Consider the following 144179-nt stretch of genomic DNA (forward strand, 5'->3'; position numbering starts at 1 on the left):
CCACGGGCTCTGTTTAAAAGAAAATCAGTAGCCTAGTCTTTGTGAGACAAAAAACACTTTTTAAATGAAAAGAATGTAAGCTAACAAGCAAAGAATGTTTGATTACGTTAAAACCATCCTAGTTTACTAGAAGTAGATGATGCTTCAGTGTGTCGGCCATCTTATGATTGAGGATAGATAGACACAAGATGGCTGCATGCTGACGTGCTTACGGGAAAGGGTGTGGGACTTACCTCAACACTGTTTAACTCCACCTTCCTCTGTATGTACAAGGTACTTGCCATTGCATTTCTATGCTGTATTTTATTGCTGTGTTTTTCAATGTGATAATATAAAACCATTTCATATCAAATGGAGCTAGATCCAACACAATGCACCTCCATCAATGGGTCACATAAAGTATGCCAAATAAACCTCCATAGACCTTACCCTGAGATAGCTGTAAGGTGCCCTCCTTCCAAACCACACAAAGCCCATTGAGAATACTTTACACAGGCTATAGGCATAGGTTTTTCCTCTTTAGCATCAAAGCATGTTATTGATTTGAGTCAAGACCATTGTAAGAACTAGGCCTACAGCTGCAGGTTGCTTCCAGAGCCTGTAACGGCTGTCGTCGGTGAAAGTAGGAGACCAAGGTGCAGCGGAGGATGTGTATTCATATAAAATATTTAATTAATAGAAACACTATAAACAAACACGAAAAAAGAACGACAGCCTACAGTTCTGCTAGGTACAAAAATTAAACAGAAAGCACTAGACAGAAACAATCACCCACAAAAACCCAAAGGAAAAACAGGCTACTTATGTGTGACTCCTAATCAGCAACAACAAACTACAGCTGTGCCTGATTGGAAGCCACACGGCCAAAATCAACGAAACAAACCAACCTAGAAAAAAGAACATAGAACGCCCACCCAATGTAACACCCTGGCCTAACCAAAATAAAGAACAAAAACGCCCCTCTCTATGGCCACGGTGTTACAGTACCCCCCCCCCCCCCCCCCCAAAAGGTGACTCTGAAGGGGAGGGTCCGGGTGGCGGGCGACCCTGGCTGCGCCCGGTTGGCGAGCGACCCTGGCTGCGCCCGGCTAGTGGGCGATTCTGGTTGCACCCGGTTGGCGGGTGACCCTGGCTGCACCCGGCTGGCGGGCGTCCCTGGCTGCGCCCGGCTGGCGGGCGACCCTGGCGGCTCCGGCAGGTCCGGGCTGGCGGGCGACTCCGGCGGCACTGACTCAGGATTCACCAGGCTGGGGAGACATGAAGGAGGCCTGGCCCTGGGCGCAGGCACAGGACTCACCGGGCTGGCGGGCAGCTCTGGCAGCTCCGGACAGGCGGGCGGCTCTGGCGGCTCCGGACAGGCGGGCGGCTCTGGCGGCTCCGGACAGGCGGACGGCTCTGGCGGCTCCGGACAGGCGGGCGGCTCTGACGGCTCAGGACTGGCGGGTGGCTCTGACTGCTCCGGACTGGCGGGCGGCTCTGACGGCTCCGGACTGGCGGGCGGCTCTGACGGCTCCGGACTGGCGCGCGGCTCTGGCGGCTCCGGACTGGAGGGCGGCTCTGATGGCTCTGGCGGCTCCGGACTGGCGGGCGGCTCTGGCGGCTCCGGCCCAGGACTCACCAGGCTGGGGAGACATGAAGGAGGCCTGGCTCTGGGCGCAGGCACTGGACTCACCAGGCTGGGGAGACCCACTGGAGGCCTGGTCCGTGGAGGAGGCACAGGATTGACCAGGATGGGGAGACCCACTGGGCCTGGTCCGTGGAGGAGGCACAGGACTGACCAGGATGGGGAGACCCACTGGAGGCCTGGTCCGTGGAGGAGGCACAGGATAAACCGGGCTGTGGGGGAGCACTGGAGTTCTGGTACGTAGGCTCTTTACCCACACTCCAGGCTGAATGCCCACTTTGTCCCGGCACGGGCGGAGCGCAGGCATTGGGCGAACTGGGCCCTCCCAGCGCCCTGGAGACACAGTGCGCAGAGCCGGTGCAGGATAACCTGGACCGAAAAGGCGCACTGGAGACCAGACGCGCTGAGCTGGCACAATCCATCCTGGCTCGATGCCTGCACTCGCATGGCACTTGCGGGGGGCTGGCCTATAGCGCACTGGGCTATGAACGCGCACTGGAGACACCGTGCGCTTCACAGCATAACACGGTGCCTTACCAGTACCACGCTGCTTCCGGTAAGCACGGGGAGTTGGCTCAGGTCTACCGCCTGACTCCGCCAATCTCCCCGTGTGCCCCCCAAACATTTTTTTGGGGGGCTGCCTCTCGTGTCTGCTGCGCTCCCTTTCCTCATACCAGCGCCTCGTAGCTCTCGCCGCCTCGATCTCCCACTGCGGGCGGCGATAATCCCCAGCTTGAGCCCATGGTCCTTTACCGTCCAGGATTTGCTCCCATGTCCACGATTCTAGATAGCTCCTCTCCTGGTTTTTCTCCTTGCGCTGCTCCTTCCTCCACTGCTTGGTCCGTTTTTTGGTGGGTGATTCTGTAACGGCCGTCGTCGGTGAAAGTAGGAGACCAAGGTGCAGCGGAGGATGTGTATTCATATAAAATATTTAATTAATAGAAACACTATAAACAAACACGAAAAAAGAACGACAGCCTACAGTTCTGCTAGGTACAAAAACTAAACAGAAAGCACTAGACAGAAACAATCACCCACAAAAACCCAAAGGAAAAACAGGCTACTTATGTGTGACTCCCAATCAGCAACAACAAACTACAGCTGTGCCTGATTGGAAGCCACACGGCCAAAATCAACGAAACAAACCAACCTAGAAAAAAGAACAGAACGCCCACACAATGTAACACCCTGGCCTAACCTAAATAAAGAACAAAAACCCCTCTCTATGGCCAGGGCGTTACAGAGCCCCCTGTATTAGGCCTCCCTCAATACGCTTGCAGTATCTAGACTGGCTCGTCTTAAAGGATTTATTGTCCGTTTTTTGTCAATTGTCAGTTAGGACCACTATTGTTTTCACTATATATTTTACCTCTTGGTGATGTCATTCGGAAAACATAATGTTAACTTTCACTGCTATGTTGATGACACACAGCTGTACATTTCGATGAAACATGGTGAAGCCCCAAAATTGCCCTCCCTGGAAGCCTGTGTTTCAGACATAAGGAAGTGGATGGCGACAAATCTTCTAGTTCTAGTTCTAGGTCCCAAGAAACAAAGAGATCTTCTGTTGAATCTGACAATTAATCTTGATGGTTGTACAGTCGTGGCCAAAAGTTTTGAGAATGACACAAATATTAATTTCCACAATGTTTCGACAAATGTTCAGTGTCTTTAGATATTTTTATCAGATGTTACTAGGGAATACTGAAGTATAATTACAAGCATTTCATACGTGTCAAAGGCTTTTATTGACAATTACATGAAGTTGATGCAAAGAGTCAATATTTGCAGTGTTGACCCTTCTTTTTCAAGACCTCTGCAATCGGCCCTGGCATGCTGTCAATTAACTTCTGGGCCACATCCTGACTGATTGTCACGCCCTGACCATAGAGAGCCCTTGGTTCTCTATGGTGTAGTAGGTCAGGGCGTGACTAGGGGGTGTTCTAGTTTAAAAATTCTATGTTGGTGTTTTGTATGGTTCCCAATTAGAGGCAGCTGGTAATCGTTGCCTCTAATTGGGGATCAGATTTAGGAAGCCCTTTCTTCCACCTGCTTTGTGGGATAATATTTTGTGTATGTGCATGTAGCACCACTTACTTCACGTTTCGTTGTTTTTTTGTTTTTTTTTGGTAAGATTTACTTTTAATAAATATGTGGAACTCAACACACGCTGCGCCTTGGTCCGTCCTTTGGCAGCCCATTCTTGCATAATCAATGCTTGGAGTTTGTCAGAATTTGTGGGTTTTTGTTTGACCACCCGCCTCTTGAGGATTGACCACAAGTTCTCAATGGGATTAAGGTCTGGGGAGTTTCCTGGCCATGGACCCAAAATATCAATGTTTTGTTCCCCGAGCCACCTAGTTATCACTTTTGCCTTAAGGCAAGGTGCTCCATCATGCTGGAAAAGGCATGTTCGTCACCAAACTGTTCCTGGATGGTTGGGAGAAGTTGCTCTCGGAGGATGTGTTGGTGCCATTCTTTATTCATGGCTGTGTTCTTACGCAAAATTGTGAGTGAGCCCACTCCCTTGGCTGGGAAGCAACCCCACACATGAATGGTCTCAGGATGCTTTACTGTTGGAATGACACAGGACTGATGGTAGCGCTCACCTTGTCTTCTCCGGACAAGCTTCTTTCCGGATGCCCCAAACAATCGGAAAGGGGATTCATCAGAGAAAATGACTTTACCCCAGTCCTCAGCAGTCCAATCCCTGTACCTTTTGCAAAATATCAGTCTGTCCCTGATGTTTTTCCTGGAGAGAAATGGCTTGTTTGCTGCCCTTCTTGACACCAGGCCATGCTACAAAAATCTTAGCTTCACTGTGCGTGCAGATACACTCACACCTGCCTGCTGCCATTCCTGAGCAAGCTCTGTTCTGGTGGTGCCCCGATCCCGCAGCTGAATCAACTTTAGGAGACGGTCCTGGCCCTTGCTGGACTTTTTTTGGGCGCCCTGAAGCCTTCTTCACAACAATTGAACCGCTCTCCTTGAAGTTCTTGATGATCCGATAAATGGTTGATTTAGGTGCAATCTTACTGGCAGTAATATCCTTGCCTGTGAAGCCCTTTTCGTGCTAAGTAATGATGACGGCACGTGTTTCCTTGCAGGTAACCATGGTTGACAGAGGAAGAACAATGATTCCAAGCACCACCATCCTTTTGAAGCTTCCAGTGTGCCAATAGAACTCAATCAGCATGACAGAGAGATCTCCAGCCTTGTCCTCGTCAACACTCACACCTGTGTTAACGAGACAATCACTGACATGATGTCAGCCGGTCTTTTTGTGGCAGGGCTGAAATGCAGTGGAAATGTTTTTTGGCGATTCAGTTCATTTGCATGGCAAAGAAGGACATTGCAATTAATTGCAATTCATCTGATTACTCTTCATAACATTCTGGAGTATATGCCAATTGCCATCATACAAACTGAGGCAGCAGACTGTGAAAAGGAATATTTGTGTCATTTTCAAAACTTTTGGCCACGACTGTACATGAACCTGGCAAAGATCAAGATATGGCTTCTCATTCACAAGTCTGCCCATAATACAGGTCATTCTAAAGAGTGTTGGGACCTCTCAGTGTTGTGGTGGCCTCTTACTGTATGTTTCTCCATTAAGTATATATGTATATCATACATTATTAAATTACATTATGACAGTCAGACATTTCCTTCTGTTTCAGAACAAATACAGTTTCCATTAGTTGGCTTGTCTTCTTGTTTCAATCTTATGTCTGTCTGTATGTCAGTCCTAATTTTCCACTGCAACATGTGCTGTGTTTTCATGACATATTGATACTGAAACCTACAAACTCATATCCATGCTGGGGTGATGCTGTTTGGGACACTGCTCTGTTTAGATACATGATATCAGTTAAACAGAAGGAGGAATAGAACGGAGATGAACAACAGCCTTAAACTCTAGTGCTGATGACCATGAAAAGGAATCAGCAAACTCTAATCTAGACTTTTAAGGGGCGTGTGAGGTATTGACATAAATAATAATTAACATTATTGACATTGGTCATTTATAAGCCTTTACTTTCTCACTATATTTGAACCTGCATGCACTCTCTGGAGACATAAACTATCATGAATGGCAGCTAAGCCCTCAAAGTTTGTGAAAATATCTAGAGCCCCGACTCCAGGCCGAAGGAGAGCACTGTTTTGGGCCTAATGGTTGATTGATTGACATTCATACAACTTACTTTCAGTTTCATTAAAAAAAAAGGTTTTTAAGTCATCCTCTGCTGGTTGGTTCCATACGGATTTTAGCCTACTGATGCTTGAGCTAGCTATTCAAGCTAATATTTTTTTATTTAAAAAAATAATTTGTGCCTGATGTCTCAAGAGGGAAAGATTGGCAGAGAAAACACATCAGGAATTCAGGGGCCAACGTTAAAATGAATGGTTTTATCCTTCTTATGCTGGGAATAGGCCTTGTAACAACAGTTAATGTAATAACACTGGTTAATGTAATAACTTTTCTATTTTTAATAACGTTCAGATTTTTTATGTAATTAAGCCAGTTAATTTAATAGCTTGCAGGTTAACATAATAATATGTTTAACAGTTAACGTAAAAACTTTTTCCTCTAAATGTAAAAGTTATTTCATTAACCGGTGGTTATGACATTAACCAGTGAGTAACAACTTTTAATAACTTCCATACCAAAATGTATGTTTTTATGTACCACTTCCCTCAATATGATTCACATACCAGCACCCACTTCCAAACACAACACAAACAAACTCATGCACATCATACAGGAATACTCACATATAGAGACACTCAAGGACACATTTAAATATACACACATGCACAGTCATAGACACTAGGGCTGGGAATTGCCAGGGACATCATGATACAATATTATCACAATACTTAGGTGCCAATACAATATGTATTGGGATTATCATGACTATTTATGTATTACGATGCGATACTGTGATTTCTTTTTGCAATTCGATGTTCTAAGCATATTGCTCACCATGTTTGCTGCAGAAGAACGAGAGAGCATGATAAAACGAGTTCTGACAGTCATGGACATTTTCATTTAACTAGGCAAGTCAGTTAAGAACAAATTCTTATTTTCAATGATGGCATAGGAACAGTGGGTTAACTGCATTGTTGAAATAAAGGTGCTGAAGATGAATTGGCTCCCTATGTAAAAAGAAGATGGAGAACAAGCTATAAAGGAAAAATACTGGCGCAGGTACAGCAAACTAGCGCAAAAATAATATAGCAAAATTGTCAAAACAATCCGATCCGATGTATTGTCAAAAATAATAGCCCAATTTTTCCCCATAACTAATAGACACACAAACACACACACTCTCTCTCTCTCTCTCTCTCTCTCTCTCTCTCTCTCTCTCACTCACTCACTCACTCACTCACTCACTCACTCAGGTGTTCATGTAGTCCAGGAGATGTACAGTTGTGAGTGGTATGCGAGACTGGAGCCATAGAGGTAACATGATGGATAAGATTTCCTGGCACTGGATCTGAAAACATTGACAATGTTCACACACCCTTTTCAGTAAGAGTGTCTGCATGCAGCCATCTTGTGTCTGTCTATCTATCCTCAATCATAAGATGGCCGACACATAACACATCATGTAGTTCTAGTATCACACACACACTCTGTATCTTTCTGTTTCTTTCTGTCTCTCTCTCTATTTCTCTCTCGCTCTCTCTTTGAACAGGATTCATAATACTCTCAAACATGATGTTCTCTTGTAATATTCCACCAAACCAAGCTATCAGAGTCAATAACAACATGTTTCAGGCTTCATTCCGGCCAACAGTAAGTGCCTGCCTTTATTCTGCTTCTGATGTCATCACTGAAACTGAAAGAAAATGCTTCATCTTGTAGTTGTTCACCATTTATCATCTGACTTCGGATATAGTTTGTTGGACTGAATCCATTTTAGAATGTGGTTGTGTCTCTTTTCCTTGTAAATTCTGATGTTGGTTCCACCTCCTCCAACGACACTGCTACAAAGGCATGAGGCTTCTCTATCACTAATCATTAATCAAATCAAATATCTCTCTGGGTGTCTGTCTTTGAAACACCAATGTAAACTTTCTCACCAATCCCCTATTGACGTGAATGCATGTCATGATGCAAGTTTAAGTTATTAGTAGATATCTCAAGTTGGGATATGGCCCAAGTCTTTTCAGTGGAAGGTTTTGTATTAGTTTCAGTCATCTACTTCACTGACCTCTGGCTGTCAGTCTGGCTGTCTTCACAGCAGAGAAGCACAGACAAAAGAAGAAAGACAGCAAACTCTTCTAGAATTTTGAGTCAAAGTAATGTGCACCCAGGCACAAAGACACATTTCTCTAAAACAGCACTATCTGGTGATAACATCTTATAACTAATAACTGCACAACTAAACAAATCTATTTTTTTTAACAGTATCTGATATTGGGGTTATAGGTTTGTAAAAAAACTTGAAAAGCAAAAACAGTTATATGAAAAGTATACTGGAAAAAATAGTTTTACCTTTTGCTAACCTGTAATACTTTATTTCTGCTATACAGGTATACCAATCAAAACATGGAAACATGGAAATTGTTGACATCAATGTAAAACTAGTGATACAACTATAATGTTGCCACATTTTAATCCCCTCAAAATATATCCCTGGGTTTTTGTGATACATACTCCATGGTGTCCAGTAATGCTCTGCTCTGTCATTGTATAGTTGGGGGTAGCCTGAGTGCCGGTATGTTTGTGCTATTATGCCAAGGAGTTGGAAAGAGAGCAGAAACAGACTGGCTCTCAGGCTATGTTGGAGGAGGTTATTTTTTATATTTTCTGTTGTTTCTTTTTATATATAAAGAATTCTTGGGTGGAGGATTACAATAATAAATGAGTATGTAGATTTTCAGAAATAAATGGTTGCTAACTTACTAAATGTGTTTTTGTGCTTCATATTGTTAACAAGGAGCATTGAGGAGCTTCAGTCAGCAGCCAAACAGAACATGCACCCTGGTCACATGATGTAGTTCTGAAGAGACTAAATTCACTAGTGTTTGTTATTGTGAATGGACAGACATCAATAAATCAATCACATTTATTTATAAATCACTTTTTACATCAGCAGATGTCACAAAGTGCTATACAGAAAACCCCAAACAGCAAGCAATGCAGTTGTAGAAGCACGGTGGCTAGGAAAAACTCCCTAGAAAGGCAGAAACCTAGGAAGAAACCTAGAGGGGAACCAGGCTCTGAGTGGTGGCCAGTCCTCTTCTGACTCTGCCGGGTAGAGATTATAAGAGTACATGGCCATTAAGGCCAGATTGTTCTTCAAGATGTTCAAACGTTCATAGATGACCAGCAGGGTCAAATAATAATCACAGTGGTTGTAGAGGGTGCAACAGGTCAGTACCTCAGGAGTAAATGTCAGTTGGCTTTTCATAGCTGAGCATTCAGAGGTCGAGACAGCAGGTGCGGTAGAGAGAGAGAGAGAGAGAGTTGAAAACAGCAGGTCCGGGACATGGTAGCACATCCGGTGAACAAGTCAGGGTTCCATAGCCGCAGGCAGAACAGTTGAAACTGGAGCAGCAGCATGACCAGGTGGACTGGGGACAGCCAGGAGTCATCAGGCCAGGTAGTCCAGAGGCATGGTCCTAAGGCTCAGGTCCAACAGGAGGGGAGGGAGAGATGGAAAGAGAATTAGCGGGAGCATACTTAAATTCACACAGGACACCAGATAAGACATGAAAATTACACCATATATAACAAACTGACCCTAGTCACTGACCCTAGTCACCCGGCACATAGACTATTGCAGCATAGATAATGGAGGCTGAGACGAGGGGAGACAATACACCTCTTCAGATACCGTCCCCTTCATTCTCTGGTAGATAGACTATACTGTAGTCCTCACAGCTCATCTAGTTACTTGACCTTTGACCTCTCAGGCCAGTCACCAACAGGGCTTTTAAGGCACAGTTATGGTCATCATCACTGAAATGTATGAAAAAGAACAGACACAACAGAGGGTAATGCGTACGGCCCAGTACATCACTGGGGCCAAGCTTCCTGCCATCCAGCACCTCTATACCAGGCGGTGTCAGAGGAAGGCCCTAAAAATTGTCAAAGACTCCAACCACCCTAGTCATAGACTGTTCTCTCTGCTACGGCACGGCAAGCGGTACCGGAGCGCCAAGTCTAGGTCCAAAAGGCTTCTAAACAGCTTCTACCCCCAAGCCATAAGACTACTGAACATCTAATCAAATGGCTACCCAGACTATTTGCATTGCCCCCTGTAAGGGCTGTTGTCGGAAGAAGACCAAAATGCAGCGGAGTTAGTGTTCAACATATTTAATTATTGCCGTAACACTATTCAAACAAAACAAGGAACTGACAGCCAACACAGTCCTGTCAGGTGAAACACACTAAACAGAAACAATTACCCACAAAACCCCAACGGAAAAACATGCACTTATGTGTGACTCCCAATCAACAGCAACGAACTTCAGCTGTGCCTGATTTGGGAGCCACACACAGCCCAAAACAAAGAAATACAAACACATAGAAACAGAACATAGAACGCCCACCCAATGTAACACCCTGGCCTAACCAAAATAAAGAACAAAAAACCCCTCTCTATGGCCAGGGCGTTACAGTACCCCCCCCCCCCCCCCCCAAGGTGCGGACTCCGGCCGCAAAACCTGACACTGCAAAACCAGACCTTCGGCGCGCACCTGGCCGCGCCGAAGGTCTGGTGGGCGACCCTGACTTCGCCCGGCTGGCGGGCGACCCTTGTTGCGCCTGGCTGGCGGGCGGCGATGGCTGCACCCGCCTGGCGGGCGGCGATGGCAGATCCGGGCAGGCGGGCCACTCTGGCTGATCCGGGCAGACGGGCCACTCTGGCTGATCCGGGCAGACGGGCCACTCTGGCAGCTCCGGGCAGACGGGCCACTCTGGCAGCTCCGGGCAGATGGGCCACTCTGGCAGCTCCGGGCAGACGGGCCACTCTGGCAGCTCCAGGCAGACGGGCGGCTCTGGCAGCTCCTGACTGGCGGGCGGCTCTGGCAGCTCCTGACTGGCGGGCGGCTCTGGCGACTCCTGACTGGCGGGCGGCTCTGGCGACTCCTGACTGGCGGGCGGCTCTGGCGACTCCTGACTGGCGAGACCCACTGGAGGCCTAGTCCTGGGAGGTGGCACAGGACGGACCAGGATGGGGAGACCCACTGGTGGCCTGGTCCTAGGAGGAGGCACAGGACTGACCAGGATGGGGAGACCCACTGGAGGCCTGGTTCGTGGAGCAGGCACAGGACTGACCAGGATGGGGAGACATGCAGGAGGCCTGGTTCTGGGCGCAGGCACAGGATTGACCAGGATGGGGAGACATGCAGGAGGCCTGGTTCTGGGCGCAGGCACAGGATAGACCGGGTCCTGAAGACGCACTGGAGGTCTAGAGTGCACGGCCTGCACAACCCGTCCTGGCTCGATGCCCAATCTTCCCCGGCAGATGTTAGGAGCTGGGATGTAACGCACCGGGCTCTCCACGCGTACTGGGGACACTGTGCGCTTTACTGCATAACACGGTGCCTGACCAGTACTACGTTGCCTCCTGTAAGCACGGGGAGCTGGCTCAGGTCTCCAACCTGACTCTGCCACACTCCCCGTGTGCCCCCCCAAAAAAAATATTTTTGGGGCTGCCTCTCGGGCTTCCTTCCCAGCCGTGTTCCCTCAAACCGTTGCCATTGGTCCTTCTTTCCTGCTGCCTCCACTCTTCTGAGTGCCTCTACCTGTTCCCATGGGAGGCGATCCCTTCCGACCAGGATCTCTTCCCAAGTGTAGGATCCCTTGCCGTCCAGGATGTCCTCCCATGTCCAGTCCTTTCTCTCCCTGGTCCAGGATCCTTGCTCCTCCTGGCGCTGCTCCCTCCTCCGCTGCTTGGTCCTTGTTTGGTGGGTAATTCTGTAAGGGCTGTCGTCGGAAGAAGACCAAAATGCAGCGGAGTTAGTGTTCAACATATTTAATTATTGCCGTAACACTATTCAAACAAAACAAGGAACTGACAGCCAACACAGTCCTGTCAGGTGAAACACACTAAACAGAAACAATTACCCACAAAACCCCAACGGAAAAACATGCACTTATGTGTGACTCCCAATCAACAGCAACGAACTTCAGCTGTGCCTGATTTGGGAGCCACACACAGCCCAAAACAAAGAAATACAAACACATAGAAACAGAACATAGAACGCCCACCCAATGTAACACCCTGGCCTAACCAAAATAAAGAACAAAAAACACCTCTCTATGGCCAGGGCGTTACACCCCCCCCTTTTACGCTGCTGCTACTCTCCGTTATTATCTATGCATAAGTCACTTTAATAACTCTACCCACATGTATATATTACCTCAATTACCTCGACTAACCTGTGACCTGGCACATTGACTCTGTAACGTTAACCCCTGTATATAGCCTCGCTATTGTTATTTTACTGCTGCTCTTTAATTATTTGTTACTTTTATTTCTTTTTTTGTGTATTTTTCTTTAAACTGCATTGTTGGTTAAGGGCTTGTAAGTAAGCATTTCACTGTAAGGTCTACACCTGTTGTATTCGGCGCATGTGACTAATAAAATTTGATTTGAACTACATACAACACTCATTATAGTTCAGTCATGGGAACAAACATGGCAGACAAGCCAGACCTATGTCAAAGAAAGGATTTGAATTTGCACTGGTGTAAGCTATGTTAGAATTATTGAGGCCTACGTATAACATACAGGTATTTGTTATATATAACTATAAACAAGCTATAAATTAAATGTATTCATCAGTATCACCATTAAAACATCTTAATAATCAATGACATTTAATTTCACTTTCTATTTCAGCTTATGTTTCTCAGTTCTGCCTGGTGCCTGATGACATTGTAATTATTTATCTCCTATTGGATCATAATTCCTCCATGGTGTGTTTTCATGTCATCTACAGCATCATACCCAAACAGTCAGGATGTTTTATTTTTTATGTGTGAAATAACAAACATAGCACAATAGCAAAGATTTTAACCCTAAAGACTTTATTGGCAAAACATATACAGTGCCTTGTGAAAGTATTCGGCCCCCTTGAACTTTTCGACCTTTTGCCACATTTCAGGCTTCAAACATAAAGATATAAAACTGTAATTTTTTGTGAAGAATCAACAACAAGTGGGACACAATTATGAAGTGGAACGAAATTTATTGGATATTTCAAACTTTTTTAACAAATAAAGAACTGAAAAATTGGCCGTGCAAAATTATTCAGCCCCTTTACTTTCAGTGCAGCAAACTCTCTCCAGAAGTTCAGTGAGGATCTCTGAATGATCCAATGTTGACCTAAATGACTAATGATGATAAATAGAATCCACCTGTGTGTAATCAAGTCTCCGTATAAATGCACCTGCTCTGTGATAGTCTCAGAGGTCCGTTTAAAGCGCAGAGAGCATCATGAAGAACAAGGAACACACCAGGCAGGTCCGAGATACTGCTGTGGAGAAGTTTAAAGCCGGATTTGGATACAAAAAGATTTCCCAAGCTTTAAACATCCCAAGGAGCACTGTGCAAGCGATAATATTGAAATGGAAGGAGTATCAGACCACTGCAAATCTACGAAGACCCGGCCGTCCCTCTAAACTTTCAGCTCATACAAGGAGAAGACTGATCAGAGATGCAGCCAAGAGGCCCATAATCACTCTGGATGAACTGCAGAGATCTACAGCTGAGGTGGGAGACTCTGTCCATAGGACAACAATCAGTCGTATACTGCACAAATCTGGCCTTTATGGAAGAGTGGCAAGAAGAAAGCCATTTCTTAAAGATATCCATAAAAAGTGTCGTTTAATGTTTGCCACTAGCCACCTGGGAGACACACCAAACATGTGGAAGAAGGTGCTCTGGTCAGATGAAACCAAAATCGAACTTTTTGGCAACAATGCAAAACGTTATGTTTGGCGTAAAAGCAACACAGCTCATCACCCTGAACACACCATCCCCACTGTCAAATATGGTGGTGGCAGCATCATGGTTTGGTCCTGCTTTTCTTCAGCAGGGGCAGGGAAGATGGTTAAAATTGATGGGAAGATGGATGGAGCCAAATACAGGACCATTCTGGAAGAAAACCTGATGGAGTCTGCAAAAGACCTGAGACTGGGACGGAGATTTGTCTTCCAACAAGACAATGATCCAAAACATAAAGCAAAATCTACAATGGAATGGTTCACAAATAAACATATCCAGGTGTTAGAATGGCCAAGTCAAAGTCCAGACCTGAATCCAATCGAGAATCTGTGGAAAGAACTGAAAACTGCTGTTCACAAACGCTCTCCATCCAACCTCACTGAGCTCGAGCTGTTTTGCATGGAGGAATGGGCAAATATTTCAGTCTCTCGATGTGCAAAACTGATAGAGACATAACCCAAGCGACTTACAGCTGTAATCGCAGCAAAAGGTGGCGCTACAAAGTATTAACTTAAGGGGGCTGAATAATTTTGCACGCCCAATTTTTCAGTTTTGTATTTGTTAAAAAAGTTTGAAATATCCAATACATTTCGTTCCACTTCATAATTGTGTCCCACTTGTTGTTCATTCTTCACCAAAAATTACAGTTTTATATCTTTATGTTTGAAGCCTGAAATGTGGCAAAAGGTCGAAAAGTTCAAGGGGGCCGAATACTTTCGCAAGGCACTGTATCTACAGTGAGGGAAAAAGTATTTGATCCCCTGCTGATTTTGTATGTTTGCCCACTGATAAAGAAATGATCAGTCTATCATTTTAATGGTAGGTTTATTTGAACAGTGAGAGACAGAATAACAACAAAAAAATCCAGAAAAACGCATGTCAAAAATGTTATAAAATGATTTGCATTTTAATGAGGGAAATAAGTATTAGACCCCTCTGCAAAACATGACTTAGTACTTGGTGGCAAAACCCTTGTTGGTAATCACAGAGGTCAGACGTTTCTTGTAGTTGGCCACCAGGTTTGCACACATCTCAGGAGGGATTTTGTCCCACTCCTCTTTGCAGATCTTCTCCAAGTCATTAAGGTTTCGAGGCTGACGTTTGGCAACTCGAACCTTCAGCTCCCTCCACAGATTTTCTATGGGATTAAGGTCTGGAGACTGGCTAGGCCACTCCAGGACCTTAATGTGCTTCTTCTTGAGCCACTCCTTTGTTGCCTTGGCTGTGTGTTTTGGGTCATTGTCATGCTGGAATACCCATCCACGACCCATTTTCAATGCCCTGGCTGAGGGAAGGAGGTTCTCACCCAAGATTTGACGGTACATGGCCCCGTCCATCGTCCCTTTGATGCGGTGAAGTTGTCCTGTCCCCTTAGCAGAAAAACACCCCCAAAGCATAATGTTTCCACCTCCATGTTTGACGGTGGGGATGGTGTTCTTGGGGTCATAGGCAGCATTCCTCCTCCTCCAAACACGGCGAGTTGAGTTGATGTCAAAGAGCTCCATTTTAGTCTCATCTGACCACAACACTTTCACCAGTTGTCCTCTGAATCATTCAGATGTTCATTGGCAAACTTCAGACGGGGATGTATATGTGCTTTCTTGAGCAGGGGGACCTTGCGGGCGCTGCAGGATTTCAGTCCTTCACGGCGTAGTGTGTTACCAATTGTTTTCTTGGTGACTATGGTCCCACTTGCCTTGAGATCATTGACAAGATCCTCCCATGTAGTTCTGGGCTGATTCCTCACCGTTCTCATGATCATTGCAACTCCACGAGGTGAGATCTTGCATGGAGCCCCAGGCCAAGGGAGATTGACAGTTCTTTTGTGTTTCTTCCATTTGCGAATAATCGCACCAACTGTTATCACCTTCTCACCAAGCTGCTTGGCGATGGTCTTGTAGCCCATTCCAGCCTTGTGTAGGTCTACAATCTTGTCCCTGACATCCTTGTGTAACGGGTGTCATATGAATTGGACCAATATGCAGCGGGAACGTGTATACTCATCTTCTTATTAATATAGTGAAGAAGGAAAACAAACAGCGTATACAAAAACAAACGACACTAAACAGTAATGCAGGCTACACACAGCTATGCAAAACAACCTCCCACAATTCCCATAACAAACACACCCCTATACATAGGACCTTCAATCAGAGGCAACGAGGAACAGCTGCCTCCAATTGAAGGCCCAATCCCAATTAACTAAACATAGAACTAAACACCCTAGATCTAACATAGAAATACACAACATAGAACCTAACCAAAAACCCCGGACTAATCTAAACAAACGCCCCTCAACAAAACACATATACCAACAAACCCCGAACCACATAAAACAACCACGTCCTGATCAAACTATAATAACAAATAACCCCTTTACTTGTCAGGACGTGACACCTTGGAGAGCTCTTTGGTCTTGGCCATAGTGGAGAGTTTGGAATCTGATTGATTGATTGCTTCTGTGGAGGTGTCTTTTATACAGGTAACAAACTGAGATTAGGAGCACTCCCTTTAAGAGTGTGCTCCTAATCTCAGCTTGTTTCCTGTATAAAAGACACCTGGGAGCCAGAAATCTTTCTGATTGAGAGGGGGTCAAATACTTATTTCCCTCATTAAAAGGCAAATCAATTTCTAACATTTTTTACATGCTTTTTGACATGTTTTTCTGGATTTTTTTGTTGTTATTCTGTCTCTCACTGTTCAAATAAACCTACCATTAAAATTATAGACTGACCATTTCTTTGTCAGTGGGCGGACAAAACGTACAAAATCACCAGGGGATCAAATACTTTTTTCACTCACTGTATAATTTCTAATACCAAAGACTTTAATATACATATTAGTTATATATATATTTTTTATATTTATCCATTCTCAAATGTCATTCAAAATGTAATGTTGCTAAAATATTTTTTTATACATCCAATCAACTAATGAATCAGATGCCATTTCAATAGAAAATTACCATTTGTTTTCATTCTTCCTGAGTTAGAATGTCAGATAATTTCCTGACTGTATGCAGAACACAGAGAAACAAGTTTGCAAGAAGGATTCTATGACCTGAGATTCTATCTGATAACCAAGCTTTGGCCTCTGCTCTGACCACCTTACTTCCTGTTGACAATAACAAGAGGGAATTGTTAGAAGTTTCCCCAAACCATTGTTAATGTTACGATTGAAAGTAAGGTAATCTGATCCAAGATTTGTGATGAGAGGCACCTTCTACATTGAGCATGACCGAGACGGAGTAGGGTGAAGTTACCCTAAGACGCTGATCTTGGGTCAGTTTTGCATTTTCTCCACAAATGGTTAAGGTTAGGATTGGGGGAGGGGAAGCTGATCCTAGCTCTGTACCTAGGAGAAACTTCACCTGACAGACACCCAAAAGTCAAGTGACTCGTCAGGTGATTTCTTTGAAACAGTAGTGAGGAGAGCTACAGTCTACCTATAGATGGCGTTGTAGCATTGTTTGTTTATTTTATCTTTATTTAACTAGGCAAGTCAGTTAAGAACAAATCCTTATTTTCAATGACAGCCTAGGAACAGTGGGTTAACTGCCTGTTCAGGGGCAGAATGACAGATTTGTACCTTGACAGCTGGGGGATTTGAAAATGCAACTTCTCGGTTACTAGTCCAACGCTCTAACCATTAGGCTACCCTGCCACCCCAATGAATCAGCATAACTTATCCTTCACTGTAGCCTATCTGACTGATGGTTTGTCCCTTTTATGATTCTTTTCAGGGACTTTCCATTCACAAACTTTAATAACTAACTGAACTTGATTTATTCCCGTCACCCACATACCAGAACACACTGGGAGTGGCCAAGAATTCCAGAACACATTTTCATTGGGAAGAGAAATGACTTGGTTGGATGTGTAGGCTTGTTACTGTAGTTATTGTCAACGAGTTTTCAGCTAGTATCCACTGGCTCTGTTTTAGTTCTTTCAGTAGCCTAGTCTTTGTGAAACAAAAATTATTTTTAATTGAAAAGAACGTGTCAATGTAATAGTTCTACATCCCACTCAGCAGTATGGATATGTACAACCATGTATAGGCTACTAGAACTAGATGATGCTTCAGTGTGTCGGCCATCTCATGATTGAGGATAGATAGACACAAGATGGCTGCATACTGACACTCTTATTGGAAAGGATATGGGACTTACGTCAACACTGTTTGACTCCACCCTCCTCTGTATGTACAAGGTACTTGCCATTGCATTTCTATGCTGTATTATTTTATTGCTGTGTTTTTCAATGTGATGATATAAAACCATTTCATATCAAATGGAGCTAGATCCAACACAATGCACCTCCATCAATGGGTCACATAAAGTATGCCAAATAAAGCTCCATAGACCTTAGCCTGAGATAGCTTTATTGTGTCGTCCTCCCAAACCACAAGCCCACTGAGAATACTATAGGAAGAATACATTGTTTCTCCTCTTTCACATCAAAGTGATCCTCCTCCCATGTTATTGATTTGAGTCAAGACCATTGTAAGAACTTAACCTACAGCAGCAGATTGCTGTACGACCTCCCTGTATTTAGGCATACCACAATACGCTTTCAGGTTATTTAGATTGTCTTAGATGAGAAATATATTACTTAATTTTCAATTGTCACAGACTATTTGTCTTTTTCCTTTATCCCAATACGTCTGATATATGCCAAAGAATGACCTGTCAACACTTTGTGGTACATTTTAGAGCTGGGCACCTACTGTATAACTACATGAACCTGGCAAAGATCAAGATAAGGCTTCTCATTCACAAGTCTGACCATAATACAGGTCATTCTAAAGAGTGTTAGGACCTCTCATTGATGTGGTGGCCTTTTACTGTATGTTTTTGAAACTTTCAGTTTCGTAAAAACTATTTTTTAACGTCATCCTCTGCTGGTTAACGTCATCCTCTGCTCACACACGGATTTTAGGCTACTGATGCTTGTGCTAGCTAAGTTCACATTGGCTCAAAAACGATATACAAGCTAATATGGTGGTGCAGGAATAAGAAATCGGATAATTTGTGCCTGACACATCAAGAGGGAAAGAGAGAGCATGTCGAAATTAAGCGTTTTATCCAGTGGTGTAAAGTACTAAAGTCATTTTCGGCGATATCTGTTTATATTTGTGAAAACATTTACTTTTACGGAAGAAGTTATTACGTGAACCGGTCAACATTTTATTATGTTAAATGGCAAGTTATTACATTAACCGGTTTTATTACGTTACAAACAGAAAAGTTATTACAAATAGAAAAGTTATTACATTAACCTGCATTATTACATTAACTGCTGTTACAAGCCCGGTGCCCAGCACCAGAAGGATAAAACCAGTGGTGGAAAAAGTAGCCAATTGTCATAACTGTAAAAGTAAAGATACCTTAATAGAAAAATGACTGAAGTAAATGTGAAAGTCACCCAGCAAAATACTACTTGAGTATTGAGTTTTAAATATACTTAAGTATCAAAAGTAAATGTAATTGCTAAAATATATTTAAGTATCATAAGTAAAAGTACAAGTATCAATTATTTCACATTCCTTATGTTAAACAAACGAGATGGCACAATTTTCTTGAAAATAATGTACTTTTTACTCCATACATTTTCCTTGACACCCAAAAGTACTCGTTAAATTTCGAATTCTTACCAGGACAGGAAATTTGTCCAATTCACACACTTATCAAGAGAACATCCCTGATCATGCCTACTGCCTCTGATCTAGCAGACTCACCAAACCGAAATTGCTTTGTTTGTAAATTATGTCTGAGTGTTGGGAGAGTACCCCTAGTAGTTACTAAAAATAAAGAAATCGTGCCGTCTGGGGACTCATCTGAAGTTGGTACAGCCGATCTGCCAACTTCTGTCTGTAGTGTCCGAAAAGTTTGGGCTACACACTAATATGACCCCTTTGTGGAAAGATGAGACTCTCGCGGACACGTACATGTCGGTACGAACAAGTTTTGCTCTAGGATGCCCACAGGCCTCACAAGACTCGTCTGAAGGTCCCACGGTACCAGTTGAAAACATTTATGGAAGTATATATGGTCACTGTTGAGTGCCAAAAATGGGGGTTAAATACATGTATAAATAAAATACAAATGTTTCCTGATCTTTCTGATCTGTTTCTTATACTGCTATTAACAGTAAGGCCAAAAATATGGGGTCTTAAAATTCGAAATGAAATAGCTAAATGATCTTTGGTATGACCTTCTTAAAACGATTCCATATACACTACTGTTCAAAAGTTTGGGGTCACTTAAAAATGTCTTTGTTTTTTAAAGAAAATCACGTTTTGTCCATTAAAATAACATAAAATTGATCAGAAATACAGTATAGACATTGTTAATGTTGTAAATGACTATTGTAGCTGGAAACGGATGATTTTTAATGGAATATCTACATAAGCGTACAGAGGCCCATTATCAGCAACCATCACTCCTGTGTTCCAATGGCACATTGTGTTAGCTAATCCAAGTTTATCATTTTAAAAGGCTAATTGATGATTAGAAATGTCACACCCTGATCTGTTTCATCTGTCTTAGTGATTGTCTCCACGCCCTCCAGGTGTCGCACATCTTCCCCATTATCCCCTGTATATTTATACCTGTGTTCTCTGTTTGTCTGTTGCCAGTTCGTCTTGTTTGTCAAGTCAACCAGAGTTTTTTGTCTCAGCTCCTGCTTTTCCCCATTCTCTATTTTTCTTGCCCTCCTGGTTTTGATCCTTGCCTGTCCTGCCCCTGACCCTGAGCCTGCCTGCCGTCCTGTACCTTTGCCCCACCTCTGAATTACCGACCTCAGCCTGACCCGACCCTGAGCTTGCCTGCCGTCTCGTACTTTTCCCCCACTACTCTGGTTATTGACCACTGCCTGCCTTGACCTGTCATTTGCCTGCCCTGTTGTTGTAATAGACATTGTTACTTCGACATAGTACGAACTGGCCATGACTGACCCTGCAGACCCGGGCCAGCTGCGTGACGCCATCTCCTCCCAAGGAGCCAAGAGAACCCGAGGCTTCCCGACCTTCCCCGAGAGTTGCCGAAGAGCCTATGCAGCTAGGTAGAGCCGGGCTATCGCCTGCGGAACGGCAATACAGGATCAACACAAAGAGTTGTCTGTTTTGAGGGACTCTTGGTCATTTTGTGTCCTCTTGTCCTTTAAAAAGACCAGACTCACTGGTAGGAGCGAGTACTCTGGTGCGCCATATGGAGAACTTCCCTGCTTCCCATGCTTGCACCCCTGTTCATGCCATTCTGCTGTGGGGAAACCAGTCTAAATCTCTTTGGGTCCTCATTGACCCTGGGGCCGATAAGAGTTTTTTGGACGCTACCGTGCGTGGCTACCAAACATCCCCATTCAGCCCCTCTCCACACCCATGGATGTTAGAGCGCTGGACGGGCGCTCTATAGGCCGGGTCACTCATATTACCACTCCCATCAACCTACGTGTGTCAGGGAATCACAGCGAGACTATTCAATTCCTGTTCATCAAGTCCCCTCAGATTCCTGTGGTATTGGGATTCTCCTGGCTCCAGCGACACAATCCCCTCATCAACTGGTCTACTGGTGCCATCATCTGGAGTCCGTTCTGCCACGCCAAGTGTCTGAAGTCAGCGCAACCTGCCCCGAGACATCTTCCTGGGGGCTCGGAAGGTGCCCCGGACCTCTCCGCCATTCGGCACCGGGGACGACTGTACTCGCTGTCGGGACCAGAGACCAAGGCTATGGACACCTACATTGGGGACTCCCTAGCTTCAGGATTTATACATCCTTTGTCCTCTCCCCCCTGCGCAGGGTTCTTCTTTGTGGAGAAGAAGGACAAGACCCTGTGTCCGTGCATTGACTACCGGGGACTCAATGACATAACGGTGAAGAATCGCTACCCGCTACCCCTCATCTCCTCGGCCTTCTGCTGCTCCAGGGGGCCACCGTGTTTTCCAAGCTGGATCTACGGAACACCTACTACCTGGTGCGGATACGGGAGGGGGATGAGTGGAAGACTGCCTTCAACACGGCCAGTGCCCACTACGCGTATTTGATCATGCCATTTGGCCTCACCAATGCCCCAGCTGTGCTCCAGGCTCTGGTAAATGATGTTCTCCGCGACATGTTGAATCGGTTCGTCTTCGTCTACATTGATGACATCCTCGTCTTCTCCCGCTCACCCTAAGACATGTGCTCCACGTCCGACAGGTTCTTCAACGCCTTCTGGAGAACCAGCTGTTTGTTAAGGCAGAGAAGTGCGAGTTCCATCACTCCACAATCCCCTTTCTGGGGTACATCATCTCCGCTGGGAGTGTCCAGATGGATCCCGGGAAGAGCGGTGATGGATTGGCCCCAGCCTTTGTCCAGGGTGCAACTGCAAAGTTTCCTGGGGTTCGCCAACTTCTATCGCCACTTCATCCGGGGTTACAGCACCCTGGCTTCCCCCCTGTCAGCACTCACCTCTCCCAAGGTTCCTTTCATGTGGTCCCCTGCTGCTGACCGGGCGTTCCGGGACCTCAAACACCACTTCACCACTTCACCAATCCTGGTTCATCCTGACCCTTCCCGTCAGTTCGTGTTGGAGGCTGATGTGTCTGATGTAGGAGTGGGGGCAGTCCTGTCCCAGTGTTCTGCCCTGGACCTGAAGCTACATCGCTGTGCCTTCTTCTCCCACATCGCTGTGCCTTCTTCTCCCATCGCCTCAACGCCAGGGAGAAAAACTACGATGTGGGAAATCGTGAGCTTCTCGCAGTGAAGATGCATTGGAGGAATGGAGACACTGGATGGAAAAGGTGGGAACACCCGTTCATCGTATGGACCGACCACAAAAATCTTGAGTATCTCTGCACCGCCAAATGCCTCAACTCGAGGCAAACTAGATGGGCCCTGCTGTTCACAAGGTTCAACTTCTCTCTCTCATATCAGCCGGGTTCCAAGAATGTCAATCCTGATGCACTGTCTCGCCGTTATAGCCCCACGGTTATTACCCCGGAGCCCAAGACCATCCTTCCCACCTCGAGTCTGGCGACAGAATTCAGCTGGAGTATAGGGAAACAGTACGAGAGGCAACTAAGTTCCTAGCCGAACTCTGGGGGGGTCCAGATAATCAGGGCACCGCCAAGCAAGGGGCACCATGAATAGCAAGGAGCTCTCCAAACAGGTCAGGGACAAAGTTGTGGAGAAGTACAGATCAGGGTTGGGTTTTAAAAAATATCTGAAACTTTGAACATCCCACGGAGCACCATTAAATCCCCTATTCAAAAACTGAAAGAATATGGCACCACAGCAAACCTGCCAAGAGAGGGCCGCCCACCAAAACTCACGGACCAGGCAAGGAGGGCATTAATCAGAGAGGCAACAAAGAGACACAAGATATTGATTGGAATATTGGAGATTGGAATATCTGTCCATAGGACCACTTTAAGCCGTTCACTCCACATAGCTGGGCTTTATGGAAGAGTGGCCAGAAAAAATCCATTGCTTAACGAAAAAAATAAGCAAACACGTTAGGTGTTTGAGAGGCATGTGGGAGACTACCCAAAGATATGGAAGAAGGTACTCTGGTCAGATGAGACTAAAATTGAGTTTTTTGGCCATCAAGGAAAACATTATGTCTGGCGCAAACCCAACACCTCTCATCACCCTGAGAACACCATCTCCACAGTGAAGCATGGTGGTGGCAGCATCATGCTGTGGGGATGTTTTTTTATCGGCAGGGACTGGGAAACTGGTCAAAATTTAAGGAATGGTGGATGGCGCTAAATACAGGGAAATTTTTTAGGGAAACCTGTTTCAGTCTTGCAGAGATTTGAGACAGGGACGGAGGTTCACCTTCCAGCAGGACAATGACCCTAAGCATACTGCTAAAGCAACACTTGAGTGGTTTAAGGGGAAACATTTTAATGTCTTGGAATGGCCTAGTCAAAGCCCAGAACTCATTCCAATTGAGAATCTGTGGTATGACTTAAAGATTGCTGTACACCAGCAGAACCCATCCAACTTGAAGGAGTTGGAGCAGTTTTGCCCTGAAGAATGGGCAAAAATCCCAGTGGCTAGATGTGCCAAGCTGATAGAGACATACCCCAAGAGACATGCAGCTGTAATTGCTGCAAAAGATGGCTCTACAATGTATTAACTTTGGGAGGTGAATAGGGTGTGAATTGACTTTGGGGGGGTGAATAGTTAAGCACGCTCAAGTTTTCCGGGTAGTGCATACGGCCCAGTACATCACTGGGGCCAAACTTCCTGCAGTCCAGGACCTATATAACCTCTATACCAGACGGTGGCAGAGGAAGGCCCTAAAAATTGTCAAAAAACTCCAGCCACCATAGTCATAGACTGTTCTCTCTGCTACCGGGCGGCAAGCGGTACCGGAGCGCCAAGTCTAGGTCCAAAAGGCTTCTTAACAGCTTCTACCCCCAAGCCATAAGACTCCTGAACAGCTAATCAAATGGCTACACCCCCCCCCCCCCCCCCCCCCCCCACACTTTTACGCTGCTGCTACTCTCTGGTTATTATCTATGCATAGCCACTTTAACTCTACCTATATGCACATATTACCTCAATTACCTCAAATAACCTGTGCACTTAACCTGTGCACTATTTTTTACTTTAAACATATTTTAACTGCATTGTTGGTTTTATTTTAACTTTTAACTGCATTGTTGGTTTTAAGGGCTTGTAAGCAAGCATTTCACTGTAATTTCTACACTTGTTGTATTCGGAGCATGTGACAAATACAATTTTATTTGACATCTGTGGCATTGTGTGACAAAACTGATCATGCTGTTCAATCAGCTTCTTGATATTCCACAATTCTTATAAGAGGGTCAGGGCATTTACCAATTAAAATATTTTGTTTGCACATCTGGACTGTTTGCAGTGTTTGGGAATTAGTCAGTACACTGTATTGGCATTTTGATGCCCAAGCCCACACACATTGAAAGTCATGACTAGATGGAATCCAGCTTTTTTCTAAAATGAACGTCAACAGTTTTTTTGCATTTTAGCTAACCCTAATAGCCCTTTTCCTAACCTTAACGTAATTATCCTAAAATGGTACGTTAATTAGCCTAACCTGCAGCGTACATTCTCCTAAACTGCTACGAAAAGCCACATTTGACGTTAATTTGACAAAATCTGGATTCTTTCTAGCCATGTCCTAAGAATATTTAATATGATATAATGTAGATTTGTTTTTATTTATTTATTACAATTATTTGTGTAATCCCTCTGGATGTTCTGTATTCTGTGTTTGGCATGTTACTGTTGTTTAATAATAATTATAATAATACATAAAAAATACTTTCACTTTCGGAACTCAACCTTTGCTGTTTAGTTCAGCCCAGATTTTAGTGAGGCACGAGTTAGCTGAATTCCCATTGGCTGTAGAAACAGGCACAAGAGCGCGAACCATTATTCTCTGGTCATTTCTGCCTGGAGATCGAAACGGAGGTGATCGTAGAGAAAATACGTTGGATCGAACTAGATTTCAAATTTATCTACAGCATCGACGGACTAAGGACGACATGAAGTGTGTCATTCTGCTTTTAGGAATAGCCCTACATTCCTCATCTGCCGGTTAGTGTATGACGTTTCTATAACTATTACTAATTATGTTCACGTTTAGTTTACAATATTTAATATTACATCATTATCGTGTTTCCACAAAGTTGACAACCCTTTTTTATTAACTAAATATGAAATTATTCGGGTTTTTTGTTATATGCATCTACCTACGGGACTTTGCAGGTGGTGACAATGGCAGGCGTAGTAGTAGAGCATTTACATTGGAATTAAAAGTGCGCAAGAATCACAAGCTGTGATGCACTTTTGAGGTTTAGAATATAAACATTTTAACCAGTGATGAAGAGTTGGAGTTGTACAATTTCAGTATTTCCTCAACTTCAATTTCTGTAGCTAAAAATCCCGAAGAATGCCAACAGCCGAAACGCGTTGGTTCTACTTTTAGACGCTTTTTAAAATTTCCGTTACAGTATCCTACCGGAGTTGGCGAAGCTCATATTTCCTAAGCTAAAATACCTTTCAAATAGAAAATGTCCTTTTCTAGAATATAAATCTCTTTTCAAAGTCACTGATGTTGGGTCTGCTATCAATTTTTTTTTGTCACAGTAGGCTACTTTAATTAAAACTCATTGTTGAATTGAGTTATGCAAATAGTATACTGGTCTATAAGTTACCTTAAATTTGTTGTAATTTACTTCTGCCTGGAACCCATTTCTGTCATGGGTTGGGCACGTGTACAGCAATTCCAGTAATTTAATATGTTCAATGTCAATTCCAATCTTTTTGTGAAGGTGAAAATATCAAAGAAAATTATTAGGTTGTATGTAATAATGCAAAAAGGGTTTATATTCCCAGTATTATCCATTAGATGGCAGTACAATACCACACGCTTGCTGGGACAGTAATGGATTCTACTCAAGTATTGCCTTTTCAATACTGTAGCTTACTTAGGCTCTGTGTAACGCTTATCAGTTTAATGATCTAACACACTCCTTAAAATTTAACACTAGAATATTAGTTTAAATGTCTCAAGTTTCTGATCCACTTGTTTAAATTGAATAATAGAAAATGGTTTTAAGATTATGAGATTATGATATAGTTTTAAAATGTAGTACATTTATTCGTTCGGAAAATGAAAATTGAAATATTGGTGTGGCTCGGGAACTGGGTGATTTCGAAGTATATGGTTCAAGTGGACGCTATCACTTCAGTTTGGGGAGATTAGCCTTGCCTACACTACAATAAAGTGGTAAATGAATGTGGTCCTTGGAGGTGAAGCCACGCATAAACCAGATATCCTCAGAGCAATGCTATACCATTCTAACAACCATGGTGCGTTGTCAGGACACGGAATGGAGTTTTACTGCCACCTAATGGGAGTTTTACTGCCACCTAATGGATATTACTGGGAACGTAAAATCTCTACGGGAGGGCATCTCCTGCTCAGCACAGTCCAAGCTCTTCTCTGTCCTGGCACCCCAATGGTAGAATCAGCTTCCCCCTGACGCTAGAACAGCAGAGTCCTTCGCTGATAACTACTTTATTGAGGAAAAGTCTACTTACTATGACTGTGATATGTGGTTGTCCCACCTAGCTATTTTAAGATGAATGCACTAACTGTATGTCGCTCTGGATAAGTCGCTCATGTCTGCTAAATTACTAAAATGTAAAATGTTGGTACTGTCACAGACTGCGAAGAAATTGAGTTGCTTGCATCACTCCCTGCAGGCTGTACTTCGAATTCACTACGATGTTTTGATGCAATTATCTGTTATTTGACTAGTAAGCTCTTAAATAAGTAATACCCTCATGGAATGGAGGAAATTATTTAATGTTTGGGATTCTGTTAGGTGTCAGGGAGAGTCATGAGCAGGCTTGAGTAGTCAGTATTTATTTTATTTTAGTTACTAAAAGTCAAGACATCTTGTTCAAAATATATTATGGGAACGTGTAGGTTACTGGTGACATACGACAGAAACGTTCTTGTCTGACTTGAGGTTACATTCATGAAAATGTGATGGTAAACCACACTGTACAGCACGCTGAACATGATCTGCATTCATAATTTAATGTCAGGTGAAGGGGTAGGTATTGTGACCACTGTAAAAAACTAAAATACAAATCAGATTATACACACATGTTGTTTATGCGTTTGAAGGACTTTAAAACTCAATTTGCCATTGCATGTAGTGATGAAGTGACAGTTAATCAATCCAATTTGTGTTAGTATAGTCTTGTGATCCAATTCATCGAAATGGCCAACCTTATCCACTATCTAAGAAAGCCAAACTCAATCCGGACCCAGAGAATGGTAAATCCTGACAGGAAAACATTGCGTTTTGTTATATAAAAGTGAATCAATTATTTTTAGATAGCTTTAAAAAAAAAAAAAAAAAAAAAAGAGGAATAAATCAACCTGGCGCAGCGGCCTCTTTAACTCAGCAACCTCTCTTTCTCGCTCTCTCATGAAGCAACGCCTACCTCTACTAGTGCCACGTCTAAATCCAATCGTGTGATAATATGCAAATACAAGAGGCTGCGTCTTACCCAATCACATCAATCCAAATATACTCCACTGAACCTTGGGACAAGCAGGCGGAAAGAAACAGAAAGATTTGACCACGGTTCAACTGTTAATATCACAGATCGAAATAACATAGCTACCAGTATCTTTGTTAATAACGCTTGTTAAAAAAAATTAAAAAAGTTGACTCTGAAAACGGTATATTCAAAGACGAGTGGACGGAACAGTATTTATTCATTCTCCCCACAATTAGAACAAAACCAATGTGCCTGATATGCAGCGAGTCCGTAGCTCTTGTGAAAAGTGCCATGTTAAGTGCCATTATGACAACAGGCATTGCAAATTCGATCAGATGTATCCATCATCCCTACAATGCCAGTTTCTATGAATTACTACTGCACAACAATGTTAGATGGCTCAGCAAAAGCAGGGTTTTGGAAGGCTTTTGGGCTTTTCAGGAGGAAATCAAAGCAACTCAGTTTTCAGAGGTTTTGGAAGATGATGAGAAGATGAAAACAGTTTTCATTTTTGACAGACAGTACATCACACCTTAATCATCTGAATGTTAAGCTGCAGGGACGGGACAACACAGTGTGTGATATGATAACAGCAGTCTGGGCTTTCCTGAAGAAATCTGAGCTTTTCAAGAATGATCTCCAGGGAGAACTTGTCCACTTCCCCAATCTTCTGGTGCAAACGCAGGTAGACAAAGATGTTCCCAACCATGTTGATTTCATCCAGAAGCTGATAGATAACCTCAAAGCTCGCTTTGATGACTTCATTGTTGGAAGAGAACTGCTGCTGCTCATCCAGAACCCCTTCTTGGTCAATTATGCAACCACTTTTGTTCTTCAGCAATGTTGATGCAATGTTGCACATGTTTACATTCAAAATAAGTTATAATTAATTCAAGTTCTTAGTCTCATTTAATGTATTTAATATACATTTGATATAACAACATGTTTCCTAAGTCGTAGACGACTATGTTTGTTACTACGCTGTACCACATGGCCGATAAAGTACTATATTCATCTGGACCTTTGCCACCTAGGCAATTTGTGTCACTGGACCTTCTTAAATAGTAGTGAGTACCCCTGCTCTATGGCATCTGCCATGAGGCATTGACCTTTATGGCACAGGTGGTAGTGTCTTTGCTCCGAGGTGTCATTATGAATAGAAGGGACTATGTTTACACCTGTATAATTATGTCAGGTATATGGCTATTTAGTGCGCTCCCTTTCATCAAACACAGAATCAAAGGTTTACTTCATATCAGTAAAAAAAATTCACTGTCCTGCCAGGACACTAAGGAAAATGGGGCTGACACAGGGCTGCTGAAAACTTCTTGACAAAACACTCCTGATAAAGTGGTCTGGGTATTATTTGGTGTTGGAAAGTGCATTGATGTTGCTGTGTTCTATAGTAGAGTTGTGTTTTGGGATTTCTATACGTCAGCATGGCTGTACATGAACATTAGTCTGTGTAAATGAAGTTTGTCAGTTTCGGAGGAAACCATTTTAATAAATGTGCATCACCATTTAAGTCATACACACATCCTTATTGTGTCTATGGTGTGGTACATAAGATTCAAGGTCTATCTTGACGGACATTCATAAATAGATTTGGTTAGCTTATATCTTGTGGTCGGAAGTCGGACGAATGCAGTACCTGCAACACCCATTAGGTGACACTACAACATAAACTCATGCAAGTGCATTGGATTCATGTATAATTTATCTTATTGTCTTTCAGAATATGTAATATGCACTTTACCTAACATACATTGTCCTCACTTTTTTTAGTGATTCACTCCTGGAAAGCCTTTTTAACAGCTAGCACAGGGCTTAGCGACTTCCCTGAGTTTGTGGCTCTGAGTCTCCTGGATGACGTACAGATGGGCTACTTCGACACCAAGACCAACCGCTTTGAGGGCAAACAGAGCTGGGTGGAGGAGAAACTGGGACAGCAGTATATGGAGCAACAGGAAAACCTTATTAGGAGCACCTCACAATCTTTCAAAGTCAATGTGGGAATTGCCATGGAGCGCTTCAACCAAACAAAAGGTAAGATATACTTTTGTTCTTAGTCACAGAATACAAATTGAGGGGAAAATTCTCTTTACAATAATGTGTGTGTGTGTGTGTGTGTGTGTGTGTGTGTGTATGTTATCCACACTGCCCAGCTATATGTTCCCCCTCTGTCCCCCACAGTAGAGCTGTAGTCTCCTCAGCCTCCCTGAGTGTCTCTGATCTGATGGGACTGTAGAGCTGTAGTCTCCTCAGCCTCCCTGAGTGTCTCTGATCTGATGGGACTGTAGAGCTGTAGTCTCCTCAGCCTCCCTGAGTGTCTCTCTGATCTGATGGGACTGTAGAGCTGTAGTCTCCTCAGCCTCCCTGAGTGTCTCTGATCTGATGGGACTGTAGAGCTGTAGTCTCCTCAGCCTCCCTGAGTGTCTCTGATCTGATGGGACTGTAGAGCTGTAGTCTCCTCAGCCTCCCTGAGTGTCTCTGATCTGATGGGACTGTAGAGCTGTAGTCTCCTCAGCCTCCCTGAGTGTCTCTCTGATCTGATGGGACTGTAGAGCTGTAGTCTCCTCAGCCTCCCTGAGTGTCTCTGATCTGATGGGACTGTAGAGCTGTAGTCTCCTCAGCCTCCCTGAGTGTCTCTGATCTGATGGGACTGTAGAGCTGTAGTCTCCTCAGCCTCCCTGAGTGTCTCTGATCTGATGGGACTGTAGAGCTGTAGTCTCCTCAGTCTCCCTGAGTGTCTCTGATCTGATGGGACTGTAGAGCTGTAGTCTCCTCAGCCTCCCTGAGTGTCTCTGATCTGATGGGACAGTAGAGCTGTAGTCTCCTCAGCCTCCCTGAGTGTCTCTGATCTGATGGGACTGTAGAGCTGTAGTCTCCTCAGCCTCCCTGAGTGTCTCTGATCTGATGGGACTGTAGAGCTGTAGTCTCCTCAGCCTCCCTGAGTGTCTCTGATCTGATGGGACTGTAGAGCTGTAGTCTCCTCAGTCTCCCTGAGTGTCTCTGATCTGATGGGACTGTAGAGCTGTAGTCTCCTCAGCCTCCCTGAGTGTCTCTGATCTGATGGGACTGTAGCGCTGTAGTCTCCTCAGCCTCCCTGAGTGTCTCTGATCTGATGGGACTGTAGAGCTGTAGTCTCCTCAGCCTCCCTGAGTGTCTCTGATCTGATGGGACAGTAGAGCTGTAGTCTCCTCAGCCTCCCTGAGTGTCTCTCTGATCTGATGGGACTGTAGAGCTGTAGTCTCCTCAGCCTCCCTGAGTGTCTCTCTGATCTGATGGGACTGTAGAGCTGTAGTCTCCTCAGCCTCCCTGAGTGTCTCTGATCTGATGGGACTGTAGAGCTGTAGTCTCCTCAGCCTCCCTGAGTGTCTCTGATCTGATGGGACTGTAGAGCTGTAGTCTCCTCAGTCTCCCTGAGTGTCTCTGATCTGATGGGACTGTAGAGCTGTAGTCTCCTCAGCCTCCCTGAGTGTCTCTGATCTGATGGGACTGTAGAGCTGTAGTCTCCTCAGCCTCCCTGAGTGTCTCTGATCTGATGGGACTGTAGAGCTGTAGTCTCCTCAGCCTCCCTGAGTGTCTCTGATCTGATGGGACTGTAGAGCTGTAGTCTCCTCAGCCTCCCTGAGTGTCTCTGATCTGATGGGACTGTAGAGCTGTAGTCTCCTCAGCCTCCCTGAGTGTCTCTGATCTGATGGGACAGTAGAGCTGTAGTCTCCTCAGCCTCCCTGAGTGTCTCTCTGATCTGATGGGACTGTAGAGCTGTAGTCTCCTCAGCCTCCCTGAGTGTCTCTCTGATCTGATGGGACAGTAGAGCTGTAGTCTCCTCAGCCTCCCTGAGTGTCTCTCTGATCTGATGGGACTGTAGAGAGAAGCAGAGGAACAGAACATGATGATGATGATGATGAGGATAGTGATGATGATAGTGATGATAGTGATGTGTGTTTGATCTTCTCTGCTCTAATGGACCAAAGCTCCCAGTGACTCCCTGAGGACTCTGCTGCTGGAGCTGATCAGGTCTCTCAGGGGAACTCTACAAGGGCTCACCCCATTTAGTCTGCTGGTTGATTGTTTGGTCGCTAGGCTGTTGGTTGACTGAGATTTCTTTAGTGGAGCAGTTCCAAATTGGTTGTTTTTTACACTGTGCACACGCCACCTGTCTGATTGGCTCCTGTCTCAGTAGACTAATCCATTGGGTGATAATGGCACCGTCCATCAAAGACATGCTACTGAAATTGGATATGTTCCTATTATCTAAGAATAATGGTGCAACACTAATATAGTATTATTTTATAACGAATGCTCTTTCTCCCGCGTTGGTATTGGTCGCTGTCCGCGGTTCTGAAACCTAATCTTCAGTGCGTTGTTGAATTGGCTCCTTTCCCTATATGTTGCTCTGTGCATAATAGCGAAGTTAACCAGCGTATTGGTGTTGAGAACCATGCGACGGAGGCAGCAGAGACGTAAGGAGACGAGGAAACAGCCCTTGGCTTCATTGTGAATGAAAAGTGAGGAGAGAGGAATCCACAATTTAGTAAGGTCTATAATCAACAGCCCAACTGTTAAACGTTCCTGGCTTTATAAATCATCTATATACATCTACAGAAATAAGACAGATCCTGCTTCCGTGTGCCTGGTTGAGTGTTTGTTTAATAGCCTGCTGATTCCAAGCCTCGCGCACCTGCAACAAGTCAGATAAATCAATTTCACAAATTCTGATGTTTGTAATATTTGCTATGCTGTAATAAAGTCGTACTATATTTTTCATTAGAAAAGACTCTGGTATTACTTATAATGTATTTAGTGTTGTTTACTCTGTTCCAAACGGGTAGGAAAATGATATTGTAATCTAACAGCAGCTGTTTTGTCACACAATAGGCACGCAGCTCTAGATCCTATACCCTCCTTTTTATTTATCTCCCTTACTGTTATTATTAAAGTTATTATGATCATTATAATAATAAGTCATGTCATTATCATGTAGGCTCGTGAGTAGTAGCCTTGTATAACCAGCATTGAGCTGGAGGCCTAAGAGCGCGTCCTGTTAATACTGTAACTTACTTACTGGCCAATATTTCAATATATAGGCTACTGTATCAATCGATCAATCGTTCGTTCATGTCATCACACAGACGAGTCATTCATGGGTTGAAGTGCAATCAAGTGTTTTAGTTTTAAAACAAAATAAAAAGGGAGCCTTGAATAATTCGCCTAAACAATAAATAAACCACAATCCATGAATGCATGCAGCTGTTTTTAGTCTTTGCTATTGTAGTGGTGATTCCCTATGAACAGCCTCTTGACACAGGAGAGAGCGCCATAACACGTCCACAAGAATCACCAACCCCAATATGACCCTGCTGTACATAGTCAGACAGCCCCTGTTTCACACAGTCCACAATTTGAGTCTTTTTTCATTTTATATATATATACATATACATCTGTCAATTTGTTAAATGTTCTGCGGATATCTTCAGTAAACATTTTCTCAGAGTAGTTGTTCTGGGAGAGAACGTTGTTCTCCACGTCCTTTATAGTCCGTCTTCATCTCACGCAGCCCATTCAGCAGAATGTTTATTCAATGACAAATCAAATCTGTCTTTTCACCAATGCTAAGATAGTACAGAGCCCGATACTCTGTTCTAATGTCCAGAAATGAAGCGTCAACATATTGGATAGCATTTCCCTATGAAACACCTGGCTCCACTTCCTATTCCACAACGCTACAATTGACAAAACAGTGTTCAACTCGCATCACCCAGCACAAGAGTGAAGCGCACATACCAATGTCCTTTGGTGAGCAACGGCACGGGAGATTTGGCTCCTGGATTCTTCTCGTTTCTCCGGGAAATGTTTGCCACGATCCTTGTTTGTTGTCATAGGCACAGCGCAAGTGATTCCATTAATCCGACATGCTGCAAGCAAAGATGCATTAGTCCAATTTCCAACGAGAGTTAAGTTCTTACTTTTGTAGTGGCCATTCCCTATGATCAGCCACTGCCACAGGAGAGAGCTGTCCAGAACACGTCCACTAAAATCAGCTTTCCAAACGTTACTCTTTTTGGGTGAAGTTCCCATTTATTGCGCATATGAAATATAAGTAGCTCTAATACACTCTAATATAATTCCTGTAGAAAAGGTGCAGAGATGATGTTTTATCAGCTGTATCTGTGATACGGTAACAACTGGATGTCCTCTCTCACCTGTACTAACCCTTCCTGGTCACCTGTCCCAGCTATATACACACACACACACGTGACCAGTGACCCATGACCCCAACATATAGTCCCCTCTAGTGTACAAAACAGGTTAAAATAACCCTTGACAGACAACATACACACAACACATAAACAGGCCAAAACGGCTCCGACAGCTGTAATAAAGGCTTTATATATATTTGATATTTTATTCATTAGAATAGACTCTCTGGTACACTTATCACTTATTTAGTGTTGTTTACACTGTTCCAAATGGTCAGAAAACATGCTATTGTAATGTAACAGCATCTGTTTGTCACCATCATACTCTCACAGTGCTTTCTCCTGTACACTCCTTTACCTGGATCTCCTGTAGTTTCCACAACTCAGTCAAATGTCTTCCACACATCTGACTTCCCGTTTCGCTCCCGAGCAACCAGTAAACCTTCCCCCGTTTCCAGTTTATGTTTTACGTCCTCCGCGTCCTTTAAGTTGTGTTGCGGTGTTGGGAGTTTGTTATAACCCGTGTGTTGATGTGATTCTGATAGGCTGTAGATCAGGCCCTATTGGTCACCTTCATGAGATGCGTACATGTGTCACGTAAAGAGAGCGAGGGTTGAGGGAACAGGGAATGTTTTTCCTAAACAAATGAGGGATTTCGGTAGCAACTTCTCAGTCCGAGAAACAAGTTAGAAACTAAACGGCTGTAATTGTGTGGCAGCTTCAGCGCGGACTGCGGCGATAACCGCTTGCTGTGCTGTGGTGCCTGTTCGCTGCAGCAGGGAGGAGAGAGAGACAACGTGCGCCAGTCACTCGCTGTCATTTTAAACGCAGCGTAGCCCTCTTGAGACATTTGTTTGTCTTCAGTATTTCATCAAACAGTCTATATATATATAAATACACGTTTTGACAAAGAACAGACGTCTCTCAGTCGACCAAGATTTTATTTTGTCAGGGGGCAGCCCTACTCTACACACACACACACACACACCCACACACTCAGGATCTGGGATCACACACACACACACACACTGTATTACTCCAGTAGACTCACATTATTGAGAGATCATCTTCCTCGTGTTAGTCTTTCCATCTCTCTCCTGTTGTTCCTGACTGAACAGAGGATCCTCTCTCACTTCCTCTATTTATCTCTGACATCATCACTAGAGGACAGTCTTCATTCATCAACAGGGTTTTATTCATTGACCCACCTGAAAACTACAGTCTTACACAACATCCATTAGTTAGAATAACACTACTGTACTGAACACAGTGTGTATCTTCAACACAGTAGATAGAACCAAGCCAACATCAGCTGGTGTAGAATAGATCCACACACTCTGAGTCTCCTCATCAACTCTCTGTCTCCGTGGTGAAGGTGTGACATCATCATCACACTGTAGAGGTCTGATCTCGGTTTTATTCCAGTCTGGTTGAACAACTAACACATGATGATATAGATCCCACTGGCAGACTGAATCTGGAGGACAGATGGAGCTGTTGATTTACTGTGTGTGTGTGTGTGTGTGTGTGTGTGTGTGTGTGTGTGTGTGTGTGTGTGTGTGTGTGTGTGTGTGTGTGTGTGTGTGTGTGTGTGTGTGTGTGTGTGTGTGTGTGTGTGTGTGTGTGTGTGTGTGTGTGTGTGTGTGTTATCCACACCCCTACAGTGGTTCCTCATTTAAAAGTAGCATCATACTGCAGAGCAGCTTGCAGGATGCTGGGGTACAGTACAGCATGTTACAGTGCTTGACGTCAAGAGTATTTTACTGTCAGCCATTGTTGCCGTTAATGCTCGTTGAAACCACCAGCGGGCATCTTTGAGGGCGTCTTCATAAAGCTTTGCTTACTTCCCCAAATAATCCTACAGAGGTCCATGTAGACCAGACGTTTTGATTGCTGTACCCTATCAGAGGTCCATGTAGACCAGACGTTTTGATTGCTGTACCCTATCAGAGGTGCATGTAGACCAGACGTTTTGATTGCTGTACCCTATCAGAGGTCCATGCAGGCCAGACGTTTTGATTGCTGTACCCTATCAGAGGTGCATGTAGACCAGACGTTTTGATTGCTGTACCCTATCAGAGGTTCATGTAGACCAGACGTTTTGATTGCTGTACCCTATCAGAGGTGCATGTAGACCAGACGTTTTGATTGCTGTACCCTATCAGAGGTTTATGTAGACCAGACGTTTTGATTGCTGTACCCTATCAGAGGTTCATGTAGACCAGCTGTTTTTATTGCTGTACCCTATCAGAGGTTCATGTAGACCAGAGGGTTTGATTGCTGTACCCTATCAGAGGTGCATGTAGACCAGACGTTTTGATTGCTGTACCCTATCAGAGGTGCATGTAGACCAGACGTTTTGATTGCTGTACCCTATCAGAGGTTTATGTAGACCAGACGTTTTGATTGCTGTACCCTATCAGAGGTTCATGTAGACCAGCCGTTTTTATTGCTGTACCCTATCAGAGGTTCATGTAGACCAGAGGGTTTGATTGCTGTACCCTATCAGAGGTTCATGTAGACCAGACGTTTTGATTGCTGTACCCTATCAGAGGTTCATGTAGACCAGAGGGTTTGATTGCTGTACCCTATCAGAGGTTCATGTAGACCAGACGTTTTGATTGCTGTACCCTATCAGAGGTTCATGTAGACCAGAGGGTTTGATTGCTGTACCCTATCAGAGATCCATGTAGACTAGACGTTTTGATTGCTGTACCCTATCAGAGGTTCATGTAGACCAGAGGGTTTGATTGCTGTACCCTATCAGAGATCCATGTAGACTAGACGTTTTGATTGCTGTACCCTATCAGAGATCCATGTAGACTAGACGTTTTGATTGCTGTACCCTATCAGAGGTTCATGTAGACCAGAGGGTTTGATTGCTGTACCCTATCAGAGATCCATGTAGACTAGACGTTTTGATTGCTGTACCCTATCAGAGGTTCATGTAGACCAGAGGGTTTGATTGCTGTACCCTATCAGAGATCCATGTAGACCAGACGTTTTGATTGCTGTACCCTATCAGAGATCCATGTAGACTAGACGTTTTGATTGCTGTACCCTATCAGAGATCCATGTAGACTAGACGTTTTGATTGCTGTACCCTATCAGAGGTTCATGTAGACCAGAGGGTTTGATTGCTGTACCCTATCAGAGATCCATGTAGACTAGACGTTTTGATTGCTGTACCCTATCAGAGATCCATGTAGACTAGACGTTTTGATTGCTGTACCCTATCAGAGATCCATGTAGACCAGACGTTTTGATTGCTGTACCCTATCAGAGATCCATGTAGACCAGACGTTTTGATTGCTGTACCCTATCAGAGATCCATGTAGACCAGACGTTTTGATTGCTGTACCCTATCAGAGATCCATGTAGACCAGACGTTTTGATTGCTGTACCCTATCAGAGATCCATGTAGACCAGACGTTTTGATTGCTGTACCCTATCAGAGATCCATGTAGACTAGACGTTTTGATTGCTGTACCCTATCAGAGATCCATGTAGACCAGACGTTTTGATTGCTGTACCCTATCAGAGATCCATGTAGACCAGACGTTTTGATTGCTGTACCCTATCAGAGATCCATGTAGACCAGACGTTTTGATTGCTGTACCCTATCAGAGATCCATGTAGACCAGACGTTTTGATTGCTGTACCCTATCAGAGATCCATGTAGACCAGACGTTTTGATTGCTGTACCCTATCAGAGGTTCATGTAGACCAGAGGGTTTGATTGCTGTACCCTATCAGAGATCCATGTAGACTAGACGTTTTGATTGCTGTACCCTATCAGAGATCCATGTAGACTAGACGTTTTGATTGCTGTACCCTATCAGAGATCCATGTAGACCAGACGTTTTGATTGCTGTACCCTATCAGAGATCCATGTAGACCAGACGTTTTGATTGCTGTACCCTATCAGAGATCCATGTAGACCAGAGGGTTTGATTGCTGTACCCTATCAGAGATCCATGTAGACTAGACGTTTTGATTGCTGTACCCTATCAGAGATCCATGTAGACTAGACGTTTTGATTGCTGTACCCTATCAGAGATCCATGTAGACCAGACGTTTTGATTGCTGTACCCTATCAGAGATCCATGTAGACTAGACGTTTTGATTGCTGTACCCTATCAGAGATCCATGTAGACTAGACGTTTTGATTGCTGTACCCTATCAGAGGTTCATGTAGACCAGACGTTTTGATTGCTGTACCCTATCAGAGATCCATGTAGACCAGACGTTTTGATTGCTGTACCCTATCAGAGGTCCATGTAGACTAGACGTTTTGATTGCTGTACCCTATCAGAGGTCCATGTAGACCAGACGTTTTGATTGCTGTACCCTATCAGAGGTTCATGTAGACTAGACGTTTTGATTGCTGTACCCTATCAGAGGTCCATGCAGGCCAGACGTTTTGATTGCTGTACCCTATCAGAGGTCCATGTAGACCAGACGTTTTGATTGCTGTACCCTATCAGAGGTTCATGTAGACTAGACGTTTTGATTGCTGTACCCTATCAGAGGTTCATGTAGACTAGACGTTTTGATTGCTGTACCCTATCAGAGATCCATGTAGACCAGACGTTTTGATTGCTGTACCCTATCAGAGGTCCATGTAGACTAGACGTTTTGATTGCTGTACCCTATCAGAGGTGCATGTAGACTAGACGTTTTGATTGCTGTACCCTATCAGAGGTCCATGTAGACTAGACGTTTTGATTGCTGTACCCTATCAGAGGTCCATGTAGACTAGACGTTTTGATTGCTGTACCCTATCAGAGGTGCATGTAGACTAGACGTTTTGATTGCTGTACCCTATCAGAGGTCCATGTAGACTAGACGTTTTGATTGCTGTACCCTATCAGAGGTCCATGTAGACTAGACGTTTTGATTGCTGTACCCTATCAGAGGTCCATGTAGACTAGACGTTTTGATTGCTGTACCCTATCAGAGGTCCATGTAGACTAGACGTTTTGATTGCTGTACCCTATCAGAGGTCCATGTAGACCAGATGTTTTGATTGCTGTACCCTATCTGAAAGAGCATAACAACATCATGAATTTCCTTGACAGGAAGCAACCCATAGCCTCAGCTACTATAGCACAGAGAAATACATCTTAAAACACGCTATTCTGTTCTTTTGAAATAAACTGTCTTAGTATCATGTTTTGTCTTTTATGATCTTGATCTAAATGTAGGCCTACTGCTAGAGTGTAAAATACACATATTTAGGTCAATTCAGGGACAGGTGGGTTCAAAGTTATAATTGTAATGACATAGAGCTGTAGGACTGTTTAGTGCAGCTGTCTGAACATAACTTACATACTGGCCTGAAGGCCTACTTCAATATACTGTAGATCAATCAATCATTCATGAATGTGTGCATGTCATCACCTCAGATAGCACACATACATGTCCCCTGTGGGATTCAAACCCACAACCGTGGTGTTGTCAGCACCATGCTCTACCAACTGAGCTACACGGGACTGGACTAGGCTTTGAGTGATTTTGTTTGTGGGTAAAATGAAGAGAGAAGTAGTTCATGTCTAGTTAATGAGGATATTGAGTGATTTTGTTTGTGGGTAAAATGAAGAGAGAAGTAGTTCATGTCTAGTTAATGAGGATATTGAGTGATTTTGTTTGTAGGTAAAATGAAGAGAGAAGTAGTTCATGTCTAGTTAATGAGGATATTGAGTGATTTTGTTTGTGGGTAAAATGAAGAGAGAAGTAGTTCATGTCTAGTTAATGAGGATATTGAGTGATTTTGTTTGTAGGTAAAATGAAGAGAGAAGTAGTTCATGTCTAGTTAATGAGGATATTGAGTGATTTTGTTTGTAGGTAAAATGAAGAGAGAAGTAGTTCATGTCTAGTTAATGAGGATATTGAGTGATTTTGTTTGTAGGTAAAATGAAGAGAGAAGTAGTTCATGTCTAGTTAATGAGGATATTGAGTGATTTTGTTTGTAGGTAAAATGAAGAGAGAAGTAGTTCATGTCTAGTTAATGAGGATATTGAGTGATTTTGTTTGTGGGTAAAATGAAGAGAGAAGTAGTTCATGTCTAGTTAATGAGGATATTGAGTGATTTTGTTTGTAGGTAAAATGAAGAGAGAAGTAGTTCATGTCTAGTTAATGAGGATATTGAGTGATTTTGTTTGTGGGTAAAATGAAGAGAGAAGTAGTTCATGTCTAGTTAATGAGGATATTGAGTGATTTTGTTTGTGGGTAAAATGAAGAGAGAAGTAGTTCATGTCTAGTTAATGAGGATATTGAGTGATTTTGTTTGTGGGTAAAATGAAGAGAGAAGTAGTTCATGTCTAGTTAATGAGGATATTGAGTGATTTTGTTTGTGGGTAAAATGAAGAGAGAAGTAGTTCATGTCTAGTTAATGAGGATATTGAGTGATTTTGTTTGTGGGTAAAATGAAGAGAGAAGTAGTTCATGTCTAGTTAATGAGGATATTGAGTGATTTTGTTTGTAGGTAAAATGAAGAGAGAAGTAGTTCATGTCTAGTTAATGAGGATATTGAGTGATTTTGTTTGTAGGTAAAATGAAGAGAGAAGTAGTTCATGTCTAGTTAATGAGGATATTGAGTGATTTTGTTTGTAGGTAAAATGAAGAGAGAAGTAGTTCATGTCTAGTTAATGAGGATATTGAGTGATTTTGTTTGTGGGTAAAATGAAGAGAGAAGTAGTTCATGTCTAGTTAATGAGGATATTGAGTGATTTTGTTTGTGGGTAAAATGAAGAGAGAAGTAGTTCATGTCTAGTTAATGAGGATATTGAGTGATTTTGTTTGTGGGTAAAATGAAGAGAGAAGTAGTTCATGTCTAGTTAATGAGGATATTGAGTGATTTTGTTTGTGGGTAAAATGAAGAGAGAAGTAGTTCATGTCTAGTTAATGAGGATATTGAGTGATTTTGTTTGTGGGTAAAATGAAGAGAGAAGTAGTTCATGTCTAGTTAATGAGGATATTGAGTGATTTTGTTTGTGGGTAAAATGAAGAGAGAAGTAGTTCATGTCTAGTTAATGAGGATATTGAGTGATTTTGTTTGTGGGTAAAATGAAGAGAGAAGTAGTTCATGTCTAGTTAATGAGGATATTGAGTGATTTTGTTTGTGGGTAAAATGAAGAGAGAAGTAGTTCATGTCTAGTTAATGAGGATATTGAGTGATTTTGTTTGTGGGTAAAATGAAGAGAGAAGTAGTTCATGTCTAGTTAATGAGGATATTGAGTGATTTTGTTTGTGGGTAAAATGAAGAGAGAAGTAGTTCATGTCTAGTTAATGAGGATATTGAGTGATTTTGTTTGTGGGTAAAATGAAGAGAGAAGTAGTTCATGTCTAGTTAATGAGGATATTGAGTGATTTTGTTTGTGGGTAAAATGAAGAGAGAAGTAGTTCATGTCTAGTTAATGAGGATATTGAGTGATTTTGTTTGTGGGTAAAATGAAGAGAGAAGTAGTTCATGTCTAGTTAATGAGGATATTGAGTGATTTTGTTTGTAGGTAAAATGAAGAGAGAAGTAGTTCATGTCTAGTTAATGAGGATATTGAGTGATTTTGTTTGTGGGTAAAATGAAGAGAGAAGTAGTTCATGTCTAGTTAATGAGGATATTGAGTGATTTTGTTTGTAGGTAAAATGAAGAGAGAAGTAGTTCATGTCTAGTTAATGAGGATATTGAGTGATTTTGTTTGTAGGTAAAATGAAGAGAGAAGTAGTTCATGTCTAGTTAATGAGGATATTGAGTGATTTTGTTTGTGGGTAAAATGAAGAGAGAAGTAGTTCATGTCTAGTTAATGAGGATATTGAGTGATTTTGTTTGTAGGTAAAATGAAGAGAGAAGTAGTTCATGTCTAGTTAATGAGGATATTGAGTGATTTTGTTTGTGGGTAAAATGAAGAGAGAAGTAGTTCATGTCTAGTTAATGAGGATATTGAGTGATTTTGTTTGTGGGTAAAATGAAGAGAGAAGTAGTTCATGTCTAGTTAATGAGGATATTGAGTGATTTTGTTTGTAGGTAAAATGAAGAGAGAAGTAGTTCATGTCTAGTTAATGAGGATATTGAGTGATTTTGTTTGTGGGTAAAATGAAGAGAGAAGTAGTTCATGTCTAGTTAATGAGGATATTGAGTGATTTTGTTTGTGGGTAAAATGAAGAGAGAAGTAGTTCATGTCTAGTTAATGAGGATATTGAGTGATTTTGTTTGTGGGTAAAATGAAGAGAGAAGTAGTTCATGTCTAGTTAATGAGGATATTGAGTGATTTTGTTTGTGGGTAAAATGAAGAGAGAAGTAGTTCATGTCTAGTTAATGAGGATATTGAGTGATTTTGTTTGTAGGTAAAATGAAGAGAGAAGTAGTTCATGTCTAGTTAATGAGGATATTGAGTGATTTTGTTTGTGGGTAAAATGAAGAGAGAAGTAGTTCATGTCTAGTTAATGAGGATATTGAGTGATTTTGTTTGTGGGTAAAATGAAGAGAGAAGTAGTTCATGTCTAGTTAATGAGGATATTGAGTGATTTTGTTTGTGGGTAAAATGAAGAGAGAAGTAGTTCATGTCTAGTTAATGAGGATATTGAGTGATTTTGTTTGTAGGTAAAATGAAGAGAGAAGTAGTTCATGTCTAGTTAATGAGGATATTGAGTGATTTTGTTTGTGGGTAAAATGAAGAGAGAAGTAGTTCATGTCTAGTTAATGAGGATATTGAGTGATTTTGTTTGTAGGTAAAATGAAGAGAGAAGTAGTTCATGTCTAGTTAATGAGGATATTGAGTGATTTTGTTTGTAGGTAAAATGAAGAGAGAAGTAGTTCATGTCTAGTTAATGAGGATATTGAGTGATTTTGTTTGTGGGTAAAATGAAGAGAGAAGTAGTTCATGTCTAGTTAATGAGGATATTGAGTGATTTTGTTTGTGGGTAAAATGAAGAGAGAAGTAGTTCATGTCTAGTTAATGAGGATATTGAGTGATTTTGTTTGTGGGTAAAATGAAGAGAGAAGTAGTTCATGTCTAGTTAATGAGGATATTGAGTGATTTTGTTTGTGGGTAAAATGAAGAGAGAAGTAGTTCATGTCTAGTTAATGAGGATATTGAGTGATTTTGTTTGTAGGTAAAATGAAGAGAGAAGTAGTTCATGTCTAGTTAATGAGGATATTGAGTGATTTTGTTTGTAGGTAAAATGAAGAGAGAAGTAGTTCATGTCTAGTTAATGAGGATATTGAGTGATTTTGTTTGTGGGTAAAATGAAGAGAGAAGTAGTTCATGTCTAGTTAATGAGGATATTGAGTGATTTTGTTTGTGGGTAAAATGAAGAGAGAAGTAGTTCATGTCTAGTTAATGAGGATATTGAGTGATTTTGTTTGTGGGTAAAATGAAGAGAGAAGTAGTTCATGTCTAGTTAATGAGGATATTGAGTGATTTTGTTTGTGGGTAAAATGAAGAGAGAAGTAGTTCATGTCTAGTTAATGAGGATATTGAGTGATTTTGTTTGTGGGTAAAATGAAGAGAGAAGTAGTTCATGTCTAGTTAATGAGGATATTGCTGTACCATCAGGTTGTTAAAAGAACTCCAGCACAGAGAAGAGAAGAGGAGTCTTGAATAATGAAACGATAAATAAACCGCAACATGACGGCTAAAGCAACTGAATTCAACTGTTATTAATCTTGGCTTTACTAAAGACTTTTAAACCATTTTTTGTTAGAATAGACCATATGGGATTGATTCTAATTTGTTAGTAAGTTATTCTTGTGTTTGTTGCGTTTCCGCTGTTAGAAATGGTCAGAGAAAAGATGATTCAGGCGTACTGTAATAAGCAGGCAGAGCTTGCTCCTCCTACCCTCCCTGATCTCCGTCTTCACGTCATTATCATTAGTAGATAAACATCCATTAAACATCATTAAACAACCATTAATACATTTCAAGTCCCTAAAAATAGAATAGTCTATTGTCTTGCTAATAGCCCGTCATGGGTGGATGGATTGTTGACTCTGCCTGTCGGAGGTGGAGTTCCAGAGCTCGCTGGTGTGCCTGGCATGGATTGTGACTCCCATCTCGTTCCTCGCCCTCTTCAACGCCTCATTCTCCGCCTGGCTCTCCGTCAGTACCGCCTGGCTCTGGACCAATGCATCAGCTGTCGCTCGTATCTCTGCCCTCAGAGAATGTTTCTCTTTCTGCTGGTCTGCCTTCAGTGACTCCATCTCCGTCTTTAAAGTTTGAATCTGATCCGTGTGCACCTTCATCAGAGGAGCGGAATGGTACCGCCCAGAGCCCCCATCCATTACAGTGGGCTATGATAGAAACAGCAGGTAAATGATGAATTACAAGTGACTCCGACACACAAATGCTGAGTACAGAAACACATTTTAACACTCTAGCAAAACGCATCTCTTTGTTGGGAACCATGCGTTTTTTCCGGTGTGCCCCGTTGTCCAGCCCTTTGTCCACTGATCTCCACGGATGGTTGTCGGCATGGTTGTATGCTCTGCAAACACACGCTCACGTTTTCAGTGCACAATTATCGATTTTATTACACAGTATGCCTACACATTGATGGGCTATTTTCTTGTATAGAAAATGCACTGAAACCAAAATACCTTTAGTTTCAGTGATCCTCTCAGCCCCGTCTCGTTTTCAAGTCCTCTGGTGGTTCCAGTCCTAACCCTGGAGCGGGTAGCACCATAGAAAGAAGCTGGTGGTTCCAGTCCTAACCCTGGAACGGGTAGCACCATAGAAAGAAGCTGGTGGTTACAGTCCTAACCCTGGAACGGGTAGCACCATAGAAAGAAGCTGGTGGTTACAGTCCTAACCCTGGAACGGGTAGCACCATAGAAAGAAGCTGGTGGTTCCAGTCCTAACCCTGGAACGGGTAGCACCATAGAAAGAAGCTGGTGGTTACAGTTCTAACCCTGGAACGGGTAGCACCATAGAAAGAAGCTGGTGGTTACAGTCCTAACCCTGGAACGGGTAGCACCATAGAAAGAAGCTGGCTCGCTGAAAACTATGTCCATTCGGGCTGTTCTCTTTGGTCTCAATGAAACAATTCTGAGATAAACAGATGCTTTTTGAATGGTAACTGTGTTGAGGGCGGAGTTTGAGGCGGGGTGAGGAGTCCTGGAAAGGTGTGACTCCAGGTTACAATAGGCCATCAGTCTACAGCAGACCTCCCACTGTCCTCACTGGGATTATGCAGTAACACATAATGTAGCATCAGGACCAGGATCTCTATTCAGTTAAGTCAGCAGGGCTTTCAGGAGGAATGGAAACGTTTCCAAAATACTATTAGACTTGGGGGGGATTACGGTCACGGACAGTGATCTTCTCACAAACACTATCGTCAGACTCCTGTGTTACATAGTCCAGTTACAGCTTCTTCTGACAAAGTAGAAACCAAAAAAATGTGTCTTTTTTTTTGAGTGTGAGCGCGGGACAGAGGAAGAGCGATTCTTACGCTGTTGTTTTAAATTCAATCACTCTCTTCTTCTTCCTCCTCATCATTCAGTTCATTCAAATTCAATTGGAATACATTTTGTCTCTCCCGTTCAACAACTCCAAATCGCTTCTGCGTGTGCTCCAAAGGGATAACTTTGACATAACATGATATAGGTTGGTGAAATAATCAACCCTCTACACACTCACCTGTCACCCTCAGGACCTGGGGATCACACCCACGTATAGCTCCAGCAGGCTGACGTTAGAGCCTATTCCCCTGAGAGAGAGTGAAAGAAGACCCGGCTCTACGTATTTGACTAGTTTGTGACTCACTGACTCCGTCCCCCGGTTAGAGGGGACTAGGGGACAGCCGAGGGTGACGGGGGAGTGTGTAGAGAGTTCCCCTGAGAGGCCTGATCAGCTCCAGCAGCAGATCCCACAGGGAGTCACGGGAACTACATCCACACACAGGAGAACATGAACGTGGGGATGAAAAGTGGGAAAGGTAGTGGTTCTGTAATGGACAGAAACAGAGGGAATGAATACACACATACCCAATGACTACAGCAGGGCACAAAGGCACAGATACAGAATGTTCCAGAATACAGCAGTAATGACTGTATAGATTACATATGCCACCTGCAGAGTATTACACCACACAGTAAACTCAGAAGGGCCACATGCAATAGACAACAGTAGTAACGAACTATGAAGAACAATATACACACGTCACACAACTCACTTTGGGCAGCACTCCAACCCTTCCAGAGAAATGAGTGAGTCCAGTTGTTGACGGGCAGAGACAGAGATGTTGCTCTCTGCCACTGCTTGAGGGAGACTGACAGTATTGTTAGAGACAGAGATGTTGCTCTCTGCCACTGCTTGAGGGAGACTGACAGTATTGTTAGAGACAGAGATGTTGCTCTCTGCCACTGCTTGAGGGAGACTGACAGTATTGTTAGAGACAGAGATGTTGCTCTCTGCCACTGCTTGAGGGAGACTGACAGTATTGTTAGAGACAGAGATGTTGCTCTCTGCCACTGCTTGAGGGAGACTGACAGTATTGTTAGAGACAGAGATGTTGCTCTCTGCCACTGCTTGAGGGAGACTGACAGTATTGTTAGAAACAGAGATGTTGCTCTCTGCCACTGCTTGAGGGAGACTGACAGTATTGTTAGAAACAGAGATGTTGCTCTCTGCCACTGCTTGAGGGAGACTGACAGTATTGTTAGAGGACAGAGATGTTGCTCTCTGCCACTGCTTGAGGGAGACTGACAGTATTGTGTGACCTGCAGAGTCAAGAGGACGGGGAGATGTCCAGCCCACTAGTAACCTCCCTAGCAACCTATCAGAGCACAGGTCATTCAGATCAGAGAGAGTTTGAGAGGCAGGTTTATCTAGATCAGTGTTTCTCAGCTGGTTTTGCCCGGGGACCCAAATTTGACAATGACGAGTCGCGACCCAATATTATGGACTGTCGACGATGACCTTTTGTAATGTTGTATTGCAGCTGCCTTCTTGGGCAGGTTTCACTTGCAAAATAGACTGTCTCACATTCTGGTGGTAAAGCAAGTCATTACTCAGCCATATTAACTGAGAAAACATTTATCAGGTCAGGAGAATGAGCCATTTAATTAGGAGACCAGGTCAGGAGTGGCTGTAATACATGATCAGAATCAGAACATCAAAACCAGTCCAATAATGTTAATGAACAGTAACACACCAGTCCTATAATGTTAATGAACAGTAACACACACCAGTCCTATAATGTTAATGAACAGTAACACACCAGTCCTATAATGTTAATGAACAGTAACACACCAGTCCTATAATGTTAATGAACAGTAACACACCAGTCCTATAATGTTAATGAACAGTAACACACCAGTCCTATAATGTTAATGAACAGTAACACACCAGTCCTATAATGTTAATGAACAGTAACACACCAGTCCTATAATGTTAATGAACAGTAACACACCAGTCCTATAATGTTAATGAACAGTAACACACCAGTCCTATAATGTTAATGAACAGTAACACACCAGTCCTACAATGTTAATGAACAGTAACACACCAGTCCTATAATGTTAATGAACAGTAACACACCAGTCCTACAATGTTAATGAACAGTAACACACCAGTCCTATAATGTTAATGAACAGTAACACACCAGTCCTATAATGTTAATGAACAGTAACACACCAGTCCTATAATGTTAATGAACAGTAACACACCAGTCCTATAATGTTAATGAACAGTAACACACACCAGTCCTATAATGTTAATGAACAGTAACACACCAGTCCTATAATGTTAATGAACAGTAACACACCAGTCCTATAATGTTAATGAACAGTAACACACCAGTCCTATAATGTTAATGAACAGTAACACACACCAGTCCTATAATGTTAATGAACAGTAACACACCAGTCCTATAATGTTAATGAACAGTAACACACACCAGTCCTATAATGTTAATGAACAGTAACACACCAGTCCTATAATGTTAATGAACAGTAACACACCAGTCCTATAATGTTAATGAACAGTAACACACACCAGTCCTATAATGTTAATGAACAGTAACACACCAGTCCTATAATGTTAATGAACAGTAACACACCAGTCCTATAATGTTAATGAACAGTAACACACCAGTCCTATAATGTTAATGAACAGTAACACACCAGTCCTATAATGTTAATGAACAGTAACACACCAGTCCTATAATGTTAATGAACAGTAACACCACCAGTCCTATAATGTTAATGAACAGTAACACACCAGTCCTATAATGTTAATGAACAGTAACACACCAGTCCTATAATGTTAATGAACAGTAACACACCAGTCCTATAATGTTAATGAACAGTAACACACCAGTCCTATAATGTTAATGAACAGTACACACACCAGTCCTATAATGTTAATGAACAGTAACACACACCAGTCCTATAATGTTAATGAACAGTAACACACCAGTCCTATAATGTTAATGAACAGTAACACACCAGTCCTATAATGTTAATGAACAGTAACACACCAGTCCTATAATGTTAATGAACAGTAACACACCAGTCCTATAATGTTAATGAACAGTAACACACCAGTCCTATAATGTTAATGAACAGTAACACACCAGTCCTATAATGTTAATGAACAGTAACACACCAGTCCTATAATGTTAATGAACAGTAACACACACCAGTCCTATAATGTTAATGAACAGTAACACACCAGTCCTATAATGTTAATGAACAGTAACACACCAGTCCTATAATGTTAATGAACAGTAACACACACCAGTCCTATAATGTTAATGAACAGTAACACACCAGTCCTATAATGTTAATGAACAGTAACACACACCAGTCCTATAATGTTAATGAACAGTAACACACCAGTCCTATAATGTTAATGAACAGTAACACACCAGTCCTATAATGTTAATGAACAGTAACACACCAGTCCTATAATGTTAATGAACAGTAACACACACCAGTCCTATAATGTTAATGAACAGTAACACACACCAGTCCTATAATGTTAATGAACAGTAACACACACCAGTCCTATAATGTTAATGAACAGTAACACACCAGTCCTATAATGTTAATGAACAGTAACACACCAGTCCTATAATGTTAATGAACAGTAACACACTAGTCCTATAATGTTAATGAACAGTAACACACCAGTCCTATAATGTTAATGAACAGTAACACACCAGTCCTATAATGTTAATGAACAGTAACACACACCAGTCCTATAATGTTAATGAACAGTAACACACCAGTCCTATAATGTTAATGAACAGTAACACACACCAGTCCTATAATGTTAATGAACAGTAACACACCAGTCCTATAATGTTAATGAACAGTAACACACCAGTCCTATAATGTTAATGAACAGTAACACACACCAGTCCTATAATGTTAATGAACAGTAACACACCAGTCCTATAATGTTAATGAACAGTAACACACACCAGTCCTATAATGTTAATGAACAGTAACACACCAGTCCTATAATGTTAATGAACAGTAACACACCAGTCCTATAATGTTAATGAACAGTAACACACACCAGTCCTATAATGTTAATGAACAGTAACACACCAGTCCTATAATGTTAATGAACAGTAACACACACCAGTCCTATAATGTTAATGAACAGTAACACACACCAGTCCTATAATGTTAATGAACAGTAACACACCAGTCCTATAATGTTAATGAACAGTAACACACCAGTCCTATAATGTTAATGAACAGTAACACACCAGTCCTATAATGGTAATGAACAGTAACACACCAGTCCTATAATGGTAATGAACAGTAACACACCAGTCCTATAATGGTAATGAACAGTAACACACCAGTCCTATAATGTTAATGAACAGTAACACACACCAGTCCAATAATGTTAATGAACAGTAACACACCAGTCCTATAATGTTAATGAACAGTAACACACACCAGTCCTATAATGTTAATGAACAGTAACACACCAGTCCTATAATGTTAATGAACAGTAACACACACCAGTCCTATAATGTTAATGAACAGTAACACACCAGTCCTATAATGTTAATGAACAGTAACACACACCAGTCCTATAATGTTAATGAACAGTAACACACCAGTCCTATAATGTTAATGAACAGTAACACACACCAGTCCTATAATGTTAATGAACAGTACACACACCAGTCCTATAATGTTAATGAACAGTAACACACCAGTCCTATAATGTTAATGAACAGTAACACACACCAGTCCTATAATGTTAATGAACAGTAACACACCAGTCCTATAATGTTAATGAACAGTAACACACACCAGTCCTATAATGTTAATGAACAGTAACACACACCAGTCCCTATAATGTTAATGAACAGTAACACAAACCAGTGTTTATAATTGAGAAAACAACAGTCTTTAGGAATTCTTAATCATCCGTTACCATGTGAATAGTTTCACCACCTTGAAATGTTTTTTAAAGGTGTACGTTTTTAACCAGTACAATCAAATATAATATGAATGTATGAACTAATTAACCATAATAATTAACATAGTGAACAACAACTAATTAACCTGTTTATTTATTGTGTGTGTGTGTGTGTGTGTGTGTGTGTGTGTGTGTGTGTGTGTGTGTGTGTGTGTGTGTGACCTATCAGTGTGAAAACTGGATGTGGTTTCTGTAGTTTGATGAGTTCACTGAAGTCTGGGGAGATGGTTGACAGGGCAACTTGGAGGTCATGCTGTCTGTCCAGTTTGTTTCTGCTTTTAGTTTTCAGCAGGGCCATAGCAGAGAAGCCACTTCCACACAGACAGGTAGTGCTGAACGGCAGCATGGTTCATGACAGGCGAGAGCAGGATACTCTCCCATTACGCTGCAGCACAACTGTGGCAGTGTCATTTCCCGGGAAGCGCATGCTCAGTCCGCCATCAAATGACAGCTCCACCAGCAGATCCTTTTCGTTGCTTGGCAACGGGACGCTTCCTGTCTCCACTCGAAAGGGGTCACGTGTCCAGTCATCTAGTCCCCTGTTCTCCTACGGGAAGTAGTCGCTCTCCTCCGAAAAGTAGTCGCAAAACTTTCCCTGCAGCTCGACCAGATGATGTTTAAGGGTTTTTCTTCAGTGTGTCGCGGTGCGCTATGTTGATCAGATTCTGAGTCTCGAAATCAGCGTTGGGAAACATTGTCAATCCTCCCATTAGAAACATGATTTCCCCAAACAGTAAGCTTCAGCTTGAAGGCATCCACTTTGTCCCTCTGTTCAAATCGATTGTGCCCCCTCCTTTGCATCACATTGAGAGAATTCAGATGATCAGAAATATCCGAGCCATTCCTCACAATGGAAATGTTCATAAAAGCTGCCCAACAGTTTACCCCTGGAGAGCCAGCGGACCTCTGCATGATAAAGCCCCTGCTGGTGCTCGTTCCTCATATCCCCGCAGAAGGCCTGGAAACACCTGCTTAACGTGGAGCTTTTTTTTGATATAGTTGACTCGCTTGATCACATCCTGGAGAGTGGTGTGGAGCTCAGGCACCATGTCCTTCGCTGCCAAAGCCTCCCTGTGTAGGAAGCAGTGGTTCCAGGTCGCACTCGGTGCTCTGTCCAGGATCCTCTTTACTACCTCGGAGTGCTTTCCCGTCACGGCCGCTGCCCTATCAGTGGTCACACCGACGCATCCCAGGCCAGTCCCACGGAGCCCAGGTACATATCCACTGTGTTAAAGACAGCCTCTGCAGTGGTGGTGGTGGGCAAATCACCACTAAAAAAGGAACTGCTCCTCCAAGTTACTATCCCAGACGTGTCTGACATAGACCATTAGAACGGCATGGTTAGCCTCATCTGTGGATTCATCAGGCTGCAGTGCGTAATGGCCATTCGTACCGATGCTCTCTGATGTCTGGCGCGTCATGACCTCAGACAACGTCCTGGATTCTCCTCCTCGCCGTGTCATTGGATAGGGGTGTGGTTTGAAGTGTGTTGGCGGCTGACTCTCCCACGGGTTCAGTGCACATATCGATCACAGCAGGGAGTATGACATCCTCTGCACTGGTGGGGGCTTTTTTTGCACTTAGCAATACGCTGGGAGACAAGGTATGATGCGCAAAGCGCCTTTTCTCCTACCGTTCATACGTTGTTCAGTGAATCTTGTGAGGCCTCCAGACGCTGACATTTCCTTTTAAATAAAAGTCAGCCGTCTTATCTTTGTGGCTTGTATCTTGGTGCCCAGATGCCTTTTCAGTTTGGAGGGTTTCATGCTCTCATTAGCTACCAGCTGGCTGCATAGGACCCACTGCGGTCTACACTCACCCTGACTCTCTTCTATAAATGTAAAACCGTGTTGGATGAAGTCGGGGCGGTGTTCTCTGTTCTGACGGGGACCGGTGTTGTCTGTTCTGACGGGGACCAGGGTGTTGTCTGTTCTGACGGGGACCGGTGTTGTCTGTTCTGACGGGGACCGGTGTTGTCTGTTCTGACGGGGACCGGTGTTGTCTGTTCTGACGGGGACCGGTGTTGTCTGTTCTGACGGGGACCGGTGTTGTCTGTTCTGACGGGGACCGGTGTTGTCTGTTCTGACGGGGACCGGTGTTGTCTGTTCTGACGGGGACCGGTGTTGTCTGTTCTGACGGGGACCGGTGTTGTCTGTTCTGACGGGGACCGGTGTTGTCTGTCCTGACGGGGACCGGTGTTGTCTGTCCTGACGGGGACCGGTGTTGTCTGTTCTGACGGGGACCGGTGTTGTCTGTTCTGACGGGGACCGGTGTTGTCTGTTCTGACGGGGACGGTGTTCTCTGTTCTGACGGGGACCGGTGTTCTCTGTTCTGACGGGGACCGGTGTTGTCTGTTCTGACGGGGACCGGTGTTGTCTGTTCTGACAGGGACCGGTGTTGTCTGTTCTGACGGGGACCGGTGTTGTCTGTTCTGACAGGGACCGGTGTTCTCTGTTCTGACGGGGACCGGTGTTGTCTGTTCTGACGGGGACCAGGGTGTTGTCTGTTCTGACGGGGACCGGTGTTGTCTGTTCTGACGGGGACCGGTGTTGTCTGTTCTGACGGGGACCGGTGTTGTCTGCCTTGTTGTTGACATTGGAAGCAGCAGTAGATGAAGAGGGAGCCGCCCGTTTTCAAAATGTTACTCTGACAGCTGGCCTACATGAGTTGAATGACAGCTAACTATCCACATGTGCAATGCCTGCAGAACACATCTGCATAAGTTATCTGTCAATCAGAGGAAGATCTGTATTATCTGATTGGACGGGTCACATTTAAAGCTAAACGATGTTGCAGAATGACATTTTTGTTGGATCAGTGTGTCAAATCAAATGTTTATTGGTCACATACACACGTTTAGCAGATGTTATTGTGGGTGTAGCGAAATGCTTGTGTGTGTGTGTGTGTGTGTGTGTGTGTGTGTGGTGTGTGTGTGTGTGTGTGTGTGTGTGTGTGTGTGTGTCGAGAAATCTGTACATTTCATTGGATCAGTGTGTGTGGGGCGAGAACGATACTGTATTGGTCAGTGAGGGAGCGCAGCGAGAAAACCCTCCGAGTCTGAACGTAGCTAAACATTTCACCTCTGCGGACGCACTGCATCTGTTAAGTCAGCAACAATAAGCGAGTGCAGCGGTATCCTGTCAAAATAAAGGGTTTGGTGCGGCGGTTAGCTTTCAAAATAATGTTTTTATATTTTTTATATTCTTGCATAATAAGTCTCGTGACCCCTTAAAATCCTCCCATGGGGGTCACAACCCCCCAGTTGAGAATCACTGCTCTAGACTGTCGGGCTGCGGTCCTGGGGGGACCTGGCGGTCCTGGGGGGATGGGGGGATGCGGTCCTGGGGGGATGGGGTCCTGGGGGGATGCGGTCCTGGGGGGATGGGGTCCTGGGGGGATGCGGTCCTGGGGGGGATGGGGTCCTGGGGGGATGGGGAGTGGAGTGTACAGCTCCAGGCTGTGAGGTGCTGATAACAGTCACCAGCAGGGAATTAGTAACAGATCATCTTCCTCATGTTAGTCTCTCCATCTCTCTCTCCTGTTGTTCCTGACTGAACAGAGGATCCTCTCTCACTTCCTCAATTTATCACTGACATCATCACTAGAGGACAGTCTTCATTTATCAACAGGGTTTTATTCATTGACCCACCTCACTGAAAACGACAGTCGTACACAACATCCATTAGTTAGAATAACACTACTGTACTGAACACAGTGTGTATCTTCAACACAGTAGATAGAACCAAGCCAACATCAGCTGGTGTAGAATAGATCCACACACTCTGAGTCTCCTCATCAACTCTCTGTCTCTGTGGTGAAGGTGTGACATCATCATCACACTGTAGAGGTCTGATCTCTGTTTTATTCCAGTCTGGTTGAACAACTAACACATGATGATATAGATCCCACTGGCAGACTGAATCTGGAGGACAGATGGAGCTGTTGATTTACTGTGTGTGTGTGTGTGTGTGTGTGTGTGTGTGTGTGTGTGTGTGTGTGTGTGTGTGTGTGTGTGTTATCCACACTGCCCAGCTATATGTTCCCCCTCTGTCCCCACAGTAGAGCTGTAGTCTCCTCAGCCTCCCCGAGTGTCTCTCTGATCTGATGGGACTGTAGAGCTGTAGTCTCCTCAGCCTCCCTGAGTGTCTCTGATCTGATGGGACAGTAGAGCTGTAGTCTCCTCAGCCTCCCTGAGTGTCTCTGATCTGATGGGACTGTAGAGCTGTAGTCTCCTCAGCCTCCCTGAGTGTCTCTGATCTGATGGGACTGTAGAGCTGTAGTCTCCTCAGCCTCCCTGAGTGTCTCTCTGATCTGATGGGACTGTAGAGCTGTAGTCTCCTCAGCCTCCCTGAGTGTCTCTGATCTGATGGGACAGTAGAGCTGTAGTCTCCTCAGCCTCCCTGAGTGTCTCTCTGATCTGATGGGACTGTAGAGCTGTAGTCTCCTCAGCCTCCCTGAGTGTCTCTGATCTGATGGGACTGTAGAGCTGTAGTCTCCTCAGCCTCCCTGAGTGTCTCTCTGATCTGATGGGACTGTAGAGCTGTAGTCTCCTCAGCCTCCCTGAGTGTCTCTGATCTGATGGGACAGTAGAGCTGTAGTCTCCTCAGCCTCCCTGAGTGTCTCTGATCTGATGGGACTGTAGAGCTGTAGTCTCCTCAGCCTCCCTGAGTGTCTCTGATCTGATGGGACTGTAGAGCTGTAGTCTCCTCAGCCTCCCTGAGTGTCTCTGATCTGATGGGACAGTAGAGCTGTAGTCTCCTCAGCCTCCCTGAGTGTCTCTGATCTGATGGGACTGTAGAGCTGTAGTCTCCTCAGCCTCCCTGAGTGTCTCTCTGATCTGATGGGACTGTAGAGCTGTAGTCTCCTCAGCCTCCCTGAGTGTCTCTGATCTGATGGGACAGTAGAGCTGTAGTCTCCTCAGCCTCCCTGAGTGTCTCTGATCTGATGGGACTGTAGAGCTGTAGTCTCCTCAGTCTCCCTGAGTGTCTCTGATCTGATGGGACTGTAGAGAGAAGCAGAGGAACAGAACATGATGATGATGATGATGAGGATAGTGATGATGATGGTGATGTGTGTTTGGTCATCTCTGCTCTAATCGACCAAAGCTCCCAGTGACTCCCTGTGGACTCTGCTGCTGGAGCTGATCAGTCCTCTATGGGGAACTCTACACACTCACCTGTCACCCTCAGGATCTGGGATCACACCCACGTATAGCTCCAGTAGACTGACATTGTTGAGAGATCATCTTCCTCATGTTAGTCTCTCCGTCTCTCTCTCCTGTTGTTCCTGACTGAACAGAGGATCCTCTCTCACTTCCTCTATTTATCTCTGACATCATCACTAGAGGACAGTCTGAGGCGCCACTGCAGCCTGGGGTTCGATCCCAGGCTGTGTCGCAACCGGCCGTGACCGGGAGCCCCATAGGACAGCGCACAATTGGCCCAGTGCAAGCTGACTTCCTGTGTCAGTCGAACAGCGCTTCCTCCGACACATTGGTGCGGCTGACATCCGGGGTAAGAAGTAGGCGTGTCATGTTTTCTGAGGGTGCATGACTCAACCTTTGCCTCTTCCAAGCCCTCTGTTGAGGGTCGGGCCTGGTTAGTACTGGGACGGGAGACCACCTGGGAATACCAGGTGGCGTAAGCTAAAAAAGATATATTTTTAAACTAGTGTTACACAACCCAACATAAGCTGGTGTAGACTAGATACACACACTGTCTCCACATTAAAAGGTCAAATGGGGTGCTTATATTTGTGTAGTGTGAAATGGAGATGTGTTTTTTACACTCCCCCTGAGCCAGAGCCGTTGACAGCTACCCGGGAGAAATTAGGGTTAAGTGTCTTGCTCAAGAGGAGACGGACATTACTGTAACGTCCTCTGTCTCTGTGGGGAAGGTGTGACTTCATCACACACTAGGGTTCTGAGCTGGTTCTCGTTCTGTTTTATTACAGTCTGGTTAAATCCTTTTGTTTTCTGTTTAAATAACTATAAATGATAACGGAGATCTTACTGGCAGACTGAATCTGGAGAGCAGCCAGAAGAACGCACAGAGTTGATCATTCTCTGTCTCTCTCGCTCTCTTCCACTCTCTTTCTCTCAGGTGTGCACGTTTTCCAGATGATGTGTGGTTGTGAGTGGGATGATGAGGCTGGAGCCACAGAGGGGTTTGATCAGTATGGATATGATGGAGAGGATTTCATAGCATTTGACCTGAAGACAAAGTCATGGATCGCCCCAACGCCACAGGCAGTCATCACCAAACTCAAGTGGGACAGTAACACAGCTCAGAATGAGTACTGGAAAAACTACCTCACCCAGGAGTGCATTGAGTGGCTGAAGAAGTATGTGGACTATGGGAAGAGCACTCTGATGAGGACAGGTACAGAGACACATGACATGATCTAACTCTGTGATGTTGCAGGATATAATATCATAATGTATTGGATTTAAGTCATATAAAATTCTACTTTTGAAGAACAAAATTATTATCTTAATCGTTTTTGTAACTGAATCGTTTTTTTGTCATTAACCTTGCGTCCACAATGCTCTCTGTTATTTTCTCTCCCATCTCTATCTCTGTATGTCTGTCTGTCTATTCCTCCTCTCTATTTCTATACTACGTTCTCTCTCTTTCTCTTCCACCCTCTTCTTTTTAACTCTCATGTTCTCTCTTTTTCTGCCACCCGCTGTCATTTTCTCTCTCTCTCCGTGTGTCTGATTATTCCCTCTATTTATTCCCTCCCCGCCCCTTCTCTCCAGTCCCCCCCTCAGTGTCTCTGCTCCAGAAGACCCCCTCCTCTCCAGTGACCTGCCACGCGACAGGTTTCTACCCCAGTGGAGTCATGGTGTCCTGGCAGAAAGACGGACAAGATCACCATGAAGATGTGGAGCACGGAGAGACTCTCCAGAACGATGACGGAACCTTCCAGAAAAGCTCCCACCTGACAGTGACGCCTGAGGAGTGGAAGAACAACAAGTATCAGTGTGTGGTTCAAGTCACGGGTATCAAGGACGACATCATCAAGGTTCTGACTGAGTCTGAGATCAAGACCAACTGGAGTAAGAAGCAGAGATTCAAATATACATTATACTCAACCCTCCTACTGAATGTGCCCAATATTCTTAATTTCTAAGTTCACTCATCTGCTTAGTGACGCTACCTTTCTGACTGCATGTTCTCCTTGACCTCCTGACCTTTTATTGACATTGACAGAGATGCTGCTTAGAGTAAATCTTCGACAGAAGTGTACCATCTAGTACTAATGTCTGAATGCTCTGTTCTGATGATTACAGATGACCCACCCCCAACATTGTCCCCATCATTGGAGTGGTGGTAGCTCTCCTCCTGCTCGTCGTTGCTGCTGTTGCTGGGGTCGTCATTTGGAAGAAGAAGAGCAAGAAAGGTGAGTGAGGAGAGAGAGATTATTTTCCTATCTAGGCTACACTGTCACCTCAGGTATTATCAGCAGTGTTTTAGTTAGTTTAGAAGTAGTTTACAATCAGGTGTTGTAGTTAGTGATGGTAGAGGAATGTTTGATTGACTCTGATTCACGTAGAGTCAAGCAGACGCTAACTGTTGTATGTGACGTATGCAGCAGGATATGCAGTAGGAATACAGGATTCAGAATACTTTCAAACTGATGTTCTCTTGTAATATTCTAGCAAACCAATAATAACATCACGTTCATCTCTGTGTTTCAGGCTTTGTTCCGGCCAGCAGTAAGTGTTTAGCTTCATGTTGTTCTCTATTCTGAAAAGATCACTGATTTGTGATGTGTTGGACTGAATCCATTTTAGAATGAGGCTGTGTCTCTTTTCCTTGTAGATTCTGGTGCTGGTTCCAACTAAGATGTTAATTGATGTAGTTAACTAGTTAATATGGAAGGCTGCATTTACTGTGAACCATGTGTTAGGAACTTGTGAATTAACCTGAACTCATGGATGATCTTTCAATCAGTCTTTTTTTCTAATATTGGGGTTTCATTTCTGTTTTAGCTTCCGACACTGACTCTGACAACTCTGGGAGAGCTGCCCAGATGACTTGAGAGACCTCTCTGCTCTTCTGTAGCATCAGAGTAAGTCACTGAAGGTGTCCTCATATTAATGAGCAAACTGATACAACCATTTCCACACTAGTACACAGTCTGACTGTCTGTACTGTGTTTATGTGTGTGTAACCTCTCTCTCTCTTATGTGTTTTAGGAAGGTGCTGAAGAGGAACGTCTCAAGAACATAACACACGTATACTTGCCACACACACACACACACACACACACACACACACACACACACACACACACACACACAACACAGGAGGTTGGTGCCACCTTAATTGGGTCGAGCGGGCTTGTGGTAATTGCTAGAGCAGAATGAGTGGAATGGTACCAAATACATCAACACATGGTTTGATCTACTCCGTTCCAGCCATTATTATGATCTGTCCTCCCCTCAGCAGCCTCCTGTGACACACACACTGTAAACACAGATCCATACATCAACAACAAAAAATCTGCTGTCAAAAATACTATTTGGTGATTTTCATTTGAACAGTTTTACTTTCATTTAATCTATAGTTTGGCTTTTTAAAGTGTTGTAATGTGTTTTGAATTGTTAAATGTTATATTGCCACTGTGTGAGGTTTATCTCGTTCTTACAGGTATACTAGAATCAATGGAATGCCATGAAAGTGTCTTTCTGGAAAGGATTAGATTGTTGTGAGATGTTAAATTAAGATTTTAACTTAGATTATTCTACAAATAAAACATAAATTTGCTTGATTTTCTCTTAACTGAAGCCATCAAAAACAACCACATTTAAAAGATATTGCTGTAAACCGGAAAAACTAACATTATTTTGTGTAGTGTAGCTGCACATGTGTAGGTTTTAGTGGGATAACAGAGTAATTGTGTGACATGTTCGATCTTTGCTCACTGTCTTGTTTAACTGTATGGCCATAAACCTGACAAGGCCCATCATTCACATGTTCCATTTGTAAATATTTCTCTTTTAACGAAAGTGGCTTTATTGCTCTAGTTTTTATGATACGTTTGATTTCTGATATTTTTTGGGGTAGTAGGATGTGTAAAAATAAGTTGGTGATGGGGCAAGTTGAACAATTATTTTATTGCAACTGTTTGCGCTTTTTAATATTATCTAATACAAGTCCAGAAAACAGCATAGTAAAAGTGATCCATTTAAGAGATACATAATGAAGCAGCGAAACAACAAATTAGAGACCAAATTCATGCCTTCTGTCATAATGTTCTTACACTTTTCAATAAAGTCTACAAAATTCGAATCAAAGTGTCGTACTGGGCCTTTTAATAATGTTTGCAGTAAGATATGTTTTAAACCGCAAAGGATTTGAAGTGAAACAATATCATTTTGTATATGGGTTTAAGAAGAAGTAATATATATTTTGATGATCTGTATGAAATATGATGGGGTGGCAGGTAGGCTATTGGGAGTGTTGGGCCAGTAGCCGACTAGGTAAAAATCTGTCTGTGCCCTTGAGCATGACACTTGACCCTTACCCTTATTGCTCCTGTAAATTGCTCTGGGTAATAGCATCTGATGACTAAAATGTCAAATATAAATGTTTGAATAAAATACTTCTTTAAAAAGGGGGATAATCTCTACACTGTTTATTTTGTCCTGAACATTATCATATGGTACAGATTAGGATAAATCACCGCTGGTTTTCATTCTCCATTATCTTCTAATCAGGGACTGATTCAGACCTGGAAAACCAGGTGAGTGACCTCTGGCCAATGAATCAGTGATATGTATTGATCAATAAACAGCCAGACAGAAAAGCTGAAGCAGTACATCTGCCTTCTAGGGCTGAAATGAATAGTGCTATAAAAACCTGTTGTACAGAATCCTGCCTGGCAACATGATATCAACATTGGGTTCATTTTAAAACGGGCTACTGTTGAAATGTAAGACTTTTATGGAATGGTGTTGCTATAAGGGACGCAATTCTCTATAATAACACTGGGACCTATACTACACTCCCCATGTAACTACTGAATAACACACTGGGACCTATACTACACTCCCCATGTAACTACTGTATAATAACACTGGGACCTATACTATACTCCCCATGTAACTACTGTATAACACACTGGGACCTATACTATACTCCCCATGTAACTACTGTATAACACACTGGGACCTATACTATACTCCCCATGTAACTACTGTATAACACACTGGGACCTATACTATACTCCCCATGTAACTACTGTATAACACACTGGGACCTATACTACACTCCCCATGTAACTACTGAATAACACACTGGGACCTATACTATACTCCCCATGTAACTACTGTATAACACACTGGGACCTATACTATACTCCCCATGTAACTACTGAATAACACACTGGGACCTATACTACACTCCCCATGTAACTACTGAATAACACACTGGGACCTATACTATACTCCCCATGTAACTACTGAATAACACACTGGGACCTATACTATACTCCCCATGTAACTACTGTATAATAACACTGGGACCTATACTATACTCCCCATGTAACTACTGTATAACACACTGGGACCTATACTATACTCCCCATGTAACTACTGTATAACACACTGGGACCTATACTATACTCCCCATGTAACTACTGTATAACACACTGGGACCTATACTATACTCCCCATGTAACTACTGTATAACACACTGGGACCTATACTATACTCCCCATGTAACTACTGTATAACACACTGGGACCTATACTACACTCCCCATGTAACTACTGTATAACACACTGGGACCTATACTATACTCCCCATGTAACTACTGAATAACACACTGGGACCTATACTATACTCCCCATGTAACTACTGAATAACACACTGGGACCTATACTATACTCCCCATGTAACTACTGTATAACACACTGGGACCTATACTATACTCCCCATGTAACTACTGTATAACACACTGGGACCTATACTACACTCCCCATGTAACTACTGTATAACACACTGGGACCTATACTATACTCCCCATGTAACTACTGTATAACACACTGGGACCTATACTATACTCCCCATGTAACTACTGTATAACACACTGGGACCTATACTACACTCCCCATGTAACTACTGAATAACACACTGGGACCTATACTACACTCCCCATGTAACTACTGAATAACACACTGGGACCTATACTATACTCCCCATGTAACTACTGTATAACACACTGGGACCTATACTATACTCCCCATGTAACTACTGTATAACACACTGGGACCTATACTATACTCCCCATGTAACTACTGAATAACACACTGGGACCTATACTATACTCCCCATGTAACTACTGTATAACACACTGGGACCTATACTATACTCCCCATGTAACTACTGTATAACACACTGGGACCTATACTACACTCCCCATGTAACTACTGTATAACACACTGGGACCTATACTATACTCCCCATGTAACTACTGTATAACACACTGGGACCTATACTATACTCCCCATGTAACTACTGTATAACACACTGGGACCTATACTACACTCCCCATGTAACTACTGTATAACACACTGGGACCTATACTATACTCCCCATGTAACTACTGAATAACACACTGGGACCTATACTATACTCCCCATGTAACTACTGAATAACACACTGTGACCTATACTATACTCCCCATGTAACTACTGTATAACACACTGTATTTCATACAGGGCAACAAAATATCTAGAATGTTATTTATTCAAAAGCCTATTACATTGTTACCAGAGTATTGTGGAACTCCTACACCTAAATGTAAACAGTACCGGCACATATTCCAGTCCAAGTGAAGCACTTGCTGTAAACAACAAAGGGCATACTGAAATACAGTTGAAGTCGGAAGTTTACATACACTTTAGCCAAATACATTGAAACTCAGTTTTTCACAATTCCTGACATTTGATCAGAGTAAAAATTCCCTGTCTTAGGTCAGTTAGGATCACCACTTTATTTTAAGAATGTGAAAAGTCAGAATAATAGTAGAGAGAATGATATATTTCAGCTTTTATTTCTTTCATCACATTTCCAGTGGGTCAGAAGTTTACATACCCTCAATTAGTATTTGGTAGCATTGCCTTTAAATTGTTTAACTTGGGTCAAACGTTTCAGGTAGCCTTCCACAAGCTTCCCACAATAAATTGGGTGAATTTTGGCCCATTCCTCCTGACAGAGCTGGTGTAACTGAGTCAGGTTTGTAGGTCTGCTTGCTCTCACACGCTTTTTCAGTTCTGCCCACACATTTTCTGTAGGATTGAGGTCAGGGCTTTGTAATGGCCACTCCAATATCTTGACTTTGTTGTCCTTAAGCCATTTTGCCACAACTTTGGAAGTATGCTTGGGGTCATTGTCCATTTGGAAGACCCATTTTATTATTATACCTTTATTTCAACAAGGAACACAGACTGAGACCAAGGTCTCTTTTACAGCTGGGCCCTGCGTACACATGTTTACACATACAGTTTAGGTACAACGATTAAGAAACTACACAAGACAAACAAAACGATCACAAATAACACAAAAAATACAGCAGCAGATTGTTACATTTACACATAGGTTATTCCCCTAACAGCACAAGAACCTGTATTACCCGAAACAGTTACAAGCAATACAAAAATAAAAATCCTCCAATAAATGTTTAAAATGGGCAAGGGAGACAAGAGTCTCAAGTTTAAGTTTAGTCTGCAGGCTATTCCATAGGCAAGGAGCGTAACAGGAAAAGGTAGCCATACCCAACTCTGTGGAAATCACATGGGCCTCAAGTGTAATCCATGCTTGAGACCTGGTTTTAGGAATTATAATTCTAATGTTGATGAGTGATGATAAATAAGAAGGTAGTTTATTCAGAAGTACTTTATAGACAAACACGAGAGCATGTTGTTCTCGTCTCATGGACAGCGAAGTCCAACCCACATTTTGATATAAAACACATTGGTGAGTTCTGTAGCTAGTACCTGTAATAAACTTAAGTGCGTAATGATAAGTAGCATCCAGCGATTTAAGTGTTGATGCCGTAGCATGCATGTAGATAATATCCCCATAATCTATAACAGACATAAAAGTAGCTTGCACAATTTGTCTTCTATTTGTAGAGGACAAACATGTCCTGTTTCTATAGAGGAAGCCTAGCTTGATTTTTAGCTTTTTACAAAGTTCGTCAACATGCATTACATTTGCGACCAAGCTTTAACTTCCTGACCTGCTGTCTTGAGATGTTGCTTCAATATATCCACATAATTTTCCTCCCTCATGATGCCATCTATTTTGTGAAGTGCACCAGTCCCTCCTGCAGCAAAGCACCCCCACAAAATGATGCTGCCACCCCCATGCTTCACGGTTGGGATGGTGTGCTTCGGGTTGCAAGCCTCCCCCTTTTTGCTCCGAACATAACCATGGTCATTATGGCCAAACAGGTCTACTTTTATTTCATCAGACTAGAGGACATTTCTCCAAAAAGTACGATCTTTGTCCCCATGTGCAGTTGCAAACTGTAGTCTTTCTTTTTTTATGGCGGTTTTGGAGCAGTGGCTTATTGTGGGAAGCTTGTGGAAGGCTACCCGAAACATTTGACCCAAGTTAAACAATTTAAAGGCAATGCTACCAAATACTAATTGAGTGTATGTAAACTTCTGACCCACTGGGAATGTGATGAAAGAAATAAAAGCTGAAATAAATCATTCTCTCTACTATTATTCTGACATTTCACATTCTTAAAGTGGTGATCCTTTTATTCGGATTAAATGTCAGGAATTGTGAAAAACCGAGTTTAAATGTATTTGCTAAGGTTTATGTAAACTTCCGACTTCAACTGTAAGTGAACTCTGGCCAATGAATCAATGATATTTATTGATCAATAAACTGCCAAGGAGAACAGAGCAGCTGTAGCAGTACTTCTGTCCTCTTCCATGCTGAAATTGAATAGCCTATCATAGGGTATTCACCAAGACCTGTCGCACAGAATCCTGCCTGGCAACAGATGACATCAACGTTGGTAGACTTGTATGGAATGTAGTTGCTATAAGGGATGTAATTCATTTTTTATCATGAAATGTTGGGACCTACAGTATACTCCCCATGTAACGACTGCACACACTATTCCACTATTCATATCCACAGTGACTCGTTTATCAAGCTGAGAAAATGAACATAATATGGGAGAAATAGGCTACTTCTGATGTTATGGCAAATTCATTCCATTAATTAAAAACTTCCTTTGGTAGCACATTTTGCTTGTAATGTTTGATTTGTACAGTGAACTCCTACACTAAGGTGGACATTTACAGAATGGTGCCAACCAAAAGAAACTGGGTGAACACATCCGACTGGTTTGGGACATGTACTGTACTTGTGTTTCAGGAAACAGTTTGTTACGCTTGATAGGACGATAAGGACTTTACTTACTCCTTCAATTGTTGGTTATGAGGTTATGTTATTTGACCCTTTTGTATGCTAAAATATTTGACTTAACCTCTTCAAGTCACAAAGTTGTCAAATCACAATTTATTTAACGTGTATTTCACAAGTCTCAACAGACTACAGAGAAAATAAAAATCCAGGTTTGTATGACTGGCACTGGGAAATAACTGGTCGATTCTCATATACCATTATTCCCCAACTGGTGGCCCGAGGGTGATTTTTGGACATAAAATACTTGAAAAACACCAGCAAATCAGCTCCAAGTGATTCTAATTTGGGTAATATGTTCCAAAGTATTCCCACGCATAATATAGATACACTGAGTGTACAAAAATCTAGGAACACCTTCCTAATATTGAGTTGCAAAAAAAAGAGAAATCTATTCATCGGGGAATGGACTCTACAAGGTGTCGAAAGCGTTCCACAAGGATGCTGGCCCATGTTGACTCCAACGCTTCCCACAGTTGTGTCAAGTTGCCTGGATGTCCTTTGGGTGGTATAGACCTACTTGATACAAACGGGAAACAAGAACAACCCAGCGGCATTGCAGTTGACACAAACAGGTGTGCCTTGCACCTACTACCATACCCCATTCAAAGGCAACTAAATATTTTGTCTTGCCCATTCACCCTATGAATGGCACGTACACAATCCATGTCTCAATTGTTTTAAGGCTTAAAAATGATTATTTAACCTGTCTCCTCCCCTTCATCTACACTGGATCTACAGTGATCCACACTGAAGCGGATTTAACACATGACATCAATAAGTGATCATAGCTTTCACCTGGTCAGTCTATGTCATGGAAAGAGCAGGCGTTATGATGTTTTCCAAACTCAGTGTATGTGGTCTGAAATGATTATGTTTTAGTCAAATATACAGTATGTCTGGTCAATTTGCGATTTGTAATTATGTTCTGGCCCCCTTAAGAAAGTAGTCATATACTGTACATTCAACTCAGACTGGTAACAGATGCAGCAAGTTGTGCCAAATGTTTTTTTAAACCTTTTTTCTCCCCAATCGGTAGTTACAGTCTTGTCCCATCACTGCAACTCCCGTACGGACTCAGGAGAGGCGAAGGTCGAGAGCTGTGCGTCCTCCGAAACACAACCAAGCCACACTGCTTCTTGACACAATGCCTGCTTAACCCAGAAGCCAGCCACACCAATGTGTCAGAGCAAACACTGTACATCTGGCAACCGTGTCAGCACCCAGCCCGCCACAGGACTCGCTAGAGCCCGATGGGACAAGGACATCCTGTCCTGCCAAACCCTCCCCTAACCCGGATGACGCTCGGCCAATAGTGCACCACCTCATGGGTTTCCCGGTCACGGCCAGCTGCGACAGAGCCTGGACTCGAACCCAGAATCTCTAGTGGCACTGCTAGCACTGCGATGCAGATGCAGTACCTTAGACCACTGCACCACTCGGGAGGCCCGTGACAATTCATTTGACATAAACATTGTTAGGCATGTTAGATCTCCAGGTTAAACAATAGAGGCCAGAGTATACAGTTTGAAAACAGTCTTTATTTGGAGCAGTGTTGGGATCAGTTGAGAGAGAACACAGTGTGTCTGTGGAAACTGATCTGGGATCAGAACATGCCTTTCCTGTAGCGGTGGATCAGCTCTGAAACGTCCTCCTTACACACCTTTATCCAGCCGTCCTCCTGCATGTGGTACACTGGACAAACACACAGACACAGTTACACATACATGTATTTAAAATACATCAATTAATGTAAAGGTATTGTTTACATTTTAATTTTCCTATGGCTTCAGCATATAATAAATCCTAACGAGATACGATTATAATTCACATATTTAGTTATAACCTCTTACATGGAATTCACACCTGGAATTTACACAGCAAACACCTATCTGTGATTCACATGGTCACACAAGAAATGACGTAGTCAAGTCAAATCAAATCAAAATAGTCACAGAACGAGTATAGGTTTAGAACAAGGTCACTCACGGTTGACCACTCCTCCGGAGTAGGCGTCTCTGTGTGTGGCGTGGGTGATGCCGCGGCGGCCCAGCTCGTACGCCTCCTCAACCGTCATGTCCTCACGGTAGCCGCTGTCAATCACTCCGTACGCATAGCTGCTACCACAACCAGTAGAGAACATACGACCGGAGAGGCGTGTGGCGTTGTCATCCACGTAGTACAAACCAGGGCCCTGGACAGCAAGACACAAATCAATTAAAACTCATCAACAGACGTGACAATTGGAGGCACTCCAACGGTACTCAAACATATTGTCTACGATAAGGATGAAAATGTAGGCTTTCAAATAAACATGCACACTCGTGCACATATCACACACACACATACCACACATACACACACCACACACGTACACTCCACTCCTCACCCACCCTGTACCTTATTGTCCCAGCCAACGATCATGCTGCCCATAGACAGCCCCATGCCCCTGTATCCCAGCATCATGTTACACAGCAGCTTAGAGGCTGCAGACACTGAGATCCTCTGCTTGTTCCTCAGTTTGTACAGCCTGAGACACAAAGAGATGGTCAGTCACTGTATGAGACTAGGCAGTCAGAGTGCTAACACACTGGTTTACCTCCTGATACATTTTAACACCCCAGATACCTAAAGGGTCAAGGCATTAATATGGCTTAGAAGCAGACCAAGAAGACCAAGAAAGGGAGAGGGGGAGTCTACATCAGCATTATGGACAAAACGTTAAGTAGATGGTAACCACAAAGTCACTGGTTGATACTGATATGGTTGTGAGGTGATTACTTTATGTCCCATGCATTTGTTAAGGAAATTGTGTAAGGAAGATTGGTACATTTTCTCTTCACCCAACCCTTGCCTCATAAGCCTGACTTACACAGACAGGCATTGATGATTGTGATATTAACACCATGTAACTGTATAGGGAGACTCGATCCCACAGAGACATCTGGACATAGTCCCCAGCAGGTAAGGGTTGATTTCTATCACCTTGTTAGCCTCCGTTGACACTACATGGAAAGATAAATGCATGGCAAAGGGGTTAGAGAATGATTGCTTTATGTTCAGTTATGTGCATGTAAATCTCTCATGGCTCAAAGTGGAGGAAAGATTGACTTCATCACTACTTGTTTTTGTAAGAAGTGTTGACGTGCTGAATGCACCAAGGTGTCTGTTTAAACGACTAGCACACAACTCAGACACCCATACATACCCCACAAGACATGCCACCAGAGGTCTCTTCACAATCCCCAAGTCCAGAACAGACTATGGGAGGAGCACAGTACTACATAGAGCCATGACTACATGGAACTCTATTCCACATCAGGTATCTGATGCAAGCAGTAGAATCAGATTTAAAAAATTGGTAAAAATACACCTTATGGAACAGTGGGGATTGTGAAGAGACACACAGGTACAGACACACATACACATGACAAGACACACACTCTACACACACGTACACATGGATGATGTATTGTAAATACAGTTGAAGTCACAAGTTTACATACACTTAGGTTGGAGTCATTAAAACTCGTTTTTCAATCACTCCACAAAATTATTGTTAACAAACTATAGTTTTGGCAAGTCGGTTAGGACATCTACTTTGTGCATGACACAAGTAATTTTTCCAACAATTGTTTACAGACAGATTATTTCACTTATAATTCACTGTATCACATTTCTAGTGGGTCAAAAATGTACATACACTATGTTGACTGTGCCTTTAAACAGCTTGGAAAAATTCCAGAAAATTATGACATGGCTTTAGAATCTTCTGATAGGCTACTTGACATAATTCGAGTCAATTGGAGGTGTACCTGTGGATGTATTTCAAGGCTTACCTTCAAACTCAGTGCCTCTTTGCTTGACATCATGAGAAAATCAATAGAAATCAGCAAAGACCTCAGAAAAAAATGTAGACCTCCACAAGTCTGGTTCATCCTTGGGAGCAATTTCCAAATGCCTGAAGGTACCACGTGCATCTGTACAAACAATAGTATGCAAGTATAAACACCATTGGACCACACAGCCGTCATACCGCTCAGGAAGGAGATGCGTTCTGTCTCCTAGAGATGAACGTACTTTGGTGCGAAAAGTGCAAATATAACCCAGAACAACAACAAAGGACCTTGTGAAGATGCTGGAGGAAACAGGTACAAAAGTATCTTTATCCACAGTAAAACGAGTCCTATATCGACATAACCTGAAAGGCCGCTCAGCAAGGAAGAAGCCACTGCTCCAAAACCGCCTTGACAAAGCCAGACTACGGTTTGCAACTGCACATGGGGACAAAGATCGTACTTTTTGGAGAAATGTCCTCTGGTCTGATGAAACAAAAATAGAACTGTTTGGCCATAATGACCATCGTCATAATGACCATCGTTATGTTTGGAGGAAAAAGGGGGAGGCTTGCAAGCCGAAGAACCCTATCCCAACTGTGAAGCTCGGGGGTGGCAGCATCATGTTGTGTGGATGCTTTGCTACAGGAGGGACTGGTACACTTCACAAAATAGATGGCATAATGAGGGAGGAAAATTTGGTTGATAAATTGAAGCAACATCTCAAGACAACAGTCCGGAAGTTAAAGCTTGGGCACAAATTGGTCTTCCAAATGAACAATGACCCCAAGCAAACTTCCAAAGTTGTGGCAAAATGGCTTAAAGACAACAAAGTCAAGGTATTGGAGTGGCCATCACAAAGCCCTTACTTCAATCCTATAGAAAATTTGTGGGCAGAACTGAAAAAGTGTGCGCGAGCAAGGAGGCCTACAAACCTGACTCAGTTACACTAGCTCTGTCAGGAGGAATGGACCAAAATTCACCCAACTTATTGTGGGAAGCTTGTGGAAGGCTACCTGAAACATTTGACCCAAGTTAAACAATTTAAAGGCAACGCTGCCAAATACTAATTGAGTGTATGTAAACTTCTGACCCACTGGGAATGTGATGAAAGAAATAAAAGCTGAAATAAATAATTCTCTCTACTATTATTCTGACATTTCACATTCTTAAAATAAAGTGGTGATCCTAACTGACCTAAGAGGGACTTTTTACATGGATTAAATGTCAGGAATTGTGAGAAACTGAGTTTAAATGTATTTGGCTAAGATGTATGTAAACTTCCGACTTCAACTGTATGTGATAGTGTAGTAGCCTGAGGGAAAACACTTAATGTGTGGGGTAAAGTGTTATGAAATGTCATGTCATGTAATATTTTGAATTGTATATAAATGCCTTAATGTTGCTGGACCCCAGGAAGAGTAGCTGCTGCCTTGGCAGGAACTAATGCGGATCCTTAATAAATACAATACAAATACCAATCTATCTCTGTCGGATGTGTCTACGACTGCTGCTGGAACAGAAATCTAATGGACCAACTCAAAGCTGATCACATCAACCTTCCAAGGTAAATCTTATCAAAATGGATGATCTTACAATCACCACTTGTAGATTTGGTTTAGTACTCACAATACAGTAGGCAGTTATAGTAGTAACATTAGTATGTAATAGGTCCTTTATAGCTCAGTTGGTAGAGCATGGTGCTTGTAACGCCAGGGTAGTGGGTTTAATTCCCAGGAACACCCATTCCTAAAATGTATGCACGCATGACTGTAAATCGCTTTGGATAAGGGAAGCTAACTCATATGGAATGTGATGTTTACCAATGTAGCTGCCAGCTTAGGCCCTGGAGTCCACAGCCACATGACACCATGGCGGAATGTGAAAGCCAGTGTTGTAGTACCATGGTTCAGATCAATGGACACACGCACCTTCACGGCTGCATGACTTGAGGAACCCTGTGGGCCAGAGAGCAAAGAGAGCGAATATAGAGGGGAACTGCAGAAATAGATTCGGATCCACTCGTTTGAAAATGAGTGATGGACAGCAGCTTTCCAGTCAGCATCTTTCCTCTGGAGTGTCGTGCGCACATGCATGGTTGTGCGTGGCGTGCGTACAAATGCGCTCGCAGGCGCAGTTGTGCTTCTTCAGTGAACCATGCGCACATTCTATAGTTCACTTCACATCATGCATGCAGTCAATGCAAATTGAAAGAAATTTGATTTTGGTCAACCATACCTCAAGACCCTCCACGCTCTCCGTTGCTCAGGACAGCATCCGTGAAGGTATGAAGACTAATTGGAGCATTGGCATTTTTTCATTGAATATCATGAATACATGTTTCCAATATTTCTTATTAAAAAAAGAATAGGATACTCACATCCACTCCAACGGGAACAGAAAATTGCTTATTCGGTCGGTCGATAAAATGCCCTACTCCTGTTCCAATAATCTGCCCACGAAGTTCCGAGTAGGATTTATAACCACTTACATCGAAAAGGGCCATACTGATTCAATCAAATATACGAATGTAGACTCAAATATAACAATATAGGCTATCTCTTCATTAAATTTGAAAGCAAAAATACAGCCTTAGTTTGCTCGGTTGCATCAAGGAAATGTCTTTCCTTACAATGCATACGAAACCGAAAGGGTTTTTAAGGTAACTTCTCATTCGTGATCGTAAAAGTTACCAACACAGTATCTATAGGCTAATGTGTATTTGACTTTAGCCTAGCCAAGCCTATAGTCATACTGATAAACATGGGTTAATAGTCTTGGAAGTTTTGCCATAATATATCACAACAATATACAGTAAATTGAGTGTAAATGTATCACATTTGGCCAATCGCAGAGCATTATTTGTGGTATCGTCATCAGTAAATATGGAGACGTACCTGTTAATAGGTTTCATGTGGTAAACATTATGGTGTATTACGTTTCACAATTTGTTCACTATTTGAAACATTTAAAATATCGAAATCCCCTGGAAGGTAGTAGCAGTTATATTCTTCATTGGTGAACCATGGCAAGATTATTAAAAACATACATAAAAATGAAGATGATGTGAGCGAACTGTGCTAAAAGGGAAAGCTAAAAGTGAGGGGGAAAACTCAAACACTTTGTTCATGAAAAAGAATGTAGACTTTTTATTCAATCAATCACTTTACAATATTTCACCCACTAGCCTAGGCCTACTTACCTGTTCAAAATGTATCGCTGACTACAGTTCATTCAACTAAGATCTTTATGTCACAATGATTTTATGGCTTTGCATTGTAGTGTCACCTAGTAGTCAAGTCTTGTCATTATCAGGTGTCTTGTATTCATTTATTTTATGTCTGAATATTGTGATTAGCCTCTGTGTGACTGTCTCCAGCCTCTCTGTCGTTTCAGAGTGGTCAGGTTCAGGCAGTATCCATCCGCTGGACTGTCTTCTGCACCACCTCCAGCTCCAGAGGGACTATTTTCTCTGTCAAAATAGACGTTGTACCTGTGCCATACTTGTATCTCCTCCGCCTGAATGAGAGAGGGCGAGAGAGAGAGTGAGAGAGAGTGGGAATGAGAGAGAAAGAGAAGAGAAATGAACCACTGTTCTGACAAACAACAATACGAAAAAAATCGCAAATATGCTGTCTAGACTAATACTTGAAGCACAATCTGAGGATGGTGACATCATTTACCTCTTGTCTTTGTACTCTGACTCCTGGTACGGCCTGATGTAGTCCACCCCCTGTTTAGTGATGACACAGATATCTATGTTGTTTCCTGAGCCCAGGTCACTCATGATGCCAGAGTGGATGGCATCCCGGACCAGCTCCTTAGCCTCCTCCAACTAGTAGGACACAGGGATTGGGAGTGAGTGAATGGACTGGGATTGGGGAGGTAAGACTACAATACATCCAGCTTAATGTAAACAAATCTGAATGCGTTCTTCATGGCGAGTCCAATGACATAACTCTTGAGACTTGAACTCTATCGACGCGATAGGCATATGAACTAAATGTATGACAACCCCTAGGCTGCCTAAGGAAGTGTCTCTACCTCCATATTAGGTTTGAACCTGTCCTCCAGAATCCCCAGAGCGGCCAAGTCGCCAGACCCTACACAAAAACACAATTCAAAGTCAAACACAAGTAGGAATCAACTAAATGTAATGATTGATAGATTATTCATGACTAGTCGATTAATCAACTAATAATGGCCCAAACTATAAACAGTATATGGGTGTAGGCTTATGTATGCTTGACACAGTAGCAGTCCCTCACCCATTGCAAGGTATGGCACATTGTCTATGCTCCCATAGGGCCCCACTTTGTAGAGGTGATTGCCAGTGCAGTCCACCCCTCCTAGGATTAGACTGGCCCCTATCTGGCCCCGGTACCTATGAGAGACATAGAGACATTATAACCACATATTTTGAATCAAGTGAATTATCCCCATAGAATGTAGCTAGTGAAAATGCATTCATCCTCTGGCACCACACACACCTGAATAGCATGTCCTGCAGTATGTTTACTGCCATCACGACACGTGGGTTCCTGCCGCTGTTCATAGAAAAGATGGTGAGGTTGGAGGAGAGCAGGTCGGTGGTCTTCTCTGTATCCGCTGCAGTTCCTGCACCACAGCAGCTGACAGAGGGAGTAGGCAGGAGAGAGGACGGAAAATGGATCCAAGTATGAATATCTCAAATAGAAGTGACAGTTTGTGTTGTGGGAAAAGCCCCCAATTTTGTACTTCTTATTTATTTGTTTCTTACAACCAATTGTGTTCTACAACTAAGCCACACCACACTACCCATTACAGGTGTAGGCCTACTCACTATATATTGGGGGAGATGTAGTGGATCTTGGCACACATCTTATCAGCCACCACTTCACCGGAGGTGGCCCGTGTGTCTGCTCCCAGTACCACTCCCTCCTGCACAAATGAACAGCATACACATAAATATACTGAACAAAAATATAAATGCTACATGCAACAATTTCAAAGATTTTACTAAATTACAGTTTATATAAGGTAATCAGTCATTTTTAATTAATTAATTAGGCCCTAATCTTTGGATTTCACATGACTGGGAATACAGATATGCATCTGTTGGTCACAGATACCTTAAAAAAAGCTAGGGGAGTGGATCAATAAACGAGTCAGTATCTGGTGTGACCATTTGCATCATGCAGCATAGAGCTGATCAGGCTGTTAATTGTGGCCTTTGGAATGTTGTCCCACTCCTCTTCAATGGCTGTGCGAAGTTTCTGGATATTGGCAGGAACTGGAACACGCTGTCGTACTTGTCGATCTAGAGCGTCACAAACATGCTTAATGGGTGACATAGCTGCTGGGTATGCAGGCTATGGAAGAACTGGGACATTTTCAGCTTCCAGGAATTGTGTACAGATTGTTGCGACATGGGGCCATGCATTATCAGGGTCACGGTATCTCTGTGCATTTAAATTGCCATAGATAAAATGCAATTGTGTTCATTGTCCATAGCTTATGCCTGCCTACACCATAACCCCACTGCCACCATGAGGCACTCTGTTCACAATGTTGACATCAGCAAACCATTTGCCCACATGCTGCCATACACGTGGTCTGCGGTTGTGAGGCCGTTTGGATGTACTGCAAAATTCTCTAAATGACGTTAGGAGGCGGCTTATGGTAGAGAAATTAAACTTGAGACATCTGTGGCATTGTGTTGTGTGACAAAACTGCACATTTTCGAGTGGCCTTCTGTCACACCCTGATCTGTTTCACCTGCCTTTGTGATTGTGTGAACCCCCCTCCAGGTGTCACCCATCTTGCCAATTATCCCCTGTGTATTTACACCTCTGTTCTCTGTTTGTCTGTTGCCACTTTGTTTGTTTCGTTAAGCCTACCAGCGTTTTTCCCTCTGTTCCTGTCTCTTGATTGTTCCTGTTTTTCCAGGTTTTGACCTCTTCTGCCTACCCTGATCCTGCCTGACGTCCTGTACCTTTGCCCCACTACTCTGGATTACCAACCTCTGCCTGACCTGACCCTGCCTGTCGTCCTGTGCCTTTGCCCCTCTACTCTGTATTATCGACCCCTGCCTGCCTTGACCTGTCGTTTGCCTGCCCCTATTGCTGTAATAAACATTGTTACTTCGACACGGTCTGCATTTGGGTCTTACTTGAAACGTGATACCTTCTATTGTCCCCAACACAAGGTGCACCTGTGTAATGATCATGCTGTTTAATCAGCTTCTTTATATGTCACACCTGTCAAGTGTATGGATTATCTTTGCAAAGGACAAATGCTCACTAACAGGGAGGCAAACAAATTTGTGCACAAAATTCGAGAGGAATAAGCTTTTTGCACAGATGGACATTTCTGGGATCTTTTATTTAAGTTCAAGAAAACATGGAACCAACACTTTACATTTAGCATTTATATTTGTGTTCAGTGTAATTAGAATACACTTCACCCATTATTGTAGACACAATATGGATATTAATTATAAAAATTGAATACAAATTAAAGCAGAATACATTAAATGAGACCATTATCCCATCGTCAATGTGAATCATTTTTACCTTACACAAAACTCCAGCTATGGTGGTCCCAGTCTTCATCGGCTTAGGTGCCTTGGTATGTCCTCCCCGAAGCAGACCCTCCAAAGCAACATTTCTAAGTGATAAAGCCGAGATTAAGTTGATTTATCATACACACTGAAATACAATGTCAGTACCAACTACATCACTAGAACAGATAAATAAAAAATGCAATCAGCTGAAAAACACATATACTTTCATTTGAATGAAGGTAGCCTATTTAAAACAATACAGTTTTATTGACAAAAGTATATATATTTAGACTTTCCGAGAGAGAACTACTTTCACTTTCGATATAGGCTTGGTATAAGTGATAAATAATTGCGAAGTTTCACTATTTACAAGAAATAACAACATTATTATTCTGCTAAAAGATTCCAGGGAAATCATACCTGGAGACGTTCTCAAAATTAAATCCCGATGCAGGTGTTTCGACAACATTTGATAGCGCCATATCTGGAGACGATAACTTTGGACTCGTGAGATTTTGACTTCCCATCGATTCTGCATTTCAAATCGCTTGAGGTCGCTATTTTCTTGATCTGATGTTTGTGACTGAGGGACGCAGTTTTATCTCTCATTTTTTCATCCGCGTTTTCCAATAATGGAAAAACGTTTTATGGACTCTCAAATCAAAGGAGTTAGTACAGGCGTAAGTAATTTGTTTTTCATATTTTGTACCCGATATTGTTACAACTTTTTGTCTAAATTGAAGCTGCGATAGACAATGCATTTGCGACCAATTTACCTGAATTTGATGTGTGATTGATTTTAATTCTAACGTTAGGCTGCCTTGATGTTAGTTAATCTCAAAAGCCTAGAGCTGAAATTCAGGGAAACGTTTAGACTTTTAAGTTGATATTAATAATGAGAACTTCGTACATTTCCTACGAACAAAGTGCTGAATTTACTTTCGTTTTCGGGTCATTCATGTGCAACTCAAGCTCAGGGTAGAAGATACTTTACCACTGATCTAAGATCAGTTTAGCCTCCCCAAATCCCAACCTTATCCATAAGGAGGAAACACTGACCTCAGATAATATATAATAATAAAGTAATAAATGCATTATAATACAAATATATTATGTCAGCTATATATTATATTGTTTGTTCTATACCCATCTAAATGATGATACATGTATTGATAGGTTTTGATGCTCTGCATGTTATCACCTACAGACCACCATCTTGGCGGTGACATTCAATGGAGGGGTTATCATCGGCTCAGATTCCAGGTCGTCCATTGGAGGGTGAGTAGCTTCAACACCTGGAATCAAGTTAATCATATTGCCCCTCCTTTCCTCTAGATATGTCTTTATGATAGTTCTACTGTCACATACAAGTCTGTGACACGCAGCGTATGAAACAAATCAGCCATATAGCAATATATATGGCCGTCATTGTAAATAAGAATTTGTTCTTAACTGACTTGCATAGTTAAATAAAGATACAATATATATATATATATATATATATATTATATATTATATATAACATATAGCAATATATACATTGGAATGTGTCACCAGGAGTCTATCTAATGTGTCTCTGTCTCCACTTCACTCACAGGAGCTACGTGTCCTCTAAGACCATCAACAAGCTGATCCAGGTCCATGACAGGATATTCTGCTGCATCGCTGGCTCCCTGGCAGACGCTCAGGCCGTCACCAAGGCTGCCAAGTTCCAGATCTCCTTCCACAGGTATAGACCACCCTGTCCCTTTCCCTGTCTCTGTCCCTGGCCTTGTCTGGATCGACATAGCTCATGATGATTGATGTCAAACTATTGAAGCTTGACTGATGTGTGATTGATTTGTATTATTATCAGCAACAGGGAGACCTCCATTTTAGAGGTGGTCTTAGTAGTAATGTGCAGCCTACGTTTACATTTTAGTCATTTAGCAGACACTCTTATCCTGAGCAATTTACAGTACCAATTAGGGTTTAGTGCCATGCTCAAGGGCACATTGACAGATTTATTTTGACCTAGTCAACTCGGGGATCAAACCAGCGACCTTTCGCTTACTGGTCCGAAGCTCTTAACCGCTAGGCTACTGCCTCTTGAACTACAATAGACATAGAAACAAACTGTGGAATAATCTTGATGCTGAATGATGACACCCATGTCTTTTCTGTGTCTGCCCTGTGTGGTAAGTATCCAGATGGAGTCCCCTCCTCTGGTGAAGGCCGCAGCGTCCGTGTTGAAGGAGCTGTGCTACAACAACAAGGAGGAGCTGCAGGCCGGCTTCATCACTGCAGGCTGGGACAGGAAGAAAGGGCCACAGGTGAAGCCCTGGGGCATAACAAACAGTCAAACAGACATATAGAATAGAACACAATAGAATAGAACACATCATGATTTCTGACTGTTATCTCACCTGTAGGTTTACACAGTGGCCCTGGGCGGTATGTTACTCAGTCAGCCGTTCACCATCGGAGGATCAGGCAGTACATACATCTACGGTTACGCCGACGCCAAATACAAACCTGACATGAGCAAAGAGGAGTGCCTACAGTTTGCTAAAAATGGTAAAAGTTGATTTTCCCTTTAGGCTTCCTTGTTTTATCCAAATGACACTGTTTTTATATAGGATAGAAGATGTCAGATATTGAATAATTTTTTATATTTTTTATTGAAAACATCTTCCAGTGGGACAAGAGAGTGATTGTAGGATGGGTTTGCGATGGGATTATTGGCACTGGAACACAACAGATCTGTTTCCCGAAAATGTGGAAGGATATGGTTCCATACCCATCTCTGCCTGCCATCTGACCTATTTTCCTCTCTTTCCTCCCTCCCCCTTCTTTTTCTCCTCTTCACCCCACCTAGCTCTTGCCCTGGCTATGGGCAGAGACAATGTCAGCGGGGGCGTGGCACACCTGGTAGTGATCACGGAAGAGGGGGTGGAGCATGTTGTCATCCCTGGAGACAAGCTGCCCAAGTTCCATGACGAGTAGTGACACTTCAATCAGCCAATCAGCTGTGACACTCTGTGAGAGGAATTTGGAACCTTCACCCAACCATTCACTGTTGTTCATACTGTACATGCAGCATTTGGTGTTCATAGGCCTAACTATTCACTTCGGTTTTGGGACTGTGGTTAGAAATAAACACTACTGATTTCCAAGAGTACAATGTGAGAATCTTCTCTGCTCCTGCCTATGTGTTTTCTAATCCACACTGTGTTCATTTTGTTTCTGTGCTTTATATATTTGTTCATCTAATGACCTTTGTATGGAATCAATAAAATCAAAGTAAAAAATATATTTACACTGCGTGTAAGTTTGTTTGATTAGAAATGTGTCAATCTGACAGTCCCCACTATAATTGATTAGGCTATTTCTGAGGGAATACGCCCTATTTACTTTGAGGCATCACTAGCAATAGATTAGTAAATATGTTCAAATCAAATTTTATTTGTCACATGCGCTGAATACAACAGGTGTAGTAGACCTTACAGTGAAATGCTTACTTACAAGCCTTTAACCAACAATGCAGTTTTAAGAAAAATAACAGTTAAGAAAATATTTACTAAATAAACATGTGTAAAAAATGTCAATAAAAGAGCAACAATACAATAGCAATAACGAGGCTATATACAGGGGGTACCAGTACCGAGTCATTGTACAGGGCTACAGGTTAGTCGAGGTAATTGAGGTAATATGTACATGTTGGTAGGGGTAAAGTGAGCCTGTTATAACTAATTCGTACTTAAACCTGTGTTTACATGACAACAACATACAAATCATTACAATTAGTAAATATTGGTACAATTTAAAACTGTTATATGATGAGTGAGAAAGTTACAGGCGCACAAATATGATACCCCCAAGACATGCTAACCTCTCACCATTACAACAACGGGAGATTATCGTTTTATATGTATGCCTCTGTAACTTTCTCACTCATCATTATTCACAATTAATTCAGGACTATCAGTAATCATGATAGCATCCACATTAATGTAGAAGTGTTTAGAAACATATTCTATTCTTATTTACAATAAAAGTGACTCCAAAATGACACAAAACATTATTTACCATTAATTTCTATTGGGCACTAAATCATCTGTAACACATCCAAAACAAACACCAAATGCATCCAAACAACAAGTTTGTAGAGTCACAACTTGATGTAGTCATTGCGTGCTAGAAATATGGGATCACACTACTTAATTTTAGACTACTCTACTACACATATAACTTAATCTGTCCCAATACTTCTGGTCCCCTAAAATGGGGGGACTACGTACACAAAGTGCTGTAATTTCTAAACGGTTCACCCGATATGGATGAAAATACCTTTAAATTAAAGCGGAAAGTCTACACTTTAACCCCATAGCCATAGTACCATTTCAATTCCAAAGTGTTGGAGTACAGAGCCAAAACAAGAACTAAATATTGTCCCTGACCCTAAACTTTTGGAGCTCTGTATGTTTTTTGTGAAATGATTTCAGCCTCTCACTGACAATCTAACTTTCACTTTCATTTTCTTCTGGAAAATGGTGGACCAGACAGAAAGGTATGACGGGTCCTTTCTCAAATATCTTTAGTAGTTGATTCTAAACACAACATTCTAGTTTAATAGCAATCGTTCGCGTATGTCCTAAATGAGGCGTCCTTTGGTTTTAAATTGCATGTTTTCTTTCTCTTTCCATTTCGCATTGAATCAAAAGGCCTCTCACACACCGTGCTCACTGAACAGGTATCAACGCGACCAGCCACTTATTATCTATCGTGCGCAAAAATAAAGTGCTTCAAGATGTTAGAAGAATCATCAGAGCCAGGGTGGCTATCTGAAGAAGTAAAAACCGGGGTGAGTATGATTTGATGACATGTATGGAGGTGGAAATGATATCAGCCTATAATGTTGGGGTGTTCATTCTGTTTTTTCTTATTTATTTGTATTCATGTATAAATATCATCTATTGCCTTTTCCAAATGTGAGTCAGTCTCAAAGTGAATTCACTTGTGTTGAGTCATTCAATTGAGTCATTTAATTATGCCCACAAGACAGTTTGGAAAGCGCTTAATCAAAATTGTGTCTGTGCTTTCCTTTCAGACCACCATCATTGCTATTGAGTTTGATGGAGGGGTGGTGCTGGGCTCTGACTCTCGTGTGTCTGCTGGGTAAATCGCTGTTCCAAGTCTTTGAAAGCCAATAATTTACTATGAACATTCAATAAGTGATGGTCCTCCCTCAACCCTCCATTTTTCCTCCATCCATCCTCCCTCTTCTCTCCATCCCTCACAGGGAGACTGTGGTGAACCGGGTGATGAACAAGCTCTCTCTCCTCCATGACAAGATCTACTGCGCCCTGTCAGGCTCGGCTGCGGACGCCCAGACCATCGCTGAGATGGTTAACTACCAGCTGGATGTGCACAGGTATTACCCGTGTTACCCGCTGCATGGCTATTTATTGTGGTCGACAATAGCTCTAGTGCTATGTAAACACATTTGGTTGAGTTAAATGTATGGAAAACGTTAACAGGCCTTCACTGCGCATTTTCTCATGTTCTCATGCCTTTATACAGTAGATGCAGTTAAAGAATTCTGCTATTAAGCTGTGGCTTATGTGACTTGTGACCTCTTTAACTCAGCATTGAGGTTGGAGAGGATCCTCAAGTTCGTTCAGCTGCCACTCTGGTGAAAAACATCTCGTACAAGTACAAAGAAGAGCTGTCAGCGCATCTCATTGTTGCCGGGTGGGACAAGCGAGGAGGGGGACAGGTCAGTCATTAAATAGAAATGCCATGTCTAAAAAAGCTACTGGTGCAGTGGTCTAAGCTACTGCATTTCAGTGCAAAAGGTGCCACTGTAGTCCCTGGTTCAAATCCAGGCTGCATCACATCCGGATGTAATAGGGCGGCGCACAATTGGCCCAATGTTGTCCGGGGTAGGCCGTCTTTTTAAATAATATTTTTTTCTTAACTGGCTTGCCTAGTTAAATAAATGTTCAATTTAAAGAAATCTGTATTTATTTCTTTAATGTGTTTATTTCAGAAAATGTTCTTGCATCTGGAACATTTTAACTGATCCCTGAAGGTCAGAAGAGGTCATTTTGAATTCAATTGACCATTTTGTAATAGTTTTGAGTGTATGCTCAAATGAACTTTTAGTACAATTAGTACAGAATCAAACTCACAGTTGCATCAAACTCACAGTTGTTCACTAATCTGCATAATATTTTACTTACTTCAGAGTTTGCTAGGTTGTTGTGCTTCCCTACTCATTGTCCCCTCCCAGGTGTACGTGACCCTGAATGGCCTGTTGTCCAGACAACCCTTTGCGGTTGGCGGCTCCGGAAGTGCTTATGTCTATGGGTTTGTTGATGCAGAGTACCGGAAGGCCATGAGCAAAGAGGACTGCCAACAGTTTGTTGTCAACAGTGAGTGACCAAAAGTATACTTTTAAAATACTCATATGTATTGATATACCGGTATGACCTAAACAGCATGAATTAGACGCTATTAAGATATTATGTCATTTGTCAATAATATACTCTCCCTCTTTCTTCATACCTCCTCTCGCTTAGCACTTTCATTGGCTATGAGTCGAGATGGTTCCAGCGGAGGCGTGGCCTACCTTGTCACTATTGATGAAAAGGGTGCGGAGGAGAAATGCATTCTGGGCAATGAGTTGCCCACTTTTTATGATCAGTGAAAACTGAGTTGTGAAAACAGTAACACTCAAGTTGATGTAGTTATGAAACAGTGAATGAACATATGGCCACCTTACGAACAAACAGTACTATTCAATCTACACAGGAAATAGAATGTTTGCATAGGGGTATATATCATGCTGGCACAATGTTAAATATTCTCATCCCCACATCACTACACATACCATTTTTAAATGATTTATAATAGTTAAGCCCTCTGTTGAAGACACTGATTTTATTTTGGGTACCTGGGGACCTCATGCTGGACTGTGTCTTTGGGTGGTTCACAAGTCAATAAACCATCTCTCAATTAAACTTTCCTTGGATATTTCTCTGTATGTTTTTTTCAACCCCAAAACAACTATTCAAGAAGTGTTCTGCCGGCATCAAAAGTTATGGTAATTTTTGTTATTACCCGTATATAAGCCATGCACTGGTAAGGCCATGGAAATATTCGTAGCAAATTGTATTCAGTTTAGGTAATCATGAGTCATCAGTTACCAAGTGGATATGAAGTCAGAAGGTTTCATTTATCAACTCATTGTTGACTTTTGTGTTCATTAAAATTGGACATTTATAGGCTAGCCTATGACAGACCTACATTAGCCTACTTAGGTTCTCCTAGTTAGTGGTCAAGATCAAATAATAGACAATATATCAACCATATCTATGGTTTTAATGAGGTCACAGACATGGCCAAGTATATCTGTAAACTGTGGGAACTGTTACCTCACATGAACTCCAAATTGTGCCAAAGTGGGGCACGCTCAAGAGCCCACATGTATACACTCTTAGAAAAAAAGGCTTCCAAATGGGTTCTTCGGTTGTTCCATTTACATTTACATTTTAGTCATTTAGCAGACGCTCTTATCCAGAGCGACCTACAGTAGTGAATGCATACATTTCATTTCATACATTTTTTTTTCTTCCTGTTTTTCCTGTGCTGGTTATCCATAGGATAACCCTTTTTGGTTCCAGTTATAACCTTTTTTAGTTCCAGGAAGAACTCTCTTGGGTTCCATGTAGAACCCTCTGGAAAGAAATCTACATGGAACCCAAAATGGTTTTACCTGGAACCAAAAAAGGTTCTTAGAAGGGTTCTCCTATGGGGAGAGCCCTTTTAGATTCTAGATCACACTTTTTTTAAAGAGTGTAGGATAAAGCTAAGTGTGCGAGCATTATTGTCTAGCATTTATTATGGCACAGAATACAAGCTAAATGGAAAAGTGCATAATATTGTGGACTAGAATTCCCCCTCTGGTTAGGGCATATCGGAAATTGAAACTGAAACTAAAACGTAGCCTCTGAAAACAACTGAGAAATGTATTTCAGTGGAAAGGTTCTTCACGAATTCGGGGACTTGCCATCTATCACCTTTAAATTCATAGATTATAGATTAAAACAAATTTTAGACTATAAAAATGATGCTTAGAATGTACGCGTTCGCTATGGCTGTAGGTCTATGCATTGACATAACCACATTTTGCGCACCGTGTTTTGGCGAATCTATTTCTGAAACTGGACCAATAACATTTGGTACTTTCGGAAATGCGGTGCGTCTATGGGTTGTAGCGGGGATTCGATTAGTTCTACTACTCGGTTTATCACTACTCACACTAGGATCGATAAAACCCGTATTCAAGCGCTGGTTAGCGGTGCACTGTTTCCTTGCCCCGGTCTATGAGACTGGGCGACTGATGCTGTATGGAGGTTCACCGGAGAGCGCGTATGGATCGTTGGGGGGTCCAAGTTTGTGGCTGTTGTGTACCGCGGCAGCAGCTGCAGCAGCCTTATTTTGGGAGACAACCTTCCCTGACAGCAATGGAGAAAGTAACGAGAAACAGAAGACGCAGAATGCACGAGTGTTGTTCATGAGAGTCCTCATCTTCTACAGACCTGACACCCTCCTTTTGGTTGGGGCATTTATATTCCTGTCACTGGCTGTCCTCTGTAAGTATTTCATTGTTGTTTTGACAAAATTACTGAGTATTATATGATGATGATGGTGAGTATGATGAAGATGATGATGGTGATTATGAAGATTACAATGATAATGATGGTGGTGTGTGTTTTCAGGTGAGATGTTCATCCCATTCTACACTGGAAAAGTGATTGACATCTTGGGTACCCAGTACAAGTGGAATAACTTTCTCACAGCAATCATCCTCATGGGTCTTTACTCTTTGGGAAGGTAAGTTGATACAACAGAGAGCTTCTGTTTTTCACCACTACAGTCTTTATCAATTTCGCACATTGCATATTGTAGTGTGTATAATGTATGTATGTAAAGGTTATTGAATACACTGATTTCGCTGCTGCAAGTGAACATTATTTAAACACTGCTGTAGCTTATGGTGTATGTTTGTTTCAGCTCTTTCAGTGCAGGCTGTCGAGGAGGCCTCTTCATGTGTGCCATCAACAGCTTCACCTCTCGAATGAAAGTAGAACTGTTTGGGGCCCTGGTGAAGCAGGACATTGGCTTCTTTGAGACCATCAAGACAGGTAGAGACACGTGTATGATTATCCCAAACAGTAACTAATGATCAGTATGCAATCTGTTGTCTTGCTTGAATGTGTGGCACCCTTGTTTGTTCATGAAATTACTGTAATTTAAATGCACTTTCTACTTAACTTCTTTTGTCGTCCAATGGATGTGGCTGAATGTGTCTTGAAGACCCCACTTGTTTGTTCTCATATGTGCCTTGGTTGTTCATCCTTTCACCTCAACTCTCGTAGGTGACATCACGTCCAGGCTGTCCACAGACACAACTCTGATGGCCCGGGCGGTGGCCCTAAATGTCAACGTCCTACTGAGGACCCTCATTAAGACCGTGGGTATGCTGTCGCTCATGATGAGCCTGTCCTGGAAGCTCACTCTGCTCATGATAATGGAGACGCCCATCACCGGCCTGCTGCAAAGTGTCCATGACAACTATTACCTGGTATGGTACACTGTATCTAGAACCTAAAAGGGTTATTCGGCTGTCGCCATAGGAGAACCATTTGAAGAACACTTTTTAGTTCCTTTTTGAACCCCTTTGGTTCCAGGTAGAACCTTTTCAACTAGGTTCTACCTGGAACCCAAAAGGATTCTACCTGGAACCAAAGGGGTTATTCTATGGGGACAGCAGAAGAACCCTTTAGGAATCCTTTTTTCTAAGAGTTGTTTGTATCCAGATCAGAAGGTCCTGAAATGATATATTGGTCCCTGCAATGATTCACTGAAATTATCTAATGCAGAAGGCCCTGACATTTTTGGTGTGAATATACAGTACATGAGAAGGTGACTGCTAAATGTACTGGGTAACCGTATAAAATAGAGTCCAGTAAATGTTATTGAGGATTGATTGTTCCTCAGAGGCTCTCTAAGGAGGTTCAGGACTCTATGGCCAGGGCGAACGAGGCAGCAGGGGAAACAGTTGCGGGAATCCGGACTGTACGAAGCTTCAAAACTGAGCGACGTGAGGCTGGTCGTTATAACGACAGGTTGATGGACACCCACAATCTCAAGACCAGGCGGGACACCGTCAGGGCAGTCTACCTGCTCCTGAGAAGAGTGAGTATGCAGGGATCACTCCCTGTCCCCCTTATACTCAGAATACTTAAATGCTTCTTATTTGATCAAGAATAAGGCAAACTGCCGGTCAACAGTTCTTGTGATCTTCAGTGCACGTACTGTGTATTTGTGTGTTACAGCTAACAGCGCTGATAATGCAGGTGGCCATGCTGTACTATGGTAGACTGTTTATCCAGCGAGGTCAGATGAGCACTGGGAACCTGGTCTCTTTCATCCTCTACCAGTCTGACCTGGCAGACAATATCAGGGTACGCTAATGCTACTTTATCTTTGTGTCTCAGCCCCATCCATCACAGTGAGACTAATGTCTTATCAACAACCGTTAATGTTCCATCGACCATTAAGAGGTGAATAAATATTACAAGTTTAATGGCAATGCATTTAGTACATCATGTAAAAGTTGCTAAAGAGATGAGAAATATCAATGTTAGGGAATACAAAATACATATTTTTAATAGTGTAAAAACTGTTAGTCTAAAGACCAACATGTATTGACACAATTATGTACAATAAAACTGCCCTCTGCCCTCTCAGACTTTGATTTACATTTTTGGCGACATGCTGAATTCAGTGGGGGCAGCTGGTAAGGTGTTTGAGTACCTGGACAGAGAGCCCCAGGTCAGCACCAAGGGGACCCTCCAACCAGAGACCTTGACTGGACATGTCCACTTCAACAACCTCTCCTTCTCCTACCCTACCCGCCAGGAACGCAAAGTACTGCAGGTAAAGCTCACCTGGGAGGAGGGTAAAACACAAGGCAACCCTACCGGGCAGTTTCATCATCACCACATTTTTGCCTTTCCTTGTGCCATTGCTGAGGTAGTGTGTCATTGGCTCTCTGCTTGTGTTAGGGCTTTTCTCTGGAGCTGAGGCCGGGTCAGCTGACTGCTCTGGTGGGGCCATCAGGGGGGGGGGAAGAGCACCTGTGTCAGTCTGCTGGAGAGGTTCTACCAGCCTCAGCAGGGAGAGATCCTATTGGATGGACTGCCACTGCAGAGTTACCAGCACCACTACCTACACAGGAAGGTAATATAGACAGCAACCAGCACCACTAGCAACACGCCTGAACAGCAAAGTCATAAGACTATACCTACACAGATATAGCCACTTTTACATCTCTAGAGAAAGCATAGCAGTCAACATAACTTACTTTACAGTGCCTTTATGGCTACCAACTTTACAAGAATCTTCGCAGGAGATGAAACACTGCATTTGTTTTGATTGGCTGATTGGTGATTGGTTTTGCCCTACCAGGTGGCCCTAGTGGGCCAGGAACCTGTTCTGTTCTCTGGGTCCGTCAAGGACAACATTGCCTACGGTCTGGCAGACTGCTCTCTGGAGAGGGTACAGGAAGCTGCTCGCAGAGCCAATGCCCACAGCTTCATCAGCCAACTGGAGAAGGGTTACGACACAGGTACACTGGCCCACCTATGACAAATAGGAATATTATATACAGTACCAGTCAAAAGTTGGGACACACCTACTCATTCAAGGGGTTTTTCTTTATTTTACTATTTTGTACATTGTAGAATAATAGTGAAGACATCAAAACTATGAAATAACACATATGGAATCATGTAGTAACCAAAAAAGTGTTAAACAAATCAAAATATATTTCAGATTTTAGATTCTTCAAAGTAGCCACCCTTTGTCTTGATGACAGCTTTGCACACTCTTGGCATTCCCTCAACCAGCTTCACCTGGATACTTTTCCAGCAGTCTTAATGGAGTTCCTACATATTCTGAGTAGTTGTTGGCTGCTTTTCCTTCACTCTGCGGTCCGACTCATCCCAAACCATCTCAATTGGGTTGAGGTCGGGTGATTGTGGCGGCCAGGTCATCTGATGCAGCACTCCATCACTCTCCTTCTTGGTCAAATAGACCTTACACAGCCAGGAGGTGTGTTGGGTAATTGTCCTGTTGAAAAACAAATGATAGTCCCACTAAGCGCAAACCAGATGGGATCGGCGCAGAATGCTGTGGTAGCCATGTTGGTTATATGCCTTGAATTCTAAATAAATCACTGATAGTGTGACCAGAAATGCACCCCCACACCATCACACCTCCTCTTCCATGCTTCACAGTTGTAACCACACATGCGGAGATCATCCGTTCACCTACTCTGCGTCTCACAAAGACACGGCGGTTGGAACCAAAAATCTCAAATTTGAACTCATCAGACCAAAGGACAGATTTCCACCGGTCTAATGTCCATTGCTCGTGTTTCTTGTCCCAAGCAAGTGTCTTTTTCTTATTGGTGTCCTTTAGTAGTGGTTTCTTTGCAGCAATTCGACCATGAAGACCTGATTCACGCAGTCTCCTCTGAACAGTTGATGTTGAGATGTGTTTGTTACTTGAACTCTGTGAAGCATTTATTTGGGCTGCAATCTGAGGTGCAACTAATGAACTTATCCTCTGCAGCAGAGGTAACTCTGGGTCTTCCTTTCCTGTGGCGAGCCAGTCATAAGAGCCAGGTTCATCATAGCGCTTGATGGTCTTTGCGACAGCACTTGAAGAAACTTTCAAAGTTCTTGACTTTTTCCGGATTGACTGACCTTCATGTCTTAAAGTAATGACGGACAGTCGTTTCACTTAGCTTATTTGAACTGTTCTTGCCATTATATGTACTGGGTCTTTACCAAATAGGGCTATCTTCCGTATACCACCCCTACCTTGTCACAACACAACTGATTGGCTCAAACGCTTAAGAAGGAAAGAAATTCCACAAATTAACTTTTAACAAGGTACACCTGTGAATTGAAATGCATTCCAGATGACTACCTCATGAAGCTGGTTGAGAGAATGCCAAGAGTGCAAAGCTGTCATCAAGGCAAAGGGTGACTACTTTGAAGAATCTCATATATAAAATATATTTAGATTTGATTAACACATTTTTGGTTACTACATGACTCCATATGTGTTATTTCATAGTTTTGATGTCTTCACTATTATTCTACAATGTAGAAAATAGTAAAAATAAAGAAAAACCCTGAAATGAGTAGGTGTGTCCAAACTTTTGACTGGTACTGTATATCACTGCTGGATGACCACAAGGAGAGACTTGATACATTTACTGTCTGTCTGTCCATCTACTAGATGTAGGAGAGCGGGGAGGTCAGCTGTCCGGCGGTGAGAAGCAGCGTATCGCCATCGCCAGAGCTCTGATCAGAGAGCCACAGGTCCTCATCCTGGACGAGGTCACCAGCGCACTGGACACGGAGAGCGAACACATGGTACGGCATCCCTCCTCACATTAACCATATAGCTTTAGCCTTCCATCGTTCATACTCTCAATATGGTTAGTGCTATTGGTTTCACGTACATACTACGTAGATATAGCTAGCCTTTACATTCTCAATAGGGTTAGCGCTAGCTAGCAGTTTCACTCAGTTCCCTCTATCTCAGGTCCAGGAGGCCCTGGCTAGCTGCCCCTCTCAGACCCTGCTGGTGATCGCTCACAGGCTGAAGACCATTGAGAGGGCGGATCAGATCATTCTGATTGACCAGGGGACCGTCCAGGAGCAGGGCACTCACCAGGAGTTGATGGACAGGAAGGGGAGCTACTACAAACTAAGAGAGAGACTGTTCACGGAAGACGACACGTCACATTGACCAAAACAATGCTACTGTTTGAACTGTAAATAGTGATGTCATTTTCTCACTCTCCAATACTCACAACCTCCTAATATACTGTAAATTGCAATTTGATGTAAATATTGGATATTGTTATAGATTGTCTTTTTCATAAAAGATGGGCACTTCTGTTGGTGATATTTTGAGTTGTTTTGATTTCATTTTATTGTCTCGTTCTTCCCTTCACTTTATTTGATTTTGTAAAAAAAACAAAAGGAAATGTTTGATTAATAAATAGAGGGGCAGTGAGTGACCCTCGTTATAAAAACATGATGTTCTGGAGCAAAGGTCTATTATATTGCCTATCGAAGAGAAGAAATCATCTATTAAACATTTTAACCTCTCGCTAAACCACCTCTAATTTAATTTGACACTCGTTTTACATTTCCTGAACACGTCCATATCCATTGTTGTGAATGCTTTTGTCTAAGTGTAGTATCAGTGTGACAGACTTGCCGGCAGCCATTTTGTGGCGAAGTGTAACCTAAGCATTGGTTTAGAGATAAAATGTTTGCTGGTATTTTTATTGTGCATGAGCTTTTGTCTTCTTTTTGTGGGTTGTCTGATCCACATGAGTGTGTATATGAGCACATTTTATTGTGGTATGGGATGAATATTTGTTATTTTACCACACAGAGCACAAAGTCTTGGAAAGTCCCTAGAGGCCCGTCCCTTTTTATTTTTTCAGATGTTTTTGGCAGTCTGCCTGGCTGCACCATGGCTAAAGCCACAACAACATGTCAGTACTCCACCTCCCACTACCAGAGGCTAATAACACATAGTACACATCACCATGAAATGGCGGCAGTCGAGTCTCATACCAATATTGAGCATTTCCTTTTGAGAATCCTTAACACTAATCTGGAAAACCCTTGCAGGTGTTTTCAAGTATTCACTTAGTCAGTGTCTTTGCATTGTCAATTAGACATACAGTATTGTCTCCTCTCCTGTCCCTTTAGGTTGGTGACTTATTAACAACAATCCACCTACCCACTGCCAAGGAGGGAGGGAGGGAGAGCACAAATGGGGAAATACCAGCAGCCATTTCATCTCAAGACCTCCTGGCATCCCAAAATGGCCGACATCTTGATCTATATCTGACATGGGTGAAGTGGCAATTGTGTAACCACTCCATGCCAAATCAGTTGGCTTGCAATCACACCACGTTGGTAAGTCCCTTCTGCCTTTGCTTTCGCTTTCACATTAGTACACATCACCAAGAAAAACCAAGCCAAGCCCCGGGTCTTGTGATTGCTTATCTGGTTGTACCAAGGACACCTTATCTGGTTGTACACCGACTTGCTCTGGTGTAGTTATTTGAGAATAGTCTTAGCAAATGAAGCACAACTTCCTAGCCTCATCGCCAGCATCCCCTTAGGAAACACATGTTGATGGTGAGTCACCATGTTGACCTGACAGAGAAGAGGATATCAAACATACTGGTGGTAAACGAATAGCAGAGGTAAACTGTTTTGAAAGGTGAAACTAGAGTAACCAGTTTGCAGACACAGAGGTGGCACACACCAAACCAAACTAGGCAGATGATCTAAGATCTCTTAGACTAGGCTGTACCATTTACTGAATTTGTTGTACATGCAGCAGCCAAAGTCCATTTCAATACCCAAGAATACTGATACAGTATATTGATATTGGAAGTGTAACAATCATGAGATACATGACATTCGTGAGATAACTGTGATGTAGCCATATTCATCAATTTCAACGATTTTACTGAGTTACAGTTCTTATAAGGAAATCAGTCAATTGAAATAAATAAATTAGGCCCTAAACTATGGATTTCACATGACTGAGCAGAGGCGCAGCCATGCCCACCCACTTGGGAGCCAGGTCCAGCCAATCAGAAAGGCTTTATTACAGACAGAAATACTACTCAGTTTTGCATGCTCCCTCAAACTTGAGACATCTGTGGCATTGTGTTGTGTGACAAAACTGCACATTTTTTGAGTGGCCTTTTATTGTCCCCACCACAAGGTGCACCTGTGTAATGATCATGCTGTTTAATCAGCTTCTTGATATGCCACACCTGTCAGGTGGATGGATTACCTTAGCAAAGAAGAAATGCTCACTAACAGGGATGTAAACAAATTTGTGTACAAAACTTGAGAGAAATAAGCTTTTTGTGCATATGGAACACTTCTGGGATCTTTTATTTCAGCTCATGAAACATGGGACCAACACTTTACATGTTGCGTTTATATTTTTTTTCAGTATATTTTTTATGTAATATATATCTTAAAAATATATTTTCTCAAGTTTGCATTGTCAGTTAGACATACAGTGTTGTCCCCTCTCCTGTCCCATAATTTTGGTGACTTATCAACAATCCACATACCAACTGACTATATGGGTACCAACAATGAGGGAGGGAGCAGGGATAGAGTGCATGCCATGCATACACATACAACATGCATAAGTCCCCTTGCACAAAAGTTTCAAGACAATTCAGTTGACAAAAGTAGAGGCTGAAGACTGCGACTACCATCAGTCCACACTGAAATACATCACTGTCCTACCTTCAAATCAGCAGTATATATGATTGAACCTAATTAAGGCAAGTTTAGAACCTGTCTTGCTCTGTTGTGTTGGTTTGTGACCGTTGGTGTCCCTGAAACCTAGAGAGAGGTTCCCTCTCCCACAGATGCTGTGGAGCTAGTGTAACAGAGGGAAAAAAGCTCACACTACAGCAAGCTTGAAATGTCTCGGCTGGGGCCACTCAAGCAGGACACCTTAAGTGGCTCAAGCAGTTGGTAATGTTGTCAAGCAGGGTGGTCACGTGTGTTGCGACGCAGAACATCCTTGGTTCAAGCCAGCAGTTAGACAGCAGGGAGGGTAACCATTAGCAGCACACTGACCTGTGAAACTGGCACTGCAGCTGATACAGAGAAGACCATTGATACAGTATGCTGCGCTCAAATCCGGCCCTGCAATCCCTGGTTGATCAATGGATGCTGCATGTTACGGGACTTTACTTTCAGGTGACCTTCTAGTCTACATCATAATGTTTTGTCTGACAGAGGTTGATCTTATTAACGAAGGGATACAATGGACCTCTGAACGCACTAGTGGGTGTTATTCTTATGCGGTGTTTCATTCTAATTGATTTGAGTCAGCTTCCATTTACAGAAGTGTACGCCTCTGGCTGCTGTTGAAAATGTTGTATTTGGGTTCAAAAGATACTGTGATAAACTGTTCCTTGTCTACTTTTCACTAAAAGAACAGGACAGTGAAAACAATTTATCTATTAGGCTTCTTAACCATGTCAGTCTATTTTGGAGTGCAGGCACAGCGGTCAGAACAGTGCCATGCTGCTTTTGGTGGAGTAGACTGCACAAGCCCACATATCTTCACAGTGGGCCCCTTTGGCTCAGTCAACAAGGCCCCATTCACCACCATGGGTTTGTATTAATCTTCACTATTATTCTTATCAATTTGAATGCTTTCCCTGTGACATTGAAGAGTTGTTAGATACACGAAGATGGTATTGTGTTTTACATAATGTAGTATGTAAACATTATTCCCTTGTCACGTCCTGACCAGTAAAAGGGTCATTTGTCATGGTAGTATGGTCAGGGCGTGGCAGGGGGTGTTGTTTCTGTGTGTTTTGGGGTTTGTTTGTTTCCAGGGGATATGTTCTAGTTTTCTTTTTCTATTGGAAGCCATACTTAGGCAGCCTGTTTTTCCTGTGTTTTTGTGGGTGGTTGCTTTCTGTATAGTCTGTGTACCTTGCAGAACTGTTGATTGTCGGTTTGTTGTTTTCGTTTAAGTGTTCACTCTAATAAATTACGAAGATGAGCACTATACCTGCTGCGTTTTGGTCACCTTTCATCGACGCCTGTGACATCCCTCCTGAGTTTGAATGAAGACAATTGTAGAGGAAAGAGTGAGGACATCTTGGTAGATGAAAGATAAAATAACATGTCTGGATATATTCGTATGGTTAGCATGATTTTGTTCAGTTTGAGATCTGATGACCTTGCAGCATTGGCTGTTTTCGAAGATCGTTATACACCTAATATGAATGTAACTTTACCTATATCTATTCACGGGAGAATAATATTAATAGTGCAAATGTAGGCCAACTAACTCCCTTTGTGCCTGTGTTTATCTTCTCTAGGGCCAGTGGGACGATTTCGTCCCACCTACGTAACAGCCAGTGGAATCCCGTGGCGCGTTATTCAAATACCTTAGAAATGCTATTACTTCAATTTCTCAAACATATGACTATTTTACACCATTTTAAAGACAAGACTCTCGTTAATCTAACCACACTGTCCGATTTCAAAAAGGCTTTACAACGAAAGCAAAACATTAGATTATGTCAGCAGAGTACCCAGCCAGAAATAATCAGACACCCATTTTTCAAGCTAGCATAGAATGTCACATAAACCCAAATCACAGCTAAATGCAGCACTAACCTTTGATGATCTTCATCAGATGACAATCTTAGGACATTATGTTATACAATACATGCATGTTTTGTTCAATCAAGTTCATATTTATATCAAAAACCAGCTTTTTACATTAGCATGTGACGTTCAGAACTAGCATACCCCCTGCAAACTTCCGGTGAATTTACTAAATTACTCACGATAAACGTTCACAAAAAACATAACAATTATTTTAAGAATTATAGATACAGAACTCCTCTATGCACTCGCTATGTCCGATTTTAAAATAGCTTTTCGGTGAAAGCACATTTTGCAATATTCTAAGTAGATAGCCCGGCATCACAGGGCTAGCTATTTAGACACCCAGCAAGTTTAGCCCTCACCAAAGTCAGATTTACTATAAGAAAAATGTTATTACCTTTGCTGTTCTTCGTCAGAATGCACTCCCAGGACTTCTACTTCAATAACAAATGTTGGTTTGGTTCAAAATAATCCATAGTTATATCCAAATAGCGGCGTTTTGTTCGTGCGTTCAAGACACTATCCGAAAGGGTAAAAAAGGGTGACGCGCCCGACGCGTTTCGTGACAAAAAAATTCTAAATATTCCATTACCGTACTTCGAAGCATGTCAACCGCTGTTTAAAATCAATTTTTATGCCATTTTTCTTGTAAAAAAGCGATAATATTCCGACCGGGAAATCGTGTTTTAGTACAAAGAGAGAGAAAATAAAAACATGGTGTCGCCCCGTGCACGCGCCTCAGTCTGATGGTCCTCTGATAGACCACCTACCAAAGGCGCTAATGTTTTTCAGCCAGGGGCTGGAATTACATCATTCAGCTTTTTCCCGGGTTCTGAGAGCCTATGGGAGCCGTAGGAAGTGTCACGTTACAGCAAAGATCCTAAGTTTTCAATAAACAGAGCCAAGAAGCCCAAGGAATGGTCAGAGAGGGCACTTCCTGTACAGAATCTTCTCAGGTTTTTGCCTGCCATATGAGTTCTGTTATACTCACAGACACCATTCAAACAGTTTTAGAAACTTTAGGGTGTTTTCTATCCAAAGCCAATAATTATATGCATATTCTAGTTTCTGGGCAGTAGTAATAACCAGATTAAATCGGGTACGTTTTTTATCCGGCCGTGTAAATACTGCCCCCTAGCCCTAACAGGTTATTTTGTTAGGAGGAGGAGGCCAAGCAGTTTGTGCGGGACGCCATAACATCTGGCATCATGAACCAGCTGGCATCATGAACGACCTGGGCTCTGGAAGTAACGTGGACCTGTGTGTCATCAAACATGATGGAATAGAGTACATCTGAACTTTTTGAGACCTCCAGAAGCCAGAGGTGGCCCCGACTACTACTACACTCTTTTCTCACTATTTAGATAAAACATCCATAACTGGTTACCAGTTGCTGTAATTTATTTAGTTTCAACCTCCAGTATATAACATCATAAAGAAACCCCATATGACAATTATCATGGTTGCCTGTAATGTGAAGAAGAAAAAAATTCAAGCACTGCAAATGGTCATTATACACTGAAGAAAAATATAAATTTGGCATGTAAAGTGTTTCATGAGCTGAAATAAAAGATCCCAGAAATGTTTGTTACTCGGATATACTGTCTGAGTCCGTTCAGCCAGTTGGGTTTTCAGTTCATTTTCTCTCTGGGAAGAAGGGCAGGGGTGTGTTTCATGATTAACTACTCATGGTGTGATTGTGATAACATACAGGAACTCAAGTCCTTTTGTTCACCCGACCTAGAATACGTCACAATCAAATGCCGACCGAATTACCTCCCAAGAGAATTCTCTTCGGTTATAGTCACAGCCGTGTATACTGTATACCCTCTCAAGCCGATACCACGACGGCACTCAAAGAATTTCACTGGATTTTATGCAAACTGGAAACCACATATGCTGAGGCAGAATGTATTTTAGCTGGTGATTTTAACAAAGCAAATTTGAGGAAAACGTTACTGAATTTTTATCAACACATTGACTATAGTACTCGCGCTGCTCAAACACTCGACCACTGCTACTCCAACTTCTGTGATACCTACAAGGCCCTCCCCCCCTCCCTTCTGCAAATCTGATCACGACTCGATTTTGCTCCTCCCTTCCTTCAAGCAGAAACTCAAACAGGAAGTACCCGTGCTAAGGACAAATCAATGCTGGTCTGACCAATCGGAATACACGCTTCAAGATTGTTTTGATCACACGGACTGAGATATGTTCCGGGTAGCCTCAGAGAACAACATAGACGAATATACTGATACGGTGACTGAGTTTATCAGGAAGTGTTGTAGGAGATGTTGTACCCACTGTGTCGATTTAAAACCTACCCTAACCAGAAATCATGGACAGATGGCAGCGTTCGCGCAAAACTGAAAGCACGAACCATCGCATTTAACCATGGCAAGGTGACTGGGAATATGGCCGAATACAAACAGTGTACTTATTCCCTCTGTAAGGCAATCAAACAGGAAAAACGTCAGTATAGAGACAAAGTGGAATCGCAATTCAACGGCTCAGACACGAGACCCATGTGGCAGGGTTTACAGACAATCACGAACTACAACGGGAATACCAACCCCGTCGCGGACACCGACGTCTTCCTACCGGACAAGCTAAACACCTTCTTCGCCTACTTTGAGGATAACACAGTGCCACCAACGTGGCCCGCTACAAAGGACTGTGGGCTCTCCTTCTCCATGGCCGACGTGAGTAAGACATTTAAGCGTGTTAACCCTCGCAAGGCTGCCGGCTCAAACAACATCCCTAACCGTGTCCTCAGAGCATGTGCAGACCAGCTGGCTGTAGTGTTTACAGACATATTCAATCTCTCCCTATCCCAGTCTGTTGTCCCCACATGCTTCAAGATGTCCACCATTGTTCCTGTGCCCAAGAAAGCAAAGGTAACTGAACTAAATGACTATCAAATCAAACTTTGTTTGCCACATGCGCCGAATACAACAAGTGTAGACTTTACCGTGAAATGCTTACTTACAAGCCTCCAGTGCAGTTCAAGAAGAAGAAAAGAATAACCAAGTAGGCTAAAATAAAAAGTAATAATAAAAAGTAACACAATAAGAATAACAATAACGAGGCTATATACCTGGGGTATAGCCAGAATTTTGGGGGGGATAGGCCTAGAAAAATTTGGATAGGCATTTTTTCTACTTGTTTATTACATTTATTTTGCGATGTGCACCGTATATTATTTGGTAATACAATCGTTTTATACTAGTGCATAGTACTTGGAGCAACCTCGTTACATATACAAATAATTACGTATCTGCCAATTTTACAGGCAGTTTTCGCTGCCGTGATGCGCTCACATCCCAATTACTAATATCATGCTTAATCATCATCTCTTCAGTTAGCTTGAGAACTTTATCAAAGTCTCCCCCTGAGTTATCTCTGAATGTAGAAAAGCTGCTTTTGAGGATTTCAATTACACCAATACAGTCCGTCAGAGATAATGTAGAGCTTTGTAATCCCTTTGTAGCAAAATCACTAGTGTCAAACAATTTACTAAACGTGACTAACAGGAATAAAAACGTATTGTTCTGGACTTGTTGTAAGAGATTTGTTTTAAGAGGGCATTGGCTTCTAATTTGGTTTGTCCACAAGCCTCTGAAAAATCAGCAAGAACCTCTAAAATGACATTTAGCAGTAATAGCACTTTACTCACAGACCCAGATTTTGAACTCCAATGTACATCCGTGGATCTTTCTAGCTCGATACATGGTATATCCGGATGCCACTTTTTCTATACTTCTATGAATCGAGCATGTCTGTGGGATCCACTCATAAATGTGTGCAGCTGTGTCAAAAAAAGTACTCACATGTCCCCGACACTTTTGCCGCGGTGCACAGAACCAAATTCAAACAGTGGGAGTTGCAATGCACATACACCGCTTGCTTAAATGTTTGCTTTAGTAGGACATGTACGCCTCTGTTCCCTGACATGACTGAAGCGCCATCGAAACAAAAACCCACGCACAGAGTGGGATCCAACTCCAGGGGTTGCAACACTTCAAGTATTTTCCGAGAAATTCCTTGTGCAGACAAATCAGCGGTTTCCATAAACCCAACAGCTCTTTCTTTAATCATTCCAGCATGAATGTATCGGATGCACACAGCAATAAGTTCTTGTTTAGATTGATCTTTATATTCATCTGCTAGTATGGCAAAATACGTGGAAGGTGCAGAATGAACTTTATCTTTTATCCTGCACAGTAACACTGATGCTGCACACTCCAGTAACTCGTTCTGAATTTTGGGGCTCATAAGCATGGCATTGTGAGGTGGCTCATTAAGCTTGTTTTGTATTTCTGAGTCATACTTTCAGATGAAATTGAAGATTTCTAAAAAGTTACCTTTGTTGATTGCCTCTTCGGTTTCTATATGCCCTCTGAGTGGAATATACTGCTTTTCACACATTAGAACAATATCTATGTCTGCATCACCATGTATTTGGTTCAACACAGTCCCACGACTTCTAGGCCCATGGGTTGCCTTGTAGGATTCAAATTTTGCAAGAGCACTAGCATATAATTTGCTATTCTTGTGTTTGCAGCAAATATTTCTTGTGAGTTTCCAGTTTTTAAATCCATCTCGTACAAATCTGAATTCGACATTTGCCCCAGGAAAGTGCATACAAAACTTACAATAAATTGCATCTTTTGCTTTACTATACTCAATCCACACGAACTGGTCATACCACCTTGAAGAGAACCAGCGTGATTTGCCATTTATCATACTTGAAGGGAACTTTGCTAGCTTAGTTTGACAGGCTGGTTCATCAACGGCAGACAAATCTGTCGGTGGACCTACTGCAGGTTCACCCTCGCCTGCAGCATCAATAACGAGAGGAGGCGGTAGGGTAGGCAAGCATGCCTGGCTCAACGTGGCATTGGCGGTTGTGATGGCGACTGCGGTTGTTTCTATCCTGGCGCCACCTGTTAATGTCTCATTCTGGAAGCTATCGGTAGATTGATCCAAATTATTTTATTTTTCCTCCAGATGTCTTTTTTTGAAAAACCTAGCGATCGACATTTGGTTTGCCATTGCTAGAACTACTAAATTACCTTAGCTGGTGAGTCAATTCGAGTAAGCTAGCGTGGTAGAGCTTGCTAGCTTATGCACTACAAAGTTTATCCACGTGAGTTGCCAGGTTGTTCAGGTAAATCACCGTAGAATTTAAAAAAAGATGTAACCAATAGTCGGAAGCCAACTTGATTGTCGCGGACAATCAAGTTGCTTCTTTGTTACATTATATTAAAATTACCCATAGAAAATAAATCTGACATGCATTTCTTTTAAAATTCGAATAAAATAAATACAAATAAAAATGTATATTGAATAATAATAATAATTGTTTGGGGGTATAGGCCTGAGATAAAACCAGGCCTACCCATGGCTATGCCATTGCTATATATAGGGGGCACCAGTACCGAGTCAGTGTGCAGGGGTACAGGCTAGTTGAGGTAATCTGTACATGTAGGTGGGGGCGAAGTGAGGTAACAAACAAACAGCGAGTAGCAGCAGTGTACAAAAGGGAGGGGGGGGGGGGTCAATGTATATTGTCCGGCGGCGATTTTTATGAATTGTTCAGCAGTCTAATGGCTTGGGGGGTAGAAGCTGTTGAGGAGCCTGTTGGCTCTAGACTTGGCGCTCCGGTACCGCTTGCCGTGTGGTAGCAGAGAAAACAGTCTATAACTTGGGTGACTGGAGTCTGACAATTTTATGGGCTTTCCTCTGACACCGCCTATTATATAGGTCCTGGATGGCAGAAAGCTTGGCCCCAATAATGTACTGGGCCATTCGCACTACCCTCTGTAGCACCTTACGGTCAGATGCCGAGCAGTTGCCATACCAGGCGGTGATGCAACCAGTCAGGATGCTCTCGATAGTGCAGCTGTAGAACCTTTTGAGGATCTGGGGACCCATGCCAATCTTTTCAGTCTCCTGAGGGGGAAAGGTTTTGTGGTGCCCTCTTCACAACTGTCTTGGTATGTTTGGACCATGATAGTTCGTTGGTGATGTGGACACCATGGAACTTGAAACTCTCGACCCGCTCCACTACAGCCCCGTCGATGTTAATGGGGGCCTGTTCGGCCTGCCTTTTCCTGTAGTCCACGATCAGCTCCTTTGTCTTGCTCACATTGCGGGGGAGGATGTTGTCCTGGCACTACACTGCCAGTTCTCTGACCTCCTCCCTATAAGCCGTCTCATCGTTGTCGGTGATCAGGCCTACCACTGTTGTGTTGTCAGCAAACTTAATGATGGCGTTGGAGTCGTGTTTGGCCACGCAGTCGAGGGCGAACAGGGAATACAGGAGGGGACTAAGTACATACCCCTGAGTGGCCGCAGTGTTAAGGATCAGCGAGGCAGACGTGTTGTTGCCTACTCTTACCACATGGGGGTGGCCCGTCAGGAAGTCCAGGATCCAGTTGAAAAGGGAGGTGTTTAGTCCCAGAGTCCTAAGCTTAGTGATGAGCTTTGTGGGCACTATGGTGTTGAACACTGAGCTGTAGTCAATGAACAGTATTCTCACATAGGTGTTCATTTTGTCCAGGTGAGAAAGGGCAGTGTGGAGTGCAATTGAGATTGCGTCATCTGTGGATCTTTTGGGGCGGTATACGAATTGGAGTGGGTCTAGAGTGTCCGGGAGGATGCGGTTGTGAGCCATGACCAGCCTTTCAAAGCACTTCATGGCTACCGACGTGATTGCCACATTTAGGCAGGTTACCTCCGCTTCCTTGGGCACAGGGACTATGGTGGTCTGCTTGAAACAGCGTTATCACACAGTCATCCAGAACAGCTGATGCTCTGATGCATTTTGCTTGCATCGAAGCGAGCATAAAAGGAATTTAGCTCATCTGGTAGGCTCGCGTGACTGGGCACCTCGCATCTGGGTTTCCCTTTGTAGTCTGTAATAGTTTTCAAGCCCTGTCACATCCAACGAGCGTCAGAGCCGGTGTAGTAGGATTCAATCTTAATCCTGTATTGATGCTTTGCTTGTTTGTTGGTTCGTCTGAGGGCATAGCGGGATTTCTTATAAGCGTCCGGATCAGTCTCCCGCTCCTTGAAAGCGGCAGCTCTAGCCCTTTAGCTTGATGCGGATGTTGCCTGTAATCCATGGCTTCTGGTTGGGATATGTACGTACAGTCACTGTGGGGATGACGTCATCGATGCACTTATTGATGAAGCCGATGACTGAGGTGGTGTATTCCTCAATGTCATTGGATGAATCCCGGAACATATTCCAGTCTGTGCTAGCAAAACAGTCCTGTAGTGTAGCATCCGGACCATCTGACCACTTCCGTATTGAGCGAGTCACTGGTACTTCCTGCTTTAGTTTTTGCTTGTAAGCAGGAATCAGGAGGATAGAATTATGGTCAGATTTGCCAAATGGTGGGCAGGGGAGAGCTTTGTATGCATCTCTATGTGTGGAGTAAAGATGGTCTAGGATTTTTTTCCCCTGGTTGCACATGTGACATGCTGGTAAAAATGTGGTAAAACTGATTTATGTTTGCCTGCATTAAGTCCCCGACCACTAGAAGCGCCGCTTCTGGGTAAGCATTTTCTTCTTTGCTTATGGCCTTATAGAGTTGGTTGAGAGCAGTCTTAGTGACAGCTTCGCTTTGTGGGGGTAAATAGACGGCAATGAATAATACAGATGAGAACTCTCTTGGTAGATAATGTAGTCTACAGCTTATCGTAAGGTACTCTACCTCAGGCGAGCAATACCTCGAGACTTCTTTAATATTAGACATCGCGCACCAGCTGTTATTGACAAAAAGACCCACACCCCCACTCCTCCAACTCAATCATCAAGTTTGCAGACGACACAACAGTAGTAGTCCTGATTACCAACAATGACGAGACAGCCTACAGGGAAGAGTTGAGGGCCCTGGGAGTGTGGTGCCAGGAAAATAACCTCTTACCCAATGTCAACAAAACAAAGGAGCTGATCGTGGACTTCAGGAAACAGCAGAGCGAGCAGCCCCCTATCCACATGGATGGAACTGCAGTGGAGAAGGTGGGAAAGTTTCAAGTTCCGCATCGTACACCTCACTGACAAACTGAAATGGTCCACCAACACAGACAGTGTGGTGAAGAAGGCACAACAGTGCCTCTTCAACCTCAGGAGGCTGAAGAAATTTGGCTTGGCACCTAAAACCCTCACAAACTTTTACAGATGCACAATTGAGAGCATCCTGTCGGGCTGTATCGCCGCCTGGTATGGCAACTGCACCGCCCGCAACCTCAGGGTTCTCCAGAGGGTGGTGCGGTCTGCCCAACAAATCATTGGGGGCAAATTACCTGCCCTCCAGGACACCTACAGCACCCAATTCCACAGGAAGGACAAAAAGAAAATCAAGGACAATAACCACCCGAGCCACTGCTTGTTCACCCCACTATCATCCAGAAGGCGAGGTCAGTACAGGTGGATCAAAGCTGGGACCAAGAGACTGAAAAACAGCTTCTATTTCAAGGCCATCAGACTGTTATTTAGCCTTCACTAGCACATTAAAGGCTGCTGCCCTATATACATAGACTTGAAATCACTGGCCACTTCAATAATTGGAACACTAGTCACTTTAATAATGTTGACATATTTTGCATTACTCATCACATATGTATATACTGTATTCTGTCCTATTCTACTGTATCTTAGTCTATGCCGCTCTGACATTGCTCGTCCAAATATTTATATATTCTTAATTCCATTCCTTTACTTTAGATTGTGTGTATTGTTAGATATTACTGGTTAGATATTACTGCACTGTTGGTGTCACGACTTCCGCCGAATTCGGTCCCTCTCCTTGTTCGGGCGGTGTTCGGCGGTCGACGTCACCGACCTTCTAGCCATCGCTGATCCATTTTTCATTTTCCATTGGTTTTGTCTTGTCTTACTTCACACCTGGTTCCAATCCCATCAATTATATGTTGTGTATTTAACCCTCTGTTTCCCCTCATGTCCTTGTCGGTGATTGTTTGTTTGTATATATGTGCAGGTTATGTCCTGGTGCGCGACAGGTTTTTTGTGCCCACCTTTATTATTTTTGTACATTTTGATTTTAGGAGTTTTGGAAGCTTTTTATAAAATACTCCGTGTCTACCAAATTCGTTCTCCTGCGCCTGACTTTCTTGTGTCATGTCCTGACCATAGAAAGCTGTTATTTCCTATGGTAGAGTAGGTCAGGGCGTGACAGGGGTTTTTCTAGTTTAGATTTTCTATGTTATGTTCTAGTTTTTGTATTTCTATGTTGGGTTTTGTTTGGGATGATCTCCAATTAGAGGCAGCTGGTCATCGTTGTCTCTAATTGGAGATCATACTTAAGTAGGTGTTTTTCCCACCTGGGTTTGTGGGAGATTGTTTTTGAGTATGTGTATGTTAACTCTTCGTCACGGTTTGTTGTTTTTGTTTATTCAGTTTATTTTGTATGTATTGCATAGTTTCACAGATCAATAAAATATGTGGAACGATAATCACACTGCACTTTGGTCCGCTTCATCCTACGACAACTGTGACACCTTGCCACCAGCACGCACCCATTACAGTTGGAGCTAGAAACACAAGCAAAAAGCTTATTTCTCAAATTTCGTGCACAAATTTGTTTACATCCCTGTTAGTGAGCATGTCACCTTTGCCAAGATGATCCATCCTCCTGACAGGTGTGGCATATCAAGAAGCTAATTTAACAGCATGATCATTACACAGGTGTACCCTGTGCTGGCGACAATAAAAGGCCACTCTAAAATGTGCAGCTTTGTCACACAACACAATGCTACAGATGTCTCAAGTTTTGAGGGAGCATGCAGTTGACATGCTGACTTCAGGAATGTTCACCAGAGTTGTTGCCAGATAAATAAATGTTAATTTCTCTACCATAAGCTGCTGCCTCCAACGTTGTTAAAGAATTTGGCAGTAAGTCCAACCGGCCGCACAACTGCAGACCACGTGTAACCACGCCAGCCCAGACTTCCACATCTGGCGGGGTTATGATACGGACAACAAATACAATTGCATTTTATTGATGGCAATTTGAAGGCACAGAGATACTGTGATGGGATTCTGAGGCCCTAGTAACTAACTATACTGAACAACCCGTGCAGTATAGTGTGTATACCAGTATTTCTTAAATGAAAAAACAATATTGATGTATTTCAGGCATACAATTTTTTTTATGCAGTAATGGTAATAGTGGCTACACAGTATGGGGACAACTGCCTGGAGAAAGTGTTTTGATTTTGGCTACATAAAACACATTCATTTGAAAATAGTACTAAGCCACTGAACCAACATGGGAACCACAACCCTGTATGACAACATATGACATCATACAAAAGTACATTTCTGGTTGGTTAGAAAATGTGATCCTTCACCTGAGTAAATCAATGGTTACTGGAAAGATAAAATCATTGGACTGGTTAATCTGTGATTGCTTTATAGTTGTTTTGCCAGTCACACCTTGCCTGACAGGTTCTTCTATAACTGCCATATAGGCAAGTCCCATTTTTGGATGCAGTGCAACTTCCAACCCTCAAACAGCCCTTGTCCTTTATTGTGTTTTATTCTATACATGTTGACTAGGCATATCCCTGCCATAATTGAGGGATAGGGAAGGGAATAATTATTATGGCATAGGCGGTTGTTTTTTATGGTGCTACTATTAGGTTTTATCACCACATATTTATAATAATGAAAACAAAAAATCCACTTGCACCCCTCCCCTCCATCACTACCACTCCAGAGACATTTTTTATTTTTATTAAAATGTGTTGTATAAGAAAACTTTATGCCACCACACCACCCTATTGATGGGATGTTAAAAGTAAATGGATACGGGAAGGTAACCTGAATGGCAGTGATGTGCCTAGCAACGTCTAGGTATAGGCATTGGCCAGAGCACAAGTCGGCAGTTATGGAAAGGGAGTGAATGGGCACTGTCCCGTTGGAGAGGTGTAATCCTAGCCAACATAGTTAGTCTATGATTAACCACTATAATGCAGCTCTCAAATAAGATATGAAATATAGCAACAACAAAAAATGCATTGCATTTATAAAATATGTAGGTTGTAATTGAATCTCTTTCTAATTTGAGATTTACTTTACGCATTATTGTTACGATTTAACAAGAACAAGCCATTTGGTGACCTGTCTCATTCGTACCCAAAGCATAACAAAGTACCGTTGCGCGTCTGCTCATTTCATGGTGTTAGTAGCCTAGGAGTAACATTTTCAGTTTCGATTTCAAAGCGGAGGTACAGTGAAACTCAGTAGCTTCAGAATACTACAAAATGGCTCTTCTCGACGTTTGCGGGATATCAGATTGGGTTAAAGAGGACGGATTCAACGCGGAACGAGCGTCGGTGGATAAAGTCAATCACTTCAAATTCGCTGCTCAGACACCAGAGTTGGCGGTACCCGTTGGAGTTGATGTAAGTAACACCTGATAATTCGCGTGTGGGATTTGTCACATCAGCTGTTTCCTATGGTGATGGTTGAGTTTACAAGATAACATCATTTTGAATAACCAATTGGCTTTACCTGGCAGTTCTTTACATCTGTCAAAGTAATTGGAAGCTGATTTTTCATTAATGTAGTAGTAAAGTAAGAGCGTGGCAGGGAGGCGAACACGGGTCGCAAGGCAGACACCATACACATCGCGCCAATAACGTTCAACGTGACCCTCTTGATGGGAGATGGAACAACATGGCACATATAGCAATGAGCGGTTCTGTGATTGTATTCACCAGTGGTTCTGTGATTGTAAGCTTGATCAAATATGTAGGCTTACTGTTAGACTAATGACCATGCATGATAGAAAAATGGCAATTCAAAATGTTAAAAGAAGTTTATAAAAGGCCTAGACCTTCTGCTGGATTAGCTACTTCAATCGGAATATGGGAGTCAGCCCTATGTGTGCATTACAATGACAATATCTTGTAGCTTTTGACAACAAAATCTACTTTGTCGACTGTGTTTCCACAGCCAGCAGAGTTTCTTAGGCCTCTGGTTGACAGTGAAGAAGGGGTGGATGGGGTGAAGATTAACCTGGAGCATGGCACTACTACTCTGGCTTTCAAGTTCCAGCATGGGGTGATGGTGGCTGTTGACTCCAGAGCATCTGCAGGATCTTACGTCAGTAAGTGACACACACACACACACACACACACACACACACACACACAGGCATGCACACACACTCACACAGGCATGCACACACACTCACACAGGCATGCACACACACTTGGATATACGTTTGAAAACATTTTAGTTGGGTGGAGTGATTGATGGAGGGAGGGAGGGGGTAGAAAATTGAGTATGAAAGAGAGAGATGGTCAAATACAATAAAGAACAAGTATGTTTTGTGAATCTACCGTGGCATATGTGTAATGAATAACCCCCTTTGTGTTTAAGGCACTCAGATGTTTAAGAAGGTGATCGAGATAAACCCCTTTCTACTTGGGACAATGTCAGGCAGTGCTGCCGACTGTGTCTATTGGGAGAGAGTCTTGGCCAAGGAGTGCAGGTGAGAGAAGATGGTCACGTTATAGTGATAGCTTACTCTAAAATCAAAGCTTGTTAGACATTTTTAAACATCAAAACTCAACTGTGGTCTAGTATTGAGTCCATGTCCCATGTTTTGTTAATCAAACTATATCCCTCAATCCCAAAACAATGGGAAAGATGGGTACTGTCTAATTTCCTTTTATTTGGTACCTATCTTTTCCATCCTACACGCTTAGAAAAAAAGTGTTATTCGGCTGTCCGCATTGGAGACCCTTTTTGGTTCCAGGTAGAACTCTGTAAAGCCGAGATGATCAACTAGATTCAGCCACAGGGCTATTTTTTGTTGAACATAGATAATATTTGATATTATATTTGAATAAAAAGTCATTTCAAACCTTGCATTTGTATACCATCACGTGTTTCTCTATTATGCTTGGTAATACTTGGGAACAGATTTCCAAATTTAAATAACTTGTAGCTAATTTTCTGGTGTTTTTACAGTCAAACAATGAAAATACTATATCAGTGGCAATCGGTGCTGTTTAAGATGAGGGAGTACGATTATTTTTTTTGCGAGCATGGCCTTATTTATATTACAGCATATTGGATGACTGTCATTCATATTCCATTCACCCAGCTCAATGTAACATCAATATGTTTAGGCTACTACATGATAGTCACATTTTCCCTAAACCCATCATGAGGTTGCTACAACCTAGCCAATGAATGATAGTTTAGAACATACAGTTGAAGTCGGAAGTTTACATACACTTAGGTTGGAGTCATTAAAACTCGTTTTTCAACCACTCCACAAATTTATTGTTAACAAACTATAGTTTTGGCAAGTCAGTTAGGACATCTACTTTGTGCATGACACAAGTCATTTTTCCAACAATTGTTTACAGACAGATTATTTCACTTATAATTCACTGTATCACAATTCCAGTGGGTCAAAAGTTTACATACACTAAGTTGACTGTGCTTTTAAACAGCTTGGAAAATTGCAGAAAATGATGTCATGACTTTAGAAGCTTCTGATTGGCTTATTGACATCATTTGAGTCAATTGGAGGTGTGCCTGTGGATGTATTTCAAGGCCTACCTTCAACCTCAGGGCCTCTTTGCTTGACATCATGAGAAAATCTAAATAAATCAGCCAAGACCTCAGATTTTTTTTTTTTTGTATACCTCCGCAAGTCTGGTTCATCCTTGGGAGCAATTTCCAAACGCCTGAAGGTACCACGTTCATCTGTACAAACAATAGTACGTAAGTATAAACACTATGGGATCACGCAGCCGTCATACCGCTCAGGAAGGAAACGCATTCTGTCTCCTAGAGATGAACATACTTTGGTGCGAAAAGTGCAAATCAATCCCTGAACAACAGCAAAGGACCTTGTGAAGATGCTGGAGGAAACAGGTACAAAAGTATCTATATCCACAGTAAAACGAGTCCTATATCGACATAACCTGAATGGCCACTCAGCAAGGAAGAAGCCACTACTCCAAAACCACCATAAAAAAGCCAGACTACGGTTTGCAACTGCACATGGGGACAAAGATCGTACTTTTTGGAGAAATGTCCTCTGGTCTGATGAAACACAAATGGAACTGTTTGGCCATAATGACCATCGTTATGTTTGGAGGAAAAAGGGGGATGCTTGCAAGCTGAAGAACACCATCCCAACCGTGAAGCACGGGGGTGGCAGCATCATGTTGTGGGGGTGCTTTGCTGCAGGAGGGACTGGTACACTTCACAAAATAGATGGCAACATGAGGGAGGAAAATTATGTGGATATATTGAAGCAACATCCCAGACATCAGTCAGGAAGTTAAAGCTTGGTCTCAAATGGGTCTTCCAAATGGACAATGACCCCAAGCATACTTCCAAAGTTGTGGCAAAATGGCTTAAGGACAACAAAGTCAAGGTATTGGAGTGGCCATCATGAAGCCCTGACCTCAATCAGATAGAACATTTTGTGGGCAGAACTGAAAAAGCGTGTGCGAGCAAGGAGGCCTACAAACCCGACTCAGTTACACCAGCTCTGTCAGGAGGAATGGGCCAAAATTCACTCAACTTATTGTGGGAAGCTTGTGGAAGGCTCCCCAAAAACGTTTGACCCAAGTTAAACAATTTAAAGGCAATTCTACCAAATACTAATTGAGTGTATGTAAACTTCTGACCCACTGGGAATGTGATGAAAGAAATAAAAGCTGAAATAAATCATTCTCTCTACTATTATTCTGACATTTCACATTCTTAAAATAAAGTGGTGATCCTAACTGACCTAAGACAGGGAATTTTTACTAGGATTAAATGTCAGAAAATGTGAAAAACGGAGTTTAAATGTATTTGGCTAAGGTGTTTGAGGACTTCCGACTTCAACAGGTCTATATAAATGTGAGTAATCAAGGTGACAGACATTGACACATTCAATATCGCCTTGCACAATCTTGCCTGCATCTAGCTTATCTAGAGAGTGATCTTTAGTACAACAGTTGCACACTAGAGTTTCTATTGGACAAATTCAGGTATGTTTATCCCTGTTTCGTTCCGTTTGATTCCATTTAAGTTTCTTTCAACAGAACTGGCAGAATGAATACACCCCTGATCACACGTAAACACAGTTGTCTTTCATAGCAGCCACATACAACATAGCATGATCCCTTTGATCGTTGGATAATTCCTTCACACATCTACGCACTCTCCTCCTCTCACCTTTTCCCTTCGCTTGTGGACTTCAGTGCACAACACATCAGCTGTCTAGGACCAGGCGACAAAACCTTTCCAAGCCAAACCTTCATATCATAACCGCTATACACAGCCTATATTGTTGTTACCATATTAGCTAACGTCAAGTCAACATAGCTACTAGAACGAACGCGTTAGTAAACCTGCTACAATCATGTATATAGTGTACAGTAAGCAAGCAGTTTATCAGTTACACCGGCAGGCCCCGGTGACAATAAATTAATAAAACCAAAAGTTTACCCTGACTTGGAGTTCCAGTGTTGGATAACCATAGCCAGCTAGCTAACAGAGCATCCCTGTCTGTTTGAGCCGGGTGTTTGAGTAAGCTAATCTCGCTAGCTGAGTTCCCTAGCTAAGTAAGTGAAAGTTAAAAAAAAAAACTAAATATAGCTCTCTCTCTTTCTCTCTTGCTTCCCCTTATTTTTTAAAGAAATTCATTTGTTCAAAACTGTTCAACTATTTTCTTTCTCTGAGTCAACCACTCACCACATTTATGCACCGCAGTGCTATCTAGCTGTAGATTATGCTTTCGGTACTAGATTCATTCTCTGATACTTTGATTGGGTGGACAACATGTCAGTTCATGCTGTAAGAGCTCTGATAGGTTGGAGGACATCCTCCGGAAGTTGTCATAATTACTGTGTAAGTCTATGGAATGGGGTGAGAACCATGAGCCGCCTATGTTTTGTATTGAAGTCGTTTGTACCCAGAAGAGGACGGAAACTAGCTGTCCTCCAGCTACACCATGGTAAAGGGGATACCTAGTCAGTTGTACAACTGAATGCTTTCAACTGAAATGTGTCTTCTGCATTTAACCCAACCCCTCTGAATCAGAGAGGTGCGGGGGGCTACCATAATCAACATCCACATCTTCGGCGCTATGGGAACAGTTGGTTAACTGCCTTGTTCAGGGGCAGAATGACAGATTTTTATATTGTCAGAGCTGGGATTTGATTCAGCAACCTTTCGGTTACTGGCCCAACGCTCTAACCACTAGGTTACCTGCCACCATGGTGCTACCCTACAGAGTGCTGTTGAGGCTACCGTAGACTTTCATTGCAAAACAATGTGTTTTAATAAATTATTTGGTGATGTGAATATATTTTGTATAGTTCACTTTTTTTGTTTCACAAAAAAAATCCTGAAATTCACTGAGAACGATGGTCCTCCCCTTCCAATTCTGAGAAGCCTGTTCTATGTAGAATATATATCTGTTTAATTTTTACTAAGAAAAATTAGGGGGCCAAACAAAACCATCCGTGGGCCCGCTAGTTGGGGAACCCTGGTGTAAAGAGCTCTACATGGAACTTAAAAGGGTTCTACCTGGAATTAAAAGGGTTTTACCTGGAACTAAAAGGGTTTTTACCAGGAAACAAAAAGGGTTCTTCAAAGGGTTCTCCTGTGGGAATAGCCAAAGAATTCTTTGAGGTTCTAGATAGCACCTTTTTTTCTATGAGTGTATATTTTTCAATTTTCCTTCAACCCTCCACTTCATTTAAGGATATACAATCTGAGGAACAAGGAGAGGATCTCAGTATCTGCTGCCTCTAAGCTCCTTGCCAACATGGTGGTCAACTACAGAGGGATGGGTCTCTCCATGGGCACAATGATATGTGGCTGGGACAAGAAGGCAAGTTAAAGTTATGCCTTTCAGGTTGCTAGGTTTGTGTACCCCAGTGTTAGAAAATATTGTCTAGTCTATTATTAACAAGTAATCAATGATATAGTCAATCGGATGGGTTTGTTTTGTATACGTTTTGACTACGAAGTTTGCTCTTTTAGTGGGTAATTAACAAACACTCATTAGTTGAAATTGTATTGTCAGCCTGCTACTAATAGACATTCATGATTATTATTATTGTTATTATGATTGCAGGGTCCTGGGCTGTATTACGTTGATGACAATGGTCTGAGACTGTGTGGAAACATGTTCTCCACTGGGTCTGGTAACACCTACGCCTATGGTGTGATGGACAGCGGCTACCGATATGACTTGTCTGTTCCAGAAGCCTATGATTTGGCACAGAGGGCCATCTTTCATGCAACACACAGAGATGCTTACTCTGGGGGAACAGTCAACAGTAAGTCTGAGCTTATTACCTGGTTTATAATGGTGGTGGTGTGTGTGTGTTTGACTTTGTCTTTGTTCTTTGCAGTGTATCACATGAGAGAGACTGGTTGGATCAAAGTTTCTCAAGAGGATGTTGGCGACCTGTACCACCGCTTTTACAATGACAAGAAGTGAATCTGGCCCGTTGTAACTATATTCACAGTCACATCAATACCATACAATACATCATGAACATAGTCAAATAAGTATGTCAAATCATAAGGATCATGGGGCCATGACCTTCTCTCAGGCAACATATGGCAGTCACTGTCTTCAATAAAATACTTTTTGTTAGAGAACTGTCATAGTCATTTTTTAAACATTGTGGTTATGTGTATAAGACAACTATTTTCTTTCAAATATTGAAATAACTAAAATATTTAAAATTGTCTTTCAAAATACATGTTCACATTTAGAATACATTTTCTTCTGGCACAGAACTTTTTATTTTTATTTTTTTTACAATAGACTCTCTTTGGATCTTACAGATATTTGGAAAAAACAGGGCTGACATGACATTTTTGTTCCTCAAGAGGTCTAATAACCTTTTCATACTACTGAGCTGAACCAAACCGAGCTGAACTGCACTGGCCTAGTTATGCATTTGGTTACGCATCCACCATAGATGCTGGAACCATTCTGAAAAGGACAATGTGAAAAGAAAATATCTGAGCCAGTACAGTTCAGGTCTGCATGATAGTGTGAAAAGGGTACGTGACACAGGCAAAGCCATAGATTTATGAGAACAGATGTTATTGTTCTGATACAGTATATGTACCTCATTTGTAATCTACTAGCATTGTATGTTTATCCAAGATCCTGGGGCGTACACCAGTACGGTTTTCATTGAATATTGGAATCTGGCATGAACAATAACATGGACATGGACACTAGTTAAGCAGGATGGACAGATACTGGAGATAAGGAATTGGCTATTAATTATTACAGTAAACTAATAGATCAGACAGAAGTGAGTAAAGACTGCCAAGACTCAGCTGCTGTTCATGTCAGATGAAGCCTCTTCTTTTTCTACTATTTCCTCCATTACATTCTTCAAAATCTAGTTTTTGGGGGGTTTTGTATTTGTTTATTTCTTTGCTTTATTATTATTGAATACATTTTCGGGGTCTCCAGTGTTTGCAGAGTAAACTGAGTTCTTGGACATTTCCATCCTCATTTCAATCTACCTGGCAGTGCCATCGTGTGATTGTCAGGCATCAATCCCCTTGCCTACTGGGGAGAGGAAGACAGCAATCTCAAAAATACTCACATTAAAATATGAAGGAAACTTGAACTGGTTCAATCGGAAGCTCTTAATGTTATCTTATAAAAAAGAGTTGAACTTGTACAGCTGTTTAACTCCAACTTTCTAAATCAACCCTCACATTAAGCAGTACTTATAAATGGCTGACAGAAAAGTACATGGACCATATGCTGTGCATAGGGCTCCCAACCATGAGGGGCCCCCACAACTCATTCTTTTATTTTTTGGGTGTGGAAAACGTCAAGTTCTCAACTGACTTTTTTAATAATACATTGAGTAGTAGAATACGCATGGTGCAATTTCTAAATGTGATAGTGCGTCATCCGTTTTTGAGGTGGGGGGTCTGGGGGTGGAGGCTGTGATGAAAAAATCTTCCCAGCGTGAAATAGTTCCTGATCGTTCTGACTGTGTTCTGATTGTGACGTCACAACACAATCTGAACGATTTTTAACTTTTAATGCTATTTTATGTTTCTTCAGAGAAAATATTAATGTAGTGATGTCTTATGTTTTTTTGTTATTATATTGTAATTAGAAATGTCACAATAAAAATAATACTGTTTCACGCTGGGAAGATTTTTACATGACAGAGGCAACCAGAGCCATGTGTTTAGAGAGTTGGGTTAGCTTTAAAAATGTTGAATATTGTTCTAAATCTAAACATTCAGTGACATAGCATTATTTAAATATTCCCCATATATATTTTTCCACATATAATGTTAATGGGGCGGTAACAAGGGTGGTATAGAATGGTGTAGTGTCATGTAAATGCATCATAATGTAGAAACTTCAACCATAGAGACATACCATTCTATATCTAGTCTCTAAATAGATGGCTCTGGAGGCAACCAAATCTCATTTACGGCACGCAAGAGTTAGAGGCGGGTCCGGTCCACATTCTATCATGGTACGGGATTAATGTTTATTATTTTACCACACAGAAAGTCCCTGGAGGCCCGTCCCTTGTTCTTTGTCTATGTTTTTGGCAGTCTGCCTGGCTGCACCACTGCTAAAGCCAGAAGACATCAGTACTCCACCTCCCCCTACCGGAGAACAATAACCTATCGATATAGACCTTAGGTGATACTGGCAACCATTTTATGACCAGATCTGCGACTAGTACGCATCACTATGAAATGGCCGCGGTCGAGTCTCATACAAACATTGAGCATTTCCTTTTGAGAATCCTTAACACTGATCTGGAAAACACTTTGTGCATTTATCTTGCAGGTGTTTTGAAGTATTCACTTGGTCAGTGTCTTGTTAGAGTTTCTGCTCACCTTTACTGTTTGTGCATCTGCAGCACTGGTGCAGACATTCATCATCTAGTCATCCAAATCATCAACTTAATCAAAGTATTGATAAGAAGTATGTAAATGTGTTTATTTTGGGGCTGCTACGATTTCAAAACAGGACGTTTGTGAGATAAGTGTCATTTGGAAACATTAATGAACTCAATTATTTTCTCAGTTGAAGTTTGCATTGTCAGTTAGACATATACAGTGTATTTTTCTGTCCCTTTAGGTTGGTGACATATCAACAACAATCCACCTACCCACTGCCAACGGATACCAATAAGAAGGGATGAGGGAGAGCACAAAGGGAAAATACCAGCGGCCATCTCATCTCAAGACCTTCTGGCATCACAAAATGGCCGACAATAACTTGATCTGTCTGGGTGAAGCGGCAATTGTGCAACCACTCCATGCCAAATCAGTTGGCTTGCAATCCCACCACGTTGCAAGTCCTTTCTGCCATTGCTTTCACTTTCATTTCAGTATACTTCACCAAGCAAAACAAGCCAACACCAAATCCTGTGTCTTGTGACTGCTATTGAGTCTTTGATACTCGATGCTGCTGTTAAACAAGGACGCTGGCTGACGTATTCTATTTTACTCAAATCTGTACCACTCCATTTAGCATATGTTACTTTACGTTAGGTAACATTACATTGACTTACCAATGTAATAGTGGTCGTACAATATAAAACGAATTGTAGGACGTATAGTATTGTACGTCTGGCTTGCATTTGACCCGTTTAGTATGATATATTACGTTCAACAACTTTAGTCTGATATGATACATTCAACTGCTTTAGTATGATATGCTACGTTCTGTTAGGATTTAAGGTTAGGGTTAAGGTTAGGGTTAGGAGTTATGTTAAAGGGTTAGGGGAAGGGTTAGCTAACATGCTAAGTAGTTGCAAAGTAGCTAAAAAGTAGTAAGTAGTTGCAAAAGTTGACCGTGATGAGATTTGAACACGCAACCTTCGGGTTGGTCGACATTCGCATAACACTCCTGTAGTATTTTTCCTTAATTAAGTAACCACCCTCCTTTACTTTTTGCCTGAAGTCCCCTACTGTCTGAAAAATTGCAACATTTGCCTAGAACTAACACTGCAGATAGCAATACTGGGTGATTTGAAAAGCCAGTCATTGGTGAGATTTTGGGGCTGCTTATTTATGTCTCGCATGGAATAGCCTTCATTTCTCAGAACAAGAATAGACTGACGAGTTTCAGAAGAAAGGTCTTTGTTTCTGGCCATATTGAGCCTGTAATCGAACCCACAAATGCTGATGCTCGAGATACTCAACTAGTCTAAAGAAGGCCAGTTTTATTGCTTCTTTAATCAGCAAAACAGTTTTCAGCTAAGCTAACATAATTGCAATAGGGTTTTCTAATGATCAATTAGCCTTTTAAAATTATAAACTTGGATTAGCTAACACAACGTGCCATCGGAACACAGGAGTGATGGTTGCTGATAATGGGCCTCTGTACGCCTATGAAGATATTCCATTAAAAATCAGCCGTTTCCAGCTACAATAGTCATTTACAACATTAACAATGTCTACACTGTATTTCTGATCAATTTGATGTTATTTTAATGGCCAAAAAATGTGCTTTTCTTTCAAAAACAAGGACATTTCTAAGTGAACCCAAACTTTTGAACAGTAGTGTTTATTATTTTACACTAATACAATTGCTAAGATAAATATATTTTGTTTAACAACTAATATTTTTTTCTTCTTAAACCTCTTACATCTAGATGTTCCACTAGCGGAACGCCTCGCCAATATCCAATGATAGAGTGTGGCGCGAATTACAAACTCCTCAAAAATCCCCAAACTTCAATTTTTCAAATATATTACTATTTTACACCATTTTAAAGACAAGACTCTCCTTTATCTAACCACATTGTCCGATTTCAAAAAGGCGTTACAACGAAAGCAAAACATTAGATTATGTCAGGAGAGTACCAAGCCAGAAATAATCACACACCCATTTTTCAAGCTAGCATATAATGTCACAAAAACCAAAACCACAGCTAAATTCAGCACTAACCTTTGATGATCTTCATCAGATGACACTCCTAGGACATTATGTTATACAATACATGCATGTTTTGTTCAATCAAGTTCATATTTATATCAAAAACCAGCTTTTTACATTAGCATGTGACGTTCAGAACTAGCATACCCACCGAAAACTTCCGGTGAATTTACTAAATTACTCACGATAAACGTTCACAAAAAACATAACAATTATTTTAAGAATTATAGATACAGAACTCCTTTATGCAATCGCGGTGTCCGATTTTAAAATAGCTTTTCGGTGAAAGCACATTTTGCAATATTCTGAGTAGATAGCCCGGCCATCATGGCTAGCTATTTTGACACCCACCAAGTTTGGCACTCACCAAACTCAGATTTACTATAAGAAAAATTGGATTACCTTTGCTGTTCTTCGTCAGAATGCACTCCCAGGACTTCTACTTCAACACCCAATGTTGTTTTGGTTCCAAATAATCCATAGTTATATCCAAATAGCTGCGTTTTGTTCTTGCGTTCAAGACACTATCCGAAGGGTGACGCGCCGGCGCATATCGTGACAAAAAAATTCAAAATATTCCATTACCGTACTTCGAAGCATGTCAAACGCTGTTTAAAATAAATTTTTATGCGATTTTTCTCGTAAAATAGCGATAATATTCCGACCGGGAGACCTTGTTTTCGTTCAAACACTGAAAATAGAAAATGGAGTCTTCACATGCAGGCGCGCAACAGTGTCATTGTTCTCAGAACGACCACTTTCCAAAACCCCTACTGTTTTTCGCCCAGGGACTGCCGAGTCATCATTCCCCGTTCTGGCGCCTTCTGAGAGCCCATGGGAGCCTTAGAAAATGTCACGTTACAGCAGAGATCCTCTATTTTCGATAAAGAGGCTATAGAAGGACAAGAAATGGTCAGACAGGGCACTTCCCATATAGAATCTTCTCAGGTTTTGGCCTGCCATATGAGTTCTGTTATACTCACAGACACCATTCAAACAGTTTTAGAAACTTTAGGGTGTTTTCTATCCAAATCAAATATGCATATATTATATGCATATTCTAGTTTCTGGGCAGGAGTAATAACCAGATTAAATCGGGTACGTTTTTTATCCGGCCGTGAAAATACTGCCCCCATCCTAAAAAGGTTAAAAAAAGAGAGGGGTCAAAATTATTGCCACCCCTGTTTTCAATACCTTTCAATGCCTCACCTTGCAAGGATAACGGCACTGAGCCTTTTTCAAAAATGTTTTATGAGAATGGAGAACACATTGGGAGGGATCTTAGACCATACCTCCGTACAGAATCTTTCCAGATCCTTGACCACCTTCGCCTGAGCTTATGGACTGCCCTCTTTCATTCAAACCACAGGTTTTCAATGGGGTTGAAGTACGGAGACTGAGACACCCATTTTGTTAATGTTGATTTTGTTGTCAATTAAACATTTAAAGGTCCAGGCTATCTGCCCCTTCCAGGCCCTGCTGGTGATCGCTCACAAGCTGAAGACCATTGAGAGGGTGGATCAGATCATTCTGATTGACCAGGGGACCGTCCAGGAGCAGGGCACTCACCAGGAGTTGATGGACAGGAAGGGGAGCTACTACAAACTAAGAGAGAGACTGTTCACGGAAGACGACATGTCACATTGACCAAAACAATGCTACTGTTTGAACTGTAGATAGTGATGTCATTTTCTGACTCTCACTCTGACCAATACTCCCTACCTCCCAATATACTGTAAATCACATGCACATCATGACAGTGACATGTATCAAGCCAAATTGATGTAAATATTGAATATAGTTAGAGATTGGCAGGTAGCCTAGTGGGTAGAGCGTTGGGGCCGTTAGCAAAAGGTGTCTGGTTCAAATACCCAACCGAAAAAGGTGAAAAAAACGTTGACTGTGACCTTGAACAATGTACTTAACCCTAATTGCTACTGTAAGTCGCTCTGAATAAGAGTGTCTGCAAAATTTTATAAACGTAAGATACTTTTCTCATCAGTGATATAAACTTTTGTTGGTGACATTTTTTTGTATGAGTTGTTTTGATATTAATGTATTGTACTGTATTGTTTATTTTGAGTGGCCCACACTTTCTATTGTTCTTCCTGGACAGTTGACTGTAAAACCATTTATGGTGCAAAGGTCTATTATGTTACCTATCCAAGAGAAGGAACTATTGTAGTGATGCTACAATTGTGTAACCACTCACTGCCAAATCTGATGCTATGTATTGGCTATTGAGAGGCTTTGAAGTCACCGGTCGGCAATATTGGCACTACCCAGTAAGAGCAGTCCTCCAACAAATGGCATTTTGCAGTATTTCAATGAAATGTTTTCAAGGACAAAATTACTTAAGTAATGTATTTACTGTAGTGGGGACAGTAACATTAGTAATACCTGAAAATGATACTTTAAGGGAAAGGTTTTTATATATTTGTAAACGCTTCTGGGGGTCGTAGAGTTTTTGTGAGAGTCTCGTCTTTCCATAAAGGGATCATAATAGTTTGTTGTACCTGCAGCAGCCACATTTGCCATAGTTAATTTCAGTAACCAAGATAACTGAAAAGGGTTTCCAATGTATGATATTACCGTGATATCATGATATAGTGGACCCCCCTTCTAAGGGGAGCCCCAAGACAGAGTTTGGGAAACCCTGCTTCACAGGAATTAATGAAATTCTACAATATTTCAATTCAATGTTTCAAGGACAAAATAACATGTATTTAAGTATTTTTGTTATAGTGGGGACATGTAACATTAGTAATTCCTAAAAATTATACTTAAAGGAATTTAAAAATATATATTTTATATTTTCTTATTTTTATGTTAGGCTCCCATAATATAATTTAAAAGTATGCATGAAGGCATCTGTAATATAATAAATGTGGCACAAATAAATGTAGACATTAATAAAGACATTAAATCTATAGCTTCCAAAATATTTTTTTTATGATAGTGGGAGAATGGCAAGATGGAGGCACGGTGACGTTAACACATCGCCCCCTATAAGTCATCTAGTGTATATATAAATTATTGGTTGCTCCCCACAGAGGCAGTGGCGGTTCTACTGTAGCTTGTATGGCTTCCAGCGGGGAGACCTGAGGTCAACCTACCTCCGCCCCCCTCCCCATCTTGTACTTCGGAGTGGGAGACCTTCCCAGGCAGTAGCCTGCCTAGCTCACAAACTAGAATCAGCACCCCCTCCCCCACCCCGCCAACAAAAAAAACACCATTCTGCACTGACTGTCATTTTTATTCAGACATTTCGAACAACACAAATTAATAATCATAACATTTAAAACTATATAAATATACAAATATATACAAAAATAAGACTCATAAATATCAAAAAGAAGTATCAAAGACAATATAAATACATTTGTGTTGATTTGGTACTTGAACATCAATACATTACCCATCCCACAACACTGTCAACCAAGAGTCAAGACTAAACCAATTCACCTTGGTGGTGTGCAGACTGGTTTTATATTATTCTTAACGATTTCGCACAAACCAGAAGAAAATGCAACAATATGTCTGTGAAACTATATATTCACAGTATTATGAATGAATTGTGGTTTATTTGGTAGCATTTCGTAGTGTGACTGATTTGACTAATTGCATTAGTACTGTACACAGTTAGAGGTGCGCTATTTGATAGATTCCCCCGCTCCCCCAGCCTCAGGCTTCCAGTGGGGAGACCTGAGGTTGTCACGTCCTGGCCAGTATAAGGTTAATTGTTTTTGTAGTTTGGTCAGGACGTGGCAGAGGGTATTTGTTTTATGTGGTTCGGGGTGGTGTGTTTGTGTAAAGGGTGTTTGATTTAGTATTTCCGGGTTTTTGGTTGATGCTCTATGTGTTTGTATTCTATGGTTAGTCTAGTGTGTGTGTTTCTATGTTTGGTTAATTGGGGTTGGGACTCTCAGTTGAAGGCAGGTGTTGTCTATCTTCCTTTGATTGAGAGTCCCATATATTAGGGTGTGTTTGTGTGTGTGATTTGTGGGTGATTGTTCTGAGTTTAGCCTTGTGCCTTACCAGACTGTCTGTATTTCGTTCGGTCACTTGTTTTGTTATTTTGTACGTTCATTTTGGAAGTTAATACATTGAAGATGAGCATACACATACCTGCTGCGTTTTGGTCCTCCATTACCGACGACAAGTGTGACAGAGGTCAACATACCATCGCCCCCTCCCCATCTCGTACTTCTGGATGGGAGACCTTCCCATGCAGTAGCCTGCCTAGCACACAAACTAGAATCAGGGCGCCCACTCCGACAAGGTTAATTGACACACAGTCCCACATGGTGACATGATATCATTGACGTGACGTGCAAATGAGCGATAAAAAACCGATCGCGCAAATGTCACCATTCCAAATTTTCTGGTGCGGGCATCCCGTGCCGTCCTGGGCGGCTGCCCTTGTCGCCTATACCTAAATCCGCCACTGCACAGACGTACAATATCTCAGCACATTGCCCCCACCACCTGATTTCAAATATATGCAGATACATACAGAGAAAAGAGTCGGCCCGAGAATTGAACCCTGTGGCACCCCCATAGAGACTGCCAGAGGTCCAGACAACAGGTCCTCCGATTTGACACACTGAACTCTATCTCAGAAGTAGTTGGTGAACCAGGCGAGGCAGTCATTTGAGAAACCAAGGCTGTTGAGTCTGCCGATAAGAATGTGGTGATTGACAGAGTCGAAAGCCTTGGCCAGGTCGATGAAGACGGCTGCACAGTACTGTCTTTTATCGATGGCGGTTATGATATCGTTTAGGACCTTGAGTGTGGCGGAGGTGCACCCATGACCAGCTCGGGAAAACCAGATTGCATAGCAGAGAAGGCACGGTGGGATTCGAAATGGTTGGTGATCTGTTTGTTAACTTGGCTTTCAAAGACTTTAGAAAGGCAGGGCAGGATGGATATAGGTCTATAACAGTTTGGGTCTAGAGTGTCTCCCCTTTGAAGAGGGGGATGACCGCGGCAACGTTCCAATCTTTGGGGATCTCAGACAATACGAAAGTGAGTTTGAACAGGCTAGGATTAGGGGTTGCAACAATTGCGGCGGATCATTTTAGAAAGAGAGGGTCCAGATTGTCTAGCCCAGCTGATTTGTAGGGGGTCCAGATTTTGCAGCTCTTTCAGAACATCAGCTATCTGGATTTAGGTGAAGGAGAAGCAAGTGGGGGCTTGGGGGTGCAGAGCTGTTGGCCGAGGTAGGGGTAGCCAGGTGGAAAGCATGGCCAGCCGTAGAAAAATGCTTATTGAAATGATCGATTATCGTAGATTTACCTGTGGTGACAGTGTTTCCGAGCCTCAGTGCAGTGAGCAGCTGGGAGGAGGTGCTCTTATTCTCCATGGAATTTACAGTGTCCCAAAACTTTTTGGAATTTGTGCTAAAGGATGCAAATTTCTGTTTGAAAAAGCTAGCCTTTGCTTTCCTAACTGACTGTGTAAATTGGTTCCTAACTTCCCTGAAAAGTTGCATATCGCGGGGGCTATTTGATGCTAATGCAGTACGCCACAGGATGTTTTGGAGCTGGTCAAGGGCAGTAAAGTCTGGAGTGAACCAAGGGCTATATCTGTTCTTAGTTCTACATGCTTATTTAATATGGTGAGGAAAGCACTTTTAAAGAATAACCAGGCATCCTCTACTGTCGGAATGAGGTCAATATCCTTCCAGGATACCCGGGCCAGGTCGATTAGAAAGGCCTGCTCACTGAAGTGTTTTAGGGAGCGTTTGAGGGGTGGTCGTTTGACCGCGGACCCATTACGGATGCAGGCAATGAGGCAGTGATCACTGAGATCCTGGTTGAAGACAGCAGAGGTGTATTTAGAGGGCAGGTTGGTCAGGATGATATCTATGAGGGTGCCCGTGTTTACGGATATAGGGTTGTACCTGGTAGGTTCCTTGATAATTTGTGTGAGATTGAGGGCATCTAGTTTAGATTGTAGGATGGCAGTGGTGTTAAGCATATCCCAGTTTAGGTCACCTAACAGTAAACTCTGAAGATAAATTGTTGGCAGTCAATTCACATACTCTGGGGGAACAGTCACCCGTAAGTCTGAGCTTATTACCTGGTTTATAATGGTTTATAATGGTGGTGTGTGTGTGTGTGTGTGTGTGTGTGTGTGTGTGTGTGTGTGTGTGTGTGTGTGTGTGTGTGTGTGTGCGTGTGTTTGCGTGTGTTACTCTGTCTTTGTTATTTGCAGTGTTACACAAAAGAGAGACTGGTTGGATCAAAGTTTCTCAAGGCGATGTTGGCGACCTGTACCACCGCTTTTACAATGATAAGAAGTGAACATGCCATTTTTGCTCCCAAAGAGGTCTAATACCCTTCTCATACCACTGAGCTGAACCAAACCATGCTGAGCCAAGCTGAACTGCGTTGGCCTAGATACGCATCTGGTTACGCATCCACCAAAAATGTTGGAACCATTCTAAAAAGGACAATGTCACAGGCGTCGTTTTGAACAGACCAAGGCGCAGCGTGTATAGTGCTCATCTTCGTTTATTTAGAGAGAACACTTGAACAAAATAACCAAAGGACAAACAACAGTTCCGTAAGGTACAACGACTATACGGAAACAACCACCCACAAAACCCAAAGGAAAACAGGCTGCCTAAGTATGGCTTCCAATCAGAGACAACGAAAGACACCTGCCTCTGATTGGAAACTATACTCAGCCAAACCTGGAAAATGAAACATAGAAAATGAAAACTGGAACACATTCCCCTTGAAACCAACAAACCCCAAAACACACAAAACAACCCCCCTGCCACGCCCTGACCATTCTACTATGGCAAATGACCCTTTTACCTGGTCAGGACGTGACAGTACCCCCCCCCCCCGAAGGTGCAGACCCCGACTGCACCTCAAACAGAAACCCCACAAAAACAACCTCAAACCTAAAGGGAGGGAAGGGAGGGTGGCCACCGTCTACGACGGTTCCTGCGCTACACCCAACCCTTCCACCAATCCTCCAGCTACGGAGGTGGCTCTGGCTCCAGGCGTAGCCCCTGTTCTGCGCTGCCGACCTCCGCAGGAGGATCTGGGCTGCAGACCGTCGCCGAAGGCTCTGGGCTGCAGACCGTCGCCGAAGACTCTGGGCTGCAGACCGTCGCCGGAGGCCCCGGGCTGCAGACCGTCGCCGGAGGCCCGGGCTGCAGACCGTCGCCGGAGGCCCCGGGCTGAGAGGCGTCGCCGGAGGCCCCGGGCTGAGCGGCGTCGCTGGAGGCCCCAGACTGAGGGGTGTCGCTGGAGGCCCCGGGCTGAGAGGCGTCGCCGGAGGCCCCGGGCTGAGAGGCGTCGCCGGAGGCCCCGGGCTGAGAGGCGTCGCTGGAGGCTCCGGGCTGAGCGGCGTCGCTGGAGGCACCGGGCTGAGGGGCGTCGCTGGAGGCCCCGGGCTGAGAGGCGTCGCCGGAGGCCCCGGGCTGCAGACCGTCGCTGGAGGCCCCGGGCTGCAGACCGTCGCTGGAGGCCCCGGGCTGAGAGGCGTCGCTGGAGGCCCCGGGCTGAGCGGCGTCGCTGGAGGCCCCGGGCTGAGGGGCGTCGCTGGAGGCCCCGGGCCTCGGGCTGAGGGGCGTCGCTGGAGGCTCCAGGGCTGAGGGGCGTCGCTGGAGGCTCCGGGCTGAGGGGCGTCGCTGGAGGCTCCGTGCTGAGGGGCGTCGCTGGAGGCTCCGGGCTGAGAGGCGTCACTGGAGGCTCCGGGCTGAGGAGCGTCGCCGTAGGTTCCGTGCCATGGATCATCACTACTGGTTCCGCGCCATGGATCATCACTGGAGGCTCCGGGGCATGGGTTATCACTGGAGGCTTCGTGCCATGGATCATCCCTACATGCTCCGGGCCATGGATCATCACTGGAGGCTTCGTGCCATGGATCATCCTTACAGGCTCCGGGCCATGGATCATCACTGGAGGCGCCGTGCCATGGATTAACCCTACAGGCTCCGGGCCATGGATCATCACTGGAGGCTTCATGCCCTGGATTATCGCTGGAGGCTTTGGACCGTTGATCATTGCTGGAGGATTCCTACGGGGAGCTGGAACCTGTCTCACCAGACTGGGGAGACACATAGGAGACTGGGTGCGCAGAGTAGGCACAGGGCATACTGGGCCGTGGAGGTGCACCGGAGGTCTGGAGCTCAGGGCTGGCACACTCCGTCCTGGCTGGATGGTCACTGTAGCCCGGCACGGGCGGAGCGCTGGCACAGGGCGAACTGGGCTGTGCTGGGGAATGAGGGCTGCCGTGCGTAGAGCAGGCGCAGGATAAACTGGGACGAGGAGACGCACTGGCGGCCAGATGCGCTGAGCAGGCACACTCCTTCCTGGCTGAGTGCCAACACTAGCACGGCAACGCTGCGGAGCCCGTACCGACCGCACCGGACTGTGCGTGCGGATGGGCGAGATAGTACGCACTACCCCGTAATGCATTTCTCGCCCATCTGCATGCCCGCTCCGCAGTGCCCTTTCCGCCAGCACCATTTCCGCCAGCACCATTTCCTTTGCTGCCTCTACCCCCTCCGGCGGGCGGCGATACTCTCCCGGCCTTGTCCACGGTCCTGCCCCATCCAGGATTTCCTCCCAGGTCCATGACTCCAAGCCATAGTGCTCGGTCCTGCTCCTCCTCCCACGCTGCTTGGTCTTCTCTTGGTGGGTGGTTCTGTCACAGGCGTCGTTTTGAACAGACCAAGGCGCAGCGTGTATAGTGCTCATCTTCGTTTATTTAGAGAGAACACTTGAACAAAATAACCAAAGGACAAACAACAAGGTACAACGACTATACGGAAACAACCACCCACAAAACCCAAAGGAAAACAGGCTGCCTAAGTATGGCTTCCAATCAGAGACAACGAAAGACCCCTGCCTCTGATTGGAAACTATACTCGGCCAAACCTGGAAAATGAAACATAGAAAATGAAAACTGGAACACATTCCCCTTGAAACCAACAAACCCCAAAACACACAAAACAACCCCCCTGCCACGCCCTGACCATTCTACTATGGCAAATGACCCTTTTACCTGGTCAGGACGTGACAGATAATGTGAAAAGAAAATATCTGAGCCAGTACAGGTCAGGTCGGCATGATAGTGTGAAAAGGGTACGTGACACAGGCAAAGCTATACATTTATGAGAACTGATGTTATGGTTCTGATACAGGTTTAAATCAAATGTTATTGGTCACATACACATGGTTAGCAGATGTTATTGCGAGTGTCGCGAAATGCTTGTATAATGTACATTTTCTGTAACCTACTAGCATTGTATGTTTATCCCAGATCCTGTCCGGTCCACATTATTTTATGGTATAGGATTAATGTTTCTTATTTTACCACACAGAAAGTCCCTGGAGGCCCGTCCCTTGTTCTTTGTCTATGTTTTTGGCAGTCTGCCTGGCTGCACCACTGCTAAAGCCAGAAGACATCAGTGCTCCACCTCCCCCTACCGGAGAACAATAACCTATCGATATAGACCTTAGGTGATACTGGCAACCATTTTATGACCAGATCTGCGACTAGTACACATCACTATGAAATGGCCGCGGTCGAGTCTCATACAAACATTGAGCATTTCCTTTGAGAATCCTTAACACTGATCTGGAAAACACTTTGTGCATTTACCTTGCAGGTGTTTTGAAGTATTCACTTGGTCAGTGTCTTGTTAGAGTTTCTGCTCACCTTTACTGTTTGTGCATCTGCAGCACTGGTGCAGAAACTCATAATCGAGTCTTCCAAATCATCAACTTAATCAATCAAAGTTTCGATAAGAAGTGCCTGAGTTTATATACAATATCCTCTCCTCTCCTGCCCCTTTAGGTTGGTGACTCATTAACAACAATGCACCTACCCACTGCCTACAAGGAGGGAGGGAGAGCACAAAGGGGAAATACCAGCAGCCATCTTATCTCAAGACTTTCTAGCATCACAAAATGGCCGACAATAACTTGATCTGTATCTGACATGGGTGAAGCTGCAATTGTGTAACCACTCCATGCCAAATCAGTTGGCTAGCAATCACACCCAATGATACACAGTGCATTCGGAAAGTATTCCGACCCCTTGACTTTTTCCACATTTTGTTACGTTACAGCCTTATTCTAAAATTGATTAAAATGTTTCCCCCCCATCAATCTACACATAATACCCCATAATGACAAAGCACAAACAGGTTTTTAGAAATGTTAGCAAATTTCTAAAAACATAAATATTATATTTACATAAGTATTCAGACACTTTACTCAGTACTTTGTTGAAGCACCTTTGGCAGCGATTACATCCTAGAGTCTTCTTGGGTATGACATCTCAAGCTTGGCACACCTGTATTTGGGGAGTTCCTCCCATTTTTCTCTGCAGATCCTCTCAAGCTCTGTCAGGTTGGATGGGGAGCGTCGCTGCACAGCTATTTTCAGGTCTCTCCAGAGATGTTTAATCTGGATGATCGGGCTCTGGCTGGGCCACTCAAGGACATTCAGAGACTTGTTCCGAAGCCACTACTGCGTTGTCATGGCTGTGTGCTTAGGGTCGTTGTCCTGTTGGAAGGTGAAACTTCGCCCCTGTCTGATGTCCTGAGCGATCTGGAGCAGGTTTTCATCAAGGATCTCTCTGTACTTTGCTCTGTTCATCTTTCCCTCGATCCTGTCTACCAGTCCCTGCTGCTGAAAAACATCCCCACAGCATGATGCTGCCACCACAATGCTTCACCGTAGGTATTCAGACCAGAGAATCTTGTTTCTCATGGTCTGAGTCCTTTAGGTGCCTTTTGGCAAACTCCAACGAGGCTGTCATGTGCCTTATACTGAGGAGTGGCTTCCATCTGGCCACTCTACCAGAAAGACCTTATTGGTGGAGTGCTGCAGAGATGGTTGGCCTTCTGGAAGTTTCTCCCATGACCAGAGAGGAACTTTGGCACTCTGTCAGAGTGACCATCAGGTTCTTGGTTACCTCCCTGACCAAGGCCCTTCTCCCCTGATTGCTCAGTTTGGCCCGGGCGGCCAGCTCTAGGAAAAATCTTAGTGGTTCAAAACTTCTTCCATTTAAGAATGATGGAGGCCACTGTGTTATTGGGGACCTTCAATGCTGCAGACATTTTTTGGTACCATTCCCCAGATCTGTGCCTTGACACAATCCCGTCTCAGAGCTCTACGGACAATTCCTTTGACCTCATGGCTTGGTTTTTGCTTTGACATGCACTGTCAACTGTGGGACCTTATATAGACAAGTGTGTGCCTTTCCAAATCATGTCCAATCAATTGAATTTACCACAGGTGGACTCCAATCATGTTGTAGAAACCTCTCAAGGATGATCAATGGAAACAGGATGCAACTGAGCTCAATTTCGAGTCTCATAGCAAAGGGTCTGAATACTTAAGTAAATAAGGCAAAAATAAGGCAAAAAATATATAAAAAACAGTTTTTATTTTGTCATTATGGGGTATTGTGTGTAGATTGATGAGAATTTGTTTTATTTAATCCATTTTAGAATACGGCTGTAACGTAACGTAACAAAATGTGGAAAAAGTCAGGGAGTCTGAATACTTTCCAAATGCACTGTATATACAGTCGTGGCCAAAAGTTTTGAGAATGACACAAATATAAATTTTCACAAAGTCTGCTGCCTCAGTTTGTATGATTGCAATTTGCATATACTCCAGAATGTTATGAAGAGTGATCAAATGAATTGCAATTAATTGCAAAGTCCCTCTTTGCCATGCAAGTGAACTGAATCCCCCAAAAACATTTCCACTGCATTTCAGCCCTGCCACAAAAGGACCAGCTCACATCATGTCAGTGATTCTCTCGTTAACACAGGTGTGAGTGTTGACGAGGACAAGGCTGGAGATCACTCTGTCATGCTGATTGAGTTCGAATCACAGATTGGAAGCTTCAAAAGCTGACATGGGTGAAGCTGCAATTTTTAAAGAATGGTACCAACACATCCTCCGAGAGCAACTTCTCCCAACCATCCAGGAACAGTTTGGTGATGAACACTGCCTTTTCCAGCCATAAGGCAAAAGTGATAACTAAGTGGCTCGGGGAACAAAACATTCATATTTTGGGTCCATGGCCCGGAAACTCCCCAGACCTTAATCCCATTGAGAACTTGTGGTCAATCCTCAAGAGGCGTGTGGACAAACAAAAACCAACAAATTCTGACAAACTCCAAGCATTGATTATGCAAGAATGGGCTGCCATCAGTCAGGATGTGGCCCAGAAGTTAATTGACAGCATGCCAGGGCGGATTGCAGAGGTCTTGAAAAAGAAGGTCAACACTGCAAATATTGACTCTTTGCATCAACTTCATGTAATTGTCAATAAAAGCCTTTGACACTTATGAAATGCTTGTAATTATACTTCAGTATTCCATAGTAACATTTGACAAAAATATCTAAAGACACTGAAGCAGCAAACTTTGTGAAAATTAATATTTGTGTCATTCTCAAAACTTTTGTCCACGACTGTACATTCTGGATTGCTGATGCTATGTATTGGTTATTGCGAGGCTTTGTAGTCACCGGTAGGCCATATTGGCACTCCCCAGTAAGAGCAGTCCATAGTAATGGATGGAATTCTACAGTATTTCAGTTCAATGTTTCAAGTACAAAATTACATGTATTTAAGTATTTGTTTTGTTCTAATGGGGACAGTAACATTCGTCATCTTTAAAAATGATACTTTAAGGACATTTTTTTATACTTTTTACTTTTATCATTAGCTCAATTAATATAATTTAAAAGTAGCATTAAGTTGTCTGTGATATAATAAATGTGGTAAAAGCTGTATAAACTTTAGCTTGCAAAATATTTTTTACAACGATGGGGGAGTGCTAAAATGGAGGCACGGTGGCTTCAACACAGCGCCCCCTAAACTTGATCTAGTGTATATATAAATTATTGATCGCATCATGTTGGAAAGTCCCTTCTGCCTTTGCTTTCACTTTAGTAAACCACTTCACCCAAGGAAAACCATGCCAAGCCCTGGGTCGTGTGACTGCTATTGAGGCTTTGATACACAATATTGCTGTACAACAAGGACACCTTGTCTGATTGCCATAAACAAAAGGCTGCATTAGATTACATTAAACAGACATGCTCTGGTGTAGATATTTGAGAATAGTCTTAGCAAATGAAGCACAACTTCCTAGCCTCATCATCAGCCTCACCTTAGGTAACCCATGTTAATGGTGAGTCACCATGTTGACTTGACACCGAAGATGATATCAAACATGCTGATTGTGGTAAACAAACAGCAGAAGTGAACTGCAATGTGAAACTAGAGAAACCAGTTTGCAGACACAGAGGATGTGTCACACACCAAACCAAAATAGGCAGATGATCTAAGATGTCTTTCTGTTTGTTAAAGCTATAGTGAACTAGATAGTCTAGACTGGACCATTACTGAATTTGTTGTAGCTGCAGCAGCCTCATTTGCCATAGTCTATTTCAGTAAGTAAGATAATTGAAAAGGGTTTCCAATGTATAATATCACCATGATATCACATGATATAGTGGACCTAGTGTGGTATCCAGCTACAGTATTTTGATTGTCCTGATTTCTGACTAAGACACAGTGGTATTGTGCATTATTATGGATTTATACCAGCCGTCTCCTGACCCCACAGAACTTAGTATTACATGGTTGGGGGGTGTCAGGTAAACTCCCGTTGTCTTGTTGTGAATCCCCTAGATTACCCTGAGGACAGCACGTTTTACTGGCCCTTATTAATTCATCATTTTACAAGATGACATGCAGTTTCCTGTCTCATTACAAAAAAATGTGAATGTGGTCTACTGGAAAGTCCTTTTGAGTGTGTTGAATTAAGGATTACAGTAGTTAGGGAGTTGCGCCCCACAGAGGTACAATATCTCAGCACACTGATCCCACCACGTGATTTCAAAGAATTGAAACTCGCATCTGGAATTAGGTCACTAATGTGGGAGACAAGAATAGGAAGGAACTGGCACAATAACAAACTTGAGGACAATCTCAAGGGATAGTCAACTGCTGTTTTGGCTAATAAAAGACGGTGTTGGCTACATGCAAGAATTGTTCCGCTTCAGAAGATTCCTTAGTTGACGGTTTCCTTACTTCCAGGCTCATCAGAACCTGATCCTTCCTTACTCCCATAGTAACTGATTATGTAATAGCAGTCCAATCATAGAACACCCCAAACTACTGCCAGGTGTTAAGAGGAACAAATAGATTATATTTTCTGCTTTCTAGTGGATGAGATTGGATTTAGGCAAACAACCACATTATTGGCAACATTCAGCTACTTTTTTGTGACACTAATTCCGAAACAATCATAGAAAACATTTTATGTTATAGGAAACACATTCAACTTTTTAAAAAATTGTATAATATGGTTACACTTAAAAATATGAAGAGGTCAAGTGGGCTCCCGAGTGGCACAGCAGTCTAAGGCACTGCATCTCAGTGCTTGAGGTGTCACTACAGACACTCTGGATCACAACCGGCCGTGATTGGGAGTCCCATAGGGTGGTGCACAATTACCCCAGTGTCGTCCGGGTTTGGCCGGTGTAGGCTGTCATTGTAAATAAGAATTTGTTCTTAACTGACTTGCCTAGTTAAATAAATAAAGGTTACACACAAGGGCTTTGTGTTCTGTGGGGAAGCCACAGGTGGTGAGAGGCAGCACTGATGTGGCTATTATTTTAGGTCACACACATCCAGTATGCTGTAATTGCAGACTGCAATTTGGGGCGTTTCTTGATGTCGGCAATCCTTGATATCAGGAAACACCCATTGGTCAGTCCATTGATACCTGCCATTGGTCAGTTCTCACACTGTCCCACACGGCTTATATCGAGGAGACTACCGGATTTACGATGTCGAAAAAACACTTGTTTTAAAGGAATGCTTTATATATGATAGGAATTGCATAATTTGTTTATACTAAGCGTGAATGTCTGTGGATGCAAAACTATGAGCATTTTTAAAAATGTACCGCCATGAAACAGCACTAATAAACTTGACATTTACACTTGTCCAACACCTCAAAATCGTACTGCATAGCCTACAACTCTGTTATGTTTGTCTAACGCTGACACAACTAAACTAAGACTGTGTGTGTATGTGAATTTCTGGCAAAGTGAGAGGCTATAACTCTGGTGTCTTCAGCTATCCTCATCTAGAAACCTCAAAATCTTAAAGCAGGATCTCTACTGTACACACAACACCATATAATGACAAAGTGAAAACAGGTTTTTAGAAAATTTTGCTAACAAAAATACCTTATTTACGTAAGTGTTCAGACCCTTTGCTATGAGACTCGAAATCGAGCTCAGGTGCATCCTGGTTCCATTGACCATCCTTGAGATGTTTCTACAAATTGATTGGAGTCCACCTGTGGTAAATTCAATTGATTGGACATGATTTTGAAAGGCACACACCTGTCTATATAAGGTCCCACAGTTGACAGTGCATGTCAGAGCAAAAACCAAGCCATGAGGTTAAAGGAATTGTCCGTAGAGCTCAGAGACAGGATTGTGTCGAGGCACATATCTGGGGAATGGTACCAAAGAATTTCTGCTGCATTAAAGGTCCCCAAGAACACAGTGGCCTCCATCATTCTTAAATGGAATCGGGGGAGAAGGGCCTTGGTCAGGTTGGTGACCAAGAACCCGACAGAGCTCCATAGTTCCTCTGTGGAGATGGGAGAACCTTCCAGAAGAACAACCATCTCAGCAGCACTCCACCAATCAGGCCTTTATAGTAGAGTAGTCAGACCGAAGCCACTCCTCAGTAAAAGGTACATGACAGCCCACTTGGAGTTTATGGTAGAGAAATTAACATTCAATTATCTGGCAACAGCTCTGGTGGACATTTCTGCAGTCAGCACGTCAATTGCACGCTCCCTCAATCTGTGGCATTGTGTTGTGTGACAAAACTGCACATTTTAGAGTGGCCTTTAATTGTCCCCCAGCACAAGGTGCACCTGTGTAATGATCATCACGTTGGAAAAAGTCCCTTCTGCCTTTGCTTTCACTTTTACTTTAATAGACTTCACCAAGCAAAGCAAGCCAAGCCCTGGGTCTTGTGACTTCTATTGAAGCTGTTATACACAATATCGCTGTTCAACAAGGACACCTTATCTGATTGTAATAAACAATAGGCTGCATTAGATTACATTACACAGACTTGCTTTGGTGTTAGATATTTGAGAATAGTCTTAGCAAATGAAGCACAACTTCCTAGCCTAATCAGCAGCATCACCTTAGGTAACCCATGTTGATGGTGAGTCACCATGGCGACCTGACACAGAAGAGTATATCAAACATGCTGATGCTGATAAACAAACAGCAGAAGTGAACTGCAATGTGAAACTAGAGAAACCAGTTTGCAGACACAGAGGATGTGTCACACACCAAACCAATCTAAAATAGGCAGATGATCTAAGATGTCTTCCTGTTTGGCCAGAGTTCATGTAAGAATAACACTTACGGTTGCCCTGTGTTAAACTAGACTGGACCATTACTGAATCTGTTGTACCTGCAGCAGCCTCATTTGCCAAAGTCCATTTCATTAAGTAAGATAACTGAAAAGGTTATACAATTTATGATCACATGATATAGTGGACCTAGTGTGGTATCCAGCTACAGCATTTTGATTGTCCTGATTTCTGACTAAGACACAGTGGTATTGTGTATTATTATGGATTTGACACCAGCCTTTTCCACCTCCTGACCCCACAGAACTTAGTATTACATGGTTGGGGGGTGTCAGGTAAACTCCCGTTGTCTTGTTGTGAATCCCCTAGATTACCCTGAAGACAGCACATTTTACTGGCCCTTATTAATTCATCATTTTACAAGATGACATGCAGTTTCCTGTCTCGTTACAAAAAAATGTGAATGTGGTCTACTGGAAAGTCCCTTTGAGTGTGTTGAATTAAGGATTACAGTAGTTAGGGAGTTGCGCCCCACAGAGGTACAATATCTCAGCACACTGATCCCACCACGTGATTTCAAAGAATTGAAACTCGGATCTGGAATTAGGTCACTAATGTGGGAGACACGAATAGGAAGGAACTGGCACAATAACAAACTTGAGGACAATCTCAAGGGATAGTCAACTGCTGTTTTGGCTAATAAAAGACGGTGTTGGCTACATGCAAGAATTGTTCCGCTTCAGAGGATTCCTTAGTTGACGGTTTCCTTACTTCCAGGCTCATCAGAACCTGATCCTTCCTTACTCCCATAGTAACTGATTATGTAATAGCAGTCCAATCATAGAACACCCCAAACTACTGCCAGGTGTTAAGAGGAACAAATAGATTATATTTTCTGCTTTCGAGTGGATGAGATTGGATTTAGGCAAACAACCACATTATTGGCAACATTCAGCTACTTTTTTGTGACACTAATTCCGAAACAATCATAGAAAACATTTTATGTTATAGGAAACACATTCAACTTTTAAAAAAATGGTATAATATGGTTACACTTAAAAATATGAAGAGGTCAAGTGGGCTCCCGAGTGGCACAGCAGTCTAAGGCACTGCATCTCAGTGTTTGAGGTGTCATTACAGACACTCTGGATCACAACCGGCCGTGATTGGGAGTCCCATAGGGTGGTGCACAATTGCCCCAGTGTCGTCCGGGTTTGGCCGGTGTAGGCTGTCATTGTAAATAAGAATTTGTTCTTAACTGACTTGCCTAGTTAAATAAATAAAGGTTACACACAAGGGCTTTGTGTTCTGTGGGGAAGCCACAGGTGGTGAGAGGCAGCACAGATGTGGCTATTATTTTCGGTCACACACATCCAGTATGCTGTAATTGCAGACTGCAATTTGGGGCGTTTCTTGATGTCGGCAATCCTTGATATCAGGAAACACCCATTGGTCAGTCCATTGATTCCTGCCATTGGTCAGTTCTCACACTGTCCCACACGGCTTATATCGAGGAGACTACCGGATTTACGATGTCGAAAAAAAACACTTGTTTTAAAGGAATGCTTTATATATGATAGGAATTGCGTAATTTGTTTATACTAAGCGTGAATGTCTGTGGATGCAAAACTATGAGCATTTTAAAAAATGTACCGCCATGAAACAGCACTAATAAACTTGACATTTACACTTGTCCAACACCTCAAAATCGTACTGCATAGCCTACAACTCTGTTATGTTTGTCTAACGCTGACACAACTAAACTAAGACTGTGTGTGTATGTGAATTTCTGGCAAAGTGAGAGGCTATAACTCTGGTGTCTTCAGCTATCCTCATCTAGAAACCTCACAATCTTAAAGCAGGATCTCTACTGTACATACAACACCATATAATGACAAAGCGAAACAAGATTTCTGAAAAGGTTTTACAATTTATGATCAAATGATATAGTGGACCTAGTGTGGTATCCAGCTACAGCATTTTGATTGTCCTGATTTCTGACTAAGACACAGTGGTATTGTGTATTATTATGGATTTGACACCAGCCTTTTCCACCTCCTGACCCCACAGAACTTAGTATTACATGGTTGGGGGGTGTCAGGTAAACTCCCGTTGTCTTGTTGTGAATCCCCTAGATTACCCTGAAGACAGCACATTTTACTGGCCCTTATTGGTTCATCATCTTATAAGATGACATGCAGTTTCCTGTCTCGTTACAAACATTTTTGATTGTAGTCTACTGGAAAGTCCCTTTGAGTGTGTTGAATTAAGGATTACAGTAGTTAGGGAGTTGCGCCCCACAGAGGTACAATATCTCAGCACACTGATCCCACCACGTGATTTCAAAGAATTGAAACTCGGATCTGGAATTAGGTCACTAATGTGGGAGACACGAATAGGAAGGAACTGGCACAATAACAAACTTGAGGACAATCTCAAGGGATAGTCAACTGCTGTTTTGGCTAATAAAAGACGGTGTTGGCTACATGCAAGAATTGTTCCGCTTCAGAGGATTCCTTAGTTGACGGTTTCCTTACTTCCAGGCTCATCAGAACCTGATCCTTCCTTACTCCCATAGTAACTGATTATGTAATAGCAGTCCAATCATAGAACACCCCAAACGAATGCCAGGTGTTAAGAGGAACAAATAGATGGTCTTTGCTGCCATCTAGTGGATGAGATTGGATTTAGGCAAACAACCACATTATTGGCAACATTCGTCTACCTTTTTGTGACACTAATTCCAAAACAATCATAGAAAACCTATTTTATGTCATAGGAAACACATTTACTTTTTGAAATGGTTATAACAAGCCTACTCTTAAAAATATGAAGAGGTCAAGTATGAAGAGGTCAAGGGCTTTGTTGTCTGTGGGGAACCTACATGAAGTGACATGTTGTAAGGGGAAAGAGAGGCAGCAGAGATGTGGCTATTATTTTAGGTCACACACATCCAGTATGCTGTAATTGCAGACCGCAATTTGGGGCGTTTCTTGATGTCGGCATTCCTTGATATCAGGAAACGGCAATTGGTGCTTGCCATTGGTTAGTCTATTGATACCTGGCATTGGACAGTTTCCGCACTGTCCCACAATGTTTTTTCAAGAAGACTTCCAGATTTACAATGTCAAAAAAGCACTAGTTTTATAGGAATGCTTTATGTATGATAGGAATTGCATGATTTGTTTATACTAAGTGTGAATGTCTGTGGATGGAACATGATGCAAAACTATTTATCAGAATGAGCATTTAGCATTTTTTACCGCTATGAAACACCTTGTCCAACACCTCAAAATCGTATTGCGTAGCCTACAACAAACATATTAGACCGTAAAAATTGTAAATGACACAGTTAACATTACTAATGTTTATTGAATGACCATTTAAAGTTGAAAACATAACAACAGTCTAACACTGACACAAGTAAACTACACTTAGACTGTGTGTGTATATGAATTTCTGGCATAGTGAGAGGCTATAACTCTGGTGTCTTCAGCTAAGCTAGAAACGTCACAATCTTCAAACACAGCCTCAATTCGTCAGGGCATGGACTCTACAAGGTGTCGAAAACGTTCCACAGGGATGCTGGCCCATGTTGACTCCAACTTCAGACAGTTGTATAAAGTTGTCTAGATGTCCTTTGGGTGGAGGACCATTCTTGATACACCGGGGAAACTGTTGAGCGTGAAAAACGTAGCAGCGTTGCAGTTCTTGACCCACTCAAACCGGTGCGCCTGGCACCTACTACCATACCCCGTTCAAAGGCACTTAAATGTTTTGTCTTGCCCATTTACCCTCTGAAGGGCACACATACACAATGCATGTCTGAATTGTCTCAAGTCTTAAAAATCCTTCTTTATCTTGTCTCCTCCTCTTCATCTACACTGATTGAAGTGCATCTAACAGGTGACATCAATAAGGGATCATGGATTTCACCTGGATTCACCTGGTCAGTCTATGTCATGGATTAGAGGAAAATACCAGGAGAGAGAAATACACCATTGGCATTACATTTTTTTTTATTTAACTAGGCAAGTCAATTAAGAACAAATTCTTATTTTACAATGACAGCCTACCCCGGCGAAACCCTCCCCTAACCTGGGCGTCGCTGGGCCAATTATGCACCAGCCCTATGGGACTCCCGATCACGGCCAGTTGTGATACAACCTTGGATTGAACCAGGGTCTGTAGTGACGCCTCTAGCACTGAGATGCAGTACCTTAGACCGCTGTGCCACCCGGGAGCCCCAAATGATGTTGATGACGTTATGACTTGAAGTCTGGTGTCTGTTAAGTTTATCTAGTCAAAGTGCAACGAGTGCTACAATAGCATCTGGGTCAGAGGAACGTAATACATACACACAGTCATAAACCTTTAAAACAGTGAGCCGTACTTGGTTTAACCCAGACCCCACACACACTCCCCAAACCAAGAGTGACCAACCCTGATCCTGGAGAGCTATAGGGTGGGCAAGCTTGGCAGTAGTGTAAAGTACTTAAGTCGTTTTTTGGGGGAATCTGTACTTACTATATATATTTCTGACAACTTTTACTTTTACTTCACTACATTCCTAAAGACATTTTCCCTGACACCAAAAGTACTCGTTACATTTTGGATGCTTAGCAGGATAGGAAAATTGTCCAATTCACACACTTATCAAGATAACATCCCTGGTTATCTCTACTGCCTCTGATCTGGAAGACTCATTAAACAAAAATGCTTTGTTTGTAAATTATGTCTGAGTATTGGAATGTGCCCCTGGCTTTCCATAAATAAATAAAAAACTAAATTGTGCCTTCTAGTTTGCTTAATATAAAGAATTTTAAATGATTTGAATGTTTACTTTTGATACTTAAGTATATTTGAGCAATTACATTTACTTTTTCTACTTAAGTATATTTAAAACCAAATACTTTTTTACTCAAGTAGTATTTTACTGAGTGACTTTCCCTTTTACGTGAATCATTTTCTATTACGGTACAGTATTTTTACTTTTACTCAAGTATGACAATTGGGTAGTTTGTCCACCACTGAAGCGTAGTACGTCACATATCAGCATTAAAGCACCTGATACAGCTTATAAAAGTCTTGATGAGAGGTTGATATGTGAATCAGGTGTGTTAGTGCAGGGATACAACAAAAGCCTACACAACGCAATTCACCTCCCATTCACAGAGCGATCCCTCAGTATCAGGAGAATACATACCAACTCAGACATAATTATAAAACAACATATTATACGCTATACAGTACATATTGTGAATGAATACCAGTGACATCACAGGGTCATAGGTGATGAACTGGTTTGGAATGCTGCTACAGACTGAACCCTGACCTACTGTGTCACGATTTAATCTCTTATGCTGTGTTTAGAGAACTAATGAGAGAAGAAAATGAGAGAAGGAAGAGAAGGAGTAGACTTTCAACCAGGGTTGTGGGTGTCGAAGAGTGTCCCACGGGAAGTGTAGCTCATGCACAGAAGAGAAGAAAAGGAGAGTGTGTGAGAGTGTGTGCGAGTGTCACTGACTGTGAGTGCGCGTCTGTGAGTGAGAGCGTCTGCGTGAGTGTGACTGAGAGTGTGAGAGTGTGAGTGTGTGTGTGTGTGTGTGTGTGTGTGTCTAGCTGGCAGACTTTAGTTTGACCCAGGGGTTGGAGCTGTGGACCTCATTTGGCAGTTTGTTGGTGAAGATGTGTTTGCAGAGCTCGTCCAATGGCAGCTCAGGGTCAGAGATCGCAAACTGGGACGCATCTTTGATCTCCTTCCTGAACTCTACATCCATCTCCTGATGGGAGGGAGGAAGGATGAAAAAATAAAATAAATAATGAACATGGAACACCTCGGGGGGGGGTGTGTGTGTATGTGTCAGTGAGGGTGTGTGTACCTTGATCTCCTCTAAAGAAGCCATGTTCGATCTTGTCTCATCGCTGCAACGCCCCAACAAGCTCGGGAGAGGCAAAGGTGGAGTTATGCGTCCTCCGAAACATGACCCGCCAAACTGTGCCAGGTTACCCCGGAAGGCAGGCGCACCAATGTGTTGGAGGAAACACTGTTCAACTGGCGACCGGGGTCAGCCTCCAGGCACCCGGCTCGCCACAGGGAGTCGCTAGTGCGCGATGAGCCAAGTAAAGCCCCCCGGCCAAACCCTCCCTAACCCCGGACGATGCTGGGCCAATTGTGTGCCGTCCTATGGGACTCCCGGCCACGGCCGGTAGTGGCATGGCCCGGGAATGAACCCGGCTCTGTAGTAACACCTCTAGCACTGAAATGCAGTGCCTTAGATTGCTGTGCCACTCAGGAGGCCCCAGGGGTGAAACTTTCACTGGGGACGGGGGGACATGACCCCCTCCACATTCTAAAATAGCATTTTTGTCCAGCCCAGTTGACCCCCCCACACACATTCTGTGATGGCAAGGTAACTGCTGTTTTGACCTAACAGAAGAAAAAAAAAATATTCCGTGCTGAGCTAGTAGTATAACTGATATTTAATGTTACATAATGTTTCAGCCCCTCTCAACTGAAGTTCTGTCTGAAATGAATCTTTAACCTTTAAATTAACTAGCTAGCTAGCTAGTAGCTACCACACAGCCAGTTCAGCTCCAGCCCCTAGCTATCTGCCAGGTAGCAGTATCTAACAGCTGTCGTGTGTATGGAAATGTTTTGTAGCCTTTTTGTCCTGTTTCAACAAAAGTAAAATAACTTGTCTTGATTTCGCCAGTTGTTGTACCATTAGAGCTAGCCAAGAGTTGGCTAACGTTAGTTAGCTAGCTCACTAACTTCAGCTACTATTTTTGCCTCAATCACACTAGACCCGAATCAAATGATGAAACCAGTGGCCAAACGATTGAAGACTTATATTCTGATGTTTTTTTGACAGCGCAATGTGAGTTTTTATTACAGTCAGTATAGCAATGTAATGTTATTGATCTGTCAGTTTCCCTAGTGAATTCCCTACTTTTCACACTGACACGGTATAAACAGCTCTACAGGCTACACTGCCATGGTGTACAGTCAGTACACAACACTATGCTCATCATGTCTTAGCGGGATCAGATGGTGACAGGTGTCCCAGCAGGGTCAGACAGCCAGGGAAGACCAGTCTACAGAACCCAGGTGAATATTGCAATATATTATAACAATCAGTGAATGGATACAAAGTTCCATATTGAGTTAATGGGTAGGCTACAGTCTGGGATCTGGAAATAACGGTCATGTCAATTATTGAACCGTTGATTCTATTCTTGGATAATATAATGTATAAATGTACACCAAGGTAATTCTTTGTCATGCCTCATCTGAGAAGTATTAGATGACGACAAGAGTGTCAGCAGGGTCAGGCAACCAGGGAAGAGTCTTTGACAGTGCTGAGGTGAACTTTTTCAGAGTCTGTGACAGCGCTGAGGTGAATTTTTGCAGTCTGTGACAGCGCTGAGGTGAACTTTTGCAGTCTGTGACAGTGCTGAGGTGAACTTTTGCAGAGTCTGTGACAGTGCTGAGGTGAACTTTTGCAGAGTCCGTGACAGTGCTGAGGTGAACCTTTGCAGAGTCTATGACAGCACTGAGGTGAACTTTTGCAGATACAACACTATTATTTCGGTGCAGAAAACACTTGACAAACCAGAAGCTTCAAAGATTGAAACTATTTTAAGAGAGCCTACAAACCCCTAAAGTTTATTTCCAAACTGTATCAAGGGTTGATAGAGGCTTTTCCCATTGACACAATACATGTCAAACAAAAATGTGAGGAAGACCGGGAGACACTATTAATGGATGATGAATGGATACAGGTATGTTTGAATGCCAAGTCATGTTCATATAATCTCAGACATAAATTACTGCGGTTTAAGACGATCCATAGAACGTACTATATGCCAGTGAAACGGAATATCATGCACTCAGAAATGTAATTCCTCTGCTGTAGGTTTAAGGTGTAAAACACAAAAGGGGACATATTTGCATATGTTATGCTCTTGTAAAGGCTGGCTGAATTCTGGTTCTTTTATCTCTGCATGTCTAGTGACTCTCTTCTCCCAGTTTTGATTGCTTGGAAATGTTGATACTGGAGACTGTTATCAGAAGAAACTGTGTCACCTAGCATTTATAGAGGGTAAGAAATGCATTGCCATTAATTGGAAGGTTGGTTATCCAACCTTTATCACAATGAATAGCAGAAATGTCACGTTATGTATCATTCGATTTGATTTATTACAAGATTAAGGGTATACTGTGCAACTTTCATAAGGTCTGGATGCCTTATCAAATCAAATCAAATCAAATGTATTTGTCACATACACATGGTTAGCTGATGTTAATACGAGTGTAGCGAAATGCTTGTGCTTCTAGTTCCGACCATGCAGTAATATGTAACAAGTAATCTACCCTAACAATTCCACAACAACTACCTTATACATACACGTGTAAAGGAATGAATAAGAATATGTACATAAAAATATATGAATGAATGATGGCCGAACAGCATAGGCAAGATGCAGAAGATGGTCTAGAGTACAGTATTGTCAAAATAATTTTCTATCCTAATGATAATAATTAACAATCAATAAGCCTTGACTAATTCCCAAGGTTTGTAAGACAATGGGTTAATAATTAGGCAAGGACTCAGCTTTCTGCAAAAGGTCTGTACAGTTTATTCAGAGAACGTTCTGCCCAACATGCACAAAGATGTTCATTTTATCCTCTCTCTCCGCTTACGCACACACCTCCACACCAACAGTAGATTACCTACGCACACACATACGCACAAACAGTAGGTGAATAGTATCTCTCCCTTTACCTCAATCACTATCCAACACTATCTGTTCCTTTCCCCAGAGATCAGGAGAACCTTGAAGGCTACTCCCGGTATCTCACACACACATGTCTACTGCTCCCTTGGGCCCACTAAACACACACACACATTTCGTCTCGGGCCGCTACTAGACCTTTTGGGACTAACGTTCAGTAGATTAATTATTCAATATCCATGCTACATAACTACTAATTAATAATGGAGTATTGATTAATTTACCTTTATTAGATAATTGTCTTATCATTCCACCCTTAAATGACTAATAATACACATTGATTATCAAATGCTATATGGAAACATAATTGTGATACAATGATTAACCAAACCAATACATGTATATACAGCCGATACTCATCAATGACTGTCCTTGGCCTATTTCCAATTATGACACTTCGTTTACAGGATTTTCATCATAATTATCATTAAAGGAACAGTCAATCTAAACGTTGAAAATGGTTTCATCAAACATTGGCTCCTCATGGTTAAAAGAAACGGAGCCATCTTCCTGGCCTGGAGGCCCGTGTTAGTCCTCCCACTGATCGGAGCTCGGAATTGGTCCATATCTCACCATCTGCTGCGTCATCGATCTCTCTAGAGTTCTGGTGATTAAACCTTTCATACTTGGCATATACTCATCAATCACACAATATCAACACACTCATACAGGTGAAAGCAGCCCATAATACAGTTCTTACAACACTTTTCCATTTCCCAAAAATGAGCTGTGTTATCAGGAATGTACGTGCAGCAATGTAACCCAATCATTCTACCTACACCGCCCTCTTCTGCCAATAACATATCGAGAGTCAGTCTATTTTACCAGGTCATGAGGGAGGCAGCGGATAATTGGTCAGAGAACCTCTTTACTGCATCCTCGGTTTCATTCATGCATCTCTGTTGATTATAAAAGATGTCATTAATCCATTCCACATTTTTATTTACTGTCAACCACAATAATAATGTAGTGTTAAAGACTTCACATATTTGATTCATAGCTTTGTATTCATCTGGAACTTCCCTGAGGATGCCAATAGCATCCATCTAGACAAAGCTACTCCCATCCTGGTCAAAACTCCTCCTGTGCCTACTTTAGCCTCCTAAAACTGGCCTCTGATGACTAATTCGACTTGGTTGGACCAATAACCCCAGGGTGCAAGTTCCTAACCACCCTTTGTGGTAATTTCTGTCGTATGCGTCCTTTGCTGGTACTAGCCCACCCTACATCAGTTATAGGTGCGGTGAGGTTAAGAATTTTCTCCTGTACTTCTAAACCTAAGTCAGTCACATTAACGATTGCATTACAGCCATTAAAATCATCTAAGTTCTCGGTGCCATTCTTGTATCTATAACACTGGTACTCATCAGGAATTTAAAGTGAACCGAGGTGGGTTGGCTGAGTACTTCAATCTGGCCAACCCCAATTCCTGTACAGTTTTCTGCTTCCCCAGGAAATTGTTTAATATTTACCTTAAATTCTACATCTTGATCTTCTTTGATTCCTTATTCTGTACGTCACTCATCAGTGTATTATATAGTTTATCTTTTCCTTCTTATAAATGACAACAGTGTCGTATGATTAGTATTGGAAGGTGGTGGATCTGAATGTATCAGAAAGGTTACCAACACTACGATGCAGCTCAGAGTCTCTACTCTTCCCAAAAACCGCCAACCCTCTCCTGCCCTTAGTCGATCTGCTAGGTACTGCCCCATACTCACACCTCTAGGAGCACACACAGTGATGAACGGTCGGGATAGGGAATCTTCGTTAAGGAGGTAACCCCCAGACCCTGTTGGTACTCGGTTCTTCTCCTAACTCTGTGTGTGATCAGCAGTGCTCATATGTGTACATACCTTCTTGCAGTGGATAACGTGGACCCAAGTGACTCTCTCAGTTTTTCTAATGGCGAAGGCAGTGGTTTAACAGAACGTGGTATGGGCCTTCCCAACGGGGCTGCTTCCCGTCTTTTCTCCTCAGGGACTGGATCCACACCCAGTCTCCTGGTTGGATTGAGTGAATCACCTTCTCCTGTAATTCACCTGTTGGACACAAAATCTTGGACATCCGGGTTTGGTTAACAAACAGTCTTCTCATGTGCTCTGCTAGTATTTCTTCAACTTCTATGTCTACCTGTTCTGGTATCTCTAACTCTGGCATTCTATTTGGTCAACCTCATTAGCTAAAATGTCATCCATCATTTAAAGAGAGAGATCCTAGTAAACCAACTCTAGGGATAATATCTTGACCTAATATTTTAGCTACCATAATCATGTCCACCAAGTAAGTTGGGAACGCTTCTACCCATTAGCTATACTTATCTATTATTGTTAAACACCCCTTCTTCCCCTCACTTCGGAATAGTTCAATACGTCCATTTCCAAATGTTAGAATGGATATTCTACAAAAAAAATTGTTTAACCTCTTACATGTAGACGTTCCGCTAGCAGAACACCTGCTCCAATATCCATTGATGGGCGTGGCGCGAAATACAAACTCCTCGAAAATCCGAAAACTTCCATTTTTCAAACATATGACTATTTTACACCATTTTAAAGACAAGACTCTCCTTTATCTAACCACACTGTCCGATTTCAAAAAGGCTTTACAACGAAAGCAAAACATTAGATTATGTCAGGACAGTACCCAGCCAGAAATAATCAGACACCCATTTTTCAAGCTAGCATATAATGTCACAAAAAACAAAACCACAGCTAAATGCAGCACTAACCTTTGATGATCTTCATCAGATGACACTCCTAGGACATTATGTTATACAATACATGCATGTTTTGTTCAATCAAGTTCATATTTATATCAAAAACCAGCTTTTTACATTAGCATGTGACGTTCAGAACTAGCATTCCCACCGAACACTTCCGGTGAATTTACTAAATTACTCACGATAAACGTTCACAAAAAACATAACAATTATTTTAAGAATTATAGATAACGAACTCCTTTATGCAATCGCGGTGTCCGATTTTAAAATAGCTTTTCGGTGAAAGCACATTTTGCAATATTCTGAGTAGATAGCCCGGCCATCATGGCTAGCTATTTTGACACCCACCAAGTTTGGCACTCACCAAACTCAGATTTACTATAACAAAAATTGGATTACCTTTGCTGTTCTTTGTCAGAATGCACTCCCAGGACTTCTACTTCATCACCCAATGTTGTTTTGGTTCCAAATAATCCATAGTTATATCCAAATAGCGGCGTTTTGTTGTGCGTTCAAGACACTATCCGAAGGGTAATGAAGGGTGACGCGCCCGGCGCGTATCGTGACAAAAAAAATCTAAATATTCCATTACCGTACTTCGAAGCACGTCAAACGCTGTTTAAAATCAATTTTTATGCTTTTTTTCTCGTAAAATAGCGATAATATTCCGACCGGAAAACCCTGATTTCGTTCAAAGACTGAAAATGTAAACATGGAGTCGTCTCGTGCACGCGTGCGCCCGTCTCATTGTTCTCAGATCGACCACTATCCAAATGCGCTACTGTTTTTCAGCCAGAGACTGC

The 144179-nt window shown here is 42.6% G+C and overlaps 7 protein-coding genes and 1 non-coding gene across 8 annotated transcripts; 5 read left to right on the forward strand and 3 right to left on the reverse strand.

Moving 5' to 3' along the window:
• The first annotated feature begins 24946 nt into the window (after positions 1-24946).
• LOC106588401 (major histocompatibility complex class I-related protein 1) lies at positions 24947-58555 on the forward strand. Its single transcript, XM_082970016.1, has 7 exons — positions 24947-25162; positions 29435-29695; positions 56405-56683; positions 57064-57707; positions 58006-58023; positions 58300-58379; positions 58507-58555. The coding sequence occupies exons 1-4, from the start codon at positions 25111-25113 to the stop codon at positions 57435-57437; spliced, it is 966 nt and encodes a 321-aa protein (XP_082826142.1). The 5' UTR covers positions 24947-25110; the 3' UTR covers positions 57438-57707; positions 58006-58023; positions 58300-58379; positions 58507-58555.
• Positions 39278-39351, reverse strand: trnav-gac (transfer RNA valine (anticodon GAC)). Its single transcript has one exon. It is a non-coding gene; the product is annotated as a tRNA-Val (tRNA).
• A 7727-nt stretch (positions 58556-66282) lies between the features above and the next one.
• On the reverse strand, positions 66283-71365 carry LOC106588400 (proteasome subunit beta type-8). The gene is given in 7 exon segments (XM_082970086.1): positions 66283-66456; positions 66751-66955; positions 67162-67316; positions 70421-70462; positions 70465-70522; positions 70524-70562; positions 70978-71365. Coding segments are annotated over 7 exon segments (714 nt in total). The 5' UTR covers positions 71104-71365; the 3' UTR covers positions 66283-66367.
• A 353-nt stretch (positions 71366-71718) lies between these two features.
• Positions 71719-75700, reverse strand: LOC106588398 (proteasome subunit beta type-7). The gene is made up of 8 exons (XM_082970018.1): positions 75562-75700; positions 75152-75245; positions 73420-73517; positions 73088-73228; positions 72866-72981; positions 72642-72700; positions 72281-72432; positions 71719-72116 (listed from the first exon to the last, which is right to left on the reverse strand). Exons 1-8 carry the CDS (start codon positions 75666-75668, stop codon positions 72005-72007), a joined length of 879 nt encoding a protein of 292 aa, XP_082826144.1. The 5' UTR covers positions 75669-75700; the 3' UTR covers positions 71719-72004.
• LOC106588399 (proteasome subunit beta type-6-A like protein-like) lies at positions 75613-78433 on the forward strand. Its single transcript, XM_082970017.1, has 6 exons — positions 75613-75821; positions 76349-76419; positions 76739-76870; positions 77324-77453; positions 77553-77697; positions 77999-78433. Exons 1-6 carry the CDS (start codon positions 75774-75776, stop codon positions 78124-78126), a joined length of 654 nt encoding a protein of 217 aa, XP_082826143.1. The 5' UTR covers positions 75613-75773; the 3' UTR covers positions 78127-78433.
• Positions 78434-79566: 1133 nt separating this feature from the next.
• On the forward strand, positions 79567-82150 carry LOC123730988 (proteasome subunit beta type-9). Its single transcript, XM_045709833.2, has 7 exons — positions 79567-79690; positions 79845-79984; positions 80231-80298; positions 80423-80554; positions 80770-80899; positions 81416-81557; positions 81705-82150. Exons 2-7 carry the CDS (start codon positions 79931-79933, stop codon positions 81830-81832), a joined length of 654 nt encoding a protein of 217 aa, XP_045565789.1. The 5' UTR covers positions 79567-79690; positions 79845-79930; the 3' UTR covers positions 81833-82150.
• A 987-nt stretch (positions 82151-83137) lies between these two features.
• On the forward strand, positions 83138-89384 carry abcb3 (ATP-binding cassette, sub-family B (MDR/TAP), member 3). Its single transcript, NM_001140074.1, is given in 12 exon segments — positions 83138-83780; positions 83907-84021; positions 84202-84332; positions 84567-84772; positions 85189-85386; positions 85527-85655; positions 85942-86130; positions 86259-86321; positions 86323-86433; positions 86662-86821; positions 88504-88640; positions 88813-89384. Coding segments are annotated over 12 exon segments (2175 nt in total). The 5' UTR covers positions 83138-83251; the 3' UTR covers positions 89020-89384.
• Positions 89385-104600: 15216 nt separating this feature from the next.
• Positions 104601-111144, forward strand: LOC123730958 (proteasome subunit beta type-8). The gene is made up of 6 exons (XM_045709692.2): positions 104601-104909; positions 105463-105616; positions 105892-106003; positions 110236-110365; positions 110612-110816; positions 110892-111144. The coding sequence occupies exons 1-6, from the start codon at positions 104769-104771 to the stop codon at positions 110978-110980; spliced, it is 831 nt and encodes a 276-aa protein (XP_045565648.1). The 5' UTR covers positions 104601-104768; the 3' UTR covers positions 110981-111144.
• The last annotated feature ends 33035 nt before the right edge of the window (positions 111145-144179 follow it).

This window comes from Salmo salar, chromosome 27 (assembly GCF_965601325.2).
Source record: "Salmo salar chromosome 27, fSalSal1, whole genome shotgun sequence".
NCBI classification, from domain to species: domain Eukaryota; kingdom Metazoa; phylum Chordata; class Actinopteri; order Salmoniformes; family Salmonidae; genus Salmo; species Salmo salar.

Bases quoted from the DNA above. Each gene is read 5' to 3' on its own strand.
- LOC106588401 (XM_082970016.1), top strand. From the start codon at position 25,111: ATGAAGTGTGTCATTCTGCTTTTAGGAATAGCCCTACATTCCTCATCT. The intron at 25,163-29,434 runs GTTAGTGTATGA...CACTTTTTTTAG, and splicing joins CCTACATTCCTCATCTGCCG to TGATTCACTCCTGGAAAGCC. The intron at 56,684-57,063 runs GTACAGAGACAC...CCTTCTCTCCAG, and splicing joins GAGCACTCTGATGAGGACAG to TCCCCCCCTCAGTGTCTCTG.
- LOC106588398 (XM_082970018.1), bottom strand. From the start codon at position 75,668: ATGGGAAGTCAAAATCTCACGAGTCCAAAGTTATCGTCTCCAGATATG. The intron at 73,229-73,419 runs GTGAGTAGGCCT...TCCCTCTGTCAG, and splicing joins TACATCTCCCCCAATATATA to CTGCTGTGGTGCAGGAACTG. The intron at 72,701-72,865 runs GTGAGGGACTGC...GTTTTTGTGTAG, and splicing joins TGTGCCATACCTTGCAATGG to GGTCTGGCGACTTGGCCGCT.
- LOC106588399 (XM_082970017.1), top strand. From the start codon at position 75,774: ATGGAAAAACGTTTTATGGACTCTCAAATCAAAGGAGTTAGTACAGGC. The intron at 76,871-77,323 runs GTATAGACCACC...CTGTGTGGTAAG, and splicing joins TTCCAGATCTCCTTCCACAG to TATCCAGATGGAGTCCCCTC. The intron at 77,698-77,998 runs GTAAAAGTTGAT...CACCCCACCTAG, and splicing joins CCTACAGTTTGCTAAAAATG to CTCTTGCCCTGGCTATGGGC.
- LOC123730988 (XM_045709833.2), top strand. From the start codon at position 79,931: ATGTTAGAAGAATCATCAGAGCCAGGGTGGCTATCTGAAGAAGTAAAA. The intron at 80,555-80,769 runs GTATTACCCGTG...TCTTTAACTCAG, and splicing joins TACCAGCTGGATGTGCACAG to CATTGAGGTTGGAGAGGATC. The intron at 81,558-81,704 runs GTGAGTGACCAA...CCTCTCGCTTAG, and splicing joins CCAACAGTTTGTTGTCAACA to CACTTTCATTGGCTATGAGT.
- LOC123730958 (XM_045709692.2), top strand. From the start codon at position 104,769: ATGGCTCTTCTCGACGTTTGCGGGATATCAGATTGGGTTAAAGAGGAC. The intron at 104,910-105,462 runs GTAAGTAACACC...GTGTTTCCACAG, and splicing joins CGGTACCCGTTGGAGTTGAT to CCAGCAGAGTTTCTTAGGCC. The intron at 105,617-105,891 runs GTAAGTGACACA...TTTGTGTTTAAG, and splicing joins ATCTGCAGGATCTTACGTCA to GCACTCAGATGTTTAAGAAG.